Below are 136130 nucleotides of genomic sequence, written 5' to 3'. Positions count from 1 at the left end.
GAATGGCGACCTCAGAAGGCTGGAATGGAGCGAGTTATTGGATTTAAATGGGCACAGGACCCAGCATTCAATGCTGCAGCTGGAGTGGACAAGTCAACCACTGACGATTATGGAGAAAGGGAGATTAGTGTTGTGGGATCCACCCTGTGCAAGGTTATTCAGAGACTGGATGTTGTATGGACCAGGGGAGCTGTTTTGAACTGACTAGTTTGAGTCTGCCATTTGTTCCAGAATAAAGTTGCATTTCTTTCTTTTAATATCTGTACATAAAGTGATTTCCTCTTCCTTTTATTATCTTTTCTCTTTCCTTTTATCAATCATTATTCCATATTAAGATACTCACACTTGTGACATCCAGAGTATGGTTTCCGAGACCAGGAATCTACAAGGGACTCTCGCTCCCGTACACCATCCCCCTCCGAGTTTCATATACCATCTGCTGAATTCCAAATCATCCCTCTGACCTCCATATACCACCCCCCAAACTCCATTTACCATGCCCTGAGCTCCAAATACCAGCTCCCCACAAAACTCCATATATCATCCCCCTGAGATCTATATACCACACCCCTGAGCTCCATATATCATCCCCTTTATGTATCACACCCGGAGGTCTGTGTTTCACCATCCTGAGCTCTATATACCATTCCCCTGATTTCTCGATACCATCTCCTGACCCCTGTATTCCCTATACTATCCCACTGAGTTCTATATACAATTCCCTGAAGGTCTATATACCATCCTGAGCTCCATTTGCCATCTCCTGAGCTCCTTATTCCACACCCAAACTCCACATCCAACTCCCTGATATCCTTACTGCATCTCTCGAGCTCATTCCATCACCCCCATGCTCCCATAAACCAAACACTGAGCTTCTTACACCATCCCCAGAGCTCATTTTGCCAGCCCCTAAACTCCTTTATCCACTTGCCATGGTTCTTTATCTGCCTTTATTCAGACTCCATACACATTTATCTATCTGCTGCTTTGTTTCATCTAGACCCTTTGCTCCAAAGATTAGATTACTTACAGTGTGGAAACAGGCCCTTCGGCCCAACAAGTCCACACCGACCCGCCGAAGCGCAACCCACCCATACCCTTACATATACCCCTTACCGAACACTACGGGCAATTTAGTATGGCCAATTCACCTGACCTGCACATCTTTGGACCGTGGGAGGAAACCGGAGCACCCGGAGGAAACCCACGCAGACACGGGGAGAACATGCAAACTCCACACAGTCAGTCGCCTGAGGCAGGAATTGAACCCAGGTCCCTGGCGCTGTGAGGCAGCAGTGCTAACCACTGTGCCACCGTGTCTATGCTTAAAACAATTTTAAAAACACTTTGCTTTCATTAAACATTTGAAAATAGGATCAGACCATTCAGCCCCTCGAGCCTGTTCCACCATCCAGTGAGAACATGGCTGACCTTTGGCCCAGGTATTTGGAAAATTGGACTGCATTCTGGGGAAGGTGGGACCTGTACAAACAGGACGGGTTGCACCTGAACCAGAAGGGCACCAATATCCTGGGGGGTAGGTTTGCTAGCACTCTTCGGGGGGGTTTAAACTAATTTGGCAGGGGGATGGGATCCGGACTTGTAGTCCAGCAAGTAAGCTAGCTGTGTTTCAGGATGTCCAAGAATGTAGGGAGGCTGTGGAGAACGTAGCACTGACAGGGAATACTTGCGGACACAGAGATGGGCTAAAGTGCGTATACTTCAACGCAAGAAGTATCAGAAATAAGGTGGGTGAACTTAAGGCATGGATCGGTACCTGGGACTATGATGTTGTGGCCATCACGGAAACGTGGATAGATGAGGGACAGGAATGGTTGTTGGAGGTTCCTGGTTACAGATGTTTCAGTAAGATTAGGGAGGGTAGTAAAAGAGGAGGGGGGGTGGCATTGCTAATTAGAAATGGTATAACAGCTGCAGAAAGGAAGTTTGAGGGGGATCTGCCTTTGGAGATAGTATGGGCTGAAGTCAGAAATAGGAAAGGAGCAGTCACCTTGTTGGGTGTTTACTATAGGCCCCCCAATAGCAGCAGAGATGTGGAGGAACAGATTGGGAAACAGATTTTGGAAAGGTGCAGAAGCCACAGGGTCGTAGTCATGGGTGACTTCAACTTCCCAAATATTGATTGGAAGCTCTTTAGATCAAGTAGATTGGATGGGGCGGTGTTTGTGCAGTGTGTCCAGGAAGCTTTTCTAACTCAGTATGTAGATTGCCCAACCAGAGGGGAGGCCATATTGGATTTGGTACTCGGTAATGAGCCGGGACAAGTGATGGGCTTGTTAGTGGGTGAACATTTTGGTGATGGTGACCACAATTCTGTGACTTTCACCTTGGTCATGGAGAGAGATAGGTGCGCACAACAGGGTAGATTTTACAATTGGGGAAAGGGAAATTATGATGCTGTAAGACAGGATTTGAGGAGCATAAGTTGGGAGCATAGGCTGTCAGGGAAAGATGTGGTGGAAATGTGGAACTTTTTCAAGGAGCAGATACGACGCGTCCTTGATATGTATGTACCTATCAGGCAGGAAAGAAATGGTCGTGTGAGGGAGCCTTGGTTGACGAGGGAGGTTGAATGTCTAGTAAAGAGGAAGAAGGAGGCTTACATAAGGTTGAGGAAACAGGGTTCAGACAGAGCAGTGGAGGGATACAGGATAGCTAGAAGGGACCTGAAGAAAGGGATTAGGAGAGCTAAGAGAGGGCATGAAAAATCCTTGGCGGATAGGATCAAGGATAACCCCAAGGCATTTTATGCGTATGTAAGAAACATGAGAATGACGAGAACGAGAGTAGGTCCGATCAAGGACAGTAGTGGGAGATTGTGTATTGAGTCGGAAGAGATAGGAGAGGTCTTGAACGAGTACTTTTCTTCAGTATTTACGAACGAGAGGGACCGTATTGTTGAAGAGGAGAGTGTGAAACGGACTGGTAAGCTAGAAGAGATACTTGTTAGGAAGGAAGATGTGTTGGACATTTTGAACAACTTGAGGATAGACAAGTCCCCCGGGCCTGACGGGATATATCCTAGGATTATGTGGGAAGCAAGAGAGGAAATTGCAGTACCGTTGGCAATGATCTTTTCGTCTTCACTGTCAACGGGGGTGGTACCAGGGGACTGGAGAGTAGCGAATGTTGTGCCCCTGTTCAAAAAAGGGAATAGGGATAACCCCGGGAATTAGAGGCCAGTTAGTCTTACTTCTGTGGTAGGCAAAGTAATGGAAAGGGTACTGAGGGATAGGATTTATGAGTAAATGGAACTTGATTAGGGACAGCCAGCACGGATTTGTGAAGGGTAGGTCTTGCCTTACAAGTCTTATTGAATTCTTTGAGGAGGTGACCAAGCATGTGGATGAGGGTAGAGCAGTGGATGTAGTGTACATGGATTTTAGTAAGGCATTTGATAAGGTTCCCCATGGTAGGCTTATGTGGAAAGTCAGGAGGCATGGGATAGAGGGAAACTTGGCCAATTGGATTGAAAACTGGCTAACCGGTCGAAGTCAGAGAGTGGTGGTAGATGGTAAATATTCAGCCTGGAGCCCAGTTACAAGTGGAGTTCCGCAGGGATCAGTTCTGGGTCCTCTGCTGTTTGTAATTTTTATTAATGACTTGGATGAGGGAGTCGAAGGGTGGGTCAGTAAATTTGCAGATGATACGAAGATTGGTGGAGTTGTGGACAGTGAGGAGGGCTGTTGTCGGCTGCAAAGGGACTTGGATATGATGCAGAGCTGGGCTGAGGAGTGGCAGATGGAGTTCAACCCTGCAAAATGTGAGGTTGTCCATTTTGGAAGAACAAATAAGAATGCGGAATACAGGGTTAACGGTAGAGTTCTTAGTCAGGTGGAGGAACAGAGGGATCTTGGGGTCTATGTACATAGATCTTTGAAAGTTGCCACTCAGGTGGATAGAGCTTGTAAGAAGGCCTATGGTGTATTAGCGTTCATTAGCAGAGGGATTGAATTCAAGAGTCGTGAAGTGATGTTGCAGCTGTACAGGACTTTGGTTAGGCCACATTTGGAGTACTGTGTACAGTTCTGGTCGCCTCACTTTAGGAAAGATGTGGAAGCTTTGGAGAGGGTGCAGAGAAGATTTACCAGGATGTTGCCTGGAATGGAGAATAGGTCGTACGAGGACAGGTTGAGAGTTCTCAGCCTTTTCTCGTTGGAATGGCGAAGGATGAGGGGTGACTTGATAGAGGTTTATAAGATGATCAGAGGAATAGATAGAGTAGACAGTCAGAAACTTTTTCCCTGGGTACAACAGAGTATTACAAGGGGACATAAATTTAAGGTGAAGGGTGGAAGGTAAAGGGGAGATGTCAGGGGTGGGTTCTTTACCCAAAGAGTGGTGGGGGCATGGAATGCGCTGCCCGTGGCAGTGGTAGAGTCAGAATCATTGACGACCTTTAAGCGGCAATTGGATAGGTACATGGATGGGTGCTTAATCTAGGATAGATGTTCGGCACAACATCGTGGGCCGAAGGGCCTGTTCAGTGCTGTATTGTTCTATGTTCTATGTTCTATGTTCTAAGTCCATCTACCTGTGTTTGGTCCACATCCCTTAATGCCTCAAATTTTGTTTTGTGAAAAAATCTCAGATTTAAAATTAACAATCGAGCCAGCATCCACCGCCACTTGTGGAACAGAGTTCCAAACCTTTCTCACCCTTTGTGTGCAGAATGCTTCCTAACATTTCTTTTAAACAGCCTGACCCGAATTCTCAGACAATGTCCCCTAGTTCTAGAATTGCCAACCAATGGAGGTATTATCTTCATCTACCCTGCCTTTTTCTGCTAACATCTTGAAGAATTTGATTAGATCACCACTTAACCTTCTAAATTCTAGAGAAAATAGGCCTACTTTGTATAATCTCTCCTCAGTACTTAATTGCTGAAGTCTTGGTATCATTCTTGCGAAAACTACGTTGTACTCACTCCAAGGCCAATATATCCTTCCTAAGGTGTGATGCTCAGATCTGCTCACAGCACTGCATGTGGAGTCTAACCAGGGTTTTGTAAAACATGCAACATAACTTCTACATCCTGGTACTTCAGTCCTCTATACATAAAGGCCGGTATTCTGTTAACTCTTCGATTATTTTCTGCACTTGTTTGTGACATTTTAAGGATCTATGCAACTGAACCATCCAAGTCTCTTTGGACATTCAGTGTGTTTAAATGTATACCATCTAGAAAATGCCCTGATCTATCCTTCTTTGGTCCAAAATTGATAACCCCATACTTGTTTACATTGATATCTATCTGCCATAGTTCTAGAGTCAGAGAGTCACAGAGTCATGTAGCATGAAGCAGACCCTTCGGGTCATGATGAACCAGTTTTCCCAAACTGAACTAGTCCCATTTGCCCGCATTCAGCCCATATTCCTCCGAACCTTTCCAAACATGTACCTGTCCAAATGTCTTTTAAATGATTTAACTCGCTGCTATAGGAGAAAGTGAGGACTGCTGATGCTGGAGCTCAGAGTTGGTGCTGCCAGACCTGCTGTGCTTTTCCAGCACCACACTCTTGACTCCCTGCTATAGGAAGGATCCTGTGAAACTTGAAGGAGTTCAGAAAAGTTTATGAGGATGTTTCCGGGGTTGGAGGGTGTGAACTATAGGGAGAGGTTGAATAGACTGGGGCTATTTTCCCTGGAGCATCAGAGGCTGAGGAGTGGCCTCATAGAGGTTAATAAAAATCATGAGTGGGGTGGGTGAGTCCAAAACAAGAAGGCATAGGTTTAAAGTGAGAGGGGAAAGATTTAAAAGTGACCTAAAGGGCAACGTTTTCATGAAGAGGGTAGTGTGTGTATGCAATGAGCTGCCAGAGGAAATGGTAGAGGCTGGTACGATTACAGTATTTTAAAGGCATCTGGATGGGTTTATGAAGAAGAAGGGTTCCAAGGGATATGGGTTAAATGGTGGTAAATGGGACTAGATTTATTTATGATATCTGGTCGGCATTGATGAGTTAGACACAAAAATCTGTTTCCGTGCTGTATATCTCTGTGACTCTATGACTCTACAAGTGTACCACTTCCTCTGGCAGTACATTCCACATACAAACTACCCTCTGTGTGAAAAGGTTGCCCCTCATGCCCTTTTAAATCTTCCTCCTCTCACCTTATAAAGTGCCTTCTAGCTTTGAACTCCCCCAGCACAGGGAAATATGTTTGGTTTTTCACCATATCAATGCCCCTCATTATATTATAAAACTCTATATAACCTCCTTAATAACCTCCTTAATAACCTCTATATAACCTCCTTATAACCCTTAACCTCCTATACTCCAGTGAAAAAAGTCCCAGCCTCTCCTTAAATCTCAAACCCTCCAGTCCTGGCAACTTCTTAGTAAATCTTTTCTGAACGCTTTCCAATTTAGTAATATCTTTCCTATATTGTGGCCTCCTCTCTTGCCCACCTACGGAGCAATGGCTGTATGACGCTCATCAGTCTACTGTCACACAGTCTGTGGAGGTCTCTGTATCTGAGTTGTGTCAAACTCTCAATCTACTTCTCTCTGCATTGAGTCCAATAGGTGTGACTGAGTTTGGAGAGCTTGCTGTGCACAATTGAATGGAATTGGGTTCTTTTTGAATAGTTTATCACATATCTCAATCTGAATACCCTACTTTTAATTTGTGTAAGGTTCATTCAAAACTGACCTCTTGGACTAAGCTTTTAGTCATCTACCCTAATCTTCCCTAATCAGTGACAAATTTTCAATTAACACATCTGTGAAGCAACTTGAATATTCTTCTTTATTAAATGTGCTATATGAATTCTTTGCCCTGTCACACAGTCTATTAATATCTCTTTATAACTTGATGCTATCATTACACTATCTACAACACCACTTAACTTTGTTTCATCAGCAAATTTTGATATATGCCATTATTTGAGTCATTAATGTGATGATACTATAGCTTTGAGAAGTTATTTGTCCTGGTTTCTTTTAAGAGAGAGATTGAACAAGAGGCACTGAGCTGGCGAGCGAACACCACTTGAGTAAACAGGGGTTTAGGAGGCCTTGGTTTTTATTGAACTGCCTGAGTGGGTGTGGCCAGCTCACTCAGATCAGGATCTCTGGGTTTTGGTTTATCAGCAGCATCAGAAGCTGTTGGGGTCTCATCAGAGTTGGGAGCATTAATAAATGTCTCCTGGCTGCTAAGCTCTCTGGATTTTCTCTTGGTATTGTTTTCTTCCTGGATTGGAAAAATATAAGTGAGAATCTGTGTCTGAATTTTCCTTTTTTGCCAACGGGTGTGTTTATGGGATGTTACTGTATTGGAGCAATTAATCAGTCAGGGGTGGCATAGTAGCTAGCACTGCTGCCTCACAGTACCAGGGACTTGTGTTCAATTCCTGCCTTGGGTGGAGTCTGTGTGGAGTTTGCATATTTTCCCCGTGTGCTCTGGTTTCCTCCCACAATCTAAAGATGTGCAGGCCAGGTGAATTGGCCATACTAAGTTGCCAAGTCAGGGGAAAATATAGGTTAAGGGAATGGGTCTGGGTAAGTGTAGACTTGTTAGGCCAAAGGGCCTATTTCCATACTGCAAGGAATCTAACCTTAATTAGTAATAGTTACTGTATCAATTATTCTGTTAAGTTTTCCAATAGGGTTAAGCTAGACTCGATTCCTCTTTCGTTGGTTGTATTTTAACTACAGTGTTTAAATAAATTGTGTTTTGATGAACATCAATTAGTTTGACGAGATTGCATGACATCTGGAACATGGCATTTCACATCTATCTTTAAAATAAGAAAATGTTGGGTCGAGGCTCCCTTCTCAAAATATTTTGAGGGGGTCCGGTCTGGTCCATAAAAATAATAAATAATATGAATAAGTGAGGCCCTAACACAGATCCTTTTGGGACACCACTGGTCACATCCTGCCAATTTGAGTGCCTACCCATTATCCCTACTTTCTGTCACTTGCCACTCAACCAATGTCCCAGCCATGTCAGTAATTTGCTCTCAATTCCATGGGCTTCTATCTCTGTTAACAGTCTCTTGTGGGGATTGTAACAAAAACCTTGGAGAAGTCCATAGAAACAACATCCATAGACATTCGCCAAGATCCCCGATGCCTGACCAACACATTGCTGTGCAGTATTTTTGTCTCACCGATTTAATAATGAGGCCCGTAACCTGTATCACGTGGCTGTCCAGGATGGTTGAAAAATTGTCCTGCACAGTTTCAAGTTGAACCTTTATGCACAACATCGGGGGCCAAAGGGTCTGTACTGTGCTGTACTGTTCTATGTTCTATATGTCCCTGGAAAAATGGTATTGAGATGCAATATGGAACTTCACTGTACCCCTTATATATCAGTAAAACTGAGACAGTGATCCAACTGTTTCTTCAAAAACTTTTGGCATACATTTAAGGCAAGAGGGTAAAGATTGAAAAGGGACCGGGGGGAGTAATGTTTTCACACAGAGGGTCATGCATGTGTGGAACAAGCTGCCAGATAAAGTGGTGAAGGCTGGTACAATTGTAAATTGAATAGTAAGGGTTTAGAGGGATATGGGCCAAATACTGGCAAAAGGGACTACAGCAGGTCGGCACGGATGAGTTAGACTGAAGGGTCTGTTTCCATGCTGTATAATTCTATAACTCGAATATAAAAGAGTCTTATACAAAAATAGTTCTTTGTGGCAATTTGCTGCATTTCAGTTTCTATCATGTTTTTTTCATTTCAGTGGGAGACATTAGAGTTATTGGTATTGTCACTGAATCCAGAGCCCCATGCTAATGTCCTCAGTAACATCTAAGGGCTTGTGCCAAACTTAGAAGAGCTGTTTGTCAGACAAGTCAAGCTGCAGCTTGACATACACATTATCATGGAATCATACCTGATAGACAATGTCCCAGACAACACCATCGTCATCCCTGGGTATGGCCTGCCCCAGCAGATAGGCAGCACAGTGGTATACAGTTGGGAGGTGTTATACTGGGAATCCTCAACATTGTCTCCAGACCCTATGAAGTCTTGTGGCATCAGGTCATACCTGAGCAAAGAAATCTACTGATTACCCTGATGAATGTTTCAGTTAAACAGAGCATTGGTGAGCATTGATTGAATACCATTTGGAGTGAGCACTCACAGTAGCAGGGGCACAGAATGTATTTTGACTGGGGAACTTCAATAGCTATCACCAAGAGTGGCTCAATAGTACGACTTCAAATGAATGGGAAAGGTGAAATTGTCCACTTTGTCAGGAAAATGGAAAAATCATATGATCTAAACAGTGAGAGAATGCAGAGGGATCTGGATGTCCTTGTGCATGAATCAGGGGAGATACTGTATAGGTGTAGAAAAGTGTAGCAAGTAACCAGTAAAGCTAATAGTATTATTGTGAGGGGAATTGAATGAAAGCTTGTGAAATTATGTTTCAGTTAAACAGAGCATTGGTGAGATCGAATCTGGAGTAGTGTGGTCACCTTAATTAAGAAAGGGTATAAGTGTGCTAGAAACAGTTCACAGAAGTTTTATCAGACTAATACCAAATGGACGGGTTGTCTTATTAGGAATGGTCAGGTTGGGAATTCATTGGAACTTTGAACAGTAAGAGGCAACTTGACTGAAACATGTAAGATCCTGAGTGGTCTTGACAGGGTAGGTATGGAGACTCTGTTCCTTCTTATGGGAGAATATTGATCTAGGGGTCAAAGTTTAAAAATAAGGGGCTGAACATTGAAAAGTTGAGGTTTTTTTCTCTCAAAAGGTGAGGAGTCTTTAAAACTCTCTTCCTGAAAAGATGGTGTAAGCAGAATCATGGATAATTGTAAAGCATTGTATACCTTAATACATAATAATATCTTGTAATCTGTCTAACAAGATAGATTCTTGTTAACCAAGTGTCTGAAAGGTTATTAGGATTAGGTAGGAATATGGATTTGATCTTACAATCAGATCAGTCATGATCTTATTGAAAGATGTAACAGACTAAAGGGCTGTATGGTCTAGTGCTGCTCCAAATTCATACATTCAAATGGATAGAGGAGCTGAAATCCAGAGGTCATGTGAGAGTTACTGGCCTAGGCATCAAAGTAAAGTTGCCCATGTGGTATCAAGGAAGCCTAGTAAAGCTGGAGTCAATTGAAATCAGGGCGAAAACTCTCCACTAGTTGGATCATACCTGGCACATAGAAAGGCAGTTGTCATTGTTGCGGATTAGTCATCTCAGCTCCAGGACATCCCCGCAGCAGCTCCTCAGTGTAGTGTCCTAGGCCCAACCATCTTCAACTGCTTTATCAATGACCTTCCCTCCATCTGAAGGTCTGAAGTGGGGATATTTGCTGATGATTGCACAATGTTCAGCACCATTTGCAATTCTCAGATACTGAAGCACTCCAGGTTCAATTGCAAGAAGAGCTAAAAAGCATCCAGGCTTGTGGTGATAAGTGATAAATAATATTCATGCCACAGAGTGCCAAGAAAGGTCCATCTCCAGAAAGCGAAAAGCCAACCATTGACCTCTCACATTCAGTGTGGCTTTACCATAATAAAGCCAACATTATTAATATCCCAGAAGTTACGACTGAAAAAAGACAGAACTGGACTATCCATTTAAGTACTGTGTGTACAACATAAGGTCAGAGGTCTAACTCATCTGACTCTCCAAACCTATCCACTGACTACAAGGCACAAGTCAAGAGAGTGATGGCATCTTCCCCAGTTGCCTGTATAGATGCAGCTCCAACAACATTCAAGAGCTTGGCACCATCCAGGATAGAGCAGCTACTTGGTTGGCATCTCATCTAACACCTTCAACATTCACTCCCTTCCCCACTGACACTCAGTAGCAGCAATGTCTACCATCCACAGTATGCACTAAAGCAACATATCCAGGATGCTTGAATAGCACCTTCTACCATCTAGAAGGATAAGGGCAGAAGTCCCATGGGAACACTGTCATCTGCAAGCTCTCTTTCAAGCCACTTAGCGTCCTGACTTGGAAGTACATCACCCTCCCTTCAAAATCACTGAACCAACCTCGTGGATCACCTTCCCAACATCCCAAGTACTGCAGTGGTCAAGAAGCAGCTCACCATCATCATCTCAAGGGGAATTAGAGGTGGATAATAAATGATGGCCCAGACGGTGATACCCACATCCCATGAATGTATTTTTAAAAATCATCTCATTCAGCAACGTTAATAAATTTAACAGCATTTTATGATTCAGTAGATGAAAGCATGTGCTAGAATCTGCCAGATGCAGGGCAGGAGATTTATTTAGAAACTGTTTGTTTTCAAAAAAAAGTGCATTATATAAGCCACCCAAGTACAAAAGACCTTGGCAGAATTTTAATCACAAACTATATCAAACACAAATTAGCATTTCCTTGCTTTCTTGCAATTATTTGCAAAATAATTTGGGAGCAGCATGTTGGTCAGTGGTTAGCACTGCTGCATCACAGCTCCAGGGACCTGGGTTTGATTCCATCCTCAGGTGACTGTATGAAGTTTGTATGTTTTTCCCATGTCTGCGTGGATTTCCTCCAGGTGCTCTGGTTTCATCCCACAGTCCAAAGATGCACAGGTTAGGTAGGTTGACCATGCTAAATTGTCCATAGTGTCCAGGCGGTGCAGGTTATGTGGATTAGCCACAGAAAATGTGTGATTATATGGATGGAATGGATCTGGGTGGGATGATCTTTGGCGGGTCAGTGTGGACTTGATGGGCCGAATGACCTGCATCTACACTGTTGGGATTCTATGATTTAAACAAAAGGCACTCAAGTGATTGATTCCACTTCAAAGTTGGCCACGTTCTGATTCAATTAACCACTGTTTGATATTACAGGTAACAAGATACTACACCACGGTTACTCATAAATACTGTATAGCTTTTAAAGATAATTTTCAGATATTTAAAATTGGATTGCTCATAAGAGCATTACAATGGCTTACAGTGGCTAAACGTGTTTAACATTTTTTGGCAGAATGTATTTTATGGTGTATTCAAATTGTGTAAGTGCTATTCTTAAGTATATCAAGGATGTTTCTCAGTGCAGAAATCTTTCTTTGAAACATTGACATTTTGAAACTCTGCTCAGTTGTGCTTGTTTGTAAATTTTTTACATTCAAAAATGTGTAAATAGTTTCAGCACTTCTGAAAACCAACCCAGTTTTGAGTATAATTTTGAAGCAGAGAGTTGACCACAGAGTGTCAGGTGCCCAATTGGCAACATTTTGAACAAGAGAAGACCATTTGGTCCCACCAGATTACTCAGTCCTTCAAATGGATCATGGCTGATCTGTAACACTATTCACTCCCCTTGGTCCCATCCACCTTGATAAAGTCAACCAACAAATCCACTTTGCAAGCTCCAGTTGACTCGAGCATCCACAACATCGTATAATGGACAGAGTGTTGCAGACTTCTACTTTCGCCAAAATTGTGAGAAAAACATACTTCCTTTTTAGAGTCATAGATTGATACCATATGGAGGCAGACCCTTCGGTCCAACTCTTCCATGCTGACCATGTTCCCAAACCAAACTAGTCCCACTAGAATAATAACACTATATAAAGATAGTTCACCTGTTTTTTTACTTGATTTTTCAGCACCTGACATGAATGTTTACAAAGAACCGTACTGCATACCGCCACCAAATAGATAAATTGATGCGTATACTTACATTTATATTCATATTTTCATTTATACATACATTATATGTCTCCCCCAACTTTAATTTATAATTCTCCCCTTCTCCACCAACTCCACCGCCTGGATTTCACTGCCAGTGGGAAATCGATTCTTCATATTTATTTGAATAAATCTCTTTACAGTTAAACACATCTCAATCAGATCATCCCTCAATCTTCTTACTTCAAGGAAACATGAAATAATATAAATTAACATAATTTTCAGAGGACATTCACTAAGGAGCCACAGGAAAGGTTACATGATATCAGAGCTAATGGATTTGAGAGGAATATCTTCATGCAGGTTAAGGATTAGTTAATGGATAGAAAGTTGAGGGCATGTTTAAGGTTGTCAGGTTGTAACTAAAGTAGTGTTATAAAGATCAGTGATTGGACCTCAGCAATTTATCAATGTTATTGGCTTAGGTGAAGGGACTAGGTATAATGTATCCAAGTTTGTGAACAATAAGCAGCTTAGCGGGAAGGTACAGGCTGCCAAGCATTATAGACCAATTATTGAACAGGGCAAGAATGTGAGAGATTGAATAATATGAAATTAACCAATTTGGTCATATTCATGCAGGAGCAAAGTAGTTTTTAATATTTGGGAGACAGAGAGATGTTGATATTCAGAGGGATTCTTACACATGCATCACAGATAGTTAACATACAGGAACAATAAGTAATTAAGAAGGAAAACAGTATGGTTGTACTGTCATACAACACATTGTAAGGTATTCACATGGACGCCATGAGGACTTCACAGCAGTTGCTCCTACTAGTACTTAGATGGGGAGGTTGGTGAATACAAGGTGAAGTAACCTTTCCCTCATGTGAGCTTTCTCACTATCTGAAACAGATCCAGTCCATTTCTTTTGGCAAGCACAACCAGCAATGTCATTAAGCCACTCTTGGTGATTGACATTGGAGTCCTCCGCCCACAGTTTACTTTGTCCCTTGTTACCCTTAATGCCTCTTCCATGTTCAACATTAAGTCATACTGATTGATCATCTAAGACAGGTGGGTTAGGGTTAGGTTTCTTTGCCCATCATTTCTTGTACTACATAGTATTTGGAGTCATTGTTGAATGACTTCCTCATATCACAGCTTCCAATTTGTATATCATTATTCTGCCATGACCATGGCTGTTTACAATAGATATTAATGCCTTGGAGACAGGAAGCAAATGTATTGTAGGCAAATTTGCAGGTGGCCCAAATTTAGGTGGAAGGTCAATTTGTGAGATGGATACAAAGAACTTATAGAGAGAAATTGATAGGTTGCGTGAGCAAAACGTATATGCATGGAATTGCAGTATAATGTGGGAAAACATGAAGTTCATTTTGGAAGGGAGAACAAAAAAAACAGTATATTGTTTAAATGGAGATAAACTGCAGAAAGCTGCAACACAAAGGGACTTGTACATGAAACACAGAAAGCTAGCACTTTGGAAGAGGAAGTAATGAAGACGTATAATGGAACATTGGCCCTTATTTCAAGGAGGTTGGAGTATAAGGATAGAGAAGTCTTACTGCAACTGTGCAACTGTGAGACTACATCTGGAATACTATGAGCAGTTTTGATCCCCTTATCAAAGGAAAGATATTATTTCATTCCAGACAGTTCCGAAAAGGTTTGCTAGGATGATCTGCTCCTGCGTATGGAGAGGTTGTCTTATGAGCAAACGCTAAACAGAATGGGACTCTATTCATTGGAGTTTGGAAGTGAAAGTGAGAGGTGATCTGGTTGAAACATATAGGATTCTTAAGTGGCTTGCCAGGGTAAATGCTAAGAGGATGTTTCCCCTCATGGAAAAGTCTAGGACCAGAGGGTATAGTCTCAGAATAAAGAGCCATTACTTTCAGACTGAGATGAGGAGGTATTTCTTCTCTCAGAGGGTTGTGAGTCTTTGGAACTCCTTGTCACAGAGAGCTGTGGGGCAGAGTCCTTGTGTATATTTAAGGCTAAGATAGATTATTGATCAGTAAGGGAATCAACAGTTAGGAGGAAAAGGCAGGAAAGTGGACACCAGGAATGTCAGATCATCCATAATCCTATTGAATCATTGAGCAGGCTCGAGGGGCCAAACAGCCTACTCCTGTTCCCATTTCTCATGGTCTTATGGGCATAGCTCGTGAGTTGGTCCTGTAGGTGGAATGAGATATTTCCAGGCATGCTGACTGAGGAGACTGAGATATTGGCTGAAAGATATGTTTTGGCTAGTATGACTTTGTCCAGAGTGTCACTTCACTTGTCTGTGGGACAACACCTTCAATTTTGGCACAGATTCCCAGATCTTCATGAGGAGGACAATGCAGGGTCAACTGGTCTTTGTATCACTTCTGGTGCATAGATCAACGTCTTGGAATCTACTTGACTTAAAGTTACACAACATTGATGTAGTGGATTGATACAGATGAATAGCTTGCTCTGCTACTTCAGAGAGCAGCTAAGAGGCAACCACATTGCCTTAGATCTGGAGTCATGTGTCAACTCCTGATGAAGGGCTTATGCCCGAAACATCCACTTCCCTGCTCTTCAGATGCTGCCTGACCTGCTATGCTTTTCCAGCACCACACTCTTGAATCTGCAGCTCTCACTTTCACCTCGTGTGTAAGTTAGACTATGGAAGGACCACAGATTTCCTTCGCTAAAGGTTAATAGTGAATCGGACAGGTTTTTAAAATAATCTGGTAATCTGACAGTTGTCATTGTTGATGCAAGCTTTTTATTCTAGATTTACTCACTTACTAAATTTAAATTTTCCAGCATCTATGCTTTGAATTTATGCTTCCAAGTATTAGTCTAAACCTCTAGTAACATAACCACTGAGCGATTGTATCAAAAATAACAGATTATATATTTTACACAATTTAAGAAAAGATTTGCAATGAAAAAATTTGCAATCATAAAAAGCATGAGGGCTATGTGCAGTGTTTAATTCTATTTCAGTGAGGTGTTTTATCTGTTGTTCCTGCTCTTTTGATGGAAGTTCATGAGAATTATCACGTTTGTTGTCAATTTTAACTTCAGAGGCATCAGTGCACAGACAGTTTCATCCCTCAGTTTGACCACAGGCGTGCAGAAACAGTTGGACTCCAATCGCTGAACATGCCATTGTCAACAAAATCCTTAGCTGCAATTTTTACAAAGTATACAGCTCTGGATCGCAGGCCACTCAGGATATAGCTGGTTTGATCATTGATCTCAATCTGTGGGTTGGAAAAGAATAGAGGAGCCAAGTCATCAAAGACTAAAGGTAACATAACAACTGAGGATAATGGCCCAGATATTCGAATGGCCAGGTAGTCATTGGAGCACACCATACTTTTGGGATCCTGTAGAATGGGAGATGCCCAGGAAAATGAAGTTTCTGGAGGATCATTCCCCTGCATCTGTAAGCCTCCAAAAACAAAACCCTTAATTTCCGACAATTAACCTGAACAGCAGCACAACCTACTGAATTCTCCGAAGTTGAAGTTTATTTTTCAGAAGGTCCACTCCTGTTAAGTTAATACTTACCCAGAAATGGTTACAGAATTCAAAACTTGGGTTAACTCCTTGGCAACTATTACGCTGATGTCAAATTACACCTGCCCCAACCCTTTACACTGTCAGGCTCCTGATAACCACTCCTCCTCCATAGTGACCAACCCAAAACAAATTCCTCCAGCCCCTCCAGCTTCCATCACCTTCCCCCCACCCCCTGCATACACACACACATACACACATAATCATCATTCCAGGTCTTTCACTTCTTTTGCTCACCTGGCCTGGATGCTGAGGAAGTGACACCCCTGCAAACCTCCACCCCATGACGCTCCATCAGCCCACCCACCACTCTCCTCCCCCAACCTATCACCCTATTGGCACACTACCAACCCCAACCTACATTAAGCATTCCATTATTCACCTGGCACCCAACCCACCTGACATTTTTTTTTCTTGTAACTTAAACACCTGGTATACTATTTTCCTGGCACCCTATCCATCTGGCACCCTGACACTTGGCACCAATGCACCTTACACCCCAACACACTGCATTGCTGGCATTCTATCCTTCTGGCACTCTAACAACTTAACCAATTGGCACTCTGACTCTATGTTTAGTTTTACAAATCTACTCCTTCACAGCAGCTGTCTAAGTGTCTGGCTATGTTGCTGGATATTCAAATCTCAGAAAATGGCCCATTGACTGCTGAGAAAGAGGTTTGGTTTGACTTCCCTTACCCAACTATTTTGTACCACTGCTCATTTCAACTACACTCTGCATTTCCAAAGGAGCCAGAATTAGAATTCCTGGCTAGAAACATGGAGCTCATTAATAATTTGAAAAATGAGTACGGAATGGCAATCCAACTATAATTGTCACTCCTTGGATTATCCAGGTCAAGTTAATGGACAACAGATAACACCAAGGCACAGGATCCTCAGATCACATTGCAGCTTCACAACACAGATCAATTTCTGAATTCTGATATGGAGATAGTGAGAGTGGACAGTCAGAACCAAACACATTTCCAATTTAATAATTCCCAAACTGGCTGCAGGTTTTTTACTGGGTTTTGATGAATTCATTTGGGAGGGCAGTAGCGAATTGGATAAGTAGATTTGGCGCAGTTTATTTCTCAGTTTGGTGTCGCTGAGCTACTGATACCTCTGAGTAAAAGCACGTACTCCCAACAAAATGTCTAATTCGACCTGTTGTCTGACAGAGATCACTCAGTAAGAGGCTATGACCAATGCAAATTGCTTGGAACAGTCTTTTTCCTAACTTTAAAGAAACTCTGGTGGAAACAAATTTCATTCACATTTGCAATAATATCTTTACAAACAGGAGGATGGTATGAGTCTGATTATGTTATAGCACTCTGATACAGGAATGAAGAGAATAATATTTTCAATTGGTGAAGGAAAAACAGCATTTGTGTTTTGCCAATGTTATCTTTGGCACATAGTATATCCATGACAAAACAGTCCCTATTCCTTGGATAACACAAAGTTATCTAATCTGTACTACCTCATAAGTAGAACTTTTTCTTAGATGTAGGGGTTTCACTTGAGAGCACGAACAGGTAAATCATGAACTGGAGCAAATGTTTATTGGCCAAATTACTCATTCCTCAAACTGTTATTTCTTAACTATGATAAAAGTTTTTTGGTGGGCTTATGCCCGAAACGTCGATTCTCCTGCTCCTTGGATGCTGCCTGACCTGCTGCGCTTTTCCAGCAACACATTTTTCAGCTCTGATCTCCAGCATCTGCAGTCCTCACTTTCTCCTAGCCAATAGAATATGTTGGCTCTTGGCAACTTTGCACGTGCTCGACTTTCCCACTGGCTTCGGGATCCCAATATCAGGACCAAATGGAGTTCAGCATTTGCTGATCGCAAGACCTGTAGATCAATCATCTGGGAGTTCGCTTCCTAATTGGTTGATGGGACTCCACTTCTACCATTGTGCAGACCAATTGCAAAGCACAAGACAAAAGCAAGCTACAGACCTCTGACTCTAGATTGGGATTGATAACGAAGAGACTTAATTGATATTAATTATGACTGAAGTGGCACTAACAGCCTCCATGAATTTATAAAGCGAGCATTAGATTTTAACCAGAGACATAGTTACTTGCTCATTGATCTAACTGACTCATCCATGGATGTTATATAACCAAAACACCTCTGATCTTTGAAGAGCTTTAATTGCACATTTCCAAGCCCTTATCTCCATCTACTTTTAACATCCAAGCAAGTTTGCAACAATACCTTCAACAGGAAGAAGGATTCAGGCTTGATAGCTAAGCTTGGCTCAGGCTTAATCTTTTCCAAAGCCTGATTTTCAGGAGGTTCCTTGTTTTTCTTTTAATCAGCAAGTTCAGGTATGATCTGACATGTTTCTGTTGGAGGTGGGATTTGAACCATGGACAAATCTGCTACAGAGATGGAGGCATTCCCACTTCGCCACAATATTTTCTGCATAGCAGACTGAGTCCCTATTCAACGACACCAATTTGCTTCATCATCTCCAACCTTAAAGCAATTCTGACACTCCAGCTACTCTAGCATGGGCAAGTCTGAAGGTTCACTCCCTCAAATGTTTTCTTCACAGTTACGTATATAAATATCAACAGAGTAGTTTTAATATTCTTCATTGCAAAACACTTTTATTTCTTGTTTCTCTCATTTGTGTCTTTTGCAAAGACCACCACAAGTTTGAATGCAAATAATTAATACTCATGATTGGTTGCCATCAGTCATTTCACAAATGAAGGTGTTTAGGAAACTGAGTAGAGCTTTTTTTTAAATTAAAACATTCTGCTTATGGGCATAAGGGGAAGATGATAGAAGTATTCATGTTTATAAGAGTCTATCAGTGATCATTTCATATTTCAGATCACTCAGTTGGAATTCCTCATAACTGAAATATCTCATTGTCCTGCCCTTGTACCATTTTAATCACTCCATCAGGACACTCCTTAGTCTTCTCTTATCAAGCCATAGAGATGTACAGCATGGGAACAGACCATTAACCTATACAAACTTTCCTGATCACGAGAAACTTTCAGTTCTGGTGTAATGATTTATCCCTTCAACCAATAACCAGAGAAGTTGTCCTTACCATCTGATATCTGGTTGATCCCTTGGGCCAGTACATTATTCTGTACTTCAACAGAAACAGATTGGGATCAGGCCATGTGACAGGCGGCTTCCATTGCAACAATAATTTCTTTGGTTGGTTGGGTATTGGAGAAATGTTGACTTCTGTCGGTGGATCTGGCTTGACTGTGGTTAAAAGAGACAGTTAGAATCCCACTCCAAAACCATGCATTTCGAATTCATGAGGAACAATACATTAATGAATTTTCTCTCACTTGGTTAGATTAGATTAGCTTACTTACAGTGTAGAAACGTGTCCATTGGCCCAACAAGTCCACACCAACCCTCTGAAGAGCAACCCAGACCTATTCCCCTACATCTAACACTTCGGGCAATTTAGCATGGCCAATTCATCTAACCTGCACATTTTTGGACTGTGGGAGGAAACCCGCACAGACACAGGGAGAATGTGCAAACTCCACACAAACAGTTGCCTGAGGCGGGAAATGAACCCAGGTCTCTGGCATTGTGAGGCAGCAGTGCTAACCACTGTACCACCATGTCACCCTTATCTGTTAGTTATCTGTCAGCTCAACACATTGGGTTACAAATAACAACTCATTTACTTAACATGTAAAGTATTGATTATCAGGGTAACGCAGCTCATTTCCAGACATAGACCATAGGTTGCGAGATAGGTCATAGGCTGTGGTATAACTGAAGACATAGATCGAGACAAATACACATGACTGACACTGAAAAAGGCAAATCATCTCACTTACTTATCTTCTCCACAATAAATTGTGTAATAGTCGATCTGGATCCTAGAGGGTTCGTTGCTGTCACCTTCATTGTGTAGGGAATCTTTGAGAAGAGTTGGATGCCTTCGATTGTGCAGATGCCTTGCAATTCCTCGGCAGTTGAACACTGCTTGACATCTTCAACTCCATATCTTTAAAATACAGAAACATTATTGTTTGTGTGAGAATTCCTCATAAAATCCTTGACAGATAAAACTGCATTATTACTGTTTTCTTGGTTCTGGATTCCACAATCACTTGAACTCTATCAGTCAGTAGGAGTCATCTTTCTGAAACGCTAGGATTGTGAGTTCACATCTCATTCCAGGATTTTGAGTGTGTCACGATCAATGGCACGATGAAATGTTCTGATAAAATAATGGATCCTGGTGAAGCAAGAGAGAAGGGACCCATCCAGTGTTTATCTGAAATCAAGATTTCCTCCCTGCTGTATCCAGTTCCCAGTTGCACCTTTCTGAGGTGGCAGGTTTACACCAGGAAGGGGAAGTGGATCGTCTGAAAACAGGAAAGCCTATTCAGCTCAGAAGACGCTGATCCTGTGTATCCCAACTCTAACCCTAACCTCAACCCTAATCCTAAACCTAACTCATTTCAATCTCTAGTCCAATGCTGTCACCTCCACTTCACATCTTATTCCAAACACCTAGCAGTCTTTTAGTAAAATATTCTTTCTGAAAACTGTTCTTATTTACTTTCATTTAAGTATCTGTCCTCTATATAGTTTACATCAAATATTCAGTATTCATTTCCTTAGACAATATATTATTATACCATATTATATACTCAGTGCATCCTTCCCTCCAAACCCACTTCATTGACTTACTGTCTGAAAGACGACTCTTGGTGACTCTTTTGGCTGAGAAAGGGGCAGGCTTGGGGTCTGACTAAGCTGGAATGGGAATTGGATCCTGTTCTCTTGATGTTAAGCTAATTTGCGTGTTAGCATGAGGGACTGTGCCTCTCAACCTCTCCCCTCTCCTGAGTCATGGTGACCCTGAGGTTAAGCCACCACTACTTGTCTCTCTCTCTCTCTCTCTCTAATGAGAGAACAACCCTATGGTCTGGTAAGACTACGGCGATTTGACCTTTACCTTTACTTTTATGCTAATTCATGTGTTTATGTCTTCAGCAACCAAGCTGACTAGCCTCTTCCTCCCATCACTGACCTACTTTCCAGATGTAAAGTTTGGTCATTCCTCATAGTTGGCGCTCTGCACATTTGAGAGTGTTCATATTATTCTTCACTGTATCTATACCTTTCCTATGGTTTTGTGGGATGGTTAATGGAGTCGACCATAGTTCTCTGAGTCTGTTCTGACTGTGCTATTGGGTAGTCCCATATAACATCTGAGTTTAAATGTCTGATTGGCTTTATTTTAACTCGAGGCCAAACATTTATTCTTCCTCTTCTCTTTTGAGATTTCCAACCCATACCCTTTCAAAAAAGACATGATCTCCCTGTGACAAAGTGTCTACGCTCCCATAGCTTCTGTGCTCCTCCTGAATCTCTCTCCCCTGGATTAGTGACAATACAGATTTAATGTTCCCACAATATTAACTCCCCTTCCAGAGGAAACAGACACTGGAATTCACGCACCTGTATGAGGCATTGATCCATGTGGGAAGGTAGGTTTGGTTTTCCAGTTTCCACAAGCAGACCACATTCAGAGGATATCTCACTGACTGACAGGTGACCTGAGGCTTTCCGGGTGGATCTGCAATACGGAAATGATAATGAGAAATTGCATCACTAAAAATATGGAGTAGCAGGGACTTCTGTTTCTCTTCCCTGGATTTATTAAATCACAAATGGTAACATGGAAGCGATGGGGAGGAGAAAGGGGTGAAGTGTGGAGGGGAAAGGGGGTTATTTTCAACAAACTCTCCAGAGATGAAGGCCACAGGAATAGGCAACAATAATTGCTGTCTGAAGGGATACATTTCTCCAACATGTAAAACCAGTGTTGGACTGAATGCCATCAGTTCCTGCACAGACAGTGAAAGTCACTACAGTCTCGGGGGATAATTGGCTGCTCTTTCATTTGAGAGATGGATGGCTGATGGGGAGTTTATGCAAGGGCTATCACACCTCAGCTAAGGTTGAGAAGATAGTCTTTACCGAAATTAAACACCCCACTCTGCATGGCAAATCAGTCACCCAGCCAGTGGTACTAAGCCAGCCACACAAGTTAGTTGAGGATGGTCATCATTAATATGTATTACCATAACTAAACATCTGATTGTTCAGACAAGAGATGTCAACGCTGGTACCCAGTATCAGAATAACATACTTCCAGACTGCAAGATAAAGAATGAAGCTCCCTGTGCAACTAACAAAGTCATAACTCCTTGATTCTAATTAAGCAATACAAATATATTCATATCACATAGTTATTAAGATTGACAGTCTACTGTCCACATGCATTGAATGACAGGTCATTAGTTTTAACATGCCTCAATTATGCCATATTAGGTAACTCACTCAGTCACTGACTAGCCTGTAGAATCAAACCTGGGAATGCTGGTGAAATCACATTGTGTGGTATGGTGTTATTTTTAAAGATAAAGATGTTATGCTTTGGTTACACAGGCCCTTGACAAAACCACATATTGAATAATGGCCAAAACAAAGTGGACATGGAAAGTTTGATTTCTCTTGTGGGTCATTTTAGTTAATGATATGGCTGTGATGTTAAGGTGATGGGCTACAGCTTGATTCTGCTGTGAATGTTTGTACTCGAACCAACTATTATTTGGTGGTGAGTTAGTAGCCTAATACTATTGTCATTAGGCTAGTGATCCATCAGCCCAGGCTAATTGCTCTGGTGATATGGGTTCAAATTCCACCATGACAGACAATGAACTTTACATTTAATCACAGATAGTTCTTCTATCACGTGATGGCTGCTTTCTTGTGCAAACCGGTGTTACAGAAAAATCGCGCTTTTGAAACAGTGCTTAAAGAGTTGGTGATCATGATGTGGAGGTGCCAGTATTGGATTGGGGTGGACAAAGTTAAAAATCACACAACACCAGATTATAGTCCAACAGGTTTATTTGGAAGCACTAGCTTTTGCAGGGATGCTCCTTCGTCAGGTAGATATGGAGCAGGATCATAAGACACAGAATTTATAGCAAAATATCATAGTGCCATGCTTGTGACTGATACGATTTATTGAACAAACCTAGATTGCTATTAAGTCTTTCTTCTTTTCGAATGGCCTGCAGGGTTCAGTTCATTAATGTGTAAATCCCAGAACGTTTTCCAGTCACCTTCTCGAGATAACTTAAGATGTTATAGAAAAAGGTGACATCATAAAATGTTACATGGATTGAATGCAGGCAGTCAATCCATGTAACATTTTGTATATTGCTACTTTGAAATTAGAAGAGTCTGACTCAAGATTGGGATAAAGACAGACTCTAACCTCACACCTTTAATGTAATGTTTGAGCTGAGATGTCACCATTTTTTATAAAACCTTAATCTATCTTGAGAATGTCACTTGAAAGAAGTTCTGAGATTTACATCTTAATGAACAGAAATCTGCAACTCATTCTAAAAGCTGAAAGACTTAACAACAATCCAGGTTTGTTCAATATATCATATCAGTTGCATGCATGACACATTATCTTTTGCTATAAATTCTGGGTCTTATGATACTGCTTTACAGCTACCTAATGAGGGAGCAGTGGTCTGAAAGCCAGTACTTCCAAATAAACCTATTGGACTATAACCCAGTGTTGTGTGATTTTTAACAGTGTTGGTGATGTAATCATGTTTTAAAAGTTCGCACTTTAGAAACAGTGCCCCAATTCGTCAATCATGTTATAATGAATTCATGTTAACAAAACACGTGTCATAGCAGAATGATCTGTAAAAATGAAATCTGGAATTAAAATATTTGTTTAATGTTAACCAAGTAACGACTGCCAATTATCATTTTAAAAAATCTGGTTCACTAATACCCCTCAGGAAAGAAATCTACTATCCTTACCTGGTCTGGTCTATGTATGACTCCAGACCCAAAACAATGTGGTTGATTTTTATCTGCCCTTTGAACAATTAGGGATGAGGAATAAATGCTAGCTTGGCAGTGCCAACATTTCACAAATGAAAAATGTTTAAGAGCAGGCTTTAGTGTTTCAACAAATGTTTCCATTGCTTCAAAAATAATGTATTCCATTCTAGCAGCTTTGTTAGCATAGCTGGGCGCTGGAATCCTATTATGAATGCTTGGCTGTGTTCCAATCCCTTAAACTGGTACCAGTTCAACAAAGGTTGTTGATACGGTTGTGTGATGGAATTTCATGCCTTACTTATAAATTTTGTGAGTGTACCTCGGGAAAATGTATAAAAGATGAGGGCATAAATTGGGGTGGGTTTAAATCATGCACTTGTAAACTGGGCTGCTGAAAATTGAGCAGTTACAAATTGTGAGTATGTCAAATAGGTTGCTGTAAATTTGGCTGGTATAATGTGTGAGTATGTAAGTTGTGGATGTAAACTGGACAGATGCAAAGCACGAGTGAGAAAATTCAGCTTGTGAGAATCAGGTAGGTGTAAACTGTGAATGTATAAGCTGAGGAAGATGTAAGTTGAGTAGGTACAATTCTGATGGATGTAAATGAAATGGGTGCAAATCAAGGACCCAATCGTAGAATCCCTACAGTGTGGAAGCAGGCCATTTGGTCCATCAAGATCACATTGACTCTCCAAAGAGCATCCCACCCAGACCCACTGCCCTACCCTATCCCTGTACCCTTGCATTTCCCATGGCCAATCCACCTAGCCTGCACATCCCTGGACACTTTGGTCAATTTCCCATGGCTAATCCACCTAGCCTGCACATCCCTGGACACTTTGGTCAATTTCCCATGGCTAATCCACCTAGCCTGCACATCCCTGGACACTTTGGTCAATTTCCAATGGCCAATCCACCTAGCCTGCACATCCCTGGACACTTTGGTCAATTTCCCATGGCTAATCCACCTAACTTGCACATCTTTGCACTGTGGAAGAAAACCAGAGCACCTAGAGAAAACCCATGCAGGGAATATATGCAAACTCCAAACTGACAGCCACCCGAGGCTGGAATTGAACCCGGTTCCCGTGAGGCAGGAGTGTTAACTGCCGAGCCACTATGACACTCTTGTGTGGATGATGTTTCCTGGAGGTGGTGAAAGTGACCATTAAACCTCAGCGTGTGTGGATTTGCTGAGGTTTCCACAATCTGAGAAACTCTGCCAAGGAATAACATTGAATGACAAAAAGCTTCATGAAACTGGCTTCAAACGTAATCTAGATTTAAACTTACAGCCTAACATCAAAGAGATTGTTCTGTAAATTTTGCCTGACTCTGGATTGTGACATCTGTATTGCCCTTCTTGGGACACATTGATGTTGAAGAGAATGAGTTTTGTTCTTGTTAGTTCCACATTTCTGGTCTGAATGATTTTTGAATCATTCAGCTTCCATTCAACTGCTCCATTATCTGTGTTGTCACAGGTGAGTGTGACACTTGCTCCGATCTGACCATACTGTTTGGCAACATCTGAAATACAATCACAAATACTGAAGGTTTAGCAGAACTAAGTCATTTATGCCATTTTACTGTGAAATTTTAACTTGGTCTCTCCTGCTTTTTACTTGGTACACTACTAGACCAAATCCCAAGCATGACACTGGAGTGAGTTAGATGAAGGCATCTTGGCAACCCTGCAAATATCCTCAGTATGCCTAAGTATTCACAATCCCATATTACACAGTAGACAGTTCCCACTCGTGATCACTACCCTTTTGGAACATAGCAAGTGTGGTGACATCAGATTAGGGAAGATTAAGGACATGCTGTGAGGCATTCCACAGTCAAATACCTATGTTCAATATCTACACTTAGACCTGAAAACTGAAATAGCTTAATAGCTGCCAGTTCCTTGGAGGAGAGATGAGTGAAAAAAATGGAACTTATTGTGCTAGTCTCATTCATATTGCTTAATCTTTTAAATTATTGCCTTTAATAATTTTCAGAATTCTTGTTCTGAATGTCAAAACGTTGTCTCCATGCCACCTCGTCTCTCTGAAGATGCCTTTTAAGGAGCTAGAATAGAAATTAAACAGATTGTGCAAATTGGATGTTTAACTTCATTTAGCAAGCTCCACATTGATCCTTCTCAATTCCCTTATTAGGCAATGCTTGTGGGTTACAATAAAGCCAATAAGCAGCTGGCAACAGCTTCTGTAATGCCCTGATGGAGTATTGTGGAGCAATGGTAATGTGTCCTGCTCCAGATCAGAAAGCTGCTTATTTCAATCATATCCAGCTCACAATGTTTGAATAGGGGCTGTTGTAGTGCAGCAGTAGAATCCTTATGTTTGAGCTAGAGAGCCTGAGTTCAGACCTTGTCTACTTCCGAGATATGTCATAACATATTCAGATGGTTTAAAAATAATCTAAAAGTGTTGCATATTCTTCAATGTGGTAATTTTATTTTAAAAAACAACTGGTTAGATCCTCATAGCAGTAATAAAGGTACAACTCACCATCCCCAATGGCTTGCCCCACTGTTGTGTCAATGATATGAAGCAGCACTATTACAGCACAGAGAATTATAGTCAGCTTCAGGTACATCTTGAATCAGGTGTGTCTCCGAATTGATGAATCTTAGACACTTGTGAACTGAAAAGCAACTATCAGACACAAGGGACATGGATTTATATCAAAGAGAATATATTGCAAAGGACACATTTAACAGAAGTGCTGAGCTGCTTTCAGAAATAAAGAAGATGGTAACCATCTGAGCCCCAAGAGTCGCAGAGTGGATGGACTGTGTGGAACAGAGGAGCTGATTGAAAGGATCCAATGGAAATTCAGTTGAATGTTATTAATCAATGTCTATTACACACTCAAATCATAGCAATGTTACAAATGCAGATGATCCATTACTCATTCAAATCAGATTGTAAGAATTAAATAGAATTCCATGAAAGAAATGCAGGGGTCATTCAACCCAACTACTCTGTGAGAATATTTACATTCCACAGGAAACTGTGCAGAGAATCTGATACATATTCAGATCGTAGTGTTTCAGTTAGCATTTATTGTACATGCAAAGTTTAATTCAAACTGACCAATTTTTTCCAAAAGATGATGGCCATTCACACTGTCAAGTGGAGGGAGGAAATAATGGCCTTCAAATGTGGTCATTGAGCATGAAGCAGAATAATTTCTAACTGTTTTGAACGAATAACTGATGGGGCACCCTGTTTTATTCATACAGTAACACACACAGAATATCATAAACTTTTGACTAAGTCCAACTCTTTTAAGCTACATGACAAATGCATCGCAAAAGTCCAAGTACTTACCCCTTCAGAAAGGATTTTGGAATAAGAGAACTTTGCCCCGATATGCTTTGTAGAAATATTCAAAATAAACTGCAGGAAGTGCTTTTCTCGGAGTACGCTTCAGGAAGCCAATTTTTCTCAGAAAAACTGTCACATTTCTGAATGAGAACAACAGATTCACAATACTCAATTCATCCTGATATGGAAACTGCTGGTGGCTTGCATGAGGTTATTCTCAGAGTTTGTATAAACAGCCACAAATTGTTTCCTTGTGGAGTGAAGCCCTGTTTTCCCTCTGCATGCTGAGGAAATGCTGTCAATAACAAACCATTTTGTAACTCGGTCCTGCATCTTAAAGAAGCCTCTACTTGAGATGAGCTTTTAGATCAGCCAGAATGATTTTGGTGAATTTGACATTGAAAGACATTGAAATGAAACATCCAGTCAGTCAACTGTTGAATGCAGATCACATCACCTCCCTGCCTATAATCACAAAAGCTAAAAATATTAGTTTTGAAATTTGCATTTGAACCCATACAATAGCTATTTACGAGGGAGAGTTGTAGAATTCCCTAGCTTATGAGTGAAGTAACTCCTGACATTACCCTCTAGTGGTATTTTGCTTCTTTAATGGCCATTCACCCTCACTCTTGACTCCCTCAGCCAGTGGAAATAAGTGTATTTCAATCTTTTGGGTTTCTTCACCAACTCAAGCATCACAATAAGTCTAGTCTGTGCAATCTTGATTTGATATATTATTGTCACATGTACCTAAGTACAGTGAAATATTTTGTTTTGCATGCAGTACAGGCAGATCATAACATACAAAGATTATAGGGTGTCTGAACAGAGTAAGGAATACAAAGTTATGGCTGCAAAGAAGGTGCCTCATAGCTATTCCTTTTAATCCAGGTTTCACTCTGCAATTTCTGTACTTTATCACTTTCAAGTTCAAAATAATCTCCCTCCCTGACTGTCAATGCTCAGAGCCTCTCTTTTCCCATTCTTTCCTGGATTGTGACTGTCACTGGAGAGGCCACCATTTACTGCCCCTCTCAGAGGGTAGAAAACAGTCAGCTCCATTGCTGGGGCCACATGTAAGCCAGACTGGATAAAAATGGCAGACTTCCTCCCTGAAAGATGAATTAGTTAAGGCTTTTACTCTAATTAATGATAGTTTCACAATCACATTCCTGGCTCTAGCTTTCAATAAGATTTTGTTTTATTATTTGACTATATTGCCCAACAGAGATTGTTTTTTGGCCTTCTCACATGATATGCCACCTGATAAGACCCATCAGTGGGCATCAGTTACCCACTAAGGGCATCTGGTGTTGGAGGGATGGGTAGACCAACCTTCCTAATTTGGAGCCAGGTAGTGGCAGGAAGGTTGTGGGAAGCTCAGCTGTCATCCCGCATCCTCGCCCGCCTCCTCCCGCCTCCAGCACCACTCCACCACCACCAGTCACCACAGGGAAATTATGGGGAAAATATTCTAACAACTCTGTTAACTCGTGATGCTGATCAGCTAGGTACCACGAATCATACACGCCCCACAGGGCAGAAGAAGGTTAGTTGGCCCCTTTGAGTCTGCACAGTTATGAGGAATAGTTGTACAGATGCAGTTCACTGGCACATGGTTTCAGCCACCACTAGCATCATCGGTGCATTCCCAACAACCTCCGCATGCCACCGCAGCCCATCCTGAGCACTCAACCTGAGTCCTGAATCTAATACAGTTTCCATTTCCACAGGAACAGGCAGATTCCTCGTTGTAAGATTCTCTCGATACTGCATTTGTGGAATACAATTCAGATGTCGAAATTGAAATTGGCAGATTGACATCACACTCTGAAGTATCGTCGCCTCATGTTAAATTGTAAAATATATCAAAGAAGGATTGCCCGGTTAAAGCAATCGGGAACAGGTTATTATCATTGCTGCCCTGGCCAGATTTAGTCAGACTGACTACGCAGAGGCCGAGGGAAACCTTAGATCACCATTTTTGAAAGAAAGTACTTAAATAAAACTGGAACAAATAAAATTATGTGCAATCTTACCAATCTTTATCAAACAGTTAACATACTCTGCAGTTTTCATTCAAATTCTGCCAGTTCCTGTGGAAATGGAAACTGTATTAGATTCAGGACTCAGGTACAGGTTTTGTTGGGAGATCTTTGGCCTTTATTGGACAGGTTTTGGGATTTGCGCATTGAAGTTTTAGTCACTGGATTTGACACTAGTGCAACTATATGTGAAAGCAATGTTCTTTCTAAGTGTTTTGAGTTGTTGGATGTGAGGTTCTCCTGGGTTGGGATTTAATCCCATCCCCAGTTGCCCTGGAGAAGTTGCTCATGGTTTTCCTTCTTGAGCCACGATAATCCCTGGAATGTAGGAACAACACAGTGAGGTGAGGAAAGCTGTTCCAGTTTTTTGGCCCAGTGACAGTAAAGGGATGCATTTCCAAGTCAATGATTTGGAGGGCAACTTGCAGGATCTGCTGCTCTTGTCTTTCTAGATGGAAGTGCTCATGGATTTTGGAGATGTATCTGAAGGTGTTGCAGTGAGTTGCTACAATGCATCCTGTAAAGGGTTCATGCTATTGGTAGTAGCATCGGTGGGAATAAAATGAATGATTGGAATGTCAGTCTTGAAGACTGGATGGTGTTGAGCTTCTGCACTCATCCATGCAAGCGGGAAGTATTCCATTATACTTCTAACTTGTGCCTAATAGATGACGGACATATTTTGAGGGGTTGGTGGGGGGAGGTTGTGGGGGTGGTCAGCAGTGAGTGACTCAGTAAAACTCCCAACCTCTCATCTACGGTTGCGGACATAGTATTTATTCTGTTGGTCCATTTCAGTTTCTGATCAATGGTAAGCTCAGGATAATGCTAGTGGGGTTTCAGTGGGGAATTTAGTGGGACTTCAGGTACAGTGATTAGATTCTTTCTTGTTGGAGGTGGTCATTGCCTTGCATTTGTGTAGCATCAATGTTGGTTGCTTATCCAAGTCTGAACATTGTCAGACCTAGTTGCATTTGAACATGGACTGCATCAGTATCTAAGGAGTTGCCAATGGAATTGAACATTGTGCAATAATGGTGAACGATTGCTGCCCCCACCCCACCACCCCAGCCGCCAACTTCTGATCTTGTGATGGAGGGAAGATGATTGATGAAGTAGCTGAACATGGTGGGGACCAGGGCATTGGCCTGAGGAACTCCTGCAGAGATGTCTTGGGGCTGAGATGACTGACCTTCAAAAACCTTGAAACAAAAGCTGGGTCCAGAGGAAATATAAAGCTTATCTTTACAATCGCTTTAGAAAATTCTAAGATGTAAATCTCACAAGCCAGCATGAATTCAAAACAATAATTGTTTGCTTTCAAAAATGCTCTGTACAGTTTGTCAAAAGAAAGGAATGTTCAGAATCAACAGAAGGGGCCAGTATTTGTTTTTGTTGATATAACAGATTCCTGTTTGTAGGAACTAACTAGAGTCTGGGATTTTGTACACAACAGTCCCAGAAACTCCAAGTTCTTTACACTAGACAGAATTACATTGTTAATTTTCTTTTCATAGCAAAGATTTATCTACAAATGAATCTCTTGGACAGTATAAAGAATGTAGGGACATTCTTAACTTGGAGGTCAGGAAGGCAAAGAGGGGGTATGACATGCCCTGAACAAATAAGGTTAAGGATAATCCAAAGAGATTTTACAATTACGTTAAAAACAAGAGAGCAAATAGAGCGAGAGTTGTGTCCCTTAAATATCAAAGAGGTCATTTTTACATTGAAGCTCAGGAGATGGGAGAGGTATTAGATGAATATTTTACATCAGTTTTTACAGTGGAGAAAGAAATGGATGCTCAAGAACACAGGGAAATGAATATTGATATTTTGAAAACAGTTCACATTACAGAAGAGGAAACGCTGGAGGTCTTAGTAAATATAAAAATGCAGAAATCTCCAGGACCGTACAAAAATATTTGTATCATCTGTAACTACGGGATGACTGGAGAGTGGCTATTATTGTGCCTTTGTTTAAGAAGGAATGCAAGGAGAAACCTGGGAATTATCGATCCGTGAGTCTGACTTCAGTGTTAGATAAGTTGTTGGAGGTGATTCTCAAAGATAGGATTTATATGCGCGTGGAGAGGCAAGGAATGATTAGGGTTAGTCAGTATGGTTTTGTATGAGGGAAATCATGTCTCACAAACTTGATGGAGTTTTTTGAGGAAGTTGCCAAGAAGATTGATGAGGGCAAAAAGGGTGGACTTTGTTTACTTGGACTTTAATAAAGTCTTTGACAAGGTTCCAATTAGTAGACTAATTAGTAAAGTTATATCACATGGGATTCAGGGTGAGCTGGCCAATTGGATGCAAAATTGCCTTAACAACAGGAGACAGAGGCATGGTGGAGGGTTGTTTTTCAGATTGGAGGCTCGTGACCAGCTGTATTCCATAGGGATCAATGCTGAGTCCACATTTGTTGGTTACTATTATCAATAATTTAGATGAGGATATGGAAAGCATGATCAGTAAGTTTGTGGGTGACACCAAAATTGGTGATATCGTGGACAGTGAAGAAGGGTATCTAAGATTACAAACAGATCTTGATCAATTGTGTGAATGGGCTGAGGAGTGGCAGATGGAGTTAATTTGGATAAATGTGAGATATTGCATTTTGATAGAACAAACAAGGGCAGGACTTATATGATTAAAATTAACGCCTTGGATAGTGCTGTAGAACAGAAAGACCTAAGCATTCAGGTACATAATTCTTTTACATTTTAGTCACACGTAGACAGGGTGGTTAAGAAGGCAATTAGAATTACCTTCTTGCTTAGACCTTCGAGTACAGCAGCTTGGACGTCATGTTGAGTTTGTACAGGACGTTGGTGAGGCCTCTTCTGGAGTACTGTGTCCAGTTCTGGTTGCTCTGTTATAGGAAGAATATTATCAAGCTGGAGAGGGTTCAGAAAGATTTACCAAGATACTGCCGGGAATAGAGAATTTGAGTTATAAGGAGAGTTTGAATAGCCTGAGACTTCTTTCATTGGGGTTTGGGAGGTTAAGGGGTGATCTTATAGGTTTGTAAAATCATGAGGGGTATAAGTAACATGAATGGCAGGTTATTTTCTGTAGTGGCAGGGGTGGGGGGAGTGGTGAGATCTTGAGATTAGGGGGCATATATTTAAGGAGAGGAGAAAGATTTGAAAGACATGGGGGGGCAATTTTTTTTACAGAGGTGATTCATATGTAGAATGAATTTCCAGAAGAAGTGATGGATGTGGTTACACTGAAGATAATTACATGAATAAGAAATGTTTGGAGAGATATGGGCAAATGTGGGCATGTGGGATTGTTGCTTTGGGATTATGTTCGCCATCTAGCCCTCATTCCAATCACTACAGAACGGACTTCAGGCTGATACTTCAAGAAAATCACTATTTATGATACTCTGATACACAACAATCATAGATATATCAGGCCCTAATCTTATGGTTATAGAGTCGTAGAGATGTACAGCATGGAAACAGACCCTTCGGTCCAACTCATCCATGCCAACCAGATACCCTAACCTAATCTAGTCCCATTTGCCAGCACATGGTCTATATCTCTCTAAACCCTTCCTATTCATATACCCATCCAGGTGTCTTTTAAATGCTGTAATTGTATCAGCCTCCACCACTTCCTCTGGAAGTGGGCGGTACTGTGGTTAGCACTGCTGTCTCACAGCGTCTGAGACCCGGGTTCAATTCCTGACTCGGGCGACTGACTGTGTGGAGTTTGCACGTTCTCCCCGTGTCTGCGTGGGTTTCCTCCGGGTGCTCCGGTTTCCTCCCACAGTCAAAAGATGTGTGGGTCAGGTGAATTGGCCATGCTAAATTGCCCGTAGTGTTAGGTAAGAGGCAAATGTAGGGGTATGGGTGGGTTGCGCTTCGGTGGGTCGGTGTGGACTTGTTGGGCCGAAGGGCCTGTTTCCACACTGTAATAATCTCTAATCTCTATACTGTAATCTCTCATTCCATACACACACCACCCTCAGTGTGAAAAAGATACCCCTTAGGACCCTTTTACATCATTCCCCTCTCACCTTAAACCTATGCTGTCTAGTTCTGGACTCCTCACACCAGGGAAAAGACCTTGTCTATTTATCCTATCCATGTCTCTCATGATTTTATAAACCTCTATAAGGTCATCCCTCAGCCTCTGACACTCCAGGAAAAACAGCCCCAGCTTATTCAACCTCTCCCTATAGCTCAAACCCTCCAACCCTGGCAACATCCTTGTGCATCTTTCTGAACCCTTTCAAGTTTTACACCACCATTCCAATAGGAAGGAGACCAGAATTGCACGCAATATTCCTATAGTGGTCTAACCAATTTCCTGTATAGCTGCAACATGACTCCCAACTCCTATACTCAATACTCTGACTATTCAAGGAAAGTATACCAAAAGCATCCTATCTACTTGTGACTCTACTTTCAAGGAACAATGAACTTGCACTCCAAGGTCTCGTTGTTCAGCAACACTCCCCAGGATCATACCACTAAGTGTATAAACCCTGCTCTGATTTCTAAAATGCAGCACCTCACATTTATCTAAAACTCCATCTGCCCTTCTCAGCCCATTGGTCCATCTGATCAAGATCCCATTGTACTCAGAGGTAACCTTCTTCACTATCTGCTCACCTCCAATTTTGGTGTCATCTGCAAACTTACTATTTGTCCTATGTTCACATCCAAATCATTTATATAAATGACGAAAAGCAGTGGACCCAGTATCAATCCTTGTGGCACTCCATTGGTCACTTATATCAGGTAATGACTCATCTATTTTCTTCACTGTCCTTATGTCCATGTGCTCTTTAGACTGTCTGAAGTCCTAGCTGAGTGTGGAATGGATTATTCTTCCAGAATGCCCTCCCTCCACCCACACTTGTGTTTGTGTTCAGTGATGTGTAACTCTGTTACAAAGCAAGGTTGGTCCAAGGTCTTGAAACCCACGGCAACAGAAATGTCAGATCCCTTTCCATGAATGCCATTAATGAGCCAGTTTTATTTTAATGTCAACAGTTTTTCATGATATTTTCTCTGCAGGGGCCCACCTATCCATTACTAAATATGTTAAATTTATTTTCTCTATTTACCATGGTGAGAATTGAACCTGTAGTTTTTCTAGTCCAGTATCATTAGCATGAGATTATAATATTCATTCTTATTTGGTGTATTAACATGAACAACATAGGTAGCAGGGTTTGAGGAAGTGTAGTTGTAACTGTGGGAATCCTGGGTCGCTTGGAGGGTTTCATTTTGGGGATTGTTGCATAAGGTGATGGTTCTGAAAGAGAGTGTGTTGAACCTGCATCAATCTGATGTTATCATGGTCATTGAGTGGAGAATCCAATGATTTTGCACAAACTCCTAATTCAGACAGACATGTCCTCTCAGGTTCATACCCAACTCATCCATGCAACTTGTATCAATTACTATTAAGCAATAATCTAAGTTTTATCATGTGAGGTGAGTGCCTCTTTTTGTCAACGGTAGTTTATCATCTGACACTCTTGTTTATATCTGCTAATTAGATAGGCTCCTAGACTCAACATGGAAAAGAGGGTCATTGGCAGCATTCCACTGTAACAACAGCCCACTAGTGATTGGCATCGTAACATATGACTGTAATGAACTATGATTACAGGTGCTATATAAATGCAGGTCGTTTCCTAAAGATCCCTTTTATCGTGATTCTCAAAATATTGTAGCATTATCTTACTAAAGCTAAATTTCTTATCATTCCTGGTGTCAGTCAAAGATAAAGAGAAATTCAAAACAGGACTTTTTCCCAAACCAATGTAAATGTGGTGGATTATGTTGGTTTGGATTCAGGAGGGAGTTTGTAACTGGAGAAATTGATAATGAGTCTGAAAGATGACCCTTGGATTTCATTACAATATGTAGCTCCATGTGTGCAATCTCCTCAGGAGCAGGAGATTTCCAGTTAACATTTTAATTGCTCAATTACAGCAATATTTACATTAACATTTCACAGGAGGGCAAGGCAAGGGGAGGATACAGCAACAACTGAAGAGGACAATCAATCCCAGGAAATTATGACATACCTGCCCCTGGGATCAGCAGAACGTATGTTCAGAATCTGTCAGTTGCCAACCTAAAAATAGGTCACAAAGGTGTCCAACAATTTTGAAACATTTTGCCTGTCATGGTGCTGGTCAGAATAACTAGGTGTTCAATGTTTCAGCTCTGGCTGCGTTTCTCAGGGGACAGGGCACCATTGATTACCCACATGCGCCAATCTGGGCAGAATGATCAGGGTATTAGTATACTGCAAGAGAACGCTTTCAGTCCATTCTTGTAGAGCTAATGTGTGAAGTAACTCCACAGAGACTGATATCCTGTCACCAAGTCACCCTTTATTTACATGTGGAGAGTCCTTGACACTGATCCAGCTCCCTCAGAGTGAACGTGTTTATATCTTGTTCATATCTGTCAGCCGGGGCTCCCCAATTGGACCTGATTATCAGCCCCAATCAGGGACCTCATATTCTATGAAGTCCATTGGCTGATCTTGTTACAATCACTAAAACATACAACCATAAATTGCATCTAATGCATAAGATTCATCGGCAGCTACGATGATGCTTTTCATTGTCTTCAGTCTGATCTTTGTGACATCCTCAGATCAACAGAAAGACTTAAGAGATAGAAGCTACGGGGCAGTGATCCCCTCGTAAAACTTGACAGGTGACATCGGTTAGAAATCACTAAGTGAACATCACATGACTGTGAGTGACAGGTCGTTGGCACGTTTAAGGTGTGTTTCATGTGGCTAGATAGACCTGGAGATGCCCTTCGGCACAGAGCAGCCAGTGTTCCCCTACAATTATAGGTGATAGAAGAAGCCCTTCTTCCCATCGAGGCCGTACTGCCAAAAGTACAAAATGAACTACACTAATTCCACTTTCTCACACTAGACCCATAGCCTCAAGTGTTAAGTCATTTCACCGGGTCATCCATGTACTTTTTAAAGCTCTGAGGTTACCCACTTCAACCACCCTGCCAGGCAGTGCGTTCCAGACCCCTACTACTCTCTGGGTGAAAAGATGTTTGCTAAATCACCTTGGAACCTCCTGCCTTTTCACTTTAAAAGTGAGGCTCCTTGTTCCTGACCCTTTCACTAGGATGGACACGCTGGCTGCTTTTTGCACAACAGAGTACAGAGAGATTCAGACCTGCAAGAAGAACAGCAGAGAGCTGTTAGACAATTCAAGGGTAGAGGAGCAAGAGGATCAGGAGTACAGTGTAGGCACTGGGGAGAGATGATGGTTTAGTGGGAATGTCACTGCATTAGTCATCCAGAGCTAAAGCACTGGGGATATTTGTCAAATCCCACCAACAGCAGCCATTAGTTCAATTAATTGATAAAATCTGGCATTGAAAATTAGTTTCACAATGGTGACCATGGATTATTGTTTATAAACCCATTTGGTTCACTGATGTCCATGAGGGAAGGGCATCTGCTGTCCTTAGCTGGTCCAGCCTACAGATCCACAGCAAGATGGCGGACTCTCAATTTCTCTGTTAGATGGCCTTGCAAGTCCCACAGTGTGAAGCCTATAGGGGATGGACAACAAATGTTAGTCTTGTTAGTGACACCCACAATGCTCCACAACGTTGTTCACCAACATCAGTCTTACAACTAACCAACCAGCCCAGCACTTCTCCCCAGTTGCCCCATTAAATTCAGGTGCTCCCATTATTTTCAGGATATCTTACAAGTTAACTCGCCACCGAGCATCCAAAGATTTCAAGAGAGTGATGAAAGTGAAGAGGATCATAGATGCGAAAGATTCAACGTGCCCACAAAAGACCACCATAAATCAGGCGTTTTTTTAAGTATTTCCACTTTATTGGTTCAACGTTCACACCAATACACTCAGTGAACCACATTAACAGCTTCCATCATCAGACAATATCTATTCAATTAAGTACTACTATATATAGCCCATTCTTCTGTTTCTCTTCGCATTTCTTGAAAAAGTCAAGATATAAACATATTACATAATTTAAACCTTGTCATCAATTATGAGAATTAACACATTATTGTTGCCCTCTTCAAATCTTAAAAACTGGTCTGTTTGTGATGTTTGTGCATTTTTAAGATCTGTAGTAAGACATTTTGGACATCTTCATCCATTTGACCCTGCAACAAGAAGCACATAAATCAGGTCAATTTCCTCATGACAAGCCTGAACTCATTTCCTTTGTATACCAAATTTCAAAATTTTGAGTTCCATCCTAAGCTGTGAATTAGCAATTAGCCATGGATCGTTTCCACATTAAATCCAGGATTTCCTCTCATCCACTTACTCAATTTCAAAATTAATGGAACTTATACACAAAACCCCTCAGTAACTTCGGTGCATCACCAAGAGCATATATCCTGTTTCACTGTATGACATTCTTACCTATATCTTAGGGGTTCTGGGTTCAAATCTCACTCTGCTGACTGGGGAAATGGTGATAATTGTGATAATGGTGATCTGTTGGAGATCTTGGTCTTAGATTGAGATAAATAACCAATATCCCGTCTAATCCATCATGTGGAAGTGGATTCTCTGTTGAGAAGCAGGGGGGATGTCTTCAACATCCTGACCAATACTTTTCCTTCCTCCAACAGTGCTAAATCCAATTGTCTGTCATCTCTCTCAGTGCTGCATGTGGGAGCCTGCAGTGTAAACTGCTGTTCATGTTTGCTGCATTTCAATCATGACTTCACTGGCTGAAGTGTCCTTTGTCATATTCCAAGGAATATGAACGGAATTATGAGAAGTTGTTCTGCTCCTCTTTTACCGCGCATGTAACCGAGATAAACCTGTTTGGAGCCCCAGACTGAATGCAAACAGGCAGACCAACAGCGAGATTGGTCTGCAGGACATTGGTGAGTCCAGTCTCCTCGGGACTGAAGGTCAGGAGCCAATCTATTGTTGAGTTTACATGAACATACAGATGAATATAGAGTATCAATTAGGAGCAGAAGTAAGCCACTCAGCCCTTTAGTGCTGCTCAACCATTCAATTAGATCATGGTTGATCTTAACTCTTCGATCCACAGACCTGCCTCCTTTCCCATCCTCACTTACCAAGAATGTATATACCTCTGCCTTAAAGACATTCACAGATTCTGTCTGCACCTGCTTTTGAGAAAGAGACTTCCTAAGGCTCACAGAGAAAATAAAAATTCTCCTCATCTGTCTTAAACGGGTGATTCTTAAATTTTAAAATAGTGATCTCTTTTATTGTGGAATCTCTCATCTCTCCACATCCACGCTGCCAATATCTCTTCAGGATCATAGAATTACAGAATCCCTACTGTGTCAAGGCACACATCCAGCCCATTGAGTCCACACCAACCCTCCAAAGAGCATCCCACCTGGTCTACCCCCTTTACCCTCTCCCGTTAATCCTGCACTTCCCATGGCTAACCCACCTAGCCTGCACACAATAGGCAATTTAGTATGGGAAATCCATCTATCCTGCACATCTTTAGACGACAGGAGGAAACCGGAGCACCTGGAGGAAACCCACACAGATACAGGGAGAATATACAAACTCCACACAGCTAATTGTCTGAAGGTGGAATTGAAGCTGGGTCCCTGGCACTGTGAGGCGCCGTGCTAACCACTAAGCCACCATGCCATTCTTTTGTATGTTTCAAGGATCTTGTATGTTTCAGTTGAATCAGCTTTTAATCTTCTAATGTCTAGCATTTATAAGGCTAACCTGTTCAATCTCTCCACATAAGGCAAGCTGCTCTCTCCAGTTTTCACACACTATTGCATTTACATGCTTGCTTCCTTACACAAGGAGACAAATATTGCACATGGTCCTCCAGATGCCCTGTATAACTAAAGCATAACCTCCCTACTCTTGCCTTCAGTGCCACTTGCAACAAACAATAACATTCTACTAATTTCCTAATGAATGCAGCAGCAGTGCTAGAATTCAAGTGATTATGACAGATCTCCATTTACTTCCCAAACACAGGGCCTGTTGCAGACAGTTTGACTTTCTGGACCGCACTAACTCACACGCCAACACCATGGGCTGCAGATTCCACTACCTTCCTTGAGGAGCACTTAGTCACCCCTCTTCACTGAGCTGCCGACTCTCCAGCATTTGTCTTGGTGATCCGAGAAACCGCGGGTGGCAAGCACTGTTGCCTCACAGCGCCAGAGATCCGGGTTCAATTCCCGCCTCAGGCGACTGACTGTGTGGAGTTTGTACATTTTCCCCATGTCTGCGTGGGTTTCCTCCGGGAGCTCCAGTTTCCTCCCACAGTTCAAAAACGTGCAGGTTAGGTGAATTGGCCATGCTAAATTGCCTGTAGTGTTAGGTGAACGGGTAAATGTAGGGGAATGGTTGTGCGTCGGTGTGGACTTGTTGGGCCGAAGGGCCTGTTTCCACACTGTAAAATAATCTAATCTAAAGCTCAGTTTATGAGAGACTGAGGCAAGCAATGATCAGGAGGACCCCCCCCCCCCGTGCTCTGCTTCATCTATTTATTGTTCCATCAGAAGGATGGAAATGGAGACAGGTTGGTGGGTGAGATTGTTGGTGGAGGTCATCTCCAGGGATTTGTCCAACAGGAGTTGGCAAAACTAACCTCTGCTGGCTGATTAAAAAACTCAAATTATGAAACTACACAGTGCCAGCAAGCATTGTCAGTTGGGTGGGGAGTGAGCATCAATGCAGTCACTCTAAGAGTCCATGCATGCCACTCAGTATCACCAATGTATTGACATCCCATTTCGGAAAACACGGATACTCATACAGAAGGAAAACAAAATGATGGTGGGGCACTTAGTGTGAATAAAATAAAAATGAAAACATGCAATGGGTATGTGTTGTGGGATGTGAGTACCTCAAAACTAAGAGTAATTATTGTTAATCTCACTGTAAATCTCCCTGTTGCTAATTCCTAATCAGTTAAAGCTCTGGATCCAATTGGCCTCTGGTATTTTTGGAGAGTTGCCGTGGTAACACTCACTATTACATCTTGGAGTTATGGAGAGTGAGGTTCCAGCTTTGCTTCAGTGATGAGGTTGAGCAGGAATGTCTCCCCCTCTTCCTGCTGTCTGTGTGTGTTTGTCGTTAGGATTGGCAGGTTGCTGCTGACTGGCCCTGTTTGGTTGTATTATGAATACACCTTCAGTGTTCACAAAGGCCTGGGGGGGGGCTGTTATTTGAACACAGAGCTTCTGAACCTAAGGTCATGACAGTATCTGCTCCGGCGTTAAGTAAGCCATCGGGAATGTGATCTCAGCATTCAGCTCCTTACCTGAACAGCGTAGAGAAGATGTGATCGGTAAATGGTCACGATAGCTCTATGGTCATTCTCTGCTTGCTGTCAAGAGGAACGAACCAAGTTTTAGTGGAGCATTTCCAAACAGTGACATTTTCTGTGAAACTGGCAGCGTTCCGAAAAGATCACTCCCTCCGTGACTCCCTTGTCAGGTCCACACCCCCCACCAACCCAACCTCCTCTCCTGGCACCTTCCCCTGCAACCAGAAGAAATGCAAAACTTGTGCCCACACCTCCCCCTTACTCCCCTCCAAGGCCCCAAGGGATCCTTCCATATCCACCACAAATTCACCTGCACCTCCACACACATCATCTATTGCATCTGCTGCACCCGATGTGGCTTCCTCTATATTGGGGAGACAGGCCACCTACTTGCGGAACGTTTCAGAGAACACCTCTGGAACACCCGGACCAACCAACCCAACCACTCCACGGCTCAACACTTCAAATTCCCTCCCACTCCACCAAGGACATGCAGGTCCTTGAACTCCTACATCGCCAGACCACAGCAACACGATGGCTAGAGGAAGAGCGCCTCATCTTCCGCCTAGGAACCCTCCAACCACAAGGGATGAACTCAGATTTCTCCAGTTTCCTCATTTCCCCTCCCCTCAGTCCCAGCCCTCGAACTCAGCACCACCTTCCTAACCTGCAATCTTCTTCCTGATCTCTCCGCCCCATCACCCTCACCTTAAACTCCTTCCACCTATTGTATTTCCAACGCCCCTCCCCCAAGTCCCTCCTCCCTACCTTTTATCTTAGCCTGCTTGGCACACTCTCCTCATTCCTGAAGAACGGCTCATGCCCAAAACGTCGATTCTCCTGCTCCTTGGATGCTGCCTGACCTGCTGCACTTTCCCAGCAACACATTTTCAGCTTTGATCTCCAGCATCTGCAGTCCTCACTTTCTCCTGACAATTTCTCCAATTGAGTTAAGGTTTTGCTGCTCCTTTTAAACTAGAACACACCCTCCAGTGGCCAGTAGACAGAGATGCACATTCACTTCTTAGGTTTATTCAATTACATTTGACTTGGTGGAATTGATAGATGGATGTAAGTAGCACAGTTACTTGGAACCTGCCTTTAATATCTGCTCAGTCTTAACTCTGGGAGATCATGGTGCACTCAGGTCAAAACGATCAGTGTTTGGTTTTTTCACTTCACTCCTTAATAGTGTCAACTCATGTCTAAATGATATGTTTATTATATTATAAAATAAAGCAAGGAACTGTGGATGCTGGAGCTCTGAAATAATCACCAGCGATTATTGTTTTATTGCATTGGGAAGTAAGCATAATTTCACTAATTCAGATCCTCCAAACCTTCTACAAGTTATTTCAAGATTGGAGATGGGGACTTCTGGACAGGAGACGGTATCGCCCACCCACCCAGCAATGTTGATCATGCCAACTAAAGGAGGTGGTATTGACACATTCATCCCAGATCCAGACAAAAACTCAATGACTGATCAGGTAACACACTACATATTCTCATATCTACCCTTGGTAATACTACCCATTTAAAACAACATCTGCAGTACTGTACTTTGTATCTAACTCTGTTCTTAAATAGTTGTAACTTAACTTTGTAATTATTTGATTTCCTAACAACATGTAACCAAAATGTACAACCCTTCTTCTACAGGAACAGCATCTACAAGCCTATCCCACCATACCCTCTTAACACCAACTTCACCTCTTCAGTTCACACTCATTTCACAATTTAGCTAGCCTTCTATCCAAATCTGGGATATAACAGACAAAGGATTTCAAGGCCTTTGGAAAGTATGCAAAGGAGCTTTATAGAATGGGATGAGTTATTTAATTAATGATGCAAAGAGATCGGAGAAACTGGTTTAATCCATTCCATCCCTTAATAAATACTGTGCTGTTCAACACAGGGGTCAGGGTGATTGACTTAAATGGGTAATTACAATTCAGTCTTTGTTGTGGTTCTGTTCACCGAGCTGGGAATTAGTGTTGCAGACGTTTCGTCCCCTGTCCAGGTGACATCCTCAGTGTTTCGGAGCCTCCTATGAAGCGTTTCTGTGATCTTTCTTCCGACATTTGTAGTGGTTTGAATCTGCCGCTTCCGGTTGTCAGTTCCAGCTGTCCGTTGCAGTGGCCGGTATATTGGGTCCAGGTCAATGTGCATATTGATTGAATCAGTGGATGAGTGCCATGCCTCTAGGAATTCCCTGGCTGTTCTCTGTTTGGCTTGTCCTATAATAGTAGTGTTGTCCCAGTAAAATACATGTTGCTTGTCATCTGCGTGTGTGGCAACTAAGGATAGCTGGTCGTGTCGTTTTGTGGCTAGTTGGTGTTCATGGATGCGGATCGTTAGCTGTCTTCCTGTTTGTCCTATGTAGTGTTTTGTGCAGTCCTTGCATGGGATTTTGTACACTATGTTGGTTTTGCTCATGCTGGGTATCGGGTCCTTCATTCTGGTGAGTTGTTGTCTGAGAGTGGCTGTTGGTTTGTGTGCTGTTATGAGTCCTAGTGGTCACAGTGATCTGGCTGTCAGTTCAGAAATGCTCTTGATGTATGGTAGTGTGGCTAGTCCTTTGGGTTGTGGCATGTCCTCATTCCGTTGTCTTTCCCTTAGGCATCTGTTGATGAAATTGCGGGGGTATTCGTTTTTTGGCGAATACATTGTATAGGTGTTCTTCTTCCTCTTTTTGCAGTTCTGGTGTACTGCAATGTGTTGTGGCCCTTTTGAATAGTGTCTTGATGCAATTTCTTTTGTGTGTGTTGGGGTGGTTGCTTTCGTAGTTCAGGACTTGGTCTGTGTGTGTGGCTTTCCTGTATACCTTTGTGGTGAATTCTCCGTTCGGTGTTCTCCTGTACCATCACATCTAGGAATGGGAGTTGGTTGTCCTTTTTTTCCTCTCTAGTGAATCGGATTCCTGTGAGTGTGGCATTGATGATCCGGTGTGTGTTCTCTATTTCTGTGTTTTTAATGATTACAAAGGTGTCATCCACATACCTGACCCAGAGTTTGTGTTGAATTTGCGGTAAGACTGTTTGATCTAATCTTTGCATTACCGCCTCTGCTATGAGTCCAGAGATGGGTGAGCCCATGGGTGTGCCATTATTTTGTTCATATATTTGGTTGTTGAATGTGAAGTGTGTTGTGAGGCACAGGTCCAGTAGTTTGAGTATGCCGTCTTTGTTGATACGTCTACAAATTTACTGGCCACCCTTCGACTCCCTCTTCCAAGTCATTAGTAAAAATTACAAACTGCAGAGGACCCAGAACTGATCCCTGCGGAACTCCACTTGTAACTGGGTTCCAGGCTGAATATTTACCATCTACCACCACTCTCTGACTTCGACTGGTTAGCCAGTTCTCTATCCAACTTGCCAAATTTCCTACTATCCCAAGCCTCCTGACTTTCCGCATAAGCCTACCATGGGGAGCCTTATCAAATGCCTTACTAAAATCCATGTACACTACATCCACTGCTCTACCCTCATCCACATGCTTGGTTACCTCCTCAAAGAATTCAATAAGACTCGTAAGGCAAGACCTACCCCTCACAAATCCGTGCTGGCTGTCCCTAATCAAGTTCCATTTACTCATAAATCCTATCCCTCAGTACCCTTTCTATTACTTTGCCTACCACCAAAGTAAGACTAACTGGCCTATAATTCCCGGGGTTATCCCTATTCCCTTTTTTGAACAGGGGTACAACATTCGCCACTCTCCAGTCCCCTGGTGCAACCCCCATTGACAGTGAAGATGAAAAGATCACTGCCGACGGCTCTGCAATTTCCTCTCTTGCTTCCCACATAATCCTAGGATATATCCCGTCAGGCCCGGGGGACTTGTCTATCCTCATGTTTTTCAAAATGCCCAACACATCTTCCTTCCTAACAAATATCTCCTCTAGCTTACCAGTCCGTTTCATACTCTCCTCTTCAACAATACGGTCCTTCTCATTTGTAAATACCGAAGAAAAGTATTCATTCAAGACCTCTCCTATCTCTTCCAAGTCAATACACAGTCTCCCACTACTGTCCTTGATCGGATCTACCCTCGTTCTCGTCATTCTCATGTTTCTCACATACGCATAAAAGGCCTTGGGGTTATCCTTGATCCTACCCGCCAAAGATTTTTCATGCCCTCTCTTAGCTCTCCTGATCCCTTTCTTCAGCTCCCTCCTGCCTATCCTGTATCCCTCCAACGCTCTGTCTGAACGTTGTTTCCTCAACCTTATGTAAGCTTCCTTCTTCCTCTTTACTAGACATTCAACCTCGCACGTCAACCAAGGTTCCCTCACACGACCATCTCTTTCCTGCCTGACAGGTACATACATATCAAGGACACGTCGTATCTGTTCCTTGAAAAAGTTCCACATTTCAATGACATCCTTCCCTGACAGCCTATGCTCCCAACTTATGCTCCTCAGATTCTGTCTTGCAGCATCGTATTTACCCTTCCCCCAATTGTAAAACCTGCCTTGTTGCATGCACCTATCTCTCTCCATAACCAAGGTGAAAGTCACAGAATTGTGGTCACCATCACCAAAATGCTCACCCACTAACAAGCCCATCACTTGTCCCGGTTCGTTACCAAGTACCAAATCCAATATGGCCTCCCCTCTGGTTGGACAATCTACATACTGAGTTAGAAAAGCTTCCTGGACACACTGCACAAACACCGCTTCGCTGAATCTACTTGATCTAAAGAGCTTCCAATCAATATTTGGAAAGTTGAAATCGCCCATGACTACTACCCTGTGGCTTCTGCACCTTTCCAAAATCTGTTTCCCAATCTGTTTCTCCACATCTCTACTGCTATTGAGGGGCCTATAGTAAACACCCAACAAGGTGACTGCTCCTTTCCTATTTCTGACTTCAGTCCATACTATCTCCAAAGGCAGATCCCCCTCAAGCTGCCTTTCTGCAGCCATTATACCATTTCTAATTAGTAACGCCACACCCCCTCCTTTTTTACCACCCTCCCTACTGTTAGTTTGTGTGCTGTTATGAGTCCTAGTGGTCACAGTAGTCTGGCTGTTAGAAACCTCTCCCACAGACAGCTCTCCGACACGGCAAGAACAATACTGGCCAAAGGACTCAACTACAACCACAGGGACGCCAAGACTGCAGATTTCCTAGCAGCACTAGAATGCACACTCAGGAACAATGGACTGACAGAAGAGACACAACAAACAGTGAGGCAAAGTATCGTACCTCTGATAACAAGGAAAAAACAAACACATAACCTCAACAACAAGGAGAGAGAAGCACTAAAATCACTAAGAAATGATAAGAACATAATCATACTATCAGCAGAAAAAGGCAGAATGATGGTCATCCTGGACAAAGCAGACTACATCCAAAAAGCACAACAACTACTTGCAGATACCAACACCTCCCAAAAGAGGGAGTGTGACCCCACCCCACAGCTCACCAATAGGATAAACAACACACTGAGGAACCTACAAAAAAAAAACGGACAGATAACCAGGTCTGACCTACAAAGAATGAAACCTGGAAGCAACAACACCCCAGATTCTCTGGACTACCTAAAGTGCACAAACCAGACATCCCACTCAGACCCATAGTATCACTACCAGGGACACCATCACACAAACTGGCTAAAGAACTACAGCAGAAACTGAAACACCTGATCAGCGGATCCAGACACTCTATACAATCAACACAGGAATTCTTGGACATCATCAGAAATATATACATAGACAAGGAAGAAACTATGGTCTCATTCGCTGTAACGGCACTGTTCACCTCTATCGACAAAACCCTAGCCAGAGAAACAATAGCCAATCTGCTGGACATACAGAATAGACAACAGGACGTTGAACCTATCAACAAAGACGGCATACTCAAACTACTGGACCTGTGCCTCACAACACACTTCACATTCAACAACCAAATATATGAACAAATCAACGGCACACCCATGGGCTCACCCATCTCTGGATTCATAGCAGAAGCGGTAATGCAAAGATTAGATCAAACAGTCTTACCGCAAATTCAACACAAACTCTGGGTCAGGTATGTGGATGACACCTTTGTAATCATTAAAAACACAGAAATAGAGAACACACACCGGATCATCAACGCCACACTCACAGAAATCCGATTCACGAGAGAGGAAGAAAAGGACAACCAACTCCCATTCCTAGATGTGATGGTACAGGAGAACACCGAACGGAGAATTCACCACAAAAGTATACAGGAAAGCCACACACACAGACCAAGTCCTGAACTACGAAAGCAACCACCCCAACACACACAAAAGAAGTTGCACCAAGACATTATTCAAAAGGGCCACAACACACTGCAGCACACCAGAACTGCAAAAAGAGGAAGAAGAACACCTATACAATGTATTCGCCAAAAACGGATACCCGCGCAATTTCATCAACAGATGCCTAAGGGAAAGACAACGGAACGAGGACATGCCGCAAGCCAAAGGACTAGCCACACTACCATACATCAAGAGCATTTCTGAACTGACAGCCAGACCACTGCGACCACTAGGACTCATAACAGCACACAAACCAACAGCCACTCTCAGACAACAACTCATCAGAACAGATACCCAGCATGAGCAAAACCAATGTCGTGTACAAAGTCCCATGCAAGGACTGCACAAAACACTACATAGGACAAACAGGAAGACAGCTAACGATCCGCATCCATGAACACCAACTAACCACGAAACGACATGACCAGCTATCCTTAGTAGCCACACATGCAGATGACAAGCAACATGAATTCGACTGGGACAACACTACTATTATAGGACAAGCCAAACAGAGAACAGCCAGGGAATTCCCAGAGGCATGGCACTCATCCACAGATTCAATCAATGAGCACATCGACCTGGACCCAATATACCAATCACTGCAACGGACAGCTGGAACTGACAACTGGAAGCGGCAGATTCAAACCACTACAAATGCCGGAGGAAAGATCACAGAAACGCTTCACAGGAGGTTCCCAAGCACTGAGGATGTCACCTAGACAGGGGACAAAACATCTGCAACACAAATTCCCAGCTCGGCGAACAGAGCCACAGCAACGAGCACCCGAGCTACAAATCTTCTCACAAATTCAGTTTTTGTCACAGAGGAGTCAGAATATTCATCGTTGTACTGAAGATTGTGTTCTACAATTTTATCCAGCAAACCACTGGCAGCAAGACCATATCATGGCTGATATGATAATCCTCAACTCTGCTTTCTGCCTTTTACCTATAATTTTGGATTCCTTTACTGATTAAAGATCCGTCTTGGTGTTGAATATTATGGAGGCTCACAGCATGGAAACAGACCCATCAGTCCAACTCGTCCATGACAACCAAGTTTCCCAAACTAAACCAGTCTCACTTGCCTGTATTTGGCATATATTCATCTAAATCTTTCCTATTCACCTATCTAAATGTATTTTAAATATTCTAACTGTATTTGCATCTACCACTTTCTCTGGCAGTTCATTGTGTGAACCATGCATCGTGTGAAAATGTTGCTCCCTCAGGTCCCTTTTAAATCTTTCTTCTCTCACCTTAAATATTTGTCCCCTATTTTTGAAGTCCACCACCCTAAGGAAAAGACCTTTGCTCTTCATCTCATGATTTTATAAATCTTTATAAAGTCAGCCTCAACCTCCTATACTCCAGAGGAAGAAGTCCCAGCCTACCCAGCCTCTACTTATTACTCAAACTGCCCATTCTAGCAACATTCTGATTAAATCTTTTTGAACTCTCCAATTTAATAACATCCTTCCCATAACAGGAATATACATTCTTAATAACACAACCTCACCAGCTCTTTATTGTAAAGAATTCCACAGATGCATTACTGTTTGAAAGAAACAAACTCATCTCTGTCCACAATGGATGTCCCCATACTCTGAGACTATGCCCTCTAGTTGTTGACTCTTTCACAATAGGAAACAATCTTTCTGAATCTACCTTGTCAAACGCCTTAAGAATTGCATGTGTTTCAATAAGGTTGCCTCACATTCTTCTAAACTCTTAAGGAGTAAATGCTCAACCTATTTAACCACTCTTTATAAGAACAGCCCTCCACACCCAAAATCAACCTGGTGAACCTTGTCTGGATTGTCTCCAATGCCACTTTATCTTTGCTTGGATAAGGGAACCAAAACAGTTCACAATTTTCCAGGTGCAATGACTAGTGTCTTATATAGTTTCATCAAGGTTTCCCGATTCTTATATTCTATCTCCTTTGAAATACAGGCCAACGTTCCAGTTACCACCCCTATTACTTACTTTTCATGATGAATGAATAAAGGTCCTCAAATTCCTTTGTGAAGTAGCTTTTTACAACATTTATCAAATTAAATAATATTCAACGACCCTATGCTTCCTGATTCAACTGCTCGGATGCTGCCTGGCCGGCTGTGCTTTTCCAGCACCATACTCTTTGACTCTGATTTCCAGCATATGCAGTCCTCACTTTTTCCCTATTCCTCCTGCCAATGCACAAAACCTCACATTTTCCTACATCTTATTACATTTTATTACATCTGTCAAGCCTTTTGCTCACTCATTTAAAATGTCTATAACCCTCTGTAGAATATGCTTCACTTTCACCTCTTGCCTTCCAATCTATTTTGATGTCATTTGCAAACTTGGCTATAGTATATTTATTTTCCTTATCCAGGTCATTCATATATATTATGTATTGCAGGCCCTTTTCTGGTCTCTGCTTTTCACCACTAATTACGGGTTTATATCCTGAAAATAACCCTTTTGTCTCAACTTTCTACTTCTATTGGTTAGCCAATCCTCTGTCCATACTAACATACTACCCTAATGAGCTCTTTTCTGATTATGTTGCCTTAGAATCACCGAACCCTACAGTAAGGAAAGAGGCCATTTGGCCCATCATGTCCACATGGACTCTGTGAAGAGGACTCCACCCTCTCCCATGTAGCCACCTAGCCTGCACATCCCTGGACACCGCACAGTAATTCAGTATGGCCAATCCATCTAAGCTACACATCTTGGGACTGTGCACCTGGAGCATCCATGGGAAACCCAGGCAGACACAGAGAGAATGTATAAACTCCACACAGCCAGTCGCCCGAGGCTGGAATCAAACCCAGCCCTCTGGCACTGTGAGGCAGCAGTACTAACCACCAATCCACCTTTATATGAATCACCTTATCGAATGTCTTTTGGAAATCCAAATGCATTACATTCGCCGGTTCCTCTTTATCCATCATGCTTTTACCTCCTCAAAGAATGCTAATAACTCTGTCAGGCATGAGCTCCCCTGCTTGAAGTCATGCTGACTGGACTTGATCAAATTATACATTTCTGAATGTTCTGCCACTGCATCCTTTATAACAGTCTGTAACATTTTCTCAATGACAGGTTTTAATCTAACTAGCCTGCAATTCCTGGTTGCCTGTGTTTTTTCTCGTCTCTCTCCCTTCTCGGGTGATACATTGTCAGTTTTCCATTCCTTTGGGACTTTTTCAGAATGTAAGGATTTCAGCAAGGTTATTATCAGTGCATCCATTATCTCTGTAGCTACTTCCTTTTAATATATTAAAAAGCACCCTTTGGGTCCGGGGATATATTTGCCTTTTGCCCCATTAGTTTACGAAGTACTTTTTTTTTCTAGTGGTAATTAATGTATTTATTTTTTCCCATTTTTTGTGACTATTTTAGCACTTTTGCAATGTTATTAGGTGTCTTCTATGTAAAGAATGTTGCAAATTATTTATTCAACTCCTCTGTTATTTCCAGTTCCCTATTGTAATTATCTACCCTCATTCTCCAAGGGTCCTCTGTTCACTTTGCCTACTCACATCTTCTGTATATGTTTAAAGAAGATATTACTGTTTGTTTTTATTTTACTTGCTAATTTGTCCTAAAATTTATTTTCTCTCTCCTTTTTTTGGTCATTTTTTTGTAAGTTTTTAAACTTACTCATTTCTTTGGTCTACCAGTAATTTATGGCGTATTTTATGCTTTTTCTCTTTCATTTTGATGCTGTTCTTAACTGCCCTGGTCAACCATAGTCAGCTAATCCCCTTTCTGCAGTATATCTTTGCTATGAGGCATGAACTATTTTCTTAAACATTGTTCTTCAAGTGACTTGCTGCTAAGTTCCTTTGCAGTCAACTCCATCCTCATTCCTTTGCAATTGCCCTTGTTTACATTTTGCATTGTTGTTTCTGAACCAAATTTCTCACCCTCAAACTGATATATTTTTATTCATTAGTCAGATGTTGGTGTCTCTGGCAGGATTAGCATTTATTATCCATCCCTTGTTGTCCTTGAGAGTCTACCCCAAACCAAAGGGATAGCTATGGGCACCCACATGGGCCCAGCTATGCCAGTCTCTTTGTTGAGTATGTGGAACAGCCCATCTTCCACAGCTACACTGGCACCATCCCTTACCTTTTCCTCTGCTATATCGATGACTGCAGCGGCGCGACCTCATACTCCCATGAGGAGATTGAACAGTTGATCAACTTCTCTGACACCTTTTACCCCAACCTCAAATTCACCTGGACCATCTTGGACACCTCCCTCCCTTTCTGGACCTCTCCATCTCCGGCGACTGACTAACCACAGACATCTACTACAAACCTACCATACAAATCTACCATCTACCATGCACTCCCACAGCTACCTGAACTACACCTCCACCTACCTTGCCTCTTGTAAAAATGCCATCTTTTATTCCCAAATCCTCTGCCTCTGCCGCATCTGTTCCCAGGATGACCAATTCCACCATAGAAAATCCCAGATGGCCTCCTCCTTCAAAGACCGCAAGTTCCCCTCCCACATGGTCGACAATACCCTCCAGTGCATCTCCTCCACTCTTGAACCCCACCGCTTCCAGAACACCCCTGCTCCTCACCTTCCACCCCACCAGCCTCTGTACACATCGCATCATCCTCCATTACTTCCACTACCTACAAACAGACCCCACCACTAGGGATATATCTCCCTCCCCATCCTGATCTGCGTTCTGGACAGACCATTCCCTCCACGACTCCTTGTCAGATTCATGCTGCCCACCAGCCCTCAGCCGACTCCTAGCTCCTTCCCCTGCCACTGCAGGAAGTGTAAAACCTTCGCACACACCTCCCCCCCTCACCTCCGTCCAAGAATCTTCCACATCCAACTGAAATTTACCTGTACCTCTACAAATGTCATCTACTGCATCCGTTGCACCCGATGTGGTATCTTCTACATTGGGGAGGCAGAAAGCCAACTTGCAGATCGTTTCAGAGACCATCTCTGGGACACATGCACCAACTCCCCCACCTACTCCATCAAAGACATGCAGTTCCTGGGCCTCCTGCATTGCCAAACCCTAACCACCCAACGTGTCATCTTCCACCTTGGGACCCTGCAACCACATGGGATTAATGTGGATTTCAACAGTTTCCTCACTTCCCCTCCCCACACCTTATCCCAGTCCAAGCCTTCAACTTGGCATTACCCTCTTGGCCTTTCCATCACCTTTTCCATCGATCTGCTCCACCCTCCTCTCTGACCTATTATCTTCTCCCCGACTTTCATTTACCTATTGCTTTCTGAGCTACCTTCGCCCCAGCCCCACCCCCTCCCAAATATCTCTCAGCCTCCTGGCCCACAAGTCTCATTCCTGATGAACGGCTTATGCCCGAAACATCGATTCTCCCATTCCTCGGATGCTGCCTGACCTGCTGTGCTTTTCCAGCACCACACTCTTGACTCTGATCTCTAGTATCTGGAGTCCTCACTTTCTCCTCCTTGAGAGGGTGGTGTTGAGCTGCTTTCTCAAACCACTGCAATTCTAACCAAATTCTAATTTGATCATGTTATGGTCACTGTTCCCTTAGGTATCTTTTACTCTGATATCATTTATCAAACTTGCCACATTACCAGATCCAAAAAGTCTCATCCCTGGTTAGCTCCACAACATGCAGTTCTGGGAAACTATTGTGAACACACTCTATGGATTCATCCTCTTAGCATCCTCTGACAATCTAACTATCCCTATCTATACAAAGATTAAAGTCACCCGTAATGAATGCACTGTATGTTTTGTCTGCCTTCATTATCTTTATCCCACAGAATAGCTATGGTCAAAGGCCCTATAGACTTGTACCAACAGTGTATTTTTCTCCTTATTACTTCCACCCATATGCATCCCACATCTTCTGACCCAACATCATGTCTTGCTATTGTACTTAACAATGTACTGCAATGCTGGGTAGTGCTTAATACCAGTGCCGTGTTTAAAGCAGTGAGTGATTGGTCAATTTATGGAACAGACAGTGGAGGCAGACAGTATTAATTCATTCAAGTGCAGTTTAAATAATTCTTTGTCAGAATATAACATGTTGGGAGGCCACATAGTAATTATAGTATGCTTGGCTGGAACAGGTTTGTGCTTTTTTCCACAGGATGTGATATCACTGGCTAGCTCAAGCCTAACTGAGCTGGAGAAGGCGGGACTAAGCTAAATGACAAGAAGAGAATCAAGCGCCCGATGATTTGATTGCTTCCACATTGTCCATGATATTTGCCCATTTTGGGCTCCAAATAGCAGTCTGGATTGCGTGCGCACACACATCCGGTTATGCATACGCTGGACTCCAATTTGATGAGATCCTTCGTACAGTGAGTATGTGTCAGCATATGCAGTATAGGGAGATCATTATGTGAGTCAATCCTGTTTTATTTTATTCATTAAAGATATACAGGTTAGGTGGATTGGCCATTCTAAAACATCATCCCACAGTGTCCAGGGCTGTGTAGGGTTGGGTTAGCCATGGTAAAAGTTCCATTGGGGGTTATGGGGATGAGTAAGATGCTCTTCAGAGGGCCGGGACACCTCTCGATGGGCTGAAATGCCTCCTTCAGCACTGTAGGGATTCTATGTTAATGTGACACGGGTGATGCTAGCTGGGCCAAACTTCACTGCCTGATACATCCCTAATTGCCCTTGTTTAGGTGGTGGTGAGCTGCATTCTTGAGTTGCTGCAGTCCATGTAGCATAGATGTTGTTAGGGAGGGATTTTGACCCAATGACAGTGAGGGAGCAGTGACATAGTTCCAGGTCAGAACAGGTGGCTTGAGGGGACTGTGCAGGTGGTGGGGTTACTATTCGAAATGGGATCTATGGTTCCTCAGACTTTCCACCACTTCAGAGTTTTCTCATCTCACATCTGGATATGCTGCACTGAGACCAACTTAGTCAAAGCCGAGAGTGTGGTGCTGGAAAAACACAGGTCAGGCAGCATCAGAGGAGCAGGAGAATTGACGTTTCGAGCATAAGCTCTTTATCAGGAATGAGGCCTTTCTCCCAACGTATTCAAATTCATGGAGAGAAGGTGGCACAATGGTAAATCACTAGACTAGTAATCTGGTGGCCCGGGGAAATATCCTGGGGACATGAGCTCTATCCCATCACAAGATTTAAATTCAATTCATTAAAAAACCTCTCCTGAATTGAAAGTTAGTCTCAGTAATGGTGACCATAACAAATATCACTGATTGTTGTAAAAATCTATCTGGAAGGGAAACCTGATGCTCATATCTGGTCTGGCCCCCATGTGTTTCCAGTAATGTGGTTACCTCTAAACTCCCCTCTGAGATATTCCACCCAGACCAAAGACCAACCAGGGATGGGTAACAAATGCTGGGCTTGCCGGTGATACCGACATCTCATGAAAGAATGAGAAAAAGAAAATATTTCTTGACATGAAAGGCATATTTTGAAGTCAAAGCTCAATAGATTTTTGTTGGTCAAGTGTTTCTGGAGGTTTAAAGCCATGGCAATAAAGTGGAATTGATGGCAGAAAAGCCTCATTGGGCTGAATTCCTATTGTTAACAATAGTAGTGTTGTCGCATGTAATCAATCTTCTTCACTGGAGAAGGTGTGACTTGAACACAGGCCACCTGTCTCAGAGGGAGGGACATGACCACAGTGCCACAGGAACTCTAAGACAACACCAGGAACTGATGAGATTTGAACCTGGATTGTCGGAGCTTTAAAAGCAGCAGTAAACAGTTTGGTCCTTTAAGCCTCCTCGCCAATCAATATGATCATCCTCAAATCAATGCCCCGTTCCTGCTTTCTCCCTTTGATCCCGTTAGCCCTAAATACTGTATTAATTTCCTTCTGAAAAATAGCCAATGTTTTGGCCTCAATCATATTCTACAGCAGAGAATTCCATTCTCTGAGTGAAGGAATCGCTCCTCACCTTTGTGCTAAATGGCCTACCCCTTAGACAGTGATGCCTAGTTCTGGACTCCCTAATCATCGGGAACATCCTTCCTGCATTTACTCTGTCTGGTTCTGTTAGACGTTTATACATTTATATCAGACCCCTTCCCTCATTCTTCTAAATTCCAGTGAATATAGTCCTAAGCAATCCAGTTAGCATGAGATTTTGAATCATCAGTCCAATGACATAACCACTATGCCCTCTTTCATCAGCTACCTTTACTGTTGTACATGATAGCTGAAAAGTAACTTTGTAAATTTTAATCATCCCCCACCCAGTAATTCTTGGAGTTGTGTTATCCCCTGCAATAGTCGAATGGCCTACTTACTGCTAGCTGCTGCTGTAATACTCTGATCTGTCTTTGCGTAGCCTCTGTGTGTTGTTGGTGGGATGGGGCTGCTTTGGGAGGTAGTGCTGCAGCATTAGCCTGCTCCGACAGACTGTTCAAAGCCTCCTTTAGTTTGAACACCTCTTTGGATAGTTCACTTATCTACAGGGAGAAAAAAAAAACAAATTGCATCAGAGAAATAGCAGGAGGGACATCCTAAATGCAAGGAATTCCACATAATGGAGAATTGGGACTCCTACTTGAGACAACTTTAACTTCACCATTCCCAATGGGGCTATGGGGCCAAAAGCAATTGTCATGCACACATGACGAACTATCCAGAAATGAGAATGTCCTAATGGCTAGATTATTGACTATTAGCTAAACAGAGAGTAATCAGAGCAATCTGATTAATACTAATTGTCCTTCAATTAAAGTGTACAAAGAAATTAAGTTCTGTCTAGATTCTTTCTGGGTTTTTTTGGGTTTAAATTTGCTATGTTTCCTTTGACATTTTAAGTTTGGTTACAGTATTTCCTAAGGCAGTGCATTCCCAACTCTTTCCCACCTCAAAGTTTGTGATGTGTTTGTGTTTGTGCAAATCGCCAAGAGCCCGGGCCGAGGAGAGCAGAGTAAGTGGAAGAATCTGTGGCACCAGCAGGAGGGGGTGTACAGACCAGCCTGCGAGAGTGGAGTTACAGATAGTGGGGATCTATCAGTGAGTGGTGAGAGTGGGGCAACGGAGCATGTTTATGTATGAGAAAGGGGTGGAAGAGCTGTGAGAACAGCAGAGTTGGAGGGAGCTGTTAAATCTAAATTATAATGTGGTCAAACTTTCCATTAGGATTTCAGGACGGGCTCCAGGGCTCCAGAGGGAGCATTGGCAGTGCAGTGGTAGTGATCCTACCTCAGAACCAGGAGATCTAGGCTCAAGTCCTACCTGCTCCAGAGAAATGCAATAACATCTCTGAACAGGTTGATTAACATAACTTCCGGTCTCCAGGATTGTCCAGTTGGCCTCTTTCATAGAAGGTTAGCCTATGATGCAGTTAACTCTCAGCTCCATAATAGCTGGTGACTCCATTTGGGTTCACAACCCAGCTTTGGGAGGCCTTGCCTTACAGGCTTTTTTTCATTTCAAAAATTTACTTTATTCATAAAAATATTCTTCTATACATACATTGTCACTACAGCAGCTTGGTTCTGTATATCGAGAAACAAACAAACATTGGAGTTTGACTCTATTCAGCAAACAAACCCAAGATATTTCTTACATGTACACGGTTTTATTTACATATAGTTGAGGTGTTGAACGAACTCTCATTCAACTTTGGCAGAAAGACCTTAGATAGTGGTCCAAGCTGTAGTGCATCCCTCAGCACATAGTCCTGGACCTTGGAATGTGCCAGGCTACAACACTCAATTGAGACCAACTCCTTGCTCGGGAAGACCACCAAATTTCAGGGTGTTGAAAGAGCATCTTTCTCAGAGTTGATGGTCCGCCAGGCGCAGGTAGTTGGGACAAACCTTGACAAAAACCACTGCATCTCTCTCCAGACCTCTTTTGCAGAGGCACATTCCAGAAGGAGGTGTGTGACAGTCTCTAAACCCCACCCGCTAGAGCCGCTTCGAGGACAGTGTGCAGTGCCATAGAGTGTCCAGGTGTACAAGAAGGATCTCACATGTAGTGCCCTTCTCATCGCCAGCCAAGCGATAACTTTGTTTCACTTTAAGATAGTGGACTCCTTGTGCCCCTATGCACCATTTGCACAACAATGCAAGGAAACACACACAAAGTTCTGTCTGGTCAGCTTTCCAGTTTCATGTAGATTGTCATTCAACAAAAGGAGCAATTGTAAGTAGCTAAATGTATGGCTACTTCCTGGCCCTCATCATGGAATTGGACTTGGATAAAATCTAGTCAGGTTTTTCTTTATTGGAAAGAAGTATCCTTTGATTTTATTCAATAAATTGGCATTTATTGTGCCTCACGATATTTGACTTTGCTACAGAGGCACTGAGGATCCTGGTTCCTTTTAAACAACCAGTTCAGACATATTTCTGGAATAGGTGAGACTTGAACCCAGTCCTTCTGGCACAGAGGTAGGGACATTACCATTTCACAAAAATGGCCCAAGGATCTTAGATGTTGAATTCTTAATTTTCAATTAAGTTGAAATCACAAAGGATTGAAAGACCTTATTCTATAGGAAGCTGTGGGTACAGGGTTAATTATGTAACCTGGTGATCTAGTGAATAGGATTTGGCACTCTCATCAACATAGCATAGGTTCATAAGGCGAGGGAGGAATGATTTAAAAAGAACCTGGGGGGAGGGGGGGTTATTTTATTCACACAGAGGGTGGTGTGTGTATGGAATGAGCTACCAGAGGAAGTGGTCAGGGCTGGTACAACTGCAACACTTAAAGGTGTCTGGATGGGTATATGAATAGGAAGACTTCAGAGGGATGTGGACAAAATTCTGGCAAAAGAGACTGAATCAGATTGGGATGTCAGGTCAGCTTGGACGAGTTGGACCAAAGGGTTTGTTTTCATGCTGTATGATTCTATGACTCTATTTCCATATTAGGAAATTAAGATTTCTGGTGTGGCTAACTGGTCCATAGTGGTGCATTCAGGGTCCAATTGTTATAGTTTGACAGTTTCCAAGGCTGTTTTGGGGCAGTGTACATATCTCTGAGCTGGAAGATCCAGGTTCAAGTCTCACCTGCTCTGGAAGTGTGTAGTAAGATTTCAGAATTGGGTGATTAAAAATTGGGGGTAAATTGGATAATGACGTACAATCAAGGCAGGGCCTGTGGAATTTGGTATTATTTGTTATAATGGAAGACAGTGGCTAAATGACCCGGTTCATTTTGAAGGAAGCAGGGAATTGTACCCACAGGTAACAGTGAGAATGGATTCCACAGTATGATACAGAATTTGGTAAAACAAGGAGATGTTATTTCAAACTGGGAAAAGGCAAACGTGCGACTGATTTGAGGAGGTTGTTCATTGCACTGAGTGACTGACACTTGGAATGGGTTCCTGAACAAAACATTTTCATAGAATGAAATGAAGTAGTTGTGGAATGATTAAGAAAGAGTTAGATGCATCTGGTGCATGTAGAATGGTTTATGTTGTCCTGGATAGAAGCAATATGATGAATTCTTACCCTTAACTATTTGGTACAGGATGGATTTCTGGACAAATTCCCATGAGCTTCATCAAATCATCTACTTGAAAAAACAGACAGGGTGGCACCTGAATTTTCAATGGAGTTGTCCATATTTATGGACAAGCTACTGCAAAATGGCTGACCAGGATATTCTCCCTCTTTAACTGTCTACAGTCAGGAATATTAGAAGGAATTATACAGTGACAATTAACCTGTCAGGCCACATTCTTAGACCTTCCATGGCCAACAGTTTCACTCAAACCCAGAACCTCAGACCAATAGATAGGGATGTTAATACCGGACCATAACTCCACCACAGGTCTTCAGTGTTTACAGCAACTTCAAATACCTCAGGCTATTACAACAACTTACCTTCAGCAGTTATATCACAGGTGACCTTTTAGAGGTTTATAAAATCATGAGGGACATCGATAGGATAAATAAACCCAGTCTTTTCCCTAGAGTGAGGGAGTCCATAATTAGAAGGAATAGGGTTAGGGTGAGATGGGAAACATATAAAAGAGACCTTAGGGGCAACTTTTTCTTGCAGAGGGTGGTACGTGTATGAGCTGCTAGAGGAAGTGGTGGAGGCTGGTACAATTGCGACATTTAAAAGGCATCTGGATGGGCACATGAATAGGAGGGGTTTGGAGGGATATGGGCCAGGTGCTGGCAGGTGGGACTAGAATGGGTTGGGATATCGAGTTGGCATGGACGAGTTGGACTGAAGGGTCTGTTTCTGTACTGTACATCTCTATGAGTCTAGATCTCAGGGCAATTTACAACAAAGCAAATAAGGTACTACATAGAAGGGAAGCACAATCAAAGAGAGACTTTTACCAGAGAGAGATTCTTGAACGAACAGCGAGTGTGACAATGCAGTTTTGGGAAACATTCCAAAAAAAATGGCTAAAATGTAACTGCCTGTGTTACAGCAGGGAAACTCTACATTGTTTTGAGACTTACTTGTCAGTATTTTTTTTAATTTATAATTTTTATTAATTTATTCAGAAACATCACTGGAATAGGCAGGACTTGAACCCAGGCCTCCTAGCCCACATTACCATTCTGCCACAAGAATCCGAGGTTAACATTAAACAAATGAGTAAATCAATACAGAGGCCTCGTAATTGGATAGATTTCACTTGGTCACTGGAAGGAATGATATTTCGTTTACTAAGAAACCAGCATTATTCCACACATCAGTGAACAATAAGACTGAAAAAGATTGGTAATTAAATTGTATAATGCAGTACAAAAGCATCTAAGAGGGATCAGAGTTAATATTAATTCCACAACACTAAAGACTGTAATTCTGCAATACCTTCCTATCCTTCTCCTTCACAAGATCAGCAGACTCCTCAATTTGTTTGTGCAGTTCAATGATCTTCGTTGACTCAGTCTTTAACTTGTTGTACTGTTTTTGCACAGTGGCCAGCTGTTCCTCTGCATCCTGTTTCTCACTTTTCATGAAGAGCGCCTCCCTCTGTACTCGGAACACCTCAGTGCAGGTCTTCTCATGCTTCTTAGTCAGATCGTTTAATTTAATGATTAAAGAATTTACCTCAGCCTTCAGTGAAGTGCTAATCTTTTCATGCTCTTCTTTTTGAATGGTTTGGCTTCTCATTGTCTCCTTTTCTTCCTGTCGCTGGGATAACTCCTTTTCTTTTATGGCTAATTCATTCTGCACATTGATCAACATCTCTTTGGTACCCTGCAGAGATTTCTCAAATGATTCCTTCATTTTCACATGCTCATCCAATGTTACCGAGCTCATCCTCTGGTGTTCTACCTCATCTTGTAGCCTTGCAATTTCTTTCTGGATTGCACCGTGCCCTTGCTTTAAATCAGAGAGCTGCTTGTTGGCTTCGTTGAGAGATTTGCTCAACTTATCCTTCACCTCCTCATGCTCCTTCTTTGAAATGGACAAAGATTGTACGGACTCGAGTTCTTCAACTTTCTTGTTGTATTTGGTTTGAAGTTCTCTGCATTTTTCCTGCAATTCACTGTGGGCTTTGCTCAGTTCTTCGAGTTGTTCAGTGGCTTTGATGGAAGGCCCAATTCCATCGACAGTGAACTCTTCAAAATGACTTCTCTTCAGATCTTCAAGTTCACCTTCTGCCTTGCTGTATCTTTCTATCAGCAGGGAATTCTCTTTGGAAATTTCTTGAAGCGAGGTGTTTAGTGATATTTGCATCTCATTATACTCCTTAAGAGGGATACTCTGTGACAGAAGCTTCTCCATTTCATTCAGCTTTTCCTCCATTGCTCTCACTTTCTTTTCCTCTTCTCCTTCAGCCTTATCTGGTTGCAGGAGCTCCATCTCACCACTCTCTAGCTCATCTCCAGGGACCATTTTTATTGTCTCTGTTTTGCTCGTTTCTTCATTTTCTTTCACAGAAAGAATTCCTAGTTGGATCTGCTCTTCAAGTTGTTCAATCTCAGTCACAGCTGCCTCATATTTTCCCTGGGTCTCCTTTAATTTTTTAATGAGTTCCTGAACATCTTGTTGCACCATATCTTCCTCCTCTAACTCCCCACCTTTGGATGGATCTCCTCCCTTTGAGTAGGACTTGGACTTGAACTCATCAAGCTCTGCTTGTAATCTTTGAACTTTTTGCTCATGTTCCACCTTTAGTTGTGTGTAAGCTTCCATTGAGATTAATTTGTCAGAGGAGGGTGAGTTAGCCTCAGCCATGATTATAACTTGGGCTTGTTCATATTGTTCCTTCAGTTTCTCAAATTCTGTTCGCAAGGAATCATAGAGAAAAACAGGGATAAAATCCAGGCCTCCTGATGGTTCTCCTTCATTTCCTTCTTTCTGCAAAGATTCTATCTCCTGAAACGTAAATCGCAAGACCAATGAAATTGAAGGTGTGAAATGTCAATTAGTAATTCACTTTGTAACATTATGCGCTATATGTTAGTTATCTTGGCTGAGAATGTTTAGTATGGCTTGGTATTGTTGAAACAATTCATTTAATATTGCAAGTGTCAGCTATGGCTCAGTTGATAGCATGCCTGCCTCTGGGTTCAAGTCCCACTCAGATATCAAGTGGAATCAAGGCTGCCACTCTACAGTGCAGCACCGAGGGAGTACATCACTGTTAAAGGTGATGTCTTATAGATGAGATGTCAACCTGAACCTTCATCTGCCGGCACAGGGAGATTTAAAAGAACCCACTGTAAAATTTCAAAGAACAGCAGGCGAGTTATCCACTGTATTCTGACTATCCCTTAATCAACATTACAAAGACCAGACTATCAAGTCGTGATCATATTTCTGTTTGTGGGAGCTTGCTCTGGGCGTGTCGATTACCATGTTTTCTACATGACAATGATGACTGCACTTTATAAAGTACTTCACAGGATCATAGAATTGTTACTGTGTAGAAGGTAGCCATTTGGCCCATTTTGACTGCACCAACTCTCCGAATGAACGTTGTGAATTAGTGCCATCCTCCTACCCAGTTCCCACAATCCTGCGGATTATTTCTATTTAATCACCTAAAGCCCTCTTGAATGACTTAATTGAAAGTGCCTACACCAACTTTATTTTATTGTTCCATTGTTCACACTTCATTGGCAGTAAGGAACTCTGAAATGGCCAATGAAAAGTGCCTTACAAATACAAATCTTTGTTTTTCAATGTAACACAGCTACAAGTTTTGCAAGACTGATTTGCATGGTCTAAGCACTATTCCATCCCAATGAGCTACTCTGCATACCTTAAATGTTGCTCTCTCTCCTTCATCTGTCAGACTCTTAATATAGAACCTCAATTTAAACACAGGATTAAAATGTCCCAGCTATTCATGACAGCCCTAATGACCTCTGGTTTGAAAGGTCAAAAAGTGAATACATCATAGGTCTGTTACACATCCCTCCCCTTTCATTTTAACTCTTTCATTCAGTCCTTTCTCATGTATGGTGTAAGGTTTCAATATCAAGGCCCATGGAATGAGGGTTTGTTACCTGCAACTTCCCTTGTAGCTCTTGGTTTTCCCTGGTCAGTGACTGCACTTGACTCTGCAGTGACACAAGCCACTCCTCACTAGAAATGTCCGTACCCTTTTTCGAACATAACTTCTCAATCCCTGAAAACAGTACAATTCAGCAACAGTGAGCAGTGGAATAAAACGGTTTAAAGGATTATTCAATTCCAAAACTGAAACAAAGAGAAGGCAATTGTGGACTAACAGGTGATTGTAAATCAGCCAGTGATGTAGCTGATGATGTAAGCATAGCGTAAGTCTAAGCAGGAGACTGAGAGACCTGGTTCTAACTAGGATGATAGTTATATACATTGTGTGAATAAAGATTTGGAATTACTTTATCAGGTGTATATTCAGATTATTGGTAGAGAAGAGCAGACAAGGTTTACCAGTCGAGCAAGCACTAAGGGGAGTGGGACAAACTGAGCCAGAGATAGAGGACAGACCAAACCTTGATATCAGAATCTCTTTCATGATCACCTCCAAGCCAACCCATGGTGAAAGCAGGCAAACTGTTGCCAAGAGTTTGGAAAATGCACAGACAACAAAGATTGAGTGACAAAGCAGTACTCATCGCAAAGAGAAATGGAAAGGAAATAAGGGTTACAGGAATTAACTCAGAAGCAACATAGACTTTGAGAACACGTAGATTTTGGAAGAAATAGGAAACAGAACAACATGGGAAGCACAAAGGACTTTCAATGGCAAATATTGCCACTCCCAGAGATGCCACTAGCACTGCCCGGAAGCTCAGGAACATTAAAAGGTCAGGGGACACAGATTAGAAGTCAAAGGACAGATTATTGTAGTTCTTTATCACAAAGCTAAGTGAATGAGACAGTTTTTCAGTTTGAATTCACAACATTGTTCCGAAGACTTGGAAAGCTGAAAAGTGAGTGCCAAATCATACTACTCCTAGATACCAAATCCCATCTGTTTACTTGCTCCAAAGACAGTACAAGATTCTTCAATAGAAAATGTCTCATTAAGTTGATAAATCAAGGAGTAATTTTACTGGATAGAAAGCCAACAATATGGCACTCAGGATCAGTGATAGTTCTAAAAGGTGAGATCAGGCTTTATACCAACTTAACATAGCCCAACAGGCAGTTCAAAGGAAAGTTCTCCAACGTTTTCCATGGATATCACACTGGCAGAGTGTTTTACTCACAAAGTTAGATGCCACAGTGGTTTCTTGCAGAATTCACTTGACCAAGTATCATGGTTATTGACCACATTTATCACACAATTAAATTGACTACCATTTGGCATTGTCTCAGCACTAAATATTTTCCAATACACAATGTCCAGTATCTTCAAGGACAGAGAAGTAAAGCTTTGCCACGAAGTGTGAGGTGCTGGCCTAGTGGTATTATCACTGGACTATGAATCCAAAGACCTAGGTTATATACTGGGGACCTGGGTTAGAATCCTGCCACAGCAGATTGTGGAATTTGAACTCAAATTTAAAACATTCCTCAAATTAAGAGTCTAATGATGACCGTGAAATTACTGTTGGATGTTGGGTCACTAATGTCTTTTGGAGAAGGAAACTGCCATCCTTACCTGGTATGGCCTACATGAGACTCCAGACCCACAGCAATGTGGTTGACTATTAACTGTCCTCTGGCAATTAGGGATGGGCAATAAATATCTAGCCAGTGATGCCCTCATCCCATGAATGAACAGAGAAAAAAACAGGGTGTGCTCATCTATGATATTACTAAGGAAGAACATGACCAATAAGTCTGTCAAGTTCTAAAGGCAATTGGGCAAGCAAGACTGAATTAGAAATGCAAATTTGACAAGTCCACTATACAATTTCTGGGTCACACGATTCAGAAACAAGGTATAATAATGGACCCCAGCAATTCCAGTATTCCCATAACCCAAGAATGTCAGGAACACAGAAATGTTCCTTGGAATAGTCAACTGACTGGGGAAATTCTGAGTGAACCTCTCAATGGTGAATAAATTCATTCAAGATCTGTTAAAAAAAAGTCCAACACTGATCATAGAATCATAAACATGGAAAACTGACCCTTCCATCCAACTAGTCTATGCCGACCATGTTCCCAAACTAAACTAGTCCCTCCTGCCTGCATTTGGCCCATACCACTCCAAGCTTTTCTTACTCAGAACAAGAAAGAAAATTCTTTATGACCAAAGATTTGCTCATTTCATAAAAAATACTCACACCCTGTGTTCTGAAACGTCCAAATATTGTGACAGGAGATTCTTTGTCAGAAATAACAGAGGAACAAGCAATACATCAAGAAGTCATCTTCTTATCGGATGCAGAAACATTTCACCTTCATAAGCAAGTAATTTACCAGCTTCAGGGAGAAGATCTGCTGAAATCCAAATGGTATAACGAAAGCAGTGTTGAAATGCATGCAAGAAGAAAGGCAAACCTTGAACTCTAAACCTGAGTGTTCACAGCCTATATTGAATGTTTGAGGCGTATCGTCCACACAACAGTTGTCAAGGCTGATCCACAGATCACTAAATCCATCAAAACTTTCCCACTGTTTTGCAAGACTATTGAATTGCAAAGGTTCATGGGAATGATTAACTATATAGAAATGTTTTTTTTAAATCAAATCTGGAAAAGCTAAACAAACCACTACAACACCTACAGGGTCATGATTTTGGCATGAAAGTTAATTGAAGTTCTTTGACAGAATAAAGGAAATGCTCACTTCATCAGACAACTAACTCACTATGACCCAGAACTACCAACAATAACAGCAGCATTAGTTTTTCAAATCCAGACAGCTGAAAAACATAGACCAGTCCACTATGAGTCCAGGTCTTTGACTGAAATGGAGCAAAGATATACAGTAACTGAAAAGAATGCACCAGCACCTACTTGGACATGCAACAAGTTTCAAATGACATCTATGGTTTTAGGTCTGAACTTTAACATTGAAACAGACTGCAAACCATTGGTAGCTTTGTTAATACTAAGGAATTGCCAAAAGATACGGTTGAGAGTGGCGGACATTCTACTGCAGATTAATAAGATTTAATACTACAATCAAGAATGTCAAAGGAAAACATTAAACTACAACGGATGTATGTCATGCATTCCTGCTGAATACACAGCACTGGAGGACAAGAGCCTTATTGAAGATGTTTAGTTCTGTATCTTTTACATAATATTTACCTGTAGCAACAGAGATTAGAAGAAATTCAGACAGCTCAGAAAACATGAAGAACATTTCAAAATTCATCAATACTATGTCAAATGATAGCAAAATACATTCCTAATAATCTCATTCTCAAATATTGCTTTGAACAGAGATGACTTGTTAATCTACAAGGAAAGATTCATCCTTCTGAGACTCTTCAAAGTTACCATCCTTCTGAGAATATACCAAGATCACTTTAATATTGCAAAGAGTCAGACTGGTATGCTTGCCAGGAAATTTAAGTTCATTGGAATAAATCTGCAATATCCACTATCATGAAAAAAGCTTTCTGTTCCAAGGAGAAAAAGAGACAAGAATGAGGCAAAGATCCTCATATAATGGACCAGCTGTCCAGAAGGCTTTCTGAATAAAGAGCTGACAATCTCAGAATGACTGAATCACTGCTCTCCTGAATGCACCAAAAACCTGGTTAACAGAGATCCTGAACTTCTTCTGGGAGGGCTGAGGATAAATCAAGGGAGATTGATGAAACGAACACAACACTTATTTCGGTGAACCAGAGGTGAAGACAAAGATCTAAGTTATGATGCAGAATAAAAGGTTAATCCTCAAATGTGTAAATAGTCTGCTTACATTCTTACTGATGTTAGAGGTCACATGGCGGCAAACACTGTGGCGAGATGGCCTTGTTCCAAGCTCAAAAGTGTAAATAGTGAGCAGAGTGCTAATTTAAAGGATAACTTTCATAATAGCTTGGACTCTCATTGCCTGTCTTGATCCTATCCAAGGACACAATATCTTCTAAGACCAACATCATGATCCCTGACACATGGATTGATAAGATATGTTTTTCCCGCTTGCTAGTTCCTCGTCATGTGCCACACCTAATCTAGCACCTTTATTATTTAGGACATGACAATCCTGGTCAAAGGTCATGCTGGTGACAGAACCACTCTTGGTGACAGACTTTGAAGTTCCTAACCAGACTACATTCTATGCCATTGCCAATGCCCTCACTGCTTCACCTTTCCAGATACTATTCAACTTGGAGAAGTACATACTTCATCAGCTCAGGGTAAAAAGGTACAAAGGTACATTAACTGGAAATCAGCAGGAGGTTTCCTTGCCCATATTTGACCTTATACCGTTATGATTTCTCAGGGTTCAGAGTTAATGTTGAGGACTCCCTGGGTGTCGCCATCCCAACAGAACAAAAATGTACCATCAACTCTGGTGGAACAGAATGGTCATGGTGGTGTTTGTGATATAACTCGTACGGCACAATCCAGTAAGTGAGATTACGTCAGGCTATTGTTTGACCAGTCTCTGAGAAATCTCTCCCAATAATGGTACAAGCCCCTGAAGTTATTAAGGACAACTTTCTAATGTGGAAAGGGTTAGAGTTGTCTACATCGATGCCAGATGATCTACTCAGCTTCAATCCTTTCTGACTTTATGGTGGTTTGGTACAACTTTGTAGTGGCTTGTATATCATTTCAGAGTCAACAAAATTCCTGTGGATTTAGGGTCGCATCTAAGTGAGACTAGATAAATTTCCTTCCCTGTAAGCCATTTGTGAACAGAACAGATTTTCACAACAATTGATGACAGTCTGAAGGTCACCATTCCTGACACTAACTTTTAATTCTAGATTTAGGAATGAATTGAATTTAAATGTATTTTTGAAAGTTGATGCTTTTAATAATTCTGTGCATTATCAAAACTCGTAAATTCACTTGATTACATAGTCACAATGGATGCAAAAACATGGCTGAATTTGTACCTGGGAAACTGTTGAGCATTTCTTCAACCGTGAATTCACTCTCACTGTCCTCTTGATGTTTGCCCTGGAGATTAGAAAGTGGTTCAGTTAGAAAAGAGACCTCTCGATAATCTGCATCTCACCTGTTGTCCTGGCTATTATCAATCTCTCCCCAACGTTACTGAGAACAGATTAATGGTTATTAATCTAACTACCATTTATCATACACTAATCAGCTGTGATGTCAGCCTGCATTGGTTCAATGAAAATATTTCCCGTGTAACACAGTGAATATAAACTGCCTTGTGAGATCCTGTCAGTACAATGTAACATTTTCAGACAGTTGAGGAAGGTGAACAAGGAAGATGTTCTAATAGACAGGTGGTGGTTCATAAGGTTGAACCCAGGTATCCAGAGATTTCTGATCAGGAGAGGTTGACTAATGAGAAGATTTGTAGCTCAGGGTGAGGCTCTGGACGTAGGTTTGCTCACTGAGCTTGACGGTTCATTTCCAGACGTTTCGTCACCCTACTAGGTAACATCTTCAGTGGGCCTCAGGTGAAGCACTGCTGAAAATTCCTGCTTTCTATTTATATGTTTGGGTTTCTTTGGGTTGATGATGTCATTTACCACCCCCTGAGGAAAGAAACAGGAAGTGACATCACCACAGGAAATGCTGAGGCTTCTCGGCAGGATTTAGCCACAAAAACACAAAACTTCCACAAGAGAAACCTGCTGGCTCTATCCCATACCTAACTCCAGTTCCACACTGAGCAAGACACTCAGCTTTATCAAACTTTTAGGATAAGATTGCTTCTCTCAGCAACGAAACCACATTCTGAGAATGATTGAAAGAAAGGTATCTGGTTTTAATCCATTGCATCGACTTAAATGGATGATTTACCTCATACAAAGACAGCCTGCCCTGTAAGAGTTCAATCTGCTCGATAAATTCTTGATGAACTTTCTCTTTCTCAGTTAGTTTGCTTGTGAGCTCCTGGATCTGTGAACATTACCAAACTTGTTAATAAGACAGAAGAGATTTAGATTATGTTTAACTTTGAAAGTTCTTATATAGTCTCCTCTTCAAAAATCAAAGGCCATTGGAAAGAATGCCAAATCCTAAATGTTGTTATCTAACAGAAAGACACAGTTTGCAGACACCAACTCTGAATTTCCATTGAATTCTGCCAATCTCCTGTTAGAACAGTAGAGTCTTTTGGCATTACAAACTAATTTTTTTCATATGCTAATGAAATCTACCAAGTATTGTATTTTCTCTTGCTTAATGCCATATGCTAGTGAAGTCTGTCAATAAATAAAGAACCCCTGCTCTTTTCTAGAAATCAATAGTTTCACAGACAAAGCAGAAACTTTCTCAGATGCATTGAGTCATTAAATGTTTAATGTGGTTTGATATTATTACATAGTTAAATTCTGGTGGCATGCAAGTATTTCAACATTAACAGAACCAAAGGAACTGCTATTGCAAATTAAATATGGATTGCTTTTGCTCCTTCAATATGCACCCTGTTCCTTGTTGAAATTCAGAAAAAACATTCTATTCCTGTTAATTATCAAGCTTAATGCGAGATCATGCATTTCAGCTGGAAGAACAAAGGAGCTGAATCTTATTTAAAAATGGAGAAAGACTGCAGAAATGTACAGAACACCAAGAACACAGTTTTATTCCAACTAATGAATACAAAATTAGAATGTAAGAGCATAAGACTTAGGAACAGAAGTAGACGATTCAGCTCATTGACTCTACTTTGCCATACAATGATATCATGGCTGATCTGATACAGAATAGAGGGATTTGGGAGTCCTCGTGCATGAATCAGAAAAAAGCTTGCACCCAAGTTCGACAGGTAACAGGGAAGGCAGTTGGAATGTTGGCTTTTGTTTCATAGGGAATAAGGTAGAAAAATATGAGGTCTTGCTAAATCTATTCAAGGCACTAGCTATACCATAACTGGTATACTGTGAACAATTTTGGTCCCCTTGTCTAAGGAAAGATCTACTGGCATTGGAGGTAGTCCAGAGAAGGTTCACTATGCTGACTCTGGGTGTGGAGGGACTGTCTCATGAGGACAAGTTGAGTAGCCTGTACTTACTGGGGTTCAAAGGAATGAGAGGTGGGCTTATTGAAGCATACAGGGTTCTTAGGAGACTTGATAAGGTAGACATGGAAAGGTTATTTCCCATTGTGAAAAGATCTCAGATCACAGAGCGTAATCTCAGAGTTAGGAATAGCCTATTAAAGACAGACATAGAGAGGAATTTCTTCTCTTAGAGAGCAGTGAATCTATGGAATTCTTTAGCACAGAAGGCTGTTGAGACTGGGTCATTTTGCATATTCAAGACTGAGACTGATAGATTTTTAATCAACAAGGGAATCAATTACAGGAGAAGGTAGGAAAGTGATGTTGAAGGCTATCAGATCAGCCATGATATCATTGAATGGCAGAGTAGAGTCCATGGTCTGCTTCTGCTCCTAAGTATTCTGTTCTTAAGTTCTAATTCTGTATTCAGTAGATAGAATAAAACTGTTTTCTTGGTGTGAACAAACTTGGATTATCTTTAATTTAAACTTCTAATTAACACAAGTGGACAACAGTAACTCACTCTTTCCAAACTAATTGCCATCCAACTTTGAATGAACAGTGAGACAGAATGAGTGGAAGAAATTACTTAAAAATCACCCAACACCAGGTTATAGTCCAACAGGTTTATTTGGAAGCACTAGCTTTCAGAGCACTGAACCTTCATCAGGTGGTAGTGGAGTATAAGATTGTAGGTCACAGAATTTATAGCAAAAGTTTACAGTGTGATGTAACTGAAATTATATATTGAAAAAGACCTGGGTTGTTTGCTAAGTCTCTATCTTTCAGAGTGACCATGTTGGTTTCAGTTCTTTCATATGTAAGTCCCAGAACTTTCTTAAAGTTACATTTTCAAGTGAACTTTAAAAGTAGGTGCCATGTTGGCCCATTGAGGATGTGAGGTAGTCTGTGCCCCAAGGTTCTGACTGATTCTAGTCTAGTAAAGGGATTTACAGAATCTTACATGGATTCATGCAGTTTGAGCAAAATAACATGTAGTTTAAAGTACAAATTCACACACACACACACACACACACACAAGTTTGTGGGGTGAATTTGTACTTGGAGAATTACATTTTGTTTTGCTCAAAAACTGCATGAATCCATGTAAGATTCTGTAAATCCCTTTACTAGATTAGAATCAGTCAGAACATTGGGGCACAGACTACCTCACACAGGGCAGCTCACACCTTCAATGCATTATCTGGGCCAACATGACACCAATTGTCAAAGTTCACTTGAGAATGTAACTAAAAAAGTTCTGGGATTTACATATGAAAGAACTGAAACCAACATGGTCATTTTAAAAGATGAGAGATTTAACAAACAATCAAGGTCTTTTTCAATATATAATTTCAGTTACATCACACTGTAAACATTTGATATAAATTCTGTGTCCTACGATCTTATACTCCACAAACACCTGATGAAGAAGCAGCACTCAAAGCTAATGGTTCCAAACAAACCTGTTGGACTATAACCTCGTGTTGTGGTTTTAAAACTTTGTCCACCCCAGTCCAATACTGGCACCTTCAAATCATGGAAGAAATTAGATTACAAATTGAAGTACCTGATTTTCGAATTTCTGGATTCCACAATCTTTTGCAATCAGCACTTTCTGAAATGAAATGGAATGCCAAATGTTTTATTAAAAAGTTCCCATGTCACAGGTATACCACAGCCAATGTGTCAAACCAGGCATACTGTTAAGTAAAAACATGAGGTCAAATCTTTCAGTTTCTTGATTGTCAGAGATCAGGTGTATGATTGAAGATGGGCATTGGAATCTAGTGGGAAGTCCTGACTTCCAAATGGGAATTGCCAGGGAATTTTAAACTTCTGATAAACTCCCCTGCTTAACAGGATCCTGGACAACTGTCTTCTACTCAGAGCTGGAGATTTGGGATTATCCCAGAACGGGACTTATTTGGGATAGTGGCCCATGAAATATGAGCAGATTAAACCTTAGCTCAACCTTGCTAAAATGAGACTGGAATTTGACGTTTCATCTGGGACTCATCAGAACTAGGACACCTGAAGAAGACTTGAATTAAGGGACAACATTTTATGCTGCATGAGAAGAGGATGCCATTAGAGAGCAGCAAGAACAGTTACCTGTAAATCCTAATTCACACATACCAATAACATAGATTCTGATTGGTCCGGGTGTTGCTTTGGGAATGCAGCAGAGATTAGTTGCCTCCACAACCCCATTTCTTGGAAAATGTGCAATGCATATACAAATGCTTTGTGTCCACTTTAAATAAGGTCCTATGTATTTACATGTGTAGCTTCAAAAGCATCACACTCCGAGCCCCACTGATGATCTTAATTTGGTTTCTGGTCTGATTCTTGGCACAATTCGGATTACTTATTGAATAATTTCCATTGGTAGAATAACGTCTTTTGGCAGATAAACATTTTTGAGCATTGTAAGCATGGGCTGGTAGAACATAATCAGCATGATGCCAGCTGAGAATGGGCAACGGGACATGTTGCTTGATATAGTCCACCAATCACTTAGAATGAAAATTTGCCCCTAAGATTCCATAAGAAACTTACTTGGGGTTCAAGTAATTAATAGTTTTTCTAAGACTTTCTTAATTCTTTCTAACAAAGGACAAGCATTTTCTGACAGCATCCCCAAGGGTTGCAGTTGGATTAATGACAAAACCAGGCACTGTCTTCCTTGCATTCAGGTAGACGATGATGGAAGTATTACCTCCCGTTGGCACTTGTCCACGAGTTGCTCCAGGTTGTTAATGGTCTGCAGTAGATGTTGCCTCTCTTGTTGAAGCAGCTCAATCTCCCCACTCAGTCTCTGATCATCCTGTCAAACAGACAGAGGGCGGGTGAAGCAAAGGATGTGTGCACCTCTGGAATATGTACCAGGCTTACCTCATCTACAGTCCCTCCATGCTGACCCTCCCCTCATCTCCTCCATCTTCACCCTCTATCTAATTGTCTTTAACATCCCCATGTAGACATTGGCCAAACGTGTTGGTGAATAGGTGTTCTGAGGTCACCAAGCAGCAACGTTGACCACGTGGGCATTCGAACAGTGCCAATCTAACAGTGAAATCGAGTGAGGCAGGAAATGATGCAGGCTTCTGCTGTGTAAAAGGTGAAATATAAGATTCCCAAAATCTGGATGGAAATTGGGGAGTAAGTTGGTGTCAGTTGGCAAATGATGGGAACCGATTGTTAATGCATGAACGTTTTCATTACTTGTTAAAAACAATAGATTGTGCCTTTGCAATTAAGTCACAACATCACTGAACTGTTACGGTACAGGACGAGGCATTTCCGCCCATTGTGCCTGCACTGGCTCCACTCTCTTAGTCAATCGCCTGCCTTTTCCCCATATCTCTGCATGCCATTTCTATCCAAAAGTCAGCAGCGAAATGAGGAACACATTACTTCACAACCTCCCATTCAGTTAAAGGTGGCATACAGCAGGTTGGAGTGAGGACAAGCTAACTTTCTTGTCTAGGGAGCTTCGAGGGACCGACGAAAGGAGAGTCAGCTGTTGTACTGAGCTCATGTGGTGGCGGTCCAGGGATCTCAGGGTGCGGTGGGGCCAGGCGAGGGAGGGCAGTGGGGAGCTGCAAGGTGGGCGGTGGGCAGAGGACAGCAGCAGCAGTTCAGAATCCTCCTCACTACCAGACCACAGGAATGGATGTCCAAAATGCTGTTGAATTCAGTGCCCAGATCTTTGCTGCCAATGAAGGGAATGCGAAATCAGTGACTTCCTGCCCCCTTCCACCACACAACCGACTTAGCCCTTTGAATATACAAAGCTGGGGAATGTGTGATTACTCATGCCCAGTTGTCCCTGAAAGACACCCCACCCCCACTCCCATTCAGATTTCCAGTTTCACCATGTGAAGGCTATGGTTGCATTTATTGGTCAGTGCATTGAGTATAGAAGTTGGTAGGTCATGTTGTGGCTGTACAGGACATTGTTCCTGTATATATGAACATATGGATATATGAATAGGAAGAGTTTGGAAGGATACTGGCCAAACAGTGCATTCAATTCTGGTCTCCTTGCTATAGAAGAATGTTGTGAAACTTGAAAGGGTTCAAAAGAGATTTACAAAGATGTTGCCAGGATTGGAGGGTATGAGCTATAGGGAGAAGCTGAATAGGCTGGGGCTGTTTTCTTTGGAGCATCAGATGACTTAAACAGGGTGACCTTATAGAGGTTTATTAAATCAGAAGGGGATAGAGTGAATAGCCAAGTTCTTTTTCCCAGGGTAGGGGAGTCCAAAACTAGGTAAAAGGGGAAAGATATAAAAGAGACTGAAGGGCAGCACTTTCATGCAAAGGGTGCTAAAAGGAGTGTAGAGGCTGGTACAATTCCAATGTGAAAAGGCATCTCGATGGATACGTGAATAGGAAGGATTTGGAGGGATATTGACCAAATGCTGGCAAATGGGACTAGATTAATTTTGAATATCTGGTTGGCATGGACGAGTTGGACAGAAGGGTCTCTTTCCATGCTGTACACCTTTATGACTCTATCAAGATACCTGCCTCAAGATTGTGCCCTTAGCACCATTTAAATATTCCTCCATGTAAGGACTCACGGTTCAGTCCCACATCACCTTTATATGGTGACCATACAAATAGATTCCATCATGTGTCAACCCACACCAACAATGAGTAATTCAAACAGCTTGTTGAGAAAAATTGTGTAACATTGTCAACAGTCCTGTACTTCAGTCCTCCCAAAATCTCTCATCTTTTCCATTCTCTTTCTGCCCTTTTATTTTCTGAATATTCAACTGTTTGCTTTTGATTTACATTTTTTTGATAGCTGTCCATTAAAAGTTTAGAATTTGCATTTAAGTAGAACTTCTGAATGTTCAAAAACACTTTATCACCAACAAGGTACTTTGTGAAGTATAGTGAATATTATATATTGCAAAGTTCCACAAACAACAATAAGATAAACGGCCAGATAATGTGATGGTATTGGTCGAGGGATAATTCTTGGTCAGGATACCTGCCCTGCATTCTTGACTTAACAGCAGCATTTCTAAAGATTGCACTCCCTCGGTCCTCCACTCAGCATTGCTTCTATTTTATATCCAATCCCTCATCCATGTAACACCCCTCATCCTGACTTCCTGTCCTTGCAAACATCACCCACCCACCCACATATCTGCTGACTAATTAAAACCCAAAACCTGTTTAAAACAATCCATGGTGGACCTCACAAACCCACTCCATGACAACATGTCCAATCCACTTACTGCCCACTTTCCATCTGGGTACCCCATCCTGAGCAAGATCCCACAGCAGACTCCCTTTGGATCAAGGAGTGGGAAACGTTGAAAGGTTCCATGTGACAACCCCCATCTGTAGAATGGCAAGCTTTGAACTACCACAACGAGAGTGGTTCTTGCCTCAGGCCAAATCATGGCACCGACACGGCCAATCTCTACCTCAGTGCTGCACATTGCAAAGGGATAATGGTTCTTCCTGCTACAGACCAATGGCAGTTTACTCAGCTTCAACTCAAAAGGTGAAGACATCAGCACTTAACTTACTGGCATTTGCATTTGCCAAACTAAAAACAAAAGTCAATACCACCCAACCCCTGAAGAAGGGTGTGACTTTCTAGCATTAGAGTTGAGGGAATCCTATTGACATAAAATGGTTGGTGGTTTTGTGGTCTGGCACCTGAGCATCCATGTGGCTCAATATGGCACAGTGGTCATCAGCAGGTATAAATGGATTGACCAGCAAACAAGGGACAGGTCTCACTGGGTGAGGGTCTTGTTTATTTTATTTGTTTAGAAGGGGGAAATGAGTGAATGGGATGAACTTACCTTTGGTGTGAGTGTTTCTGTTGAAGAGTAAGATGGACTTGTCGATTCACCAGTGGAGAGAAATTCGCAGGATTGAGAGGGACTCTGGAATCAGAATGAATGGTTCAGTTTTACAGCAACAAATGGCAACTGTGAATCAGAAATGACTCATCTGTTTCTGTCTTCCATTCTATTACCCCTCAACCAGCACCCCATCCTCACCCACAGTCTGCAACCATCACAGCCCACTCAAAGATATTTCCAACAAGTGAATACTGAAGAAACTCAGCAGGTCTGGCAGCATGTGTGGAGACAGAAAAAGAGTTAATGTTTTAATAGGACTCTTCTTCATTTCAAACACTCATTTGGACTCGAAACGTTTACTATGAATGTTACATATGACAACCTTCGAGTTCAACACCTTCACTAGATTTATTCCCAAAATTCTAAAATCTATTCATCCAGAATTTCCAACAGAATTTTGACAAGTGGTAAAGTCCGCTGGAGAAACAAGGCCAATTCCCCATGGTCCATTTTACACACAACATTGCACAATACCATTTGGAGAATCCTAAAGTAATAAAACATTATTTTTACCTTATCTCATACATATTAACTTGGAACATATTTCAGAAGCTTTAATCTTTTCAACTATGAGTGAAGTTGGTCTTTGGATTCTGTTTGTGGCTCAGACAGCAAACTAACTTTATCTGAATTTTTACTGCTTCTTTGTAGTTGAAGAGTAAGTTCCCATTACCTGAGTAGAGGGGGTGCCAGGTGGCAAGGGGGCTTGCCTCTTTCGGGGGCTCGTGGTTTTCTCTTTTAACAAAACCTGTAGAATGTGAGAACCAATTGGTGAAAGTAGCATGCTGTAATGAAGATGCATTATCAAAAGTATTATCTTATCAGAGGAGCATGACTCACTAAAGTCAAATGGGGCATTGAAACAGAATCGAGGCCTGCCAGTGCTTGGCCACACCCCTCCACATCGTATCTGAGCAACATGCATCGAGTGGGTGTTGACTTGGGTTAACTGTTTGCATGCCAAACAATCTTGTTAATGAGAAAACTTCACAAAAAGACCTTCAGATTTTGGAGTGTTTTGAATTTTGGATAAAAGGTGGTCTATCTTTATAACCTTGCATATATTTCAGTGTTTATGGGTTTTATTTGAGGATTCCAAACTCAGGGGAATTGCCCATCAGAATCTTAATTTCCAAGGTAATTCCATGGAGCCTGCTCCATTTGGGATTCCGCAGGCCCAAAGCAAAGCTCCAATCTGCGGTGCTGACATCTCTCTCAATTATAAGAAAAGCCAAATTAATATCCAATAACTTGCTCTAAGCACATCAATTCTGAGATGATTGCCAAACTACCTCATGTATACCACACTAATACGAGACAATGTCATACTCCATTGATACTGAAATCATGCCTCTTTCAATTTTCAGGGGTCTGTAAAGAGGAACCTGCCTTGCCTGTTTCAAACGGGTGATACACAGACTATGCCCATTAGAATCAGAAAGTGGGAACCACCTTGGAAAAGGTTCGGGAATTTTATTTGCCACATTTTGTTTGAATCAAAAGGATTAAGAGTGCTCCCAGTTTTCCACAAGGAGTGTGGTTGTTACAAATTCTACAAATGGACTCCTCTGCAATTGCTCACTGCCTTTCAAAATCGATCTCTGTTGGACCATTAACACAGAGGGTAATAACTACTGGATGGGCTTTCATGTGGTTATCAGGCTGCAGTAATGAATGATTAAGGGTAATTTTATATGAGGCCCATAAACTCTGGACTGTCTGAATCAACCATATGGTAACCCACTGGACTTTTCCTCACATTATACCTGTTGTGAATCAACTGATCAGATTGTTATATTGTAAACAATGGCATTTTCAATGCAGCATTTGACTACTTGGATGATGGAAGCAGAACTGGACGGACTTTGATGTGTTTTTTTTCTCTAAGCAATGTAGAGGCTGCATTTAATATGTGGAATTATCAAATAGAATCCCCTTCTCATTATCTTTGTGAGAGAAGCACTGAGTGCTGGCATTCCGTATATACACATGGGTGAGAAATTTGGGAAGATAAAAGACAAGAACAGAAGGAGAGATTTGGGAAGAGAAAGTTCCTGAAGGTTGACAAAAAAATCCAGAGGAAAAGGGAAATGAGGTAAAATGGATAATTCCAGATGTAGTGATCAACCTTTATCAATTAGTTTACAACAAACCCAAAAATAAAGCGATGAAAATACCTGGACTGCTCCTAAATAAACTTCAGAGATTTGTTCAAAATATTGTGACTCGAATGATAGTGTTGCTGAAATTTGACATTGACTGTAAATGAGGTGAGACTTATCCATAGTTTATAATGGCATAAACAGTGAGCACCAGGATGAAAGAGAAATAAAAAGGATATACTTCAAATTAAAGGGCTGTACCTAATTTTGGAGATCAAGCAGCATCTGGAATATGGATTGAAAATGAATAGGAAAAAAAAGATAAAAACAATGGCATTGTGAAGGAACATATTCGAAGAAATTAGAGTGAAGATTGGAGTGGATGGTATCACACATGGGCAAAGTGGAGGACAGCCGAAAGAGGGGCTTAGTTAGATGACGGATGTCACAAAGTGGGTGCAGACGGTCGATGTAGGAGGGTGGTGCTTGACGGACAAGTGTGCCATGCCATGACCACAGATCTCCAGGCAAGAGGATCTACAATCAAAGGAAGAATTAATCAGGAGAAAGGAAAATAGGAACTGGGTGAGAAGGCCATTCAGCCCCTCAAGCCTTGCACCATTGAACGAGATCATGACTAGTCTTTATTTTATTCCATCTACCTGCTTTGTCTCTGTGAAACTTAATAGCTTCATGCTCCAAGTCTATCAATGTTAGATTTGAAATTTTTAAATAATTACATTTACTGAATTTAATAGCAATATCTGTATTTTACGGCATGCAATGGGAGTAAAAAATTCTGTAAATGGGACTTTTGAAGTAAAGTTACACCTCCGTATTTTAATTTTGTACAAAGATGGAAAACGTTGTGGATGTATGTCCAGTGTGGCTCAGATCAGAAGCTTCTGCTTGGGTTGTTTCTGGTCAGTTACAGGGTTATTGATAATCTCAAGTCCAGTTCCCTTACCTGATGTTGCCTCCTCCTTAATTCTGGTTCTGTTGAGGAATAAATCAAAGACAGAAATAAACTCTATGAAATGCAGGATATGAAATAGCACCCCGCAATCAAAATCACTCATGGGCAGGATAACTGTACAGTATTCCTGGGCCCAGTGCCACAGTGGGAGGCCACTAGTTATGTATACCCATGTACATAGAACATAGTATAATTTTTCTATGTACAAAAAATGTACTATTTGAGGTCCCAATTTCAGTCTCGATATAATGTAGAAACATTGTGCTGATCCAGGAGGGAAAATCAGGATGCCCTCCATTAGACCGCACCATTGGCTATCTCCCATGTTACCTCCAGCCAATATTCTTATGCATGGATGTCTGGAGATGTAGAGTCCTCAATGGCTCTTGCCCTCAGAGATCAGTCTGCATGGCATCACTAAAAGCTGTACCATGTGAACAAATTTTCTTGCACAAGAATGTTAACATGCATTTGTGAACAGGGAATATTATCTCCTCGCTGGAGTAATGCTCTACATTGTGACAGTAACTCATAAAATCGATATGAGATTGATATAAAGTAAAATCTCATCACAGGTTAAAACAGGTTTAAAACATCAACATTTCTCATCTTTAAATATAACTTCACAGAGAGGAAGGGAATATCCTAAAAACAAATGTTCAGCCTCAACTTCAACTCTCCTCTCTCCTGTTTAATGTCAATGGGAGGAAACTCTAGGAAGCTCAGATGAACAGAGGGATTTTGGGATGCTTGTCCACGGATCCCTGAAGGTAGAAGGACAGGCTAATAGAATAGTAAAGAAGGCATATGGGACGCTTGCCTTTAACAGTTGTGGCATAGGTTGTAAGAGCAGGGAAGTTACATTAGAGCTATACAGAACTTAATTTAAGTCACAGCTGGAATACTATGTGCAGTTCTGGTCACCACACTGTACAAAGGATGTGATTGCTCAGATTGCTCACCAGGATGGTGCCTGGGCTGGGGCATTTCGTCTACAGCGGGAAGCTGGATAAATTTGAGCTCTTTTCTTTGCATCAGGGAAGATTTAGGGGATGGGGTATTGGGGGGGGGAGGTGTTTCAGATTATGAGGTCATGGACAGGGTCAATAGAAAACCTTAGTCCAATTAGTCAAAGGGTCAAGAATAAGGAGGCATAAGTTTAAAATGATAGGCAGTAGGTTTAGTAAGATTTGAGGAAAGCCTTTATCACCCAGAGTGTGATGAGGTTCTGGAATGCACTGTCTGAGAGGGTGGTTGAGTTAGGATACTTCATAACCTTGGGAAGTCCTTGGATGAGCATTTGAAGTGTCATAACATTCAGGTCTATGGGCAAAGTGCATGAAAGAGAGACTAATGTCAGTAGGAATACGATTTTGGCAGTGCAGTGTCAATGGGCTGAATAGTCTCTTCTGAATTGTATGATTCTATAATGGTGTGTTAATGGAACTTTGGCTAAATCATCTGCACAATGTGACTGGTCAGAGGTTGATTCGAAGGGTTACACCCGAAACCTAGACTTCTTCACCTTCTGCTGCTGCCTGGCTTGCTGTGTTCTTCCAGCCTCCTACCTGTCTATGTTTGCTTCTGTCTCAGCTCATCTGCTGCTGATGCTTCCATTCAGGCCTTAGTGACAACCAGCCTTGGCTATTCCAATGCAATCTTCAGTGTTTTTTCACATTCTACCCTCCATCAACTCAAGATCTTCCAAAACTCAGTTGTCAAAACTCTCAGCAAAATCCTATCATAGTGCTCACATTAGCTCCCAGTCAATCAACATCTCAATTTTAATATTCTCATCTTTGACTTCAAATCCATCTATGGTCTTGCCTCTCCCTATCTCTATAACTTGCTCTAACTCCACAACTCTTCAAGCTTCCTGCCTTATCTGATTCAATATCCCTAAATCTTCTGTCACCTGGGCCCCAAGTTCTGGAATTCCCTCCCTACATCCCTCCCTCTCTGTACTTAGCTTTCTTCCTTTAAGAGATGTCTTTAAAATTTACATTTTGACCAGGCTTTTGGCCAGCTGATCTCATATCTCTCTCTGTGAAATTCAATGCAATACTTTGTTTTACTAATCTCCTGTGAAGTCACCTTGACGCATTTAATTATTTCAAGATGCTTCATAAATGTAAGTTGTTCCATGTGTGGAATGGGTGACATTTTTGCGGTTATTTCCCAGAGTTTCATTCTTTTGGGGAACTTCTCATTTGTTTATTGCCAGAGAGTCCATGGTAGTCAGATTGTGGAGGGTAAAGAGTAGACAAATTCAACACTTTTTTTTTGTCCCCTGCCTTATTTTTGTACATAAAACAGCAGGAACTTTTATCAACTGAAAGAACTGGTGGAAAAGTAACAGTACCACAGAAAGGGAGGCAATGGCCTAGTGGTATTTTCACTGGTCTGTTAATCCAGATACCCAGTTAATGTTCTGGGACCTGGGTTCGCATCTCATCATGACAGGTGATAGAATTTGAATTCAATGAAATTATACGTCAAATGAGTATTATGAATCACTTATTGATTGTTGGAAAAACCTACATGTAATTCCAGACCCATAGCAATGTGGTTAACTCTTAACTGCCCTCTAGGCAATTAGAGATGGACAATAAATGCTGGCCTAGCCAGCACCACCCTCATCCTGTGAATGAATTTTTTAAAGAAAATCAGGGCGTGTGGTTGTCTGTGAACATTCCAAGGTGGCAGTTCCAAGACATGTAGGTGGCTGGACAGCAGCATTTGTGGAGCCTAGAACAAGGCCACATCCCTCTGAACTCAGGTGCGGGGTGAGGACTGCCTTGGTTAGAATAATCTGTTTCTACTGGGTGGGGAGAGGACAAATTGGAGAAGGAGCAGTTTGGCTGGCAATGGTGCTCCAAGGACCAGCAGGTAACCTACCACTTTTCCAGAAGCTTCTGTGAGTGGCCACGTGAAGCAGCTGCAGAATGTCTGTATTTCCAGTCACCATACTGTAGTGTCTGGCATCATGACCCAAAGCATCCAGAAGGCTGACGTTAGCTCCACTCCGGACAAGGACGTCGACCGTCTCCACGCTGTCATTTTCACAAGCCAGCATCAAGGCTGTTCTATGTTCAGGGAGAAGAGAAGAGACTTGTGAGCAGTGAGAACGCTAAATACCAAGAACATCTTCCTGCATGGAGACCTGGGCCTCAGCTGTCTGCATGGTTTAGCCATGAATGGCCAAATAGTCTAGCTCCACTGCTATGGGGGGGTGGAGAATGAGGGATGAGTAGTCAACTAGACCCTTAATGAGCCAAGATGTGGTTTAAGAAGAAATTATCCTATGACAATCTCTTTCATTTTATCAAGAACAGTGTAACCCAGAGGACACATCCTGGTCTGGAAGAGAGATTCCAGAATAAACTCCGGATAGAGTTCAGAGATGGAGTCAGTTTGTGAGACAGGCTCCTGAGGGAGGTGGCAGAAGTGTATAGTCAGAGCTGTCTCTCAGGGGTTGAAGGCTTGATTTGCTCTGCCCTAGAGCCATCTCTGTGTATAGTGTTGAGTCAAATGTCCTGAAGGTAGATTTGTTTCAGGAAATGTTATGACAGAAATATAGAATATTGAGACTGGCAAAATGGAATCAGCGCTCACTGTCAATGTTCTGACTCGGATCTCCAGGGAGTTGGTCCAACTGTGGACCCCAGCTGCCATTGCCAGGGAACGTTGCAGGCTAAGGTGGAGGTTGTAAGGCCTGACCTGGCAGGCTGCATGGCAGCGATGGTGGGGGCATGCCTGGAGGTTTGTGTGAAGTCAAGCCAACTTCTCACAGCCCCTCAGAGAAGTTACCACCCACCCAGTCTGGAATTGGGAGATTTTCAAAAAAATAAATCTCCAAAGGTCTCTACCCCCGATAATCCTTCAAGATCCCCATAACCTCTCCATCTACACCATGTCTCTATGCCAATTCTCCCACAGGGGCAGCACGGAGCGGCCATAAGGGTTATGGAAAGTGAGACTGATTGGTGAGAGCAACAAAGCTAACCCCTTTAAGTACAATTGGAGCGAAGTTCAAAAGACCAAGGTGTGCTTTCTAATCAGCTTACCCTGGTGCTCAACTGCCTCCGATCTATTTCCAGGGTCAACGGGACTGTCTTTCTCCTACACCTCTGCTTCCTGGAAAGAAGCCTGAATGAAACATGGCCCTTTAAACCGAGGCAGGTCTGCCAAAGGAGAAAATCTCCTAACTTCAGCTACCTGCCTCAGTAACAAGAGTCCAGTATTCCAAAGCTCTGGAGACTGTCAGTCTCTAGAACCAGAGTTCAGCTTCACTCACTTATGAACTAGGAAGAAAGAGAAGGAGCGACAAACTCTGTTTTCAGAGGAGTGCCAATTGCTCATAAACTACAACTGAATGCCACTGTTGAATCTACCTGCCTGCTCATTCCTGCTTAACTGCCAGCTTGTCCTAGATAGGGGACCACTGGCCATTCCATGATGAGAATGATTTAAATTCCATTATAAACCGGAGAACATTCTCCAGGGTGACACCACAGTGCAGGTGCCATCTTTACAATGGCCTATTCAATTGTAGAGTCATAGAGATGTATAGAATGGAAACAGACCCTTCAGTTCAACTCGTCCATGCCGACCAGATATCCCATATAAATCTAGTCCCAATTGCCAGCATTTGGCCCATATCCTTCTAAACCTTCCTATTCATGCACCTATCCAGATGCTTTTTAAATGTTAAAAATCACACAACATCGGGTTATAGTACAACAGGTTTAGTTGGAAGCACCAGCTTTCGCAGTGCTGCTCCTTCATCAGGTTGTTGCAATTGTACCAGCCTCCACCACTTCCTCTGGCAGCTCATTCCAGACACACATCACTTTCTGTGTGATAAAGTTGCCCCTTAGTTCCATTTTAAATCTTTCCTCTCCCACCTTAAAGCTATGGCATCTAGTTTTGGACTCCCCCACTCCAAACAAAAAGGCCTTGTCTAATTACCCTATTCATGCCCCTCATGATTTTATAAATCCTATAAGATCATCCCTCAGTCTCCGACCGTCCAGAAAAAAATAGCCCCAGCCCATACAGCCTTTCCCAATAGCTCAAACGCTCCAACCCTGGCAACATCTTTGTAAACCATTTCTGAATCTTTTCAAAATTCACAACATCTTTCCAACAGCAGGGAGACTAGAATTGCACAGTATTCCAAAAGTGGTCAAATGAATGTCCTGTATAGCTGCAACATGACCTCTCAAGTCCTATACTTAATGCATTGACCAATAAAGGCTAGCATTCCAAACATACTCTTCACTATCTTATCTACCAACGACTCCACTTTCAAGGAACAATGAACCTGCACTCCAAGATCTCTTTGTTCAACAACACTTCCCAGGACCTTACCATTAAGTATATACGTCTTGCCCTGATTTGCCTTTCCAAAATGCAGCACCTCATATTTGGCTAAATTGGAGTGCCATTGCACTGTTTGTTAGGCCCGGTTCAGTTGTTAGCACTCGTACCTTTGAAACAGAAGACTTTGGGTTCAAGTCTCATCCCAGGACTTGTGCCCCATCTCCCTACCACTCTAGTACAGCCCGACTGATGTTAGAGAGCTGTGATCTTTCTGTCGGAAATGTTAAAGTGACACCATCTGCCCTCTCAGATGTATAATTTAAAAACCCTAAGCATTATTTGTGAAAGAACAGAGAGGCTAGTCTTGGCCAATAAATATTCATCCCTCAATCAAAAATGGATTATCTGGGGATTATCACATTGATACCTTTGGAAGCTTACTATGCACAAAATGGCTCCCACATTATAGCTATGATTATATTCTTTGAAAACATTTTATTGGCTGTAAAGCACTTTTTATTACCTATTGATAATGAATAGAACTCCAAAAAAGCAAACTTTTCTTAAGTAAGAGGAGCAGTATGATAATACAGGCCTTAATTCTCCAATTAATCACCAATACTGAAATGGATAATCTATTTATTTAAGGGATGCAATTAGCTAATTGTTGGTTTGACTGAATGCCTCCACTTACACATTTTCATCTACATAATCTAATCCCTCCGTGACCTCACCTTGGTCTAATCTCCTCCAGTCCGACAACCTTCCAAAACCTCTGTGTTTCTTCAACTCCATGTCCTTCAAATCACTGTCAACTCCCTCGTTCCTATCTTCTGGAATTTGTGACTCCAGAGAATAGTGACTTTGTACACTTATCACTGTACTCCTGTATTCCTGTACTCAAATACATGTGACAATAAAATCTAAATCTGAAAATATAAATCTGCTTCTTTCAGATGTTCCTGAATATCTGTCTCTATGATCAAGCTTTTGGTCACTTGTTCTCTTGTCTCCTTATGTGGCTCGATACTAACTTGATTCGATTTACTTGACTTTCAGAAGTTTTATTTACAGCATCACAGAATATTTATGGTGAAGGAGAAAGCCATTCACCCCATCATGTCTACACTGGCTTTCCATATCAGCAATTCACTTAGGGTCACTCTCCTGCCTTTTTCTCATAAGCCTGCACCTTCTTCCTTTACAGATAACAGTCCAGTTCTCTTTTGAACACTTTGATTGAAGATGCTTCCATCAAACTCTAATGTGGTAAAGACGCTGCAAAAATGCAAATTGAGTGGTATTCAATAATACCTCATTGATGATTGTCCTTCTGAAGAATGTGATCAAGGAGTTTTTAGTGAGAGATTTTACACATCTCCCGTTCACATTTTAACTGTCTTCCAATTGAGTAATATTTCGCTAGCTGGTAGACTCACCTTCCCTGTTTATCCCTGCTGTTCACATCTCCTCCTTGGACAATCAGACACCTACACATTTCATAGTTGCTCATCTGTGCAGCCAAGATCAGTGGAGTGCAGCCATCCTGGTCGAGAAAGAGAGAGAGAGAGAGAGAGAGAGAGAGAGAGAGATATCTAGGGCTAAGTCCCCAACCAACACACACTGGCTTCTGTTGGCCCCTTTGTTATACCCAGTGCCTCTCATTCAGGGGTGATAAAGTCTGAATCTCAGCTTTGCGTATGCTGAACTTTTGTGAGTTCACAGAAATCTGTAAAGAAAGCAATTCTTCTTTGAGTGTCCCATGGCCACTCAGAGTCAGTTAAAGAGGAGGAGGGAAGTTATAGGATCATGGAGAACTGAGTTCTTGCAATGGTTGGCATCTGATCCTCTTCATTTGAGTATCCCAACAGGTAGATAAATAGTGTGAAAAATCCACTGTAACTGCAACGCATTCCCATCATTTTACAAGTTACCGGTGAGCCCACCACAGAATAAACTGGCAGGTTTGTGGCTCAAATGTCTAAACTGTAACTGCATGAGGATTCCTTACACTTCAGTTTCACTCTCACCTGTCCCACTGTAAAACTGACAAGAGATTGAGCAGCTCAAGAGCAAGACCACCCTCAAGGAACTTCACGGACTCCCTCCTCTGCAGCAACTGCAAGACCACTTTGGGGCTGAGGGTAATGGCAGAATTCTGTCCATGGAACCTTCCCCACTCACCCCATATTCCTAATCACAGTATTTATACTGGAATCTGGGGTCACTGGGATTAAAAGGTACCAGATCAACAACAAATTGGATAACTAGATAGAGAGGAGCCTCAATTATCTGAATGACAACGACAGGGAGTACTTTGTTCAGTTAATCAAATTCTGGATAAGTGAATACCGAATAACATAGTTTAGCCAGGCATCAGGACCTTGCAATCTTGCCGGATAATCCAATAGTCAGATAATCGAATGCCAGATAATCAAGGTTCCTCTGTACTTGCGTTGCTAGAACACTAAGTCATTGAGTCACCAGGTCATTGGAATACCATAATTCCCAAAGGCATGTAGTGCTTGAAACACATAAAAATCAATGTGTCCCTCAAAATACATAACAATCATTGGTCAAAATTGCTGGATTAGTCACTGACAACATCATGGTGTCACTGTTCATCTGTCTGTTGAGTCACCAATCCAAGATAACGACTCCTCTCAATGATGGAATTTTAAGTTCCCACTTTTCAAATTTGAATGATTTTTTTTCCCACATTTATACTCTGGGGACCTGAAATCTACTCTACTCCCTTTCAATTTATCATCAACCCAAGACTAATAAACACGAGTGAACCTTTAGCTTCACAGAGTCTGGTCTTCAATAAATCCACAGATTGTAACTTACATCGTCATGGATGTTTAAAGGGGATTTGAAACCACAGAGTGTCTGAACACAGGAAAAGCTCCCACTTGTAGCTGCAACAAGAGAAAGGAAAATAAAAGAGAATTGTGTAAACACAAAGAAAATCTTTACACTTCACATCTTCTCAGTGTTGAGCCCGAGTTCCTTCATCTGCCCTAACATTGTGTGTAGATGCCAAAAGGAAATTAAATGTGATTTGTAACAAATATTTGAATGATCATGGAAATTCATTTGTCCTGATCAAAGCCCACTACACATGAACTGGTCATAATTCTGGTCCAGGAATAATCAAATTGGCTAATGTAATTTGGAGGGTGAAAGCACTTTGCATGGATAATACCTTGTGAAACAATTGGGGAAGGCATCATTTTAGGCCTTTCCTAAATAATGAGGCAGGGATAATTACTTGGGATGCTCCACGTCAGGATTATCTCAGAACAATAGAATTTCACTTGAGAGTCAAGTACGTAAGTCTGAAACTACAATATCAAACTCAAATAAAGGTAATTACTGTATATCGATATAAGATCAGGTTGGTTAAGGTAGAATGGGAAATTAGATTAAATGGGCTAATCGAAGAATAGGATATGGAAATCATTTTCTCGCTATTTTCAACCCATGCACATTCCATTGAAAAATAAAAAAAATTCATCAGTGACTAACAAAAGAGGTTTGGAACAGTAATATGTTAAAAGAAGAGGTTTATAATATTGCCAAGAACAGGAGTGAGCATAAGAATGGGAGAATCTTTTAGAAACTTGCACAGCATAACTAAAACCTGATAGAGGGAGATAATAGAATGAGAGTAAACTAGCAAAAAACATCAAAACTACATTGTAAGATCTAAATATATATAAAAAAAAGTGGTGAAAGTAAATGAGAGCCCATTAGAAGCTGAGATATGAGAAATTACAACAAGAAATAAAGAAATAGCAGAGGTATAGGCAAGTGTTTGTTTGGACATTGATAAGTGTACATTCAGGATCTGAGAGTGATGTGGTGGTCAGAGTTATCAAAACAAATCGACTATCTCATAATTAATTGTGAAACACGTGATTATAATCATTCAATTCCAAGGCTGCGGAGTTCCACTGTCTATTCCACACGGACAAAGCGAAGACTGATTAATACGTCTTTTTAACTGCGTTTTTATCACTTCTCATCTCTAATCTGTGTGCATGTGCATTTTATTTTTTCCCCCTGTTTTAGTAACACAGCAGCAGAAACTAGCCAGATAGCTGTCAGCAAGGCTGCTCCAGAAGGCATGGGACAGAATAGGGACATTGGAAGGTGCCAAATCAGGCACATGGACTTAAAAAGAAATAAGCACACTCCCTGCTGGATGAGCTGGAGTTCTCCTCGCCAGCAGTATCTCTCCAGATATGCAGGGAGTCATAGGAAATTCTCAGATGGGTTCTCACATTATGCCAAGATGCCTCATCAGTTGAGGAACTGCATAGTGTGATGCACAGTGGGCGGCACGGTGGCACAGTGGTTAGCACTGCTGTCTCACAGCGCCTGAGACCCGGGTTTAATTCCCGACTCAGGCGACTGACTGTGTGGAGTTTGCATGTTCTCCCCGTGTCTGCGTGGGTTTCCTCCCACAGTCCAAAGATGTGCGGGTCAGGTGAATTGGCCATGCTAAATTGCCCGAAGTGTTAGGTTAGGGGTATGGGTGGGTTGCACTTCGGTGGGTCGGTGTGGACTTGTTGGGCCGAAGGGCCTGTTTCCACACTGTAAGTAATCTAATCTAATCTAATAGTGTGATGAGACTATGTCTTTAAAAATGTGTTCTGTGCTGTTTCTCTTGCACAGGGGCATTGTCACAGTGGTACAGAAATGCCCCCCTCAGACAGACAGTTGGTAAACAGCTTTGGAGTTCTCCCTGGGAATTTTTTTTTGAAGAATCATGATTGGGCAGGGTCAGGGCTCACACAGAAAGGCTTCGATTTCTGCTTTCAGTTCATTGAATGTTTCTGCTGGCTGATGGAATGAAGTCTTAGACAGCAAGGTTTTCTCTTAAAAATAATAAGTGGCAGATTGTTTCTTTCTTTGGGAGTGGAGAGAAGCAGCAAGTGAAAATCATAACTGTTTTACTGAATTGCATTTTTGCCAGAGGGTGTGCTTATGGGATGCTGCATATTGGAACAGTATTTCAACACATTTTTTGTATTTTAACTATGGCATTTTTTGTATTTTAACTATGTGAAAAGAATCAAGTGTGTTTTCATTATAGCGCAGTGATGTACTGACCAATCACATATGGAACACAGCACCTTACACTTTAAATAAATATGAAAGTCAAGGTATAGGCTATCTCCTCACAATACTTTGGAGGGATTCCGGACTGATCCATAACAACGGCAATGCAGTAGGAGTAGGCAGCCAGTAGATGGCAGTAGGCTCAAAAATGATATGGAACAGTCTAAAAGCCGACCCTGCTCCAAAGCAACAGAACAGGATAAGTTAGTGGCCTCTGAAATTCTACTGCAATGTAATTGGCACAGAAGATATTCATAGAGCAGGGAACCTGGAACTGAACACAGAGCCAAGTCAACTGGTGAATTTTGGGAGAGGACAGCTGAGAGGAGTCAGTGAGGAAAGACTGGAGGATCTGACTGCAGAAACCCTGTGAGCAGGTGCAAACTCTGGAAGCGGAAAAGACTCGAAAGCTGGAAATTTGGAGTAGTCTGTGGGGATCAGCCAGGCCATACCCCACTGTCACTTCATGATGTGTGTGTTGAAGCAGTCCCAGCAATAAAACATTGGGCGGCACGGTGGCACAGTTGGGCAGCACGGTGGCACAGTGGTTAGCACTGCTGCCTCACAACGTCAGGGACCTGGGTTCAATTCCCGCCTCAGGCGACTGACTGTGTGGAGTTTGCACGCTCTGCCCGTGTCTGTGTGGGTTTCCTCTGGGTGCTCCGGTTTCCTCCCACAGTCCAAAGATGTGTGGGTCAGGTGAATTGGCCATGCTAAATTGCCCGTAGTGTTAGGTCAGGGGTAAATGTACGGGTATGGGTGGGTTGTGCTTCGGCGGGTCGGTGTGGACTTGTTGGGCTGAAGGGCCTGTTTCCACACTAAGTAATCTAATCTAAAAAACACAATCCCCATCGCCTGGCAGCATGGTCTAGGGCAGGTAGGAAATCACACACATTCTGGACCACTATACAATGGAGGCCAGTCAAAGCAGCTAGAGCTCTCCCATTGTCCAAAGTGGATGAAACAAAACTGGCTTCACAGTTCTGACTGGAAAGTAATTGCAGTGATCAGGATTGACTCGTGCCCAACCTCATGCATTGGTGGTGAGCCATTCAGCCTACTCTACAAAATAAATCTGTTAAAAGGTGCTGGCAAGCCCCTCAGGACAAGAGAAATTGCAGCCTTTGTGACCTCAGGTGGTCTACACCAGATAAAGCAGCGAAGATGCCCCAACATTTAAAAATAAACAGGAAGTAGATGTACACAGCAATTGGACACTGCATCCGAATGATCTGATAATTTACAGTGACATTCCAGGAGATGAAAAAAGAATGTGTCCCTGCTGATTTCCGCATTCCCCAAAATAGAGGGAAATCATGCATTTCCTAAGGGTGTGCAGATTCTACCTAAATGTTATCCTGAACCTCAGCACCCTACCTGTCCCATCGAAAGAAAAATTATACTTGGTGTGGACAGAGCATCTTAAAAAAGTGAAAGCTAGCATGGTGACCAAGCCCAGACTTCAGCAAACCTTTTAGAGTGTCTGTTGATGCCAATGATCAGTGCAGCAATAAGCCTCCTCCAGGAAAATGATTCTGGGATCTAGTGTCCAACTGGCTAGTGAGAAAACTCAACAAACATCAGGAAAGGTCAAAAAAGAAACCACAACTCTCCGATTAGCTTTCCAGCATTTTGTTCGCCATGGGCACAGAGTGATGCTGGGATGCACAGACTGTAACACTTTGAAATTCCGAGAGAAGTTCAAAGCACCCAATGCTGGGTTGTTCCTCTGGAGTTTGCTCTTTCAGCCTTTTAATTTAAAAATAAAATCACTGATATTGCAGGAAAGAACAATATCACGCATCTGCTGACTGTGTTTGACCTTTAAGCGTTAATAAGAATGAATGTACACTTCTCAACATGTTTCATTGCTTTTGTCAGATATAAAATAAAAACAGAATTCACCATCTTCCACACCCACCTGCACTGACCTCAAGAATGAGCCAACCTTCCAGAACTTAACTTTGAGAGTGAAAGCGACCTGACTTTCAACATCAGTAAAGTGTTCATGAGGAACCCCAGCAATCCCTGTGGAACTCCAGGATTAGGATCAGGATCAGGATCATTCTTCTTGGAGCAGGATCAAGTTAAAGTCTACATCTAAATCAGTGCTCAGGACAATTTGCAGCCACTGTTCCCTTTGTATGGTGCCCAGTTGAGCCAGCACATGCTATAAGCTGCTCTTTTGGTCTGTGTGTACTTGGCCAGGGTCAAGGGAGAAAGTACAATGATATCTCTTTCTCCTGTGCTTGATTCTACTCCACACTGAGAATGGCAAGTATGACATGTGTTACTCTTGTTCCGTGTCCCAGAAACTCCATGGTTACCATTGTTAAGCATGTCATTCTACATATAAAACCTAGACAGCTGTGAAAAGCACTGACCTGCATGATGTAATGCAATCCTCCCAAAACTGTCCACTGCATTAACTGGGCATTTTTCCTAAAGAAAGAAAGACTCGTGTTTATATAGCACCTTTCACAACATCACTGTGTTCATCCAATAAAGTAGGCAAAAGATGTAAATACAATTGCAATGAAATGAATTCTTCTTTGCATAAGATTCTGCAACAATCAAAGACAGTGCCCAAGGCGACCTGACTTAGTAATGTTAATTGTGAGATAAATGGTGGATAGAAATTAGGGACAATTTAGCTTGTCCTATTTGGAATATTTGCTTTCTGCCATCAATTCCATTTGCCTCAATGTTGTCTCATCTCCGATGTTGTGTGAATGCCCCTCCACATGCACACAGAAATGTCCTCATCTGCCCCAATTGTCCTCTACCTTTCTCACTTCTCACAACACCACCACAATTCTGACCATGCACCTACTCTGCCTCCCACTCCCCATCTTTCCCCCAAAGAGCACATCATAGCAACAGTGATCCAAAACTGTTCCTTTCGCTTGTTTGATTCTAAGTCCCTTTGTTTAATATGCTGGTCCACCAAGAATTCCCTGAAACATTGACTCTCCTGCTTCTCTGATGCTGCCTGACCTGTTGTGCTTTTCCACCACACTCTCAACTCTAATCTCCAGCATCTGCAGTCCTCACTTTCACCGTGTACAGATTCTTGACTAACAAGGGTCAGAGGGTATGGGTGGGTAGGCAGAAAATGGCAGATAAAGTCATAGTCAGGTCAGCCATGATCCAATTGAATGGCACAACAGGCTTGAGAAGAAAAATGGCCTAATCCCTGGTCCTAAACCTTAGGATTTTCCTGTGGAAAAAATAATTGCTCAAAAGTGAATGGCAGGTTAAGTGATTGGTCAGAATATTAGATTAGATTAGATTACTTACAGTGTGGAAACAGGCCCTTCGGCCCAACAAGTCCACACCGACCCGCCGAAGCGCAACCCACCCATACCCCTACTTTTACCCCTTATCTAACACTACGGGCAATTTAGCATGGCCAATCCACCTGACCCGCACATCTTTGGACTGTGGGAGGAAACCGGAGCACCCGGAGGAAACCCATGCAGACACGGGGAGAATGTGCAAACTCCACACAGTCAGTCGCCTGAGGCGGGAATTGAACCCTGATCTCTGGCGTTGTGAGGCAGCAGCGCTAACCACTGTGCCACCGTGCCACCCACAAAGAATGTAAAGAATATAAAGAATGGCAGAGAATGATGAAAAGATCAATCAGGAGGAAGATGCTAGACTATGAGAGGAAGTTAGCTGGGAATGTAAAAACATACTAAGAGTTTCTATAGGAGTATTTAGAAAGGAAAAGAGTAAGTAAAATGCTGGGTCCCCTAGAAAGTGAGAATAGGGAGTTAATAGCAGACAATAAAGAAATTGGCAAATGAAGGGAGAAAAATATATTTCTTCTGTCTTCACTTTAGAGGATACAAAAATCAAAGTTACAGCTGTAAATCAGGATATGGAAGGAGAGAGGAACTTAGTGAAGTTATAATCATGAGGTACATGTTATTGAACAAACTGATAGAGTCGTGGCTGATAAGGATCTAGACCGAGAAGGATTTCATCCTAGGGCCTTGGAAGAGATTGCTAATGAGGGAATTGATGCTGCTTTCCAACATTTCCTAGATTCAGGAAAGATTCCACTAGACAAGAAAGTAGCAAACATAATCCCTCTTTTCAAGGGAAGGAGTCAGGAAACAGGAATCTACAGATCAGTTAGGTTAGTTGCTGTCCTGAAGAAGGTGCTAGAATTTATCAAAAAAATTTTAAGGACATTTTTTAAAGAGATTTGAGTTGCATACTTAGAAAAATTCCAGATATTCTGGAAGAGTCAGCATGTTTTCATTAAAGCGAAATCATGTTTAGCCAATTCATTGGAGTTCTTCAAAGGAGTAACATGTAGTGGGGATAAAGCAAAGCCTGCAGATTTGGATTTCCAGCATTTCATAAGGAGCTATTTCAAAGGTGATTGTGCAAAATAAAAGCTCATGACATAGGGGCTAACATATTAACATCGAGGGGAGATTGGCTGGCTGGCTGGCAGAAAACAGAGAGAATGTATAAACAGGTCTTGGTCCGATTTAAAGAAGGTGAAAGTGGAATCCCATAGGCATATGCACTGGAGAGTCAACCTTCTACACATTGGACTGTACGTTATGAAGAAGACATAAGGAAGTTGCAAATGAATATCTGATAAGTTTTGTGAGTGGAAAAGATCTAATAGATAGAATATAATGTGAGAAAATGTGAAGTTATTCACTCTGGCTGGAAGAATAAAAAGGCAGACTATTACTTAAATGGAGAAATGACTGTGAAATTTCAAGGTGCAGAGGGACTTAGGTGTGCTGTTGCAGGAGTCCAGATAGTATGTCGGTAAAGCCCGTAATCAACAAGGCTATTGGAATGTGATCCTTTATTTCAAGAGAAATTGAATGTAAAAGCAAGGATGTTATGCTTCAGCTATATAGGGCAGTGGTGAGACGACATCTCAAATACTGTGTATAATTTGGTCTGCCTATTTAAGATGTAAAAAAATTGGAGGCAGTCTAGAGATGGTTTACTAGATTGATACCTATTATTAAGAGGTGATTGTCCTGTGAGGGGGTTGGGCTTGTTTCTGCTGGAATTTGGAAGTGTATAATATCATGTATATTGTTGACAACAGGGTGGGTGTGAAGAAGATGTGTCCTCTGATGAATTAGTGCAGAACTTGGGGCCACTGATGTAAAAGTAGAAGTCACACTTCCAGGAGAGACATTGGAACATTTATTTTCTCTCAGAAAGTTGTGCAACTTTGGAATTCCTTGCATCACAAGGGGCCAATGAATATTCTTAAGACGAAAGTGAACAGATTCTCGTTAACAGGCATATCAAGAGTAATCTGGTGTAGATAGGCATGTGGGATTCAAAACATCAACTGATCTAACAAAATTCTGAGGGGCCAAATGGCCTACTCTTACTGATAACTCTTCAGTTCTTACATTCAACTAAAGATTAAGTGGTGATAATCAGTACACAAACAGCAAGATGTGACTCTCTCACTGAAGTACAATACTGAACATGACTGCCCTCCTATGTCTAGACCTAGTGGTCATTATTCAGGAGGTTTCATTCCTGGAAGATGTGTCTAAATGGAATAGAATTTCAGAGTCAAACTCTGGCTTGCCTATGCCTGGTACCCACTCATGTAATACACCCTGGGGAATTTTCTAACGCTCAAAGAATGAATTGATGGTGGAGATAACCCAACACTGAACTCAAGCTGAATTTTCATTCCTTTGGGGTCTTCAGAACAGAAAGTTAATCATCTTAGACAAAAAAAAATCCAATGGAAATGAAAACTGAAAAAAAAATTATCCACTCAGGCTGACCAGCACATCATCCTCTCAGCTTTTTATTAGAATAATCCACCCAAATGCCACATGATGGGCAATATGATTCCTGAACCTTCCTCAGAGATACTGACACAATATGAGGAATATTACAATAACAAATTGCATTTATGTAGCCTCTTTAATACTGTGAAAAGTCCCATGAGATTCACAGGAGCATTAACAGACACATTAAAGAGTTGACACTAAGTCACAGAAGGAGATACTGGGACAAGTGACCAAAAGCATTGTTAAAAAGACAGATTTGAAAGAATGACTAAGAGGATGATAATGGGACAGAGAGTCTTTAGGGAAAGAATCTAGACTACTGTCTACAGTTTGACCCTTTACTTTAAGGGAGATTTGAGAGGGTTCACTGAGCTGATCCCAAGGGTTGAAGGGCTGTCTCATGAGAAAAGCATTAACAGTTCGGCACCGTAGTCACTGGAGTTTAAAAGAACGAGAGGTGATGATATTCAGACAAAGATGATCCTGATGGAACTTGCTGGGTGAAAGCTAAGAGGATGTTTTCCCTTGTGGAGTGTCTAGAACTGGGTGGAACATTCTGAAGATAAGAGGTCTCCCATTTGCAATGGAGATGGCAATATCTCCTTATGGAGATAAGGAGACATTATCTTCTTTCAGAGGTTGTTAATGTTTGGAATTACCTTTTCCAGAGAGCAATGGAAACTAGGTAGTTGAGCAGGTTCAAGCTTACATTGTACAGATTTTGATTGATGAGAAAGTGAATGGCTGTACGTGTAAGAAAGTGCAGTCAGCTCTCATTAAATGTCAGAATGGGTTTTAGGGATTAAAAGGCCATGTTTCTCCTGATCGTATAAACACATAGTTTAGTGTGTAGACAGTTCAAGGCATGGCCTTCAAATGTGAGGCAAAGGAAATTAGGAAGCATAAATGACCTGAATCACAGAATCGCAGAGATGTCAGAGGGCTGAAGGACACATTCAGAGATTGAGAGGATGGAGACCAAGAAGGGATTTGGAAAACGTTATGAGATCATGAAACACTGACATTTAGCAGGCACAAGGATGATTGCTGAACATAGCTTAATGCAAGTGGACATACAGGGAGTAAAGCTGAAACAATCTGTCTGAAACATTATACAAACAACATTGTGTGTGAACATGCAACAGAGTCAGACATTAGCAACAACTGTGGCACAATGGAAAGGTCAGTTGCACTGAAATCTGTGAACTTTGATTATTAGTAACCGCAAAATATCCGAAGTAAGAAAAGGATGTGAATGGGTAATAAACCTTGTGCCTGTACATAGTGTTACTGCTGAGGTCCGGTCTGAGGAAATCTTTAAGATTCCCAACTCATTCTGGAACACAGGTCTACTTGTGATTTTGTAAATGGACTCACTCAGGATAACATAAGAACAGAAGAAATAGGAGCAGGAATTGGCCAGGGGGGCCCTCAAGCCTATTCCACTGTTCAGTAAGGTCATGACTGATCTGTTCCAGGCCTTAAACCCGCATAATTACAGAATATAGGTTTGCTGGGCTGTTTCCCCTGTAACACAGAAAAAAAATTATCTCAGAGTGTTCATACCTGAAGAAGTCTCCTCATACACTGATGGTTCCCATATTTCGCTGCTAAATGTAACGCATTCAATCCTAGATTGTAATCAGACAAACACATCAGGTAAATGAGGTTGTGAAGATTTCCTGTCTGAAATAGAAATACAGAAAACAGAAACTGCAGTAGGTAAGTCAGCGCCTCAAGCCTGTTCTGCCATTTAATTCAATCAGCGTTGATGTCATCTCAGTATCAACTGCACTTTTCCTAACTGTCAAACCATTAAATATTTATAAAAAGAATCATCTAACTCAGTATTCTTACTTCCTCCTCATACTCTCTGATCCCTTTAGCGGTAAGAACTATATCTAACTCCTTCTTGAAAACAATCAATGTTTTGGCCACAGCTGCTTTCTCCAGCAGAGAATTCCACAGGCTGCCACTCTCAGGATGAAGATATTTCTCCTTATCTCAGTTCTAAAATGAACTGAGAAATAGTTTTAAGCTGGTTGGAGGAAAGTATAGAGGAATGTCAGAGGCGGGTTCTTTACACAGAGAGTTGTGAGAGCATGGAATGCGTTGCCAGTAGCAGTTGTGGAGGCAGGGTCATTGGGGACATTTAAGAGACTCCTGGACATGCGTATGGTCACAGAAATTTGAGGGTGCATTCATGGGGGTCAGGGGACGGCACAACATTGTGGGCTGAAGGGCCTGTTCTTGTGCTGTACTGTTCTATGTTCTATGTTCTAAATGGCCTACCCCAAATGTCAGGGCTCAAACAGGATCCCAACCCCATTGTTTGTTGGGAATCATCACCCAATGATGATTTTTTGCAGGATTAGCCAATTATTGACCAGATGTGATAAGGCGGTGGACGGAGGGTCAACAGGAAATCCATCCACATAGAAAGGAGCTGCAGCCAGCTGCCACAGGAAGTGACACAGAGGACACCTCCAACCTGAGAGGCCTGCATCACATATTACAAAACTGACAAGAAGAAATGGCCACTGTTACTACTGACCATTTCAGCCATAGCTGGCAAAAGTAGGCATGGAGGCTGTGGGGTAAGCCTCAAAATGATTTGGGAGCCTTGTTCCCCCTAAGACTGCCACTGAGAGGTAATTGCTATGCTTCCCATCCTGGCAGGAGTGGCAAGAGACACAGGAAAATATCAGTCATCATCTCATCAAACCAGTGAGTTAACAAACTACTTGTCACTTGAATGTAGTGACTATAACAAGGTCAGCCAAGTGGACCTCATACAATATGGGTTCTCTGATTGTTAATCTGGTCCAAACTGGGATTCCTGGTTGACAAATAAAAATAGGAGTGTCCAAGATCCCGTTCATTTTGACAGCTGACTCTGAGAGAAAGCAAGGACTTTCCACATAGAAATAAAGGGTGACTTGATGATGGGATACCAGCCTCTGTCAAGCTATTTCATGGAGGCTGGGTGGTCTTTCAATATCTGACCCAGTCTCCTGGAGAATGGCCAAATGTGGGCTGAGACACCAGTGCACTGTCAGAATCGAAAATTCACTGCCTCAGGCTTCAGGCCTAGATCAGTGCCAAACCCTACCGACTGTGTTAGTTCTCCAACAGCATCCTCTGGGAAAGAACATGTCTACCATTTCATCTCCTCAGCTTGCTATCTTTAGTACATTTTTATTGCAATAAATTCCTTTGTGCTCTTGGAACGAGATTAGTCTATTTAATGAACCACTGAAACCTTACTTAAAACGCAGAATAAACAGTAATTACTGGAAAACATACTTCCTCTCACTCCACTTCTGGTCCAAATGGGAATGATTTTAAATTAAAACCCCTCATTGGCAGCACTTTCTACCTATCTACTCTCCAAACCCCCTATATAATCTGAACATTTCTGTTCTGAAGTAGTAAATCTTCATGTTACACTAAGCTCCATCCAATCCATGACGTGACACAGTCTTTGTGAGGAGACAGTTGAATGTAAAACCGAAGAGACCAAATGTATTCCGTACAGCTCCCGAGAGTTCTTCATAAGTACATCTGGAAAGCTAATGTTAGCATCAGCTATTAACATTAACTATCAAAAAACTAACTTGCTATTTAAGACAATTAGCTCTTTTGCTTAGACTCACCAGTAGTCTATGTCCATAATTACACAGGCCAGAGACTTAGTTTAGGGGAAGGAGGTGGTGTGCTGGTAATGTCCTTACCTCTGAGCCAGGAAGCCTGACAGGTTCAAATCACAAGGAGAAAGTGAGGACTGCAGATGCTGGAGATCAGAGCTGAAAACGTGTTGCTGAAAAAGCTGAAGAAGGGCTTATGCCCGAAATGCCAAATCTCTTGTTCCCTGGAGGCTGCCTGACCTGCTGCACTTTTTCAGCAACACATTTTCAGCTCAGGTTCAAATTACACCTGCTCCAAGGGTGTGTAGTGATATCTATGAACACATTGATCAGAATATGTCTAGGGTGAAGGAGGATTGGTGACAGGGAGCTACCCAATCAGAATAGATTAGATTAGACTTACAGTGTGGAAACAGGCCCTTCGGCCCAACAAGTCCACACCAACCCGCCGAAGCGCAACCCACCCATACCCCTACATTTACACCTTACCTAACACTACGGGCAATTTAGTATGGCCAATTCACCTGACCCGCACATCTTTGTGACTGTGGGAGGAAACCGGAGCACCCGGAGGAAACCCACGCAGACACGGGGAGAACGTGCAAACTCCACACAGTCAGTCGCCTGAGTCGGGAATTGAACCCGGGTCTACAGGCGCTGTGAGGCAGCAGTGCTAACCACTGTGCCACCGTGCCGCTGGTAGCAGGAGTATCTGAAAATTCAAGAATTTACATTAAATCTCCCTTAAAGCATCTCTCTCTGAAGTCTTATAATCAGAAACCTGGCTTGATTGCTTTGTTTCTCCCATAGCTGCGAAATACTGAGGCTCTTTGTGTTGTTGACCTAGCTGATATGGTCAAACCCAGCCTCTTTGACAAACTGGGGCCTTCCTAGTCCCCAAGTTGGGTGATGGGCAACCCAGGCATAAAGGAACAGAGGAGCATAACTAATAGGAACAGGAGGAGGCCATTCGACCCCTCAATCTTGCCCTGCTTTTCAATAAGATCATGGCTGATCGTGCCTTCCATACACAAAGGATGACAGACGTTTGGAACTCTTGTCCATAAATGACAGTGGATCCAGAATCATTGTAATTTTAAATCTGAAACAGATAAATTTCTGTAAAGCAAAGGTAGGAAGGGATATGGGCCAAAGGCAGGTATATGGAGTTAGGTCCCACATCAGCCATGATCTCATTGAATGATGGAAGAGGCATTGGGCTTGAATGGCCTGCTCCTGTTACTATGCGAAAGTGAGGACTGCAGATGCTGGAGATTAGAGTCGAGAGTGTGGTGCTGGAAAAGCACAGTCAGGCAGCATCCGAGGAGCAGGAGAATCAACCTTTTGGGCAAAAGCCCTTCCTGGTGAAGAGCTTTTGCCCAAAACAATGATTTTCCTGCTCCTCAGATGCTGCCTGATCTGCTGTTCCTGTTACTAAGCTCAGGTCTCAACTCCTTTTTCTGCCTCGAAGCCCTCAATTCCTTGATATTTCAAAATCTATTTACCTCCTTTTTAAATATATTCAGTGATTAGAAAATTCCAGACATTCACTACCCTCTGGCACAAGAAATAAAAGAGAATTTTATATCTCAATTTTTAATGAGTGTCCCCCCTTATTGAGACTCCCCCACTCGTGGAAACATGCCCTTAACATCTATGACATTGAGGCCCTAAGAATCTTAGGCATTTCAATCAGATCATCTCTCATATAGAGTCATAGAGATGTATGTACAGCATGAAAACAGACATTCTTCTAAACTCTAATAAATAAAGGTCAAAGCTGTTTAGTCCTTCTTGTTAAGCCAAGCCTTCATCCAGGAATCAGATTAGCAAATCTTTGTTGGACTACCTCCTATGTCAACATATATTTTCTTAATATGGCACCAAAATATTACGCAGTACTTCTGGTGCAGCCTCACCAACACCATCCACAGTTATAATTAGACTTCCCTATTCTTAATTCCAACCCTATGGCAAATTTCATTTGCCTTCTTAATTACTTGCTGCACCTACTTGCTAATATTTGCATTTTGGATAAACATACTAGGGCACATCTTATACAAGGGATGGACAAGATAGCTTAATGTGCCAGGGTACAGGTGCTTTAGGCAGTACAGAGGTGGTGGAAGGAGAGGAGGAGGAGTCTCACAGCAGTAAACGAATGAAATAATTGAAGGATCATCCAGTGAGGCTTTGTGAGTGGAGTTAGGAAATGGGAATATTATCGGGATTGTATTATAGGCCCCCAGCAGTCAATGGGAATTAGAGGAGCAAATATGTAGTGAGACTGGGGAAACTTGCAGGAGCAATAGGTTTGTCATTGTAAGGGATTTTAATTTTCCTAACATAGACTGGGACTGCCATAGCATTAAGGGCTTAGATGGGGTGGAATTTTGTTAAGTGCATTAAGGAAACTTTCCTCAAGCAGTGTATAGAAGATCATACTTGGGCAGGGGCAAAACTCGACCTACTCTTGGGAAATTGGGCAGGACAGGTGACTAAGGTGACAGTGGGGAATACTTTGGGACTAGTGACCGCACTTCTATTAATTTTAAAATAGTGATGGAGAGGAATAAAACTGGTCCACAGGTTCATGTTCTATACTGGGGCAAGGCGAATTTTGATGAAATTAGACAGCAGCTGGCAGGGTTTGAATGGAGTAGTTTGTTTGCCGCAAAGAGACCTTCAGCAAGTGAAAAGGGGGCACAATATAGCCTTGGCTGAGAAGATTAGGGTGAATCCAAAGCGGTTCTTTAAGCATATTAAAGGAAAAAGAATAACAACAGACAGAATAGGGACTCTCAAGGACCATAGTGTAGGACTGCAGGGGACAGGCAAGGTCCTCAATTAATATTTCTCCTCTGTGTTTACTGTATGTCACAATGCTGGTCTTGTACAAGATTACTTTGCCCTTGAGGGTTTTTTTTTCAGAGAAGGGGTATCTGGCTGTCTCGCTGTGCAGTTCAATTCAGTTCAGGAGTCAGTTCAGTTGCAGCAGGGGGTGTGTGAAACAGGCTGCTGATATCTCTGTCTAACTTCAAGTCTGTAAGCTCTAGTTTGTTTAATTGTTTACAGTTTGTGCTAAGGGTTGTGTGCATTGGGGCTGTTGCAAGTATTTTCGGAACATCATCATTAAGTTGGGTTTGGACAGGGTACGTTAGCCGGTATTCTGTTTTCTGTTCTTTGTGTTTCATTCTGTAATTTTATAAGTAAATTTTGTTTGTTTAAAACTTGGCAGACGACCCAGCTAATTTGCACCCGGAATATCCAGCACACACCTAGCTAAACAAATAGCAAAATTACGGTCTGGGCTACCTGCTTCAAAATGTTTTGAGGGGTTTGGTCTAGTACATAACATATGAGAAAAGACATGACGACTTGGAAACTTTGGGAAGTTAGTGATGATATCTTGGGGACAGTCCATATCACAGTATGTGTTGGATGTATTAGAATGTATGAAGGTGGATAAATCTTCTGGTCCTGAGCAGATATATCCAAAAACACTGGAAGAGGATAGAGAAGAAATTGTCGGGCCCCTGATTGATATTTTTGCATCGCTGTTAGCCACATGTGTGATTCCAGAAGACTGGAGTGTAGCAAATGTTGTGTCCTGACTGAAAAAGGGCTGCAAAGAAAAGCCTGGGAATTATAGACCAGGAAGCTTAACATCTGTGATAGTGAAGTTACTTGAGAAGATTCTAAGGAATAAGATGCACATGCATTTGGCAAGACATGGTTTGATTAGGGGTAGTCAACATGGCTTTGTGCATGGGAGATCATGCCTCACAAATTTGTTAAGAGTTCTTTGATGAAGTGAGCAGAGTGGTTGCTGAGGGCAGGGTGGTTAACCTTGTCTATATGGATTTCAGTAAGGCCTATGATAAGGTTCCACGTGGTGTGTTGCTCTGGAGGGTTAGATCACATGGAATCAGGGGGAGCTGGCAAATTAGATACACAATTGGCTTGATGTTGGGAAGCAGCGAGTAAGAGTGGAAGGATGCTTGTCAGACTGGAGGCCTGTGATTGGTGGAGTGCATGAGGGATCAGTACTGGGCCCATTGCTGTTTGTTATCTATATCAATGATTTGGATGAGAGTGTACAAGGCATGGTTCGTAAATTTGCAGATGACACTAAAATAGACGGTTTTGTGGATAGTGAGGAAGGTTATCAGAAATTGCAGCAGTACCTTGATCAGATGGGGAGGTGGGACAAGAAATGGCACATGGAGTTAAATGTAGGTAAGTGTGCGGCCTTGCATTTTGGGAAGTCAAATCAAGATAGGAGTTTCAAGCTAAATGGTCCGGCCTTAAGGAGTGTGGTGGAACAGAGGGACCTTGGAATTCAGATGCATAGTTCTCTGAAAGTGGAGTCACAGAAAGACTGGGCAGTGAAGAAGATTTTGGTACACTGGCCTTCATCAGTCAGGGCATGGAGTATAGAAGTTGGGAAGTTATGTTGCAGTTATACAGCATGTTGGTGAGGCTGCACTTGGGAGTGCTTTGGTCACCTTGCTAAACAAAGAGTGTTATTAAACTGGAAAGAGTGCAGAAGAAATTTGCAAGGATCTTACCAGGACTCAACAGTCTGACTTATAAGGACAGTTGGACAAGCTAGGACTATTTTCTTCACAGCATAGGAGACTAAGGGGATATCTTATAGAAGAGTATAAGATCATGAGAGACATGGATAGGGTGAATGCACTCACTGTCTTTTTCCCAGGGTTGGGAATCGAGGACCAGAGAGCGTCAGATTAAGATTAGAGGGGAAAGAATAGACAATAGACAATAGGTGGAAGAGTAGGCCATTCTGCCCTTCGAGCCTGCACCACCATTCAATATGATCATGGCTGATCATCCTTAATCAGTATCCTGTTCCTGCCTTATCTCCATAACTCTTGATTCCACTATCTTTGACAGCTCTATCCAACTCTTTCTTAAATGAATCCAGAGACTGGGCCTCCACTGCCCTCTGGGGCAGAGCATTCCACAGCCACCACTCTCTGGGTGAAGAGGTTTCTCCTCATCTCTGTCCTAAATGGTCTGCCCTGTATTTTTAAGCTGTGTCCTCTGGTTTGGCACTCACCCATCAGCGGGAACATGTTTCCTGCCTCCAATGTCCAATCCTTAAATAATCTTATATGTCTCAATCAGATCTCCTCTCAGTCTTCTAAACTCAAGGGTATGCAAGCCCAGTCACTCCAGTCTTTCAGCGTAAGGTAGTCCCGCCATTCCAGGAATTGATCTCGTGAACCTACACTACACTCCCTCAATAGCCAGAATGTCTTTCCTCAAATTTGGAGACCAGAACTGCACACAGTACTCCAGGTGCGGTCTCACCAGGGCCCTGTACAGCTGCAGAAGAACCTCTTTGCTTCTTTACTCAATCCCTCTTGTTACGAAGGCCAGCGTGCTATTAGCCTTCTTCACTACCTGCTGTACCTGCATGCTTACCTTCATTGACTGGTGTACAAGAACACCCAGATCTCTTTGTACTGCCCCTTTACCTAAATTGATTCCATTTAGGTAGCAATCTGCCTTCCTGTTCTTGCCACCAAAGTGGATAACCATACATTTATCCACATTAAACTGCATCTGCCATGCATGTGACCACTCCCCTAACCTGTCCAGGTCACCCTGTAATCTCCTAACATCCTCCTCACATTTCACCCTGCCACCCAGCTTAGTATCATCAGCAAATTTGCTAATGTTATTACTAATACCATCTTCTATATCATTAATATAATGAATAAAAGGGAATTGAGGGGCAATTTTTTTTTACACAGAGACTGGTACGCATATGGAATGAGCTGCCAGTGGAAGTGGTTGAGGCAGATATATTAAAAACATTTGGACAACTACATGGATAGGAAAGCTTTAGAAGTAAATGGGCCAAGTGCAGGGAAATGGGGTAAACGTCGATGGATATTTTCGTCAGCATGGACCAGTTTGGGCCGAAGGGCCTGTCTTCGTGCTGTTGGACTCTATGATTCTAATTAATGGTAGGACCTTGGGCAATGTTGTAGAACAGAGAGAGACCAAGTGGTTTAGATTCATAATGCTTTGAAGTTTGCGACACAAATAGACAGGGTGATTAAGAAGGCATTTGGCACGCTTGCCTTCATTGCTCAGACCTTTGAGTACAGGAGTTAGGATGTCATGTTGAGGTGGTACAGGACTTTGGTGAAGCCTCTTCTGGAGTACTGTGTCCAGGAAGGATATCATTAAGGTAGAGAAGGTGCAGAAGAGATTCAACAGAAAGTTGCCAGGTATGGAAGGTTTGAGTTATAAAGAAATAGGCTGAGACTTTTCTCACTGCAGCACAGGAGGCTGAGAGGTGACCTTAAAGAGGTGTATAAAATTATGAGGGGTACAGAAAGGGTTAATGATAGGTGACTTTTGCATAGAATAGGGGATTTCAAAACTCGGGAGCACAATTTTATGCTGTGAAGTGAGAGATTTAAAGAAGACATGAGTGGCAAATTTTACACATGTGGGATGAACACCCTGAGGAAGTGGTGGATGTGGGTACACTTACAATTCCAACATTGAAAAGACGATTGTTTAAGTGCATGAATAGGAAAGGTCATCCTGGAGTTCAGTTACTAGTGCTGTACTGCAAGGATCTGTTTTGGAGCCACTGCTGTTTGTCATTTTTATAAACGACATCGATGAGGGCGCAGAAGGATGAATTTGTAAAATTACGGATGACACCGAGGTCGGTGGAGTTGTGGATAGTGCCGAAGGATGTTGCAGGTTACAGAGGGACATAGAGAAGCTGCAGAGCCAGGCTGAGAGGTGGCAAATGTAGTCTAATGCAGAAAATGTGAGGTGATTCACTTTGGAAGGAGCAACAGGAATAAAGAGTATTGGGCTAATGGTAAGATTCTTGGAAGTGTAGATGAGCAGAGAGATCTCAGTGTCCATGTACATAGATCCCTGAAAGCTGCCACCCAGGTTGATAGGGTTGTTAAGAAGGAATACGGTGTGCTAACTTTTATTCACAGATGGATTGAGTTTCAGAGCCATGAGGTAATGTTGCAGCTGTACAAAACTCTGGTGCAGCTGCACTTGGAGTATTGCATACAATTCTGGTCACCACATTATGTTTTTGTTTGAGAGAAGAAGGTTGAGAGGTGACTCATTTGAGACATTTAAAATTTTCACAGGGTTAGATAGGGTGGGTAGTGAGAGCCTTTTTCCTCAGATGGTGATAGCTAGCACGAGGGGACATAGTTTTAAATTGAGGGCTGATAGGTCTAGCACAGATGTCAGAAGTTTTTTTTTCAGAGAGTAGTTGGGGCATGGAACACATTGCCTGCAACAGTAGTACACTCGCCAACTTTAAGGGTATTTAAATGGTCATTGGATAAACATATGGATGATAACAGAATAGTGCGAGTTAGATGGGCTTCAGATTGTTTCCACAGGTCAGAGCAACATCGAGGGCCAAAGGGCCTGTACTTTGTTGTAATGATCTACGTTGACAGGTTCGGAGGGATGTAGACCAGCAGCAGGCAGGTGAGACTAGTTTAATTTGGGATTATATTCGGCACGGACCGGTTGGACTGAAGGCTCTGTTTCCGTGCTGTGTAACTCTATAAGACCACACAGGTCCCTTTGTGCTGCACTTTTCTGAAGTCTCTCTCCACTTTCGTAATAGTCTGCCTTTTTCTTCTTCCTACTGCAGTGCATGAACTCACACTTTCCCACTTTAAACTCTTATCTCCATTTGCCCACTTGCTCAACCTATCTATACCCTGCTTGCTGATTCCTTATGATATCACAACAAGCCCTCCCACCTATTTTTATATTGTCAGCAAATTTGGATAGATTCCACTCTGCCCCCTCCTCCAAGTCATTAATGTAAAGAGTAAATAACTCAGGCCCTAAGATTAGTACTTTCAACCTAAAAAAGATTCATTCATCCAAACTCTCTGTCTTCTGTGTGTTACGTAATTCTCAATCCTTGTTAATAGGTTACCCATAATATTGAGTGCCTATCTTGGGCAATTCTATTTTATATGGCACCTTACCAAATGTTTTCTAGAAATCCAAATACATTACTTCTAATAGTCTCTCTTTTTCAACACTGCTTGTTAAATATTCAAAAAAAATTAGCAAATTTGTCAAATGTAATAAACACTCGACTCACGATGTTAACTCTAATTTCTCTCCACAGATGGTGCTGGACCTGCCGAGTTTTTCCAGCAATTTCTGTTTCTGTCTTACAGCATCTGCAGTTCTTTCTATTTTTATTTTATCAAACACAACTTTTCTTTCCCAAAACCATGTTGGCCTTGTTGATACTTCAGATTTTTTTTGTAACACAGATGGGAAACAGGCAAAGGTCAGAAACGTAAGGGAAAACTTCAGTTAAGATTTTCACAGGCGCAAATGCTAAGCAAGAAGATGGGCTTCTGTCCAATTGCAGGGCAGTGGGCAGACTCCAGAAACTGAACTGCCAATAATAGGATGCAGTGGTAACTGGGAAGGCATACAACCTTTTAAAAACTTTCATAAAAAGACAGAAATAGAAGTTTCCCGATGAAGGGCTTTTGCCAGAAACGCCGATTTTCCTGCTCCTCGGATGCTGCCTGACCTGCTGTGCCTTTCCAGCACCACTCTGATCTGAACCTAAGAAACAGAAGTCAGGTCACCACTGTGCTGGGGAGTGATGAGGTGTGGGAAGAAGGAAAAGATCCCTTGACAGGGTGCAGCTCCATCTATACAGATAGGGAAGGCCTGTCATGGCGTTACCTCCTTCGGCTGCCAATGGGTGCCCACCTCCCGCTAATTAATCCATCTTTATCGTGTCAGGAAATGAGGCTGGCTGGGAAGTCTCACCCATAACAAGGCAGTTAGCAAGTGACACAAGTCACCTCACGAGAAAAGGCAATCTGCCCAGGCCCCAAATTTATGACCTCCAGTTTCAAGCTCGAGAAATAGCATCCAGCAATCAACAGGTCACTGGCCAAGAAGTACACACAACAGAGTAAGACAATCAATTTGGCCACTGCTACATCGAAGCAGCAGTCACAAAGATGTTATATGACAGGGACTTGCACAATAGGAAATATGATTTGCTCAGGATGCTCCCTAGGAACTAACAGAACTTGGGACATAAACTTGTAGTGACTTGAGAGAAACTTGTAAACATTCTGGTAGTGCCATGGAGGCTCCACTCTGTCCCCCCTCAGAAGATGAACACCTCCCACACCATCCAAATCCTACAGCTCCACCTCGCCTTGGAGTAGGAAGTGTTTACCTGAGCCGTCCAAGGCATTGATGTCCACTCCATGTGCCAAGATGACGTCCAGACAGTCCACATAGCCCTTCATTGCTGCCAGGTGGTACCTGAGGTAGAGATGAGCCAAGCTGCTCAATTACTGGCAGACACAGCATGTATAAAAGCATCAAACACTGGCTAGGCCTCTTTGGAGTATGGTATTCAATTTGGACTCCATGCTTTATGAAACATGTCAGGACTTTGTCAAGGTTGCAGTGACTCAGTACCCATTTATAAAATATCCCCTTAATCTTTACTTAGAGGAGAACAACTTCAGCAATCCTAAATTTGTGTAAAGGGCAATACCTGATATAAATATGACAATAATTAAATGTGAATGAAGTGTAGCAAAATATAGTTTCTTTAAATTATTCATTCACAGAACATATCTGGTACTTTCAAGCCAGCATTTACTTCCCATCCCTAATTGCTCTTGAAAAAGTGGTGGTGAGCTGCCTTCTTGAACCATTGTTGTCCTTGCAATGTTGGAACACCCATTGTAGCACTAAGCAGGGAGATCCAGCATTTTGGCAAAGCAACAGTGAAGGAACAGAAACATTATTGTAAGTCAGGATGGTCAGTGGCTTGGAGGGAAACTTGCAGATGGTGGTGCTCCCATTATCTATTGCCCTTGTACAAGACAGTACAGGAAGGTGCTGTCACGGGGTCTTGGTGAATTACTGCAGTGCATGTTGAAGATGGTACATACAGCTGCTACTGTAGATCAATGACAAATGGAGTGCTGATCAAATGGGCTGGCTTGTCCTGATGGATGGCATCATGCTTCTTGAATGCTGTTGGAACTGCGCACAACCAGGCAAGTGAAGAGATTCCATCACACCCTTGACCTGTGCCTTGTAGATAGCAAACAGAAACTAGGGAGTCAGGAGATGAATTTGTCACCATAGAATGCCCAGTTGTTTGATAACTTTTGTAGGCACAGGATTTATAAGGCTGGTCCAGATAAAGTTCCGGTCAATGGTAACCCTAGAATGTGAATGGTGGGGAATCCAATTATAGTAATGTTATTGAAAGTTAACAGTAGGTGGTTCAATTCTCTCTTGTTGGAGATGATCATTGCTTGACATTTGTGTCATGCACATGTTACGTGGCACTTATTGACCCACCTGGATGGTGTCTAGGTCTTGCTTTCGGTGGTTGTTGGGTATAGGGAATGCTGGATGACTAAAGAAATTGAGGGTTTGATTAAGAAAAAGAAGGAAGCATATGTAAGGTATAGACAAGATAGATCGAGTGAATCCTTAAGAGTATAAAGACAGTAGGAGTATACTTAAGAGGGAAATCAGGAGGGCAAAAAGAGGACATGAGATAGCTTTGGCAAATAAAATTAAGGAGAATCCAAAGAATATTTACAAATACATTAAGGACAAAAGGGTAACTAGGGAGGAAATAGGGCCCCTCAAAGATCAGCAAGGCGGCCTTTGTGTGGAGCCGCCGAAAATGGGGCAGATACTAAACAGGTATTTTGCATCAGTATTTACTGTGGAAAAGGATATGGAAGATATAGACTAGGGAAATAGATGGTGACATCTTGAAAAATGTCCATATTACAGAGGAGGTAGTGCTGGATGTCTTGAAATGTATAAAGGTGGATAAGTTGCTAGGACCTGATCAGGTGTACCCTAGGACTTTGTGGGAAGCTAGATAAGTGATTGCTGGGCCTCTTGCTGAGATATTTGTATCATCGATAGTCACAGATGAGGTGTCGGAAGACTGGAGGTTGGCTAACGTGGTGCCACTGTTTAAGAAGGGTGGTAAGGACAAGCCAGGGAACAATAGACTGGTGAGCCTGATGTCGGTGGTGGGGCAAGTTGTTGGAGGGAATCCTGAGGACAGGGTGTACATGTATTTGGAAAGGCAAGGACTGATTAGGGATAGTCAACATGGCTTTGTGCATGGTAAATCATTTATCACAAACTTGATTGAGTCTTTTGAGGAAATAACAAAGAGGACTGAAGAGGGCAGATGAGATCTATATGGATTTCAGTTAGATCTCACGGAATAAAGGGAGAACTAGCCATTTGGATACAGAACCAGCTCAAAGGTAGAAAACAGAGGGTGGTGGTAGAGGGTTGTTTTTCAGACTGGAGGCCTGTGATCAGTGGAGTGCCACAAGGATCGGTGCTGGGTCCTTTACTTTTTGTCATTTACACAAATCATTTGAATGCGAACATAAGAGGTACAGTTAGTAAGTTTGCAGATGACACCAAAATTGGAGGTGTGGTGGACAGCGAAGAGGGTTACCTCAGATTACAACAGGATCAACACCAGATGGGCCAATGGGCTGAGAAGTGGCAGATGGAGTTTCATTCCGATAAATGCGAGGTGCTGCATTTTGGGAAAACAAATCTTAGCAGGACTTATACACTTAATGGTAAGGTCTTGGGGAGTGTTGCTGAACAAAGAGACCTTGGAGTGCAAGTTCAAGCTCCTTGAAAGTGGAGTCGCAGGTCGATAGGATAGTGAAGAAGGCGTTTGGTATGCTTTCCTTTATTGGTCAGAGTATTGAATACAGGAGTTGGGAGGTCATGTTGTGGCTGAACAGGACGTTGGTTAGGTTACTGTTGGAATATTGCGTGCAATTCTGGTCTCCTTCCTATCGGAAAGATGTTGTGAAACTTGAAAGGGTTCAGAAAAGATTTATGAGGATGTTGCCAGGGTTGGAGAATTTGAGCTATAAGGAGAGGCTGAACAGTCTGGGACTGTTTTCCCTGGCGCGTCAGAAGCTGAGGAGTGACCTTATAGAGGTTTACAAAATTATGAGGGGCATGGATAGGGTCAATAGGCAGTCTTTTCCCTGGGGTCAGAGAGTCCAGAACTAGAGGGCATAGGTTTAGGGTGAGAGGGGAAAGATATAAAAGAGACCTACGGGGCAACGTTTTCACACAGAGGGTGGTACGTGTATGGAATGAGCTGCAAGAGGAAGTGGTGGAGGCTGGTACAATTGCAACATTTAAGAGGCATTTAGATGGATATATGAATAGGAAGGGTTTGGAGGGATATGGGCCGGGTGCTGGCAAGTGGGAATAGATTGGGTTGGGATAGCTGGTCGACATGGATGGGTTGGACCGAAGGGTCTGTTTCCATGCTGTACATCTCTATGGCTATGTCTCTTGAGAGCAGCACATTACATCACCTGCAAGTGCATGGATTGGGCATGTGTTTTGTGATTTTTAAATTCTTCATTATTCTGTCACTAGGGGCTAACATTAACCCCATCCTACCTATTTAGCATTCCACTATCATCTATTTTAATACATGTTGCAACTTCTTTACTCTGGGTTTAAATACCCCTGCTCAAAAATAGTCAACAGAATTTAAACAAGCGCACTCTTGTGTCTGTTGTTAATGTCACACACAGTGGAAGTTGGTTTTAATTTGTAAGATTGGGGATAATGGGGGATAGCAGTGCAGTTTACAGCTCTCCTTTTTTGCTTCAATGGGGAAAAGATGTACGATGAGCCATGTTTTTTTCCAGGGAAGTAGTGGCAGGATTGTAATGACACTGGGCTATCAATTCATAGGCTCTGGAAGCATAAGTTCAAATCTTATTATTCAATTAATAAAACTAGAATTCAAAGCTGGTCTGTCAATGAGTATGCAATTTTTCAAAAACCCATCTGGTTCACTAATTCCCCTTTTGGTAAGGAAATGTGCCATTCCTACCCGGTCTGAAAACATGTGAAACCAAACTCAGAGAAATGTGGTTGACTCTGAAAATGACTAATGAGTCATTCAGTTGAATCAAGCCACGACAACCTTACAGTGTGCCTACATACAAGACAATAACTGTAGCCATTCAAAAAAAAACAGCTGCCTAGCACCTTTTTAATGGGAATTAGGGATGGAGAATAAATGCTACTGAAACTTGTTGGTCCTCCAGAACAAGGCGTTGATCTTGACCAAGTGTTGTAGCCTGGCACATTCCAAGGTCCAGGACTATGTGCTGAGGGATGCATTAAAGCTTGGGGCAGCTGCCACTCAGGCACAGTGGGGAAAGACCACTATCTAAGGTCGCCCTGCTGAAGATATATGGCCATTCAGTTATCGGACACTTCTGATGCCTCAAATGTAAGTAAATATAGTTTTGCATATGTAAGAGAGTTCCTTGGTTTTTTTGGATAGAGTCAAACTCCAATGTTTGCTTGTTTCCTTGATATGCTGCTGAACAGAACAGAACGCTGTTTGTGACCATGCATATATACTTTCTTCATAAAAATTTTTTTTTTTAAAATTAAAAAATGCTGGCCTAGCCATCCATGTTCAACTTCATGGAAGAATAATCAATAAACTTGCATTTTACAGCAACACAGACCCTCATTACACAACAGAGGAACTCACACTTGAGGGTACTCATGATACAACAACGCATCTTTTAACTAAGACTCAGGAGGTAAATCTCTGTCTCAAGCAGTCACATCGCCACATAAAATTACACCCCTTGGCCTTGACCTGGCTGCAGACTCATCATCAGCTCACAGAGAACAGACAAGCATTAGGTTCTTCACACAAAAGGTGCTGGTGTGGATCGAGTGACCAGTGTAACCAGCCTCCCTGTTGTCTTGTTACCTGAATTATAATATTGCATGCCAAACAGTGTCAGTCTTCTGGGAATCTGGCTGCTAGTTCTGACTGAGGTGCTCCTGGTGCAGAGCACCAGAATGTGGCACAAACGCAAGTGGGCTCAAATATTTCTCAGCCAATAGATAATAGGAATGGGTCCCAAAGTGCTACATGGGTCCACCTTTCGCAAGGTAAAAGAGCGTTGCTAGACTAACCTTTACCAACAGAGGTGAGATAATGGCTAAACAGTGTATATGACCATGAACCCAACATACCCACTATGTATCACAATTGGCTAGATTTTTATCTGCTGTGTTTATTTCCCTCATGAATGGCTCACTGATAAAATTATAGGAAACTTCCGCTGGGATGATTTTGAGATCGGAAAGCACAAATAAAGCTGAGTCTTCTTCTGTTTTCTTTCCTTTCTGAAACAGCAAGTTCACCTTCCAGCTTTTTATCACTGACGGCCAAGTAGCCCAAAAATCAAATAGAGAAAGACACTTGGGCACTCACGCTGATCGCCCCTCCGTGTCGAGCTTCGTCGTGAGAAGAGTCCTTTTGTTGAGGAGGGAAGCCACCTTTTCAGGGTCACTGCCATTCACAGCTTGTAACAGTTTCTCATCATACTTACTCCAGTCCTGGCTCTGCAAAAATTAAAGAGAGGTTTGAATTTCTATAGCCCCTGTCGCCTCAGAACATCACAATTAACCACTTTTGAAACATAGGGCAGGATGTTTGGGTTCCATTGAGGTCTGAAAGAAGGCAGGCAAACAGGAGAAGAAATTGCAGCTCAATCCAGGATGCTATGTGTCTGCTTTAGGCCTGTGACCGTCTTTCAGTTATGGACTGAGTAGGGCATATGTCAGGATTTTCAATTTGATTTGATTTATTATTGCCACTTGTACCTAGGTACAGTGAAAAGTTTTGTTTTGCACGCAGTTTATTGGTAGATCTTCACATATGAAGTGCATTTGGGTAATAGAACAGAGAAGGTGTTATGGCCACAGAGAATGTGCATAAAGAGTGAGATCAATATTTGCATTTAAAATTGACAGGTCCATTCAGAAGCCTGGTAACAGCAGGGAAAAGCTGTTCTTGAATTTGTTAGTCTGTGTGTTTATGCTTTTGTATATTCTGCCAATGGAAGAGGTTGGAAAAGGTTATAACTGGCTTAGGAAGGGTCTTTGACTATGTTGACTGCTTTCCTGATGCAGCAAGACGTATAGATGGAGTTAATGAATGGAAGGTCAGCTTACGGATGTACTGGGCTATGTTCACAACTCTATGTAGTTTCTTATGGTCCTGGGCAGAGCAATTGCCATACCAGGCTGTGATGCATCTGGATAGAATGTTTTCTATGGTACATCTATTAAAAAGAGGCCTTAGGAGTGGGAGACATGACTATGAAATCAGTGCTTTCTGGTCTCTTTTGTGTTCAGATAGCTCTTCTAATGTACTGGTTACGTTTTGCTGTACCATTGATCCAATATCATCAATTTCAAGATGGCAGTTGCTTCCAGCTATTAAGAGGAATTTAATGCTTGGCAATGCTGTCAGACCGAGCACACTCTTAACAAATCCTATCTCGGCACTATTCATCAGCTCTCAGGTAATGGCACTCACCTGAGTCAGAAACACTGTACCTTATTAGCTGTTTATGGATAAAATTAAAGACTTTATAGCACTATTATAACTTTTCAATTAAAGTGAGAGCTGAGTTTTGAAAACTGATTTTAAGCAACTGAATCATAGGCTCCCTTAGGAATGAATATTACAGGCTGAGTTAGGTTCCATTGAACATTTACATATAACATACAAATGAAGACAAAAAGAATGTCACTCGGCCCTTCAAGCTCGTTCTGCCATTCAATACACACACGGCTAATCTGGTTTAAACCTCAACTCTACATCTTGGACGCTCCCTTGGTAATCATTGAATCTATAGTATGGAAGCAGGCTATTCAGCCAATCAAGTCCACATTGACCCTCCAAAAAGTGTATCCCAACCAAATCCACACTCCCTAACCCGTATTTCCCCATGGCTACCCCACCTATCCCCTGGACAATATGGGAAATCTAGCTTGGCTAATCCACCTAACCTCCCCATCTTTGGAGTGTGGATGGAAACTGGAGCACCTGAAGTAAACCCGTGCAGACATGGGGAGAATGTACAAACTCCATACAGACAGTTGCTTGAGTCTGGAACTAACCCGGGTCCTTGGTGCTGTGAAGCAGCAGTGCAAACCATGAATCTTTATATTTTTGTCTTAAAAATATTTAAAGATTCTGCATATGTTGCTTTTTGAGGAAGGAAGTCCCAAAGACTCATAGCCCTATAGGAGAAAGAAAAAGTCCTCATCTGTGTCTTTAACGGGTGACCCTTATTTTTAAACAATGACCGTGTTCTAGATTCTTCTACAAGAGGAAGCATCCCTTCAAGATCCACCCAGACATGTCCCCACAGCATTTTAGATCTTTCAATTAAGTCACTTCTGACTCTTCTAGACTCCAGAGGGTACAGGCCTTTCCTACCTACCCTTTCCTCATCAGGCAATCCATTCATTCCAGGTTTTAGTATAATAAACCTTGAACTGCTTTCAGCACATTACTAGCTTTCTATAAGTCTAGTGGTCAGTACTGTACACAGTACTACAGATAGGGTCTCACCAATGCCTTCGTTATAGTAGAGATACAACCTCACTACTCTTGCACTAAATTACCTTCACAATAAACCACAACATTCTATCAGTTTTCCTGATTTCTAGTTGTGCCTGTGCCCTAACACTCCATGGTTTATGTACCAGGATGCCCAGATCCCTCTGCATTTCAGTTCTCTTCAGGGCTGGGACTTTTTTTCCACTGAAATGTAGAAGGTTGAGAGGTGACCTTACAGAGGTTTACAAAATCATGAGGGGTATAGATAGGGTTAATGGTAGGTATATTTTCCTTAGATTGGGGTTTCAGGACTAGGGGGCACATTTTTAAGGTGAGAGGAGAGAGATTTTAAAAAAAGAGAGGCAATTCTTTTTACACAGAGGGTCGTTCGTATGTGGAATGAACTTCCTGAGGAAGTGGTGGGTGTGGGCACAGTTACAGCATTAAAAGGACATTTAGGTAAGTACATGAATAGGAAAGCTTTGAAGGGATATGGGCCAAGAGCAGGCGAGTGGGACTAGTTTAATTTGGGATTATGTTTGGCATGGACTGGTTGGACTGGAGGGTCTGTTTCCATGTTGTCTGACTCTATGACTCTTACCATTTAGATAACATGCTTTTATTACTTTTTCTGCTATAATTGTCAATTTTACGTTTTCCCATATTACACTCCATCTGCCAGATTTTTGCCCACTCATGTAAACCAATCAGCATCCCTTTCTAGGCTCCTCTTCACGACTTGCTTTCTATCTATTTTCATGTCACCGGCAGAGTTAGCTACCAATGTGCAAAAACAAATGTATAAGCTGAAATTATGTACTGTACCATAAGTACCACACATGTACTGTGAAATTCTAGTTGGATACGTTGTAAACTGAAATACATAATTAAATACAAAAAAAACTTTGCTTAGGCTCTAGATGATCATACTCAGCAGAAAAAAAAATAAGTTAAAACAGTACAAGTTTAAATTACAAGTTGGTGCAAGTGGCAGCTGAGTGCAAACTAAGAGTCCAAGAAGAATCAACTGAACAAGTCCCCTTTGGTGACAACAAGCCCCAAAGATGATTAAAGGTGACAATAAAGAGTAGGAGGGCGAGAGTGGAACTGAGGACAGGAACAGAGGGAAGAAGTGTACTGACACCTACAGTACTCGGGAGCACATCATGCCCACATTGTTCAGGCTACAGAACAGGAAATCTGTGGAAAACATTATGGTGAATGTGGCAGCACAGCACAGCACAGCACAGCTAAATAGCACAAATTATATGAGCAAGGTTAAAGTGAAATAATACTGACAGAGGCAAGGTTTAGCAGAAACTTACCATATATGTATGTATTTTATTTACCTGGTGTCCTGACTAATTCTAAATGAACATCACAAAAAATAACAAGTTTTCTGGGCATGGTCACAGTGTCCTTTATGAGGCCTGAACCTCATTCCTGATGAAGGGCTTTTGCCCGAAATGTCAATTTTCCTGCTCCTTGGATGCTGCCTGAACTGCTCTGCTTTTTCAGCACCACACTCTCAACTCTGAATTCCAGTGTCTGCAGTCCTCACTTTCTTCTGCTATATCATAATAGTTAACACACTCAAAAATACTGTACTTAACTTTGGGATATTGCTATGACACAGAGGTCAAACCCCTCTGCTAATTAAACTAAAACACCCAGAGAAGACCTCTTCGCCTCGCAATCTGTTAAAACTGTGAGAATGAAAGAAGATCCCTGATTTTCACTGTATAAATAAAAAGCAAAAAAAAGTATTTATTTAACCCTAATAGTGAACACTAAAAAAAACTATTAACAACCCAAACACTCATGCCTCTGACCACTATCCCTTAGCTGACCACAATTCTATTAATATGCTATTCGAATAACACAATTAATAAAGGTAAATTAGCACTTAAAGTCCACACAGATGATCATCTCCTCTTCCTTCAGCCTTCCTTCCTCTATTTCCCAAATCTGCTGTCTTCTCATTTTTTACTGCGAGTATTTTCAGCTATCAAATGCCTTTTAAATAGATGGTGCCTTCTTAGAGATTTCTTTGAGAGCTTTTCATATTAGATGGGCAATTAGTTCTCAACAATTTTCAAAATACCCTACTTTATAAACCCCATTACTCCTGCCATCTTTTGTTCTGTATTGATGTTGTCAATACAATCAAATTTAAATTCAATTGTTTTTTGGTATCCTGGGCTTATTTTAAATTAATTGGTTAAATTCAAATCCGGTCACATTTATTTAAAAAATAACAACCGACGCAAGCTAATGTTAATAACCCTACCGCTAGTTGTTACATACTTTCAATTCTCAGTACTCTCGGTAACTCTGCCAGCTAACCACAGATCACATGTACTGTCAAAATCTCTTAGCTCAGAAAAGCAACTCCTCTCTCTTAACAGGACCATAAACACTTTCAACTTCATTACAATATTTTGTGACATTGATCTGAAGGTAATATGGCCATAGTCTTACCAGACCATAGGGTTACAATCTCATTAGAGAGAGGTGGTTTAACCTAAGGGTCACCACACCCCAGGCAAGGGAAGAGGTAACCTCAGCCAATGCATGAATTGAACCCACACCGATGGAATCACAAACCGGCAGCCCTGCCAACTGAGCTAACCAATGGCAAAGAGTGCTACAGAAATGCAAGTTCTTATTTTATTCATCTAGACAGAGAGAGAGATTTGATCTATGTAGATGGATGTTTTGAGTATTAATGTCACGTCTAATAAAAGACCTCTGTAATATCACAAGATATAGTAGGTGGAAACAACAATTCCAATGGAATTTGTCTGTTCAGAGCTGGTAATCCATAGGTAGTTTCTGTCTGTGCACGCCTAACAAAAGTACAACAAAAGCATTTTTCGTAAATCACTGTTACTTCTTTTTTGTTTTATGTGGAGGTATGTAAAACCATACGGTTAGCTCAGTGTTTTAGATAGCTAGAGTGTGGATCTCATGGACACCAGCAGTTCTGTTCAATACACTATCTGCCTGAAGTAACCTTGAGGCCTGTCCCCTCACGCTGTCCTCCAGCGCAACAAAAGCAGCGCTTTGCCCCTGGCTCGGTAAACAAACACAGCCAAGGACCCTCCTGCTGGCTCAAGGAGATGTAAAATCAGACTCACACAAAGCTGACTTTTTTTTTTAAAAAAGCACTGATAGACTTGCTTTCACAGTAATTAAGTGCAGAAGGTGCCCAGCAATGACCCCACGACACCTACAGTTAATGAATGAATGAGCAGACCATGAGTGGATTTTTAAACATGCTTGTTTGAACAAATGCAATGCAGCATCTGTGCTATTTAACTACACCGCAATGTGAGCAGGATGCAAATAGACAGGAGAGAGAGAGAAAGCAAACATACTGACAGAGAGGCAGCACAGAGACAAATCCGTTTCATAACCGACTGCAGGTGTCTGATGGCCATGCAGCTCCTGATAGATACTGTTCCCTTCCCGAGAGAACGTCCTCCTGCTGCTACACCTCTTTGCCCAGCCAGGATCAGAGTCCAGCCTCTCCTTCAGGGATACCGGTGGCTCCGTCTCCCTGGTACACTGCAGATTGCTGCAGCATCAGACCCCATCCCCCAACAATCTAGCCCCTCTTCAAAACTGGGAGGCCACAGTTTGCAGAATATCACCGACAGCTCAGCAACCAGGTAGCCTTCGCTCTGCTCCAAGTGACAGCATTCAATGCTCCGAGATGTCAAGCAACTCTGTAGGTAAATAAAACAGCAGGGAGCTGTGCAGGTTACAGTCAAATTTGAACAAGCTTCTGTTAGTTAGCTTGCTGACAGGATGTGTAGTCTCTCTCCGAATTAGTATCCTTTTTAGATCAGCCATCCCAGATTAGGCAATTATTTCTTTAGTTTGACCACAGCTTAATTCTTCTCACTGGACGATATGTTCCTGTTGTCCTCTCCCTCAGGTTCTGAATGTTTCAGGTGTGTTGCCTGAGTGCCTCCTGGGATGTGTTGTTTTTCTCTCCACTGGGGGAGATGATGCCAGCCATCTCAGTGTGATTTCTCCTGACTGACCCATGTCTGCCACTGCAACTGGGAAGGTCCAGCAGCAAAGTCAAAACTCAGCAACAAGCAACATCCCGTTGACACTGGCACTGAAGTTAACTGAGTTCTGTTACAGCATTTGATGAGGATGTAAGAGCTTTGGAATCAAATTCTTTTGCCTGTTCATCTAACAAAAAATGGAGGCTACGCTTTCTCACTAATGCTGCATGGTGGCTCAGTGGTTAGCACTGCTGCCTCACAGTGCCAGGGACCTGGGTTCGATTCCGGCCTCAGCTGTGTGGAGTTTGCACATTCTCCCTGTGTCTGCATGGGTTTCCTCTGGGTGTTCCGGTTTCCTCCCACAGAACAAAGATGTACAGGTTAGGTCAATTGGCCATGCTAAATTACCCATAGTGTTCAGGGATGTACAGGTAGGGTGCATCAGTCAGGGGTAAATGTAAGGGAATGGGTCTGGTTGGGTTACTCTTGAGAGGGTCGGTGTGGACTTGTTGGGCCAAATGGCCTGTTTCCACAATGGAGAGATTTCATGAGATGGTGGCCACAGCAAAGCAGGCAGTGTTCAGGGTCCTGGGCCCAGCCGTTCCAGTCTGACCAATTCCTCACCCTTTTCATCTTTTTTTTCTTTTTCTTTGTCCTTATCTTCCTGCTGAGGCACATCATGGAGGAGGGCAGCCGAGTGGGACTCATCATGAGGCAGTGACTGCCTCACTTGGCAGCAGAGACAGGAACTGCTGGTTATGGTAGACACGGAGCCAGGGACTCCCAGCAGCAGGACAAGTGTGGGCCCAGCACGGGTCCCGACATTGGAGACTATGTGGGCTCAGTGGCGCAGAGATAGCACCTGAAGAATGATGACTCCAACGTGGTGTGTCCAGCGCAGGTGGTGGCGAGGTAATGGAGGAGGGGTGACAGCACAGGACTCACAGCAGAGCTGGCGGAATGAGGATGGTCTTTCTTTCAGCTATATCGTTTGTTCTTTTTATTCTCAAGCTGTTCAAAATGGCGCAGGATTGTGGCGACAATTGAAGCTTTTCACTGTAGTTTACTGTATTATTCACTGTAAAATACAATTGTCAATAAAGCATTCATAAAAAGCTGCAGGAAGTTGGAAAATGAGGGAAGGAAGCCTCAAAGGCAATCACCAACTTATAGAACTGAACAATAATTGCCTCACTGAAGCATCCATTATAAAATCCCTACAGCAGAGATAGAGGCCATTCAGCTCATCAAGTCTGCAGTGACCTTCCCAAGAGCAATCCATCCTATCTCTGTAACCCTGCATATCCCATAGCCAACTCACTTAGCCTGCACATCACTGAACATTATGGGGCAATTTCACATGGCTAATACACTGAACCTGCACATCTTTGGACTGTGGGAGGAAACCGGAGCACCCGAGGAAACCCACACAGACAGAGGGAGAACATGCAAACTCCACACAGTCGCCCTAGGCTGGAATCAAACCCAGGTCCCTGGCTCTGTGAGTTAGCAGTGCTAACCATGAGTCAACATACCACCTTCATGTGCTCCCTTCAACATGGCATCAGATTGCCCTTTTCAAAATTTATTGTCACCTGTATCTTGCTCCAAAGCCCAGTGAAAAGTGTTGTATTGCGTTACCATTCTGCGGCGCCATCATAAAACACAGAAAAATAAATCAAAACATTGAATTTGTTAAGTGCTCCATTGTGGGCCATAGCTACGTGACCTGGCATTCAGTCCCCTTTGCCACCCCCGCTGAAATGAACATTGCCACTCTTCGACGCCATCTCGCCTCCACCAACACCACTATGAAGCCTCACTGGACCTCGCCAGTGCACACCATCGATGACCCGGGTACTACACCAGCCCAAACTCACCTCTGCCTCCATGAATCTGCACTGTACGCGTTTGTCCTGATGACTGCAAAATGAAAAGCTTCAGCAAGATGTCTCACTTTTCAACAATGTTCAAATTCTGTATGATGAGGTGACAGATGGTATTGAGTTTGTAACTGGAGAGATAAAGAGAGTGAATTGGGCACAGTACTGATCAGGTAAGAGCATTTGCTTTCAAAGCAATGTGCGGATATTAAGACACATTCACCACCTGAGAAACATGTCGTTGGGTTTTGACAAATTTCTGAAATATTTGTACAATTCAGGTGTGAAACTGCTCTTGGCTGTAACACAAAAATGGGAACGAGATATTGCGGAGCGCAGATGGTTCATAGCGAGAGTGCCAGCCTTCACTGCCACACATTTGCTGTTCTGAATGCTTGGCAGCTATTGTTAGACGTAAACTGGTCTTGTTCCTTTTTAATAGTTCCAGAATTAGGAAGTAACAGCTGCCTCTGCTCAGTTCATTTGCTTTCATCGGTAATCATCATAACACTGATTATTTTTCTTTACACCTTCATGCAAAGTGGATGACACTGGCAAGACTGGCATTAGTTGCCCAACCTTGAACTGTCTAGGGCTACCTCAGAGAGTATTTAATAGGCACTCACAGTGCTGTGGAGCTGGAGCGACATGTAGACCAGGCCAGGTAAGGATGGCAGGTTTCCCTGAAGGGCATCAGTGAACCCAATGGGATGGTCAGTGTTACTGGGATTAGCTTCCAATTCCAGAATTATCAATTGAATTTAAAATTCACCAGCTGCCTTACTGGGATTTAAACCTATGTCCACATTGTATTAGCTTGGGCTTCTGAATGACTGGTCCAGCAGTCTGACCACATTGCAATCAAACACCTACCATCTTCACAGCAAAGTTTCATATCAACCTTTCGGATTTTATTTGACAAGGAATGAATCGAGTGTCATGTGTTTCACGATTGCACATGAGAACTGGAGAGGGCCATTCAGCCCCTCAGTCTTATTCCACATTAAGTCAAGGCTGGTGTGTGTCTCGGTTCCCTCATCTAACCCTGAATAAATACACGCAACATTCTTCTGAATTACCTACTTCCAGAGACACCAATTGTTTTAGATCTTCCAGAGGAATCTTTGACAACATCTTTGTTGCCAGATGAATGAAAAAATAAATTTTGAGAAGAACACTAGGAACTCTTAGAATCACAGAACTATGGCTTCACGTTATTCAAGTTAGTCAAAAAATTTGACTCTGTAAATTTGTGGATTGTGCTCCAGGGATTTAGATGTCAGGAAAGCTTTATCACTTCCATCCAAGTGTTTCATGATGATCTGACTGCAACTACCTTGAGTGGGAGATTTGAAGTTGTCCCTGTTAAAATCCAGAACTGGTGTTAAGCCAGGCTGACTGATAACTCCTATACTATTTATAATCTAATTGATAGTGGTTATTCACCTCAACAAAGATCAATTGCCGTCTGTTGTGAGTATTAAATACCATGTGTCCAAACTCCCTGGGAAGATTAATTAGTCCAATAAATCTTCTTTGAACTTGAGATGTTTCTTCAATCACTCTTTCAAAAGGCTAATTAAGTTTCACCTTGATCTCAATGGAAGGGCTTTCTTTTCAGAAAGGGGAGTGATCAGCTGAGCAGCTTGTTCTTAGCAAGCTTTCTTCCAACTCATCTCACTCTTGAGAGGCTTCCCTCAAATTGAACCAAATAAAAGATACACCTGTCCAAGCCAGTCACTGCTCAAAACCAGTCCCAGAAACAGTTTACAGGAAAGCTAGCAGTTATCATCAGTCATGTGGTTCACAGGGAGCCTTATTCAAAAGAAAACTCAAGTCTACAGTGAACTTTCGATGGTAAAGACGAAATTGTTTCCACAAAACTTAAAATAAATACCATCCTTCAAAACTCAAGCCCTCCAAACAATATTAAACATAAATCAGCTTTGTAACAATGTTAGCAACCACTTATAAGTTACATCGATATGTTAAACATTATTCCAGAGACTTTAGGAGGATAGACTTTCAGTCTCACCCCTAAGAGATCCTAAGCTACTTTTCCCACAAGTCTGAATGGCATTACATAGTGGATATCCATATTAAGAGCCATATATGAGTAATCACTCTGCTCTGCAGTGAGACTATAATTGTGTATCAGCAATACAAAAGTGTGCTGGAGATATCTATCAGCAATGCTTTTGCCACATCCTCTATATTTATCAGAGGATGACACAAATGCTTGTGTTCTTGAGTTTTGAGAAGATTTGTGGTTCAGGTTGAAGTTCTGGATGGATGTAGGTTTGCTCGCTGAGCTGGAAGGTTCGTTTTCAGACGTTTCATCATCATACTAGGTAACATCATCAGTGAGCCTCCGGATGAAGCACTGGTGGTATGGCCCACTTTCCATTTGTGTGTTTAGGTTTCCTTGGGTTGGTGATGTCATTTTCTGTGGTGACATCATTTCCTTTTCTTTTTCCCAGGGGGTGGTAAATGGGTTCCAAGCTTGTGTTCTTCCTGAAGCCAGCTTCACAACTTTCAGATGGGGAAATGCTGTTTGTCATTGTCTAGAAGCAGAGGGTCTAATCTCAGAATAAGGTTTTACCCATTTAGAACAGAGATTAGGAGGGATAATAGTTTATACTTCTGTATTACTGACTGTTTCAGAGTTACGAGAAAAGACAGGAAAGTAGAGTTGAAAATTAGCCATGATCTGATTGAATGGTGGAGTAAGCCAATGGACTGATTCTCTCCCTATGTTTTACAGACTTATGATCCATCTCCAATCTATCATTATAACTAACTCCACCCACACTGTGCTACCCACGCCCTGCAGTATCAGCTCCACTACATTATGATGAGATAGTTCCAGGATTGTAACCCCTTTGATAAAGCTTTTCTCTTCCCTTCACAATCATTGATTATACATTGTCAAATGAATTACTTAGGTCATGTCTTTTTAAAACATTTCCCATGCATTTTGCCCACATTTTGATTTCAGGTAGTCAATGTGGTTTCGTCAAGGGCAGGTCATGTCTCACAAATCTCATTGAGTTTTTTGAGAAGGTAACCAAGCATGTAGATGAGGGTAGGGCAGTTGACGTGGTATACATGGACAATAGACAATAGGTACAGGAGTAGGCCACTCTGCCCTTCGAGCCTGCACCACCATTCAATATGATCATGGCTGATCATCCTTAATCAGTATCCTATTCCTGCCTTATCTCCATAACCCTTGATTCCACTATCCTCGAGAGCTCTATCCAACTCTTTCTTAAATGAATCCAGAGACTGGGCCTCCACTGTCTTCTGGGGCAGAGCATTCCACACAGCCACCACTCTCTGGGTGAAGAAGTTTCTCCTCATCTCTGTCCTAAATGGTCTACCCCGTATTTTTAAGCTGTGTCCTCTGGTTCTGCACTCACCCATCAGCAGAAACATGTTTCCCGCCTCCAGAATGTCCAATCCTTTAATAAACTTGTATGTCTCAATCAGATCCCCTCTCAGTCTTCTAATCTCAAGGGTATACAAGCCCAGTCGCTCCAGTCTTTCAGTGTGAGGTAGTCCTGCCATTCCAGAAATTGACTTCAGTAAAGCCTTTGATAAGGTTCCACATGGTCGGCTGATGGAGAAAAATGCGGAATTGAGGGCGATTTAGCAGTTTGGATTAGAAACTGGCTTTCTGAAAGAAGGCAGCGAGTGGTGGCTGATGGAAAATATTCAGCCTGGAGTCCAGTTACTAGTGGTGTGCCACAAGGATCTGTTTTGGGACCACTGCTGTTTGTCATTTTTATAAATGACTTTGACACAGGCACAGGCAGATGGATTTGTAAATTTGCAGACGACACTAAAGTCGGTGGAGTGGTGGATAGTTTGGAAGAATGTTACAGGTTGCAGGGGGGACTTGGATGAACTGCAGAATGGGCTAAGAGGTGGCAAATGGAGTTCAATGCAGCTAAATGTGAGGTGATGCACTTTGGGAAGAATTACAGGAAGGTAGAGTACTGGGTCGATGGAAAGATTCTTGGTAGTGTGAATGTGCAGAGGGATTTTGGAGTCCATGTGCATAGATCTCTGCAAGTTGCCACTCAGGTGGATAGTGCTGTTAGGAAGGCATATGGTGTGTTAGGTTTCATTCGTAGAGGGATTGAGTTCCGGAACTGCAATATCAGGCTGCAACTGTACAAACGCTGGTGCGGTCACACTTAGAATCTTATGTCCAGTTCTGGTCACCCCATTACAGGAAGGATGTGGAAGCATTGGAAAAGGTGCAGAGGAGATTTACCAGGCTGTTGCCTGGTCTGGAGGGAAGGCCTTATGAGGAAAGGCTGAGAGACTTGTGTCTGTTCTTATTGAAAAGAAGGCGGCTAAGGGGAGATTTGATAGAGACATACAAGATGACCAGAGTATAGGATAAATATATGACCAGATGATAGGATAGACAGTGAAAGATTTTTTCCTAGGATGATGACGTCAGCTTGTACGAGGGGGCATAACTACAAATTGAGGGGTGGTAGATTTAAGACAGATGTCAGAGGCAGGTTCTTTACGCAGGGAGTGGTAAGGGCGTGGAATGCCCTACCTGCTAATGTAGTCAACTCAGCCACATTAGGGAGATTTAAACAATCCTTAGATAAGCACATGGATGATTTTGGGATAGTGTAGGGGGACGAGCTGAGAATAGTTCATAGGTTGGCGCAACATTGAGGGCCGAAGGGCCTGTTCTGCGCTGTATTGTTCTATATTCTATCTTTCCCATTCTTTTAATTCATCTGCAGCATAATATAGGTAAGAAAAATCTATAACAACGTATAGAAACACTTGACATAAAATTGGTGAACTTTCTTTTTCAACACTGGCTTCTATGATGTCAGATAAAAATTGGTCCACAGCATGTCCACATGCCTTGAATGGATAGTACTTGTTGAAGGATCTTGCATTAACATAAATGCAGAAATGTGAGAGGAATTTAGATGGTTTCTTCTCCTCTCTCAATAGATTTTCCCCAGGGTAGGGGAGTCCAAAACTAGAAGACATAGGTTTAAGACAAGAGGGGAAATTGGCCTATTCAGTCACATCATCCTTTTCCGACACCACTCCACATTGTCCAGCTGAGTGGAACTGCTCTCACCTAATCCCATTCTTATTTATTAAATTGTCACCCAAAGAATTACCTACAACGTCTTCTATTTTTGCTCATACCTCTCGCGTCTCTCAAGATATGGCCCCTGCCTCTTTCCTATTACTGCCTCTCACAGAGATCATCTGACAATATCCAACTCAACTTCACAACCAGCTCTCCTAATCTATCCAGCTATGACTCCACCTTCTGCTATCCAGTACTGAATGCTTTCAAGAAGACATTCGTGAGAGTGAAGCCATTGTGTTTGGTCCCTATCACAAATTCCACTCTCCAGTTTTTTTTTTATTCATTCTCGGGATGAGGGTGTCACTGGCTAGGCTGGCATTTTTTTTTGCCCATCCCTAATGAGTCAACTGCATTGCTGTGGGTCTGGAGTCACATGTAGGCCAGACCAGGTAAGGATGGCAGTTTCCTTCCCTCAAGGACATCAGTGAACCAGATGGGATTTTCTTGACAATACAATCATGATCACCATTAGACTCTTAATTCCAAATATTTGTTGAATTCAAATGCTATCATATGCCGTGGTGATATTAAAACCCGTGTCCTCAGACCATTACTTGGGTCAACAGTCCAGCAATAATACCACTATTTCACCTGGGCCACTGTCTGAAGCTGAACTATATTGTTTTCATCTTCTGTGTCACTTTTAATGTTGAGATAAGCTTTCAAACTAGGTATCCAAAGAATCAGCAAGACTCTTATACTTGCATCTCTGAATCATTGCTTGACACTGGCCTCTTCGCAGCTCACCTCCTGCTGAAGCTTTTTTCTGTGCCTTTGTTACCTCTAAATTTGACTGTCATATTCCAATGCAGTCCTTGACTGTCTCTCAACTCCTAAAATTAAGCCCATCCAAAACCCTGTGGCCTGTGTCCTGGGCAAAGTCTTAATCACTCAACATCCTGTGCTCACTGACCTGAATTGAGTTCAGCAATGTTTCATTTGTAAACACTCACGCCTGTTTACAGATCCCCTCATGGCTTCACTTTTCCTGATTTTTGTAATTCCTCAAACCTCAGAGTTTTGCTAAATTTCAGCTGTCCTTTCCATTCTAGCCTTTTGGGAATCTCCTCCCATCGTTGATGGCTGTGTCTTCAGTTCCCTAAGCTCTGGAATATACTCTCTAAACCATTCAAGAACTCTCCTTTCCTCTAACACCCTCCTTAAAACCTACTTCTTTGACTAAACTTTATTGTCAACTTTCTTAATTTCTCCTTATGTAGCTTGGTGTCAAAATCTGTTTGGTCATGCCCTTGTGTGATGCCTTGGAATGTTTTAGCCCATAAAAAGCATGATATAAATGAACTGCTGCTGATATAGAAAGTCAGCCAGTGGGAGATGTTCAAACAACAGCTTACCCCCTTTTGTTCCCATCTCTACAATTTGACATTCACTTGAAAGGTTATTCATAGAAAGATCCTGGCATATATCTACAGAATGTGCATTCAAAAGACCCACCAGGAGAGGGAGCAAGGAATCCATGAACACCATAACACATCAAAACCTTCACTATTATAATTTGGAGATGCCAGTGTTGGACTGGGGTGCACAAAATTAAAAATCACACAACACCAGGTTATAGTCCAACAGGTTTAATTGGAAGCTCACTAGCTTTCGGAGCGACGCTCCTTCACAATCACTTGATGAAGGAGCGTCGCTCCAAAAGCTAGTGTGCTTCCAATTAAACCTGTTGGACTATAGCCTGGTGTTGTGTGATTTTTACCTTCACTATTATACTGTAACTCGTACCCATCCCTCAATCTGTCCATCTGAGCAACTTTCCAAGAGACAAGGAGAAATTTGTAAGCCCATTTCATTCTCTCTATTGAGTTGAAGTGAGCTAAGGATATTGGTTAATTTTTTTTTATAATCTGAACCCTCAACCTAAGTTCCCACTGTGAGAAACAAAGCTCACTCACTTCAATAATTTCAGTCCGAGACAAAATCTGAATCAGTAGTGCCATTTATTTTACTCTTGCAAGAGGATGTGGTGTCCACTGTCCACAAGGCAGGGACACACACACACTGAATTCAGCTAGTACACAATATTTATGTAATTTGGTTCCTATTCTCTCCTCCCATTGCTCCTCCTCTGTTTACATCTCCCACCTCTCCAAGACCGGTGCCCATTACTCCTGTTTATCTCTTGCCTTATCCGGCCTTGTCTGTCACAAAATGCTTATTTCTGGCCTCACAAGGCCGTTTGACCACACCCTGCTGTGGGCCATTGTTAGGTATATCCTCCTTTACTTGTTATGACCTTATGACCTCATGACTTCTTGATTGTGGCTAGTTCTTGTTTTTGCAGAAGCAGGAAACAGATGCTTATAACTACTGTTTGTACAGGCGTGTCTAGCTTAATCCCCTCCCTTCACAGCACCTTATCTATTTGTTTGTAACATCTAGCATTCTTTACAGGCACATTTCAGCTAATATAAAAGCAATTATGTATTTCCTTCACACAGTTTCCATTCTTGTTGACTCAGCTTTTGGCTGAAACAATTATACACTGGTGCAAGTTCATTTACCTTGCATAAGTAAATATGATTGCAGAAGCAAAACTACTTTACCTATATCCCACGACACCAGTGTCCATTTCTGATAGGGAGATTTGCAGAGCAAACAACTGACCAGGTCCCCACTTAAATTAGATTAGATTAGATTCCCTACACTATGGAAACAGGCCCTTTGGCCCAACATGTCCACACCGACCCTCCGAAGAATAACCTCACCAAGACCCATACCCCTACATTTACTCCCGTGTAATGTACCTAAAACTATGGGCAACTTAGCGTGGCCAATTCACCTGACATGCACATCTTTGGACTGTGGGAGGCACCTGGAGGAAACCTACACAGACATGGGGAGAATGTGCAAACTCCACAGAGTCATAGAGTTGTACAGCACGGAAACAGACCTTTCAGTCCAACTTGTTCACGCCGACTAGACATCCCAACCCAATGTGGTCGCACCTGTGAGCACCTGGCTCACACCCCTCCCAACCCTTCCTATTCGTATAGCCATTCAAATTCCTTTCAAATGTCGCAATTGTACTAGCCTCACCACTTCCTTTGGCTGCTCATTCGAAACACGTACCACGCTCTGCATGAAAACACTGCCCCTTAGGTCTCTTGTGTATCTTTCTCCTCTCACCCTAAACCTATGCCTTCTAGTTCTGGATTCCTCACACCAGGCAAAAAGACCTTGTCTATTTATCCTATCCATGCCTATCATGATTTTATAAACTCCATTAAGATCACCCCTCAGCCTCCAATGCTCCAGACAGAACAGCCCTGGCAACATCCTTGGAAATCTTTTCTGAACCCTTTCAAGTTTTGCAATATCTTTCTGATAGGAAGGAAACCAGAATTGCACGCAATATTCCAAAAGTGGCCAAATCCTCTAACAGTGTGGTACTCCCTCAGTACAGACTCTCCGACAGCGTCCAACCACAACATGACCTCCCAACTCCTGTGCTCAATAGTCTGACCAATAAAGGAAAGCATACCAAACGCCTTCTTCACTATCCTATCTACCTAAGACTCCACTTTCAAGGAGCTATGAACCTACACTCCAAGGTCTCTCTGTTCAGCAACAACTCCCTAGGACCCGACCATTAAGTGTACAAGTCCTGTTAAATTTGCTTTCCCAAAATGCTGCACCTCGCATTTATTTAAATTAAACTCCATCTGCCACTTCTCAGCCCACAGGCCCATCTGATCAAGATCCCGTTGTAATCTGAGGTAACCTTCTTCACTGTCCACTATGCCTCCAATTTTGGTGTCATCTGCAAACTTACTAACTGTACCTCTTATGCTCATATCCAAATCATTTATGTAAATGACAAAAAGTAGAGAACCCAGCACCGATCCTCGTGGCACTCCACTGGTCACAGGCCTCCAGTCTGAAAAACAACCCTCCACCACCACCCTCTGTCTTCTGCCTCTGAGCCAGTTCTGTATCCAAATGGTTAGTTCTCTCTGTATTCTGGGAGATCTAACATTGCTAACCAGTCTCCCATGGGGAACCTTGTTGACGGCCTTACTGAAGTCTGTATAGATCACGTCTACCGCTCTGCCCTCATCAATCCTCTTTGTTACTTCTTCAAAAAACTCAATCAAGTTTGTGAGACATGATTTACTATGCACAAAGCCATGCTGACTATCCCTAATCAGTCCTTGCCTTTCCACCTCAGTCACCTGCCCTGCCATTTTTCACAAGAGTAGGTCAAGGTTTGCATCTTCTCTAGTAGGTACATCCACATACTGAATCAGAAAATTTTCTTGTACACATTTAACAAATGTTGTAAACCCTTAACACTATGGCAGTCCCAGTCTATGCTTGAAAAGTTAAAATCCCCTACCATAATCACCCTTTTTATAGATTCTTATAGATAACTGAGATCTCCTTTTGAATTTGTTTCTCAATTTTCCTTTGACTATTAGGGGGTCTATAATACAATCCCAATAAGGTGATCATCCCTTTCTTATTTCTCAGTTCCAACCAAATAACTTCCCTGGATGTACTTCTGGGGATACCCCCTCTCAGGACAGCTGTCTCTTATCAAAAACACCACTCCCCCTCCTCCCTTGCTTCCCTTTCTGTCCTTCCTGTAGCATTTGTACCCTGGAACATTAAGCTGCCAATCCTGTCCATGTTTCTGTAACTGCTACACTATCCCAGTCCCATGTTCCTCACCATGTCCAGAGTTTATCTGCCTTCCCTGTTAGGCCTCTTGCATTGAAATAAATGTAGTTTAATTTATCACACTTACCTTGTTCTCTGCTTTGTTCCTGCCTGTCCTGACTATTTGATTCGCTTCTGTTCTCAACTGTACCAGTCTCAGATTGATCTCTTGCCTCACAATCTCCCTGGGTCTCACGCGCACCGCTCCCTGCTAAATCCCACCCCCCCCCCCAACACCCTACCTTACTAGTTTAAATCCCCCCAAGCAACTCTAGCAAATCTCCCTGCTAGTAAATTAGTCCCCTTCTAATTTAAGTGCAATCCGTCCTTCTTGTACAGGTCATTTCTACCTCAAAAGAGTTTCCAATGATCCAAAAGTGTGAATCCTTCTCCCATATACCAGCTCCTCAGCCATGCAGTCATCTGCTCTTGTCTACTATTCCTGCCCTCACTAGCTCGTAGTACTGGGAATAACATTTAAACATGTTAATGAGATGGCGTGTCTCAATTGGATTCAATGGCTCTGAGGAATATTAGAAAGGTAAGGTCAATCAGGTGCCTTTCCAGCACTGCTTGTGGTCCAAGCTAATCTATCTCCTTCCTTTGATCTTTTTCCCACCATTGTCCACAATCCCCAAGCTCGAAATCCCCTTTTTCACTTCCAATAACAACTCACCTCTGTCACGAGCGTACTGACATCCCAAAACACTGTTGCCACTGGCTGCAAACTAGAAACACAGGCCTTCCCATCAGACTGCCTGTCAAACCTTAAAACCTAGCCTGCTGTCGACCAAGAAACGGAGGGAAAAAAAGCTCAAAAGAGGTTCAGCTGTTAAACTCACCGGAACCTCTATATTCAGTGGTGTTACTAAAGCACTAGGACAACCCCATTCCCTTCCTCCATTCCTGTGCCTCTGTAAAGGTGAATTATTTCTGTTGAAGGCTTACTGTGTCCCACTTGAGTCCCTAAAAAGAAAAATTGCTGTCTGCACAAGGTTAGCTGTCAACTGATGATGAACAGCACAATCTTTAAGATCATAACCTGCCAGATATTCCGGGGATGGGATATGCTCTTATCTCACTGCTCAATTATATATGTGATTAAGTTAAATATATGAATTATAAGTGGGGACAATATACAAAACATACATTATTAATGGAATATGAGTTCCATATACAGATGTTCATGTGTAAATAACAATAACTTAAATTAAGAATACATTTAAAGCAGTGAAACATTCAAAATATACTCAGCAGGATTGTTAGCAATAAAACATTTTTTGTCATTTTTGACATTAAGCCATAAAAGGAGGCAAGAAGATTATGAAGCCAAAGCTTGAACAAAGAGGAGGGTTTTTACAGAGCATTTTAAAAGAGGAGAGAGAGAGGTGAATTGAGAACGAGGGAATTCCAGAGCATCAAGTCAAGGCAGTTGAAGAAATAATCACCACCACGTGCAAAGATTATAACTGAGGATGCACAGGAGGCCAGAACTGGAGGAGCGCAGAGATCGCACAGGCTGCTAAGTCTGGGGCAGATTACAGGGAGAGAGTGAAGAGGGGCTGAGGGCATGGAAGGATTTGAAAACAAAAGTGAGGATTATAAAATTGAGACATTTTCACAAGAGTAGCAGTAAAGGTGAGCAAGCACAGGGATGATCAGTGAGTGGGATTCAGAGCAAGGTATATCATCCATTTGCTACTTCAGAGTTCTGTTGTCCTAGCTGCCTCTTATCTTCCACTCAACATGAACATGTGGTCATCCAAAAAAAACCTCATTACCTGTTTAAAATATTTTACAATGTTTATGTGCATCTCTTGTGATACATAACAACTAAGATTAAAAAGGGGAAATTAAATGACAAAGCAATCAAACTGGGAGAGTATACATGGGGAATAAATAACCCCCACTAACATATTTAGAACAGGGACATGAGAAATGGAGTGAGTGTTCAGTTCACCATCTTCCACTCAGCCCTGAACTCACCACCATAACACAGAGCATCAGCAAGGGTTAAAACCACATTGGTAAAAGTTCCATTGTCTCTGCTAATAACCAGCCCTAGCCAATATAAACTGGACAGCACATGAGTACAAAAGATAAGGCTGATGCATCACCGCAATCTTCAGTCAGAAGTGCCGAGTGGACGATCCAGCTCGACCTCCTCTAACAGTCCCCAGTATCCAGCCAATTTGATCCTCTCCACATAAAATCAAGAACCAGTTGGAGGCACTGGATACTGCAAAGACCAGAACTGCAGCAGAACTGGAGCCTGATTGTGTAGGGCTCCACGTAAGATATCCTCTCCTCAGTATGTACTTGCGTTCAATAAGCCTGTTACTATTCACTCAAAATAGTGCAGCTCTCACATTACCATGTGGTGACAACAGTGACCTGATCCTCAGAACCAGAGGTGGTTAGAAAGATTAGATACCATGAGCTGACACAGTGATCGAAACAGAGGTGAGAAAAAAACCTGGTGAAGTTCAGCAGTGGCAGGTGTTAGCTAGGCTCAGACTTCACAGATTACCTCGACACTCAATCACAGAATGGAAAAACCCAGGCTGAACATTCACTCCGAGTGACAGTCATTGCATTTGGGGTATTAGAGTAACAGATATACAGGTCAATAAAGGAAAACGCAGAGTTGACATTCTGAGTCCTGTGTCGAGAGTGTGCTGCTGGAAAAGCACAGCAGGTCAGGCAGCATCCGAGGAGCTGGAAAATCGATGTTTTGGGCATAAGGCCTTTATCAGAAATCCTGATGAAGAGCTTATGCCTAAACGTTGATTCTCCTGCTCCTCGGATGCTGCCTGACCTGCTGTGCTTTTCCAGCACCACACTCTCGACTCTGATTCCCAGCATCTGCAGTCCTCAGTTTCTGGATTCTGAGTCCTGTGGCTGTTCATCAGATAAATCTTTTTGATGAAAAGTCATTGGACTCGAAATGTTGACTCTGCTTTGTATCCAAAAGATGCTGCCAGACCTGCTGAGTTCCGTAAGCAATTTCTGTTTTTGTTTCAGCATCTCCAACTCCCTTACTATCACCCTGTAATGTCAGCCGGGATTTTCTGTTCAATTTTCTCATGAGGGACCTAACCCTTAAATTTCTGATTCAGTGGCTGGAGTGTTACCAGCTAGCTATGGCTGATACCAATAGAAAGAAAATATTGTCAGTAGTGACACACAACTCAACTGCTGAAGCCTCCAAAAATAATTCCAAAAATTTAGGTCGACTTCCTCATCAAATATAAAACATGAACTGCTAGTGTGGGTGCTCACCATCTTAAATATTAAAACCTGATTGGTAATTCAATTAAATTAATGTGAACCTTCGAATTAATTAATAGTATAAACATACTTTTGATTACAATGAGCACATATTAAAATCTGCTAAATTCATTGTCTTCTGAATCCAACACAAAGAATTCATCAAACCCATTCTAAGTCACTCTAACCATGGCATTATAATAATGATCCTATTCTGGATTGGGTTTCACATTCAGAAATATCCTACCAGATCAATCGATCTTATCTCAAATGAACAACTGGGCTTTTTCAACAGTTTGACAACAGCTTGTGTGTTAACAGCATTCCACAATTAGTTAACAAAACAATAAGCAGAGCAGAACAGAGTTCCACTTTTTGGTGAAGGTTCTCCCCTGCCAAATACATATCTATTCCGCTCAGTGTGAATATAATCCTTGAAAAACATGAGTAGGCATGTATCTACAGAGTTTGAACTACAGAGATTAGAGACAAGGTCTGGGAAAGAAGGCTACATATGGTGCTATTCATCAGGGCCTATGATGTGGGCAGCACCAGCTCCTTTCCCAAGTGGTGACCAATCAGAGCAAGCTCATCCCCATCTGAGAGAGAGTCAGAGTCTCAGAGGAGATTCTCCTCCAATCAGAGATTCTCTCTTGCTTCTCCAATCACAAGCTACTTCTCAGTTGAGGGTTTCATTGGTGAGCCTATCAGCAGCAAGAATGGGAGAGAGCCAGGCTGTGATTGGAGGAACAGCCAGGAGGGTAAGTGACTGTGATGGGGGAAAAGAGGAGAGGTCAATGGTAGGATTAACTAGATGCATCTTTGGAAGAACTGAAGCTGCCATGATGGGCTGAATGGTCTCCGATGTGTTACACTATTCTATTGAACCCAAAGTGCATCACAAAAAAAATTTGACAGAAACTGTTGCAAGTCAGAGATAAGGAGCCTGGAAACAGGGACAGCTTCTGTCATACTCTTTCATGACTTAACTTCTCTCCCAGGTCCTGGGTAGACCCTTGGTAACATCTTCGGTTCTATGGGATTTGAATACTTTCACACTGGTAAGTTGTATTTTTTGGTAGGTCACCTGGATTCTTATCCTCCGACATTATTAATCAATAACTTCATCCCATTCTCATCCATCCAATCGTGATCTTGGGCATGGTAAAAAACTTCTGCATAGAGCTTTTTGATCAGAATGGTTTTACATATGAAAATAATCACCATTTTTAATTTCATTTCATCAGCCATGCTGGCTAATACCATGGTGAATCTTAACTCCTCATGCCTAGCTGCTTTCCCTAGAACTATTTTAGATATTTCCATTTTCCAGTTCAGTACTGAGACTTGTTGAAATTTATGGAGATTTCAGCCACGTTGCCAATGCCAATGTACTGGTCAATTGCGTTTTTACTCCTGTCTCGATAGTGGATTGTTCGAAACTGGTCGTGTCTGAGCAACTCTCTGTCTTCTGTTGCAACACTAGATTTTTTCATTCAATAAAACATCCACATCAATGAGTTTTGATCCAAAGTCGTTGCTAGATTTTCGTTTGGCCCACATAAGTAAGCAAATGTACATTGGATTTCTGGTGAGGATGTAACCATTCTGCAGATTCCCAAGGACCCATTCAAATACACAGTTCCTAATGTTAGGCCAGTGACAGGTACCTGTACTCATAACACATTTGGTCTTGAATATCTTTTCGGGGCAGATTCTTTCTTCTTCCATTTTTGCACCATCTTTCACTAACACCAAATTCCCTTGTTGCAGCATAATTGTTCATCTAACAGATGTGATGACTTTTAGCATGAGATTAGCTTCATACTTCAGTTTTATTGGAAAAGTCATTTCCCTTTATAATTTGTGCAGCTAGATCTTCCTCACAAACTGCTTATATTGCCTGTTGGAACATTTGGTCCCTGATGCAAGGAAAATAGAACTTGTATCTGTGGGGTGGGAAACTATGGCTGACTACTGAATGTCGCATGCCATGGATGAAAAGGTAGGAGATGGTGTCAACTATGTACTGATTAAATGCAAGGACAGGGTTTTTTGATGAGTAAAATGGGGCTGTCTTATATGCTCAATTGTTTCACACTTATTTTAAT

The 136130-nt window shown here is 42.1% G+C and overlaps 2 protein-coding genes across 2 annotated transcripts; both read right to left on the bottom strand.

The window, feature by feature from the left end:
* Positions 1-12559: 12559 nt before the first annotated feature.
* On the bottom strand, positions 12560-27730 carry LOC132829068 (interleukin-27 subunit beta-like). Its single transcript, XM_060846364.1, has 7 exons — positions 27460-27730; positions 26635-26781; positions 25409-25645; positions 21689-21806; positions 20053-20222; positions 19293-19456; positions 12560-15887 (listed from the first exon to the last, which is right to left on the bottom strand). The coding sequence occupies exons 2-7, from the start codon at positions 26720-26722 to the stop codon at positions 15738-15740; spliced, it is 927 nt and encodes a 308-aa protein (XP_060702347.1). The 5' UTR covers positions 26723-26781; positions 27460-27730; the 3' UTR covers positions 12560-15737.
* Positions 27731-37589: 9859 nt separating this feature from the next.
* On the bottom strand, positions 37590-118431 carry LOC132829239 (ankyrin repeat domain-containing protein 24-like). Its single transcript, XM_060846609.1, has 19 exons — positions 118396-118431; positions 112874-113004; positions 107753-107841; positions 96407-96471; positions 91418-91475; positions 86754-86824; positions 85343-85449; positions 81477-81664; positions 76139-76248; positions 75438-75521; positions 72320-72427; positions 71168-71215; positions 68397-68495; positions 67514-67577; positions 62556-62677; positions 59905-61419; positions 55404-55565; positions 40808-40873; positions 37590-37670 (listed from the first exon to the last, which is right to left on the bottom strand). The coding sequence occupies exons 1-19, from the start codon at positions 118429-118431 to the stop codon at positions 37590-37592; spliced, it is 3204 nt and encodes a 1067-aa protein (XP_060702592.1).
* Positions 118432-136130: the final 17699 nt, after the last annotated feature.

Source organism: Hemiscyllium ocellatum, chromosome 28 (genome assembly GCF_020745735.1).
Source record: "Hemiscyllium ocellatum isolate sHemOce1 chromosome 28, sHemOce1.pat.X.cur, whole genome shotgun sequence".
Taxonomy (NCBI): Eukaryota; Metazoa; Chordata; class Chondrichthyes; order Orectolobiformes; family Hemiscylliidae; genus Hemiscyllium; species Hemiscyllium ocellatum.
This window is presented reverse-complemented; position numbering and strand designations above follow the sequence as displayed.

Excerpts from the sequence above, each read along its gene's own strand:
- LOC132829068 (XM_060846364.1), bottom strand. The coding sequence starts at position 26,722 with ATGTACCTGAAGCTGACTATAATTCTCTGTGCTGTAATAGTGCTGCTT. Across the intron at positions 25,646-26,634 it reads GGGGCAAGCCATTGGGGATG|ATGTTGCCAAACAGTATGGT; the intron begins GTGAGTTGTACC and ends ATTGTATTTCAG. Across the intron at positions 21,807-25,408 it reads AATCTCTTTGATGTTAGGCT|ATCCACCCGGAAAGCCTCAG; the intron begins GTAAGTTTAAAT and ends TCCGTATTGCAG.
- LOC132829239 (XM_060846609.1), bottom strand. The coding sequence starts at position 118,431 with ATGAAACGGATTTGTCTCTGTGCTGCCTCTCTGTCA. Across the intron at positions 113,005-118,395 it reads TCTGTGCTGCCTCTCTGTCA|AGCCAGGACTGGAGTAAGTA; the intron begins GTATGTTTGCTT and ends TAATTTTTGCAG. Across the intron at positions 91,476-96,406 it reads GTATGAGGAGACTTCTTCAG|GAAAAATGCCCAGTTAATGC; the intron begins GTATGAACACTC and ends TTCTTTCTTTAG.